The sequence below is a fragment of the Rosa chinensis genome, chromosome 4 (genome assembly GCF_002994745.2).
Source record: "Rosa chinensis cultivar Old Blush chromosome 4, RchiOBHm-V2, whole genome shotgun sequence".
Classification (NCBI taxonomy): Eukaryota; Viridiplantae; Streptophyta; class Magnoliopsida; order Rosales; family Rosaceae; genus Rosa; species Rosa chinensis.
The window spans coordinates 15,053,375-15,175,375 of NC_037091.1; the positions used below are offsets into that span (position 1 = coordinate 15,053,375).

General features: G+C 38.5%; 10 protein-coding genes, 1 long non-coding RNA gene and 1 pseudogene across 18 annotated transcripts; 4 read left to right on the top strand and 8 right to left on the bottom strand.

Moving 5' to 3' along the window:
- Positions 1 to 14,038: 14,038 nt before the first annotated feature.
- Positions 14,039 to 19,579, bottom strand: LOC112196283 (protein trichome birefringence-like 5). The gene is made up of 5 exons (XM_024336595.2): positions 18,753 to 19,579; positions 16,160 to 16,352; positions 15,354 to 15,547; positions 14,820 to 14,978; positions 14,039 to 14,516 (listed from the first exon to the last, which is right to left on the bottom strand). Exons 1-5 carry the CDS (start codon positions 19,412 to 19,414, stop codon positions 14,192 to 14,194), a joined length of 1,533 nt encoding a protein of 510 aa, XP_024192363.1. The 5' UTR covers positions 19,415 to 19,579; the 3' UTR covers positions 14,039 to 14,191.
- A 5,576-nt stretch (positions 19,580 to 25,155) lies between these two features.
- Positions 25,156 to 26,948, bottom strand: LOC121052787 (zinc finger BED domain-containing protein RICESLEEPER 1-like). The gene is made up of 2 exons (XM_040518656.1): positions 26,260 to 26,948; positions 25,156 to 26,164 (listed from the first exon to the last, which is right to left on the bottom strand). The coding sequence occupies exons 1-2, from the start codon at positions 26,946 to 26,948 to the stop codon at positions 25,156 to 25,158; spliced, it is 1,698 nt and encodes a 565-aa protein (XP_040374590.1).
- Positions 26,949 to 47,773: 20,825 nt separating this feature from the next.
- Positions 47,774 to 51,337, bottom strand: LOC112200882 (probable LRR receptor-like serine/threonine-protein kinase At1g56130). Its single transcript, XM_024341889.2, has 7 exons — positions 51,069 to 51,337; positions 50,310 to 50,480; positions 50,095 to 50,225; positions 49,644 to 49,857; positions 49,278 to 49,509; positions 48,484 to 48,634; positions 47,774 to 48,405 (listed from the first exon to the last, which is right to left on the bottom strand). Exons 1-7 carry the CDS (start codon positions 51,088 to 51,090, stop codon positions 48,088 to 48,090), a joined length of 1,239 nt encoding a protein of 412 aa, XP_024197657.1. The 5' UTR covers positions 51,091 to 51,337; the 3' UTR covers positions 47,774 to 48,087.
- Positions 51,338 to 51,980: 643 nt separating this feature from the next.
- Positions 51,981 to 58,619, bottom strand: LOC112196578 (extracellular ribonuclease). Of its 2 annotated transcripts, XM_024336949.2 has the most exons (10): positions 58,159 to 58,617; positions 57,815 to 58,073; positions 57,650 to 57,714; positions 57,495 to 57,559; positions 55,699 to 55,785; positions 55,472 to 55,602; positions 54,749 to 54,854; positions 53,217 to 53,447; positions 52,682 to 52,893; positions 51,981 to 52,389 (listed from the first exon to the last, which is right to left on the bottom strand). In XM_024336949.2, exons 1-9 carry the CDS (start codon positions 58,326 to 58,328, stop codon positions 52,865 to 52,867), a joined length of 1,143 nt encoding a protein of 380 aa, XP_024192717.1. In that variant the 5' UTR covers positions 58,329 to 58,617; the 3' UTR covers positions 51,981 to 52,389; positions 52,682 to 52,864. The 2 variants fall into 2 exon arrangements, with proteins under 2 accessions (XP_024192717.1, XP_040373707.1); XM_040517773.1 differs by having other exon boundaries at positions 52,682 to 53,447; positions 58,159 to 58,619.
- A 10,591-nt stretch (positions 58,620 to 69,210) lies between these two features.
- Positions 69,211 to 71,346, bottom strand: LOC121052576. The gene is made up of 4 exons (XR_005809506.1): positions 71,156 to 71,346; positions 70,987 to 71,049; positions 70,653 to 70,706; positions 69,211 to 69,364 (listed from the first exon to the last, which is right to left on the bottom strand). It is a non-coding gene; the product is annotated as an uncharacterized LOC121052576 (long non-coding RNA).
- Positions 71,347 to 75,290: 3,944 nt separating this feature from the next.
- LOC112196388 (RING-H2 finger protein ATL43) lies at positions 75,291 to 77,566 on the bottom strand. Its single transcript, XM_024336717.2, has one exon. The coding sequence runs from the start codon at positions 77,043 to 77,045 to the stop codon at positions 75,669 to 75,671; it is 1,377 nt and encodes a 458-aa protein (XP_024192485.1). The 5' UTR covers positions 77,046 to 77,566; the 3' UTR covers positions 75,291 to 75,668.
- Positions 77,567 to 79,407: 1,841 nt separating this feature from the next.
- LOC112195970 (pre-mRNA splicing factor SR-like 1) lies at positions 79,408 to 84,498 on the top strand. 6 transcript variants are annotated; one of them, XM_024336215.2, is made up of 5 exons: positions 79,408 to 79,549; positions 79,660 to 80,016; positions 80,098 to 80,178; positions 81,741 to 81,812; positions 83,294 to 84,498. In XM_024336215.2, the coding sequence occupies exons 2-5, from the start codon at positions 79,729 to 79,731 to the stop codon at positions 84,107 to 84,109; spliced, it is 1,257 nt and encodes a 418-aa protein (XP_024191983.1). In that variant the 5' UTR covers positions 79,408 to 79,549; positions 79,660 to 79,728; the 3' UTR covers positions 84,110 to 84,498. The 6 variants fall into 6 exon arrangements, 4 of the variants coding, with proteins under 4 accessions (XP_024191983.1, XP_024191982.1, XP_024191987.1 ...); XM_024336214.2 differs by having other exon boundaries at positions 79,438 to 79,549; positions 79,641 to 80,016; XR_002934862.2 differs by adding an exon at positions 82,926 to 83,031 and having other exon boundaries at positions 79,439 to 80,016; positions 83,294 to 83,435.
- Positions 84,499 to 85,192: 694 nt separating this feature from the next.
- On the top strand, positions 85,193 to 87,978 carry LOC112195972 (ABC transporter I family member 17). 2 transcript variants are annotated; one of them, XM_024336221.2, is made up of 4 exons: positions 85,193 to 85,381; positions 85,627 to 85,974; positions 87,012 to 87,199; positions 87,525 to 87,978. In XM_024336221.2, the coding sequence occupies exons 1-4, from the start codon at positions 85,351 to 85,353 to the stop codon at positions 87,777 to 87,779; spliced, it is 822 nt and encodes a 273-aa protein (XP_024191989.1). In that variant the 5' UTR covers positions 85,193 to 85,350; the 3' UTR covers positions 87,780 to 87,978. The 2 variants fall into 2 exon arrangements, with proteins under 2 accessions (XP_024191989.1, XP_024191990.1); XM_024336222.2 differs by having other exon boundaries at positions 85,630 to 85,974.
- A 4,624-nt stretch (positions 87,979 to 92,602) lies between these two features.
- On the bottom strand, positions 92,603 to 93,781 carry LOC112198872. The gene has a single exon (XM_024339969.1). The coding sequence runs from the start codon at positions 93,779 to 93,781 to the stop codon at positions 92,603 to 92,605; it is 1,179 nt and encodes a 392-aa protein (XP_024195737.1).
- A 6,721-nt stretch (positions 93,782 to 100,502) lies between these two features.
- LOC112201254 lies at positions 100,503 to 100,621 on the top strand (annotated as a pseudogene).
- A 1,157-nt stretch (positions 100,622 to 101,778) lies between these two features.
- On the top strand, positions 101,779 to 103,711 carry LOC112197782 (ribosomal RNA processing protein 1 homolog A). The gene has a single exon (XM_024338612.2). The coding sequence runs from the start codon at positions 101,874 to 101,876 to the stop codon at positions 103,527 to 103,529; it is 1,656 nt and encodes a 551-aa protein (XP_024194380.1). The 5' UTR covers positions 101,779 to 101,873; the 3' UTR covers positions 103,530 to 103,711.
- An 8,409-nt stretch (positions 103,712 to 112,120) lies between these two features.
- LOC112198873 lies at positions 112,121 to 112,747 on the bottom strand. The gene has a single exon (XM_024339970.1). The coding sequence runs from the start codon at positions 112,745 to 112,747 to the stop codon at positions 112,121 to 112,123; it is 627 nt and encodes a 208-aa protein (XP_024195738.1).
- Between the last annotated feature and the right edge of the window lie 9,254 nt (positions 112,748 to 122,001).

Consider the following 122,001-nt stretch of genomic DNA (forward strand, 5'->3'; position numbering starts at 1 on the left):
GATTTGGGGAAGAAAGAGGCAAAAACATGATGGAAGATTACTTTGTTGAACATCTAGTGTTCAAGGAATGGGAATTCCAAACACTCTACAGGATGAGTCACAATGTCTTTAACCGCATATTTGGTGAAATTTGCCTCTACGACCGATACTTTGTTCAAAAATTAGATGTTGTCAAGAAAGTCGGACTACTTCCAGAGCAGAAGATGACATGTTCCTTGCGAATGCTTACTTACGGTACTGGGGCAGATCAATGTGCTAAGTATTGACGAAATCTCCATAGGCCCGTCAACGATTTACAAGAGGAATCTCTAATCTGTTCTCAATAGAATACCTCTGACCTCCTACTGCGCTCGACCTCATAAGACTTCTTGCCAAAGCTAAGAGAAGAGCTTTTCCAGAGAAGATTGGGAGCATCGACTATATGCACTGGCAATGGAGAAATTGTCCAACCGCTTGGGCTGGAGAATACAGTGGTTGAAAACATATCCCCACTATCATCCTCAAAGCAGTTGCATCATATGATACCTGGATATAGCACACCTTCTTTGGAATGTCAAGGGCATGCAATGAGCTCAATGTCCTGACAAAGTCTCTGTTGTTTGACGAGCTTCCTGCTGGTCGAGCACCTCAGATGAAATTCCAAGTGAACAATGGAATTCACAATTTAGGCTACTATCTCGCTGAAGGTATCTATCCTAGATAGGCGACTTTCATGAAATCAATTCCAAGGCCTACACCACCCAAGAAAATCAAGTTTTCCAAGGCTGAAGAGGGGTAAAGGAAGGATGTGGAAAAATATTTTGCCATTTTGCAGTTGCGCTTTGGTATTGTTAAAGGAGCTGCTCGTGGGTGGGATAAAGAGGATATTCGATACATCATGTTGACTTGTATTATATTACACAACATGATAATCAAGGATGAACTACCTGAAGATAGCGATGAGGACTTAGAGTCTGATGAAGAAGAGGAGAAGAATATGAGGCCCAGGAAGGCTACGGTTTAGGAAGGACCAACCGATGATGACCTGGATCCTGTTGATAGAGATGGTCATAATTTCAACGAATTCATGGATCGATACGATGCCATTAGATGTGAGTACACTCATTGAAACCTTCAAGAAGATCTCATAAAGCATTAATGAAAAATCCAAGGCAACTTTTTTGATCTAGATCTGGTAGAAATAATTGGCTAATATCTCACTAAAATCGTATCCAATTGTACTTTTAAATTTTTTATGTTGTTTGTGTGCTTTTAATTTTTTTATGTGGTTTGTATGCTTATAATTTTTAATTTCAATTGTGTGCTTTAATAAAGGAAATTTCAAATACAACTTTTATATCATAACATTTATGCGTACATGATTGACAAGCTAGGAATAAGAACAATATAATTATTTGAAATACATAATTACCTAATTATTCTCATCCCCATCCTTTCTAGGAATCCAACTTGTATTTGAAGGGTCATCATTAAGGTGCGGGTTGGTGAATTCAACTATAGAGAGGTGAAATGTGGAGGGTTGTATAGGGAATTCACCGATGAAAGGTGGTTGTGGGAAACCACCAAAGAAATGTAGTTGGGGATAGTATCCACCGGTGAAAGATGGTTGAGGGAATGCATCGGCGAAAGGTGGTTGTAGATAGTATTAACCGAGGAAAGGTGTATGAAAATCGACCCACCGGTAGTATCATCATCTTATCTCTCTGCTATCTTTTTTGCTTTCTTTGCAAATAATGCTTTTTAGTTGGCGTCATTTGACTTGTATCCATCTCCATAATTCGTTCTTGCCTCTATTGAATTTGAAATGCCTCTTTTTGCATATCCATTTGCAAGATATACACTCTCGTTGTTGTTCCTCTTGGAGTATACGAGTAAATTCCTCATCGAGTTTTTTCTTGGCCGACTTTGCCTCTTTTTGGTTTATCACTATAGTCTCGACAACGGCTGACAAATTAAGAACCGGAATCCTTGGTTGCCTTCTTTCCTTTCCAGATTGCATCTTTTGCAGCCTTCCTTCCTTGAGGCCTCACCAAGGGATCTGGTGATACATCGGCAATTACCTTATCTGCATCTATGTCTAAGTTGACATGAGAATTATCAACATATGGTTGTGTGTGCATATGTTGACTTCTTTCCTTTGATGTTCTTTCAGTCAATGCGGTATGGCTAGGGATGCTTCTAATTTGTTCAAAGCTCTTCACAACCTTATAATAATTAAAACTCTGGAAATTGTACTTTTTTTGCTACAACTTTTTCTTCATCCTGGCATAGAGAGTTCGTGAGTTGAACCTAAGATGACCATTGAAACAGAAATAGAAAATGTATTGATGGAAATGTCAGCCAATATGAGAGCCAAATACTTAAAGTATTATGGTTTTTTTCATGACATCAACCACATGGTAATCATTGGTCTGGTATTGGATATGCAAGAATCAAGTTGAGGAATGTGACTCACATCTTTCAATGTGAGAGGTTAGATGATAAAGTGGTGCAGAGCAGAACATTGGAGATTAAAAACCTGCTTGTGGCTCTATATGATCATATATTTCACTTGTTTCTACTTTAATGTTCAGTTGCTTACTTAGTTTTAATTGGATATTAATGAGCTATCTTTTTTTTTTCTTATTATGTAACTGTTGTTAACGGAGGCAAATACATGCAAAGGCATGCTTCTCCAAGCTCTTCATCTAGAAATCTTAGAAGCAGAAGCAGCGGTAGCAGAGGTGGAGTTAGTGGTCAATTGCTTAAAGATTAGAGGAAGGTTGTGCAAGAGAGTGCAGAGGCAGTTGTGGCCCATGACATAGATCAGTACTTGAATGCTCAATTGCAACCAACTGATGATGAAGACCGCATTGATATCCTATATTGGTGGAAGCTCAATGATCCAAATTTTCCAGTGTTAACAGCGATAGCAAGGGATATTCTTGCCATTTAGACCTCAATTGTGGCATCAAATTCATGTTTTTCAAAAGAGGCAGAGCTATTGATCCATTTAGGAGTCCATTAACTCTTAAAACAGTGGAGGGACTAATTTACATGCAAAACTAGATATTAGGTAATGACATTGCAACTGTGGAAGATCAGTCTTCAATTGAAAACACAGAATTTTATGAAAATGTTGATTGCAAGGTATGAATTTCTTTCTTGCTGCATTTGTTACAGCTTTCAATGAGTAACTAAGTGTTTTCTATTTTCACAGAGCATGAATATGTCTAGCACCAGTTTCAAAAAGCAAAAGGGGATAAAAAGTTTATTAAATCTGGTAACGTAATTTATGTTTAAATTATTTGATTTTAGTTATTTTCAAATTTTAATGGTTTAAGTCTTTAAGACTTTATGATATTGAAGAATGAACTATAATGATTGATGTGTGAACATTGTAGCAACTTGTAATAGTCTTTAATTTATGTGTGAATTGTAATCCAAATTTCCTTTTAGCTTGTTAATGTTGGATGTTTCCTTGTTTCAAACTTTGAAGTTTGAATCATGGATTAGTGTTAATCATTTCTCAATTTCTTACTTTATGACTTGAATAAGTTGATGGATTATGGAATCATGGAATGATGGAAATGGAATTGGAGTATTGAACATTAGTCATTTGAATGTAGTGGTGTCAATCTCTAGATTTGGTCAATTGACAATGCAAGGTGTAAGTTTGCAAACTAAGAAAATTATTGGGTTTGCACTTTGCAGTATTTTTTTTTAATCCCGGCTGGGGCCACACCGAAATAAAATATCATGATGGATTTCATTAGAAAACTAGCTCGTTCTGACCTATGCCTAGCCCTAATCGATTCTCTACAGCTATGATGGAGGACTTCGTGCTGGAGGAAAATGACTACACCATTACAAACGGCAAGCTTGGCCTAATATTCATTTTTCGTATTGAATAGAAGATAAACATGATTTAGAATGGAATTGTGGGGTGATTGTAAAGTTGATGGGTACACCTAATGCTGACTACTGAGAATGCATATGACCAGTAGCGTAACCTGAAATCTTAATTAGGACGGTCAGAATTTAATGATAATATTAAATAAACATAAACTTCATCAAATAATATAAAAATTATAAATCATTACAATACTTCAAAATAACAAGTCTCTTTAAAACAATTATAATTGTCCACGACCATTGCTCATATTTTGAAATCTTTTCATGATGGTTTCATTATCAATACCATCAAATATTTCTTTCTCGATATATGTAATCATGCTGCCATTCATCCACATGTCTCCCATTCGGTTTCCAAATCACTTTTTATGATCTTCATGGCAGAAAATGCTCTCTCTATAGTGGCAGTTGCAACTGGAAGAATTAGTGTCGATGTTATGAGCAAGTAAACTAATGGATAAACCTTGTCCTTCTATGTCTCAACCATTTTTCCCCAAGGTCACCAATTCCTTTCAATTGTGTAAACACACTATTGCTTCGCATATCGGATATATAAGTGTCCAATTCATCTTCAAGAGCCAAGAGAGATACTCCAGAAAAATCTTTAGGATAAAATTGAGCAAGCCGAATCAAATTTTTTTTGCTGAAAGCGGAGAATGAATTAGATGGATTAAGACATATCATATAGAGAAGTAGCTCGGTAGTAGTTTCTGTAAAATAATCATTTAGCTCTTGAAGTTGCATATCTATGACTACACAAAATAATTCAACTCAATACCTATGCAAATTAGTGACCTTTGGAGCTCTACGCCGTGATTTCCCCAGAATAAAATGAACATCATCCATGTTAAGAACATCAATCTCCTATTTTTCACAAAATGAAACAACTTGACTAAGAAGAGAATCCCATCCATTGTTTCTCATGTTTTGCAATTGCTCCTTACACACTTTAACTAAGTTCATTGCATTCACAATATCTTGGTCTCTTCTTTGCAATGCTTGTGATAATTGATTTGTAATCCCAAAAAAAACCTTCATCAAATGCAGACTAAATACAAAGTCGAATGATTCCAATGAGTCTAATAATCTGCTTGCATCTTGTTTCTGATCTGTAGATGATCCATCCTCTTTTATTTCTTCAAGCAATTCAACTAATGATGAAAATAAGTTGATGATACTTATCAAAGTACCATAATGTGAGCTCCATCTTGTATCACCAGCTCGTTTTAGGGTGGTTTCCTGATTCAAGCCCCTCCCACTTGAAATAGAACCAATATTAAGTTCTTCGATAATCTTGGCCACTAGAGAATCATGATGTTTGCATGAGCTTCCAGCAACATTCACCAAACTACCAATAAACACTACAGCCACAATAGCCAACTGAAGCTGGTGAACAAAGCAATGAACATAAAAAGCTTACCCATTATCCTTTAAAATAAGTGCTTTTAGACCATTGAATTCTCCTCTGATATTACTAGCTCCATCATAACCTTGACCACGAAGGCTAGATATAATTAATCTATTCTCTGAAAAGAATTGATCAATGGCTGCCTTAAGTGATGCAGAAGTAGTATCAGTGACATGTTTAATACCGACAAAATGCTCAGTTACTTATCCTTTGCTCACATATCACAATACAATTGTCATTTACTCTTTTCATGATACATCATGAGACTCGTCAACAAGAATAGAGAATAATGCATCACCAATGTCACTAATTATGACATTGAGAGTTTTAGTTGCAGCAGCCTTGACAATATTGTGTTGAATATCAGGTGATGTTAATTGATGATTTCTTGGAGCATTTTTCAAGACATCCTTTTTTATATCATCAACTTTATCAGAATGCCACTTCAAAAGCTCTCTAAAGTTTCCTTGGTTATTTGAATAATCAGATTCATCATGATCACAAAATGGTAACCCTTGTCGTAGTAGAAAACGAGCACAATCAACTTATTCATTCAAACAATTGCGATACTAATCCAATCTTGTTGTGTTTGGTTCACCAAAACTATATCAACATGCTGTCGTTGATTTAATAAAACTTCACAAATTCTTCTAGCATTGTTGTGAGCGCTATTGGTCCCTCCAACATGATATTTAAGCTTATCTTTTTTCTTCCAATTATTAAACCTTGTACCAACAAATACATCACCACCTGCTTTGTCTCCAATATTTGGTTTAAAAAGATAGCAATGCAAACAATATGCAGCATCCTTTTCTATACCATACTCCAACCAACTAGGATGATCCTTAAACCAATTGACGTTAAATCTTCGCTTAACACTGCTAAATTCTGTTTGAGGAAAATTATAGTTTTTTGGTTGACAAGGACCTTGCAGCAAATAATGTCTTCGCACTCGATCTCGAACATTAGGATGGTAGTCTAAAATCGGAGTTCGAATTCCAGGATCTCCAGGAATGTCTTCTATATTAATCTCATTGACATAATGTTTTGACGTACAAATATCTTCAGATGCATTACTTGTCAGATGAGATTGAAGGGGTGCCAACTGATTTGGAAAGTTCAATTCTTCGGGATAATGTTCTGAAGTACCATCATTGGATGTACTTCTTAATGGAGGAGCTTCAGTTGGTGTCAATTGTTCCGTTGCTTTTCTCTTATGATACCTCTCTAAAAAGGCTTTCATATTCTGAAGACTTCGACTTGCCGTTCGTAGGGAGAAAATTTGAGAGAGACTAAAGACAAGATTATGAGAGGAAACGACTTGAGATATTGACCACGAGATAAAAAAAAAACTATACAAACCTAAATATATATAGACATACTAAAAGAAAACAATCATGGATTAGGAATATATATTAAAATATTAAAAGAACGTGGGAGATTCCTGTCCAAATTGGGACATTAATGGGAGAAACCAATCAAGTATTGATTAGGGAAAATATATTAAAAAAAATAGGAGACCGTGGGAGACTATGAGTACGATTCCTGTCCAAGTTGATAATTATGACATTTAAAACAAACTTTTTCCCTTTCTTGACAAAAAGGTCAAATATTAGACTAAAGTATGATAAATATATATATGCCAACTGGCCAATCATGGCTTAGCTTGAAAAATTGAGAAGGGTTAATTGACCCTTCTCACCCTACTGTAGCTACGCCTCTGCATATGACTTCATGAAGAGGGTTCTAACTAGAAAATGGACTATGAATGGACCGTGGCAACTTATCGATTTACCAAATTCTTTATTCGTTGTGAAATTTCAATTGGTAGAAGGTATGAACAATGCTCTTTGCAATGGTCCCTGAATTATTACTGGGAAGACTCTTGTGGCGTAAAAATTGAGATCCGACTTTTATCCATATGCAGACAAGATTACCCATATGGCTGTCTAGGTCAGAATTAATAGGTTATATGTGAAATATTTTAAGCAATTCACCATGGAAAGGATATGGAGCATGATAGGCAAGGTAGCTAAGGTTGATCAACACACCCCTAGCTTGAAGTAACATATGTTGAAATCAATCTAGCTGAGTGTTTGAAACCTTTTGCTGAAATGCACTCCAAACCTTTCATTGTTGTTTATGAAGATATCTCAACTGTGGAGTTTATGGTCATGTTAAGGACCATTGTTCTTATGTGGGAGAGGTAGTAAATGTTGAGGAAGGTATTGAAGCAGCGAATAATAAGGGAAGCAGCACTTGCAGTGATAGTTCAGTATTGAGGACTAACACTAGTATACTAGTTCTCAAAAACGTTGCACAAGCTAGTCCTCATATTGCTCCATCTACTATAAAAAGTGCTGTCAAGAGTAACATGGGATCATGAGTGATCATGAACTATATGAAGAAAAAGACGACAAGTACTGCTCAAAGTGAAGATGTTATCTAGGTCTAGCTTTGCTTCTTTGTAGGCATAGAATGATGATGAGCGAGAAAAATTAGACTCCAATGCTCAAGATGTTGCTCCCAAATCCCATACTGATAAGCCTAGTTCTTCTTGTGACATTCCAAAGTTTGAAGTTAATCAAATTTTATGTTTGAGATTTGAAGTGAAAAGTAGAGGTTGCCATGAGTTCACAGTATTATTTAGTGAACTTTTCAGATTCCCGAACTATTTTTAATGATTTCTAAAGTTTGGTGGAATTTAAATTAATTGGCGATGTGGCGCCTTATTATTTGGTGATAGGCATTACTTGGTGACCTAGTAGCAGCAGCCCAACGTGTCTTACATGTGCAAGTGTCAGATGGACATCTGTCAAGCAAGGTTCTAAAAATCACTAGACTCTTGTCGGGCGGTGGCCAGAGAACTAGCGCTCAGTCAGTTTTTAATTTTTTTGATATATTTAAAGCAAGTCTTTTATTTGCCTATCACTATAGACAATAGCTTCCATTATATCAATGAAATTCAAACATTCATAGCATATAAAAATAAAAATAAAAATAGGGGAAATGATCATTTACCCAATTTTAGCTTAAAAATTGCCCACTTACCCAAACACTCTAAGAGATTATTTCCCTAATACCCGATTCAGTTTTTTTTTTTTTAATTTTTTTTTTTGGGACAATTTTGCCCTCTGCTTCTTTGTCACTTATAGAGAGAAGGATCAGAGACCTTGCTGGACTCCGGTGACCGAAATCCCTAATCTGGCTACCGGACCGGTGATCGGATTCTGGCGTCTGATTTTATTACCCCCCAATAATACCCAGTAATCATATTATTTCCCCCCAATAAATATATTATTGCTCCCCAATAAACTTGTTATTGGGGATCAATAATTAGTGAAAAATGAAGATGTTTTGAATTTTGAAAGCTTTCAGAGGTTTATCCAAATAAATAATTTTATTATTACCCCCCAATAATCTTATTATTGCCCCAATAAACATTTTATTGCCCCTCAGTAATCTTATTATTGCCCTCCAATAATCATATTATTGCCCTCCAATAATCATATTATTGCCCTCAAGTGAATTGCATAAACTCCCAAAACCAAAATGAATACACTACAGTATTGCCCAATCGGAGACTTGATGGATGTGTTGGTCCCCAAAAAAAAAAGTGCTCTGGGCACCCATCGGAGTGTGAGGCTGGCTGGTTTTTTCGCTGGTGCTTCCCCGGCGGCGGTTTGGAGGTCGTGACTGGATTGGGAGGCGGAAGATGAGACCGGGTTGGGTTGGAGAACTAGCCGGTGATTGGCTTATCTCAGGCCGGGAGACTGGAGTCAGGTCGTGTTCGTCTTTCTCGTTGGAAGGAGTGGTTGGGCCGTGGTTGTGGAATGGGAGCGGAGTCGAATCGGGTTGGGATCAGTTCAGTTCGGATCCGGATGCAGTGCTCCGATCTTGGGGCTGGCTTGGGGTGGAAACCATGACTATTGAGATCGTCTCTGATGGCGGTGGAGACTTGATGGATGTGTTGGCCCAAAGCCGGTGGTGGGGCACCGGAGCTGCCATGGCAGCTAGAGAGAGGACTGTGCAGATCAGAGGGATGAGAGAGAGAGAGAGAGAGAGATATGAGTGTAATATTTAAATTAAAATGAGGGCAATACTGTCAAACACTGTTAGATTGAGTAAATGGGGTTAAAAAACTCTTGGTGGAGTAAGTGGGCAATTTTTAGGCTAAAATTGGGTAAGTGGTCACGGCCCCATAAAAATATACATTTATGGCTCTTGAATCACAAGTTTGAGTCAAAACCTTGGGTGTAGCATTGTATTACTTATCAATCCTAGAACAACCAAATTAATGCATGACAGGACCCGCCCTGGATTTCACCTTGAAATCCAAGGTGGCCCTGCGGGGCCCACTTTAGAAGAAATTCTACCAAAAATTTGGCGGAACTTTCTCTAAAAGTTGACTACCCAAAACCTGTAGAAAGACATTTACACTTCTAAAATAATCCACCTTTAATCTTCTGGAGCCACCTAGCTCCCTAAATCACAACATCTCTCATTTCACATAACAATTCTGATACGCAAGAATATAAATCTCATGGATTATCAGAGCAATCTAATGCACAAGCATACAAGAAGATAGAATACAAGATAAAGGACCAATACTTTTATAATGTCGAAGCTATGACAGCTATGCCTCAGCCCATGTACACTCGACCTCAAGCTAAACTGGCCTGCAAACTAGGCATTTGAAACTGAAGGGCCCAGGGGAAAAACATTTGAAAATCGTTAAAGTGAGTGGACGAAAAATAAGTAATTTTGAATGAACAAGTGAAACTTAATGTTTTCCCAAGTTATTCTCCAAAACCTCGCATGCAGTAAAAATCTTAGAAACACTCTTAATCATCATCTTTATTGAAATCTCAATTTTGTAATGTCGATCATCTCGAAATCTCTTTAAAATCTCAAATCCCTCAAATACATAATGATAATTCAGACATCTAGTTAAATTGCTCAAATCTCAAATCATATCTCAAATAGGCGATGACTAATGGGGACTGCCGATTAGTCATCTCATGCCACCTGGAGGGGACTGCCGACCAGTGACGCATCGGAGGGAACTGCCGACCGGACGAGGAGGTGATGGTTAGAGGGGACTGCTGACTAACCATAGGTAGTTAGAGGGGACTGCTGACTAACCATAGGTAGTTAGAGGGGACTGCTGACTAACTACCTCATGTCATCTGGAGGGGACTGCCGACCAGAATATTATCTGGAGGGAACTGCCGACCAGACTTACCTGGAGGGGACTGCCGACCAGGTAATGCATGCATGCGCTGACTTATTTACCTCCTCAATAAACTGGAATCAATCTCTTTAAAATAATTGCTTTCAGAAGGAAACCCGTTATTAATCCAATAAGTCATCAATAATTCACCGAAAGCATAACTTAAGAATATCTCGATAACTCAAAACTCAATATCTCAATAAATCCTCGAAAGCATAAATCCTCAGTAAATCAATAAATGCTTTTGGAAAGAAATCTCAATATAACTTCAAAGCTGATAAGTGCAGAGCTCAAAACTCAAGAAATCTCGATAATTCGATCATGCTCAAATATTTGCTAAATCATTCGTACTCGTATAACACCATATAAATCGATATTCGAAATCAATAATTCTCACAATATTTTCTTAATCAATCACTCTTCGAAAATCATTTCCCAACTCAATAACTCATAAATAAATAGCTTGAAAATCTATTGAAAGCCCTGGGGAAGGAAATCCACTAATAATCCCGTAACTCATAGAGCATAATAAATCTCAAGAAATCAAGCTCATAAAATCATAAAACTCAATAACTCAAATAATAAATTAAACCTCAATCGGAAAATAATAATATACTGCATGCACAATTAATTTAAAATAAATGTCCACTCACGGTTTGCAGTTACAACGACCATCCAACTATCCCGTCCTCAAACTCGCATATCCGTCGTCCAGGAATGGCCGGACTTGCCCTCACGCACCTCCACAAGCAGCTGCGCCTGGGCCCCACGCGCCGCCTGTCAACCACCATATCTCTAAGTGAGCGAACAATTAAGCAACCCTAAGCACAGTGAAATTTTCTAATTATGCTTTCTTCCTCCACACTTCGATCTGGGTTATGAAACTTGGAGAACATGAAGGGTGGCTCAAGGCGCTTCTAAAAAGCCTGGCTTTATTGCCGGAGGTGGCCGGAATTGAGAGAAACCGGCGTTGACCTCAATTGCTACAGTAAACTTCTCGGCCTTGGTTCACCGTTTTCCGGCCAAGACTCGACGAGCTACCACCGCAGGAGTGTCCAGGAGGAGGAGAGGAAGCCAACGGTGGTCACGGTTAGCTCCTAGGTGGCCAGAATTGAGAGGTGGTTGGAGGTGCAGAGGAGAGAGAGAGAGAGAGAGTGGTAGAACTGATCTACCACAGTAAATTTTTGAATATATATATACTAATTTATCATGAACAGTAACTTTACCTTTTCGCTTATAACTTTCACATACGAACTCCGATTTTTACATACAACATATGCACGCGTTCAGTTTAACGTCCTCTACGACTTTCATGAAGAAAATTTCCTCAAATTTTGACCCGAACAAAAAGTCAACTTTTAGGGCCCCCTAAAAGATCGAAACAGAGTCAAAAATAAATGTGAATGTCGTTTACCGATCGAAAGACTAGTAAACTGGCAAATTTTGGTTCGGGACATTACAATGCATATCATAAAAAGTTTCAACATCCTGGTTAATGCTTAGTCATCTCAGCCTTACAAGATAAATATTATAATAAACGTAATGAACCCTTCTCACCGACCTTGAAGAAGAGTCTTCTGACACTTAAGCAAATGCTCAATGCAATCAAACCATTAAAATCAAAATCTTCGATTGGTTCGCAGAGAGAGAATGTTTTAGAAGTTTGCATCAGATTGAAACATACTCATCCAGATTACCCTAAAAGCTTCACAAATAGAAAACCCAGTAATATAAAAGCTTCAGACTTTATCAGTGTATAAGCTCTGCTTAGAAAAAAAAAATCCAGAACTCTAAACACCAAAAGTGAATCATATATGCACTGATTAATCAAAGTAACATAAGAGACTAAGGCATATGGTTGTTTACAGATTGATAGCTATTCAGGAAACTCGTGAGTCAGCTTCCAAAACCCAATTGGAAGACCAACCTCCGACACGGTAGCGAAGCCTAAGGAAGATGAGGCAACCCAATCGTAGATCGACGCGGAAGGAGTGACAACAGAAGCCTTCGCTAGAAGTCGCGCCCAGCATAACCTAGCAGCAGACCCGCCTAGCCCCACCGCCCAAGCACCTAATCGTCTGCCTAGACAGCCGCCTCTACCCGCCCAACAACCCCAATTTGGCATTAGTCTAGTCGGAGAGCCGCCACGCAACGCCTAGGCGGCCGAGTTTTAGAACATTATTGTCAAGTGGTGGCGTAAGGTCTTTGTGTGCTTGACAAGTGGCACAAGTTTGTTAGTATTTGCTTTAGAGGTTGACATGTAGCACCAAAAACATCATTCATATGTTCATACATGGCAATTTAAGCCCTATAAACAAGAGGTCAGCCCACTCAATTCTTCCGTACCGATTTCCGAGAGATTTTCACTCTCATTTTCTCTCTCTAAAACTTAGGCATATCTTAACTTTTGATCCGTAACTCCGATTCAAGATGTGTGAAAAGTTACGGATTCGTCCTGATGCCCTCTTTCTGGAGGTTTGAGTTAGATCAAACGGTTGTTTCTAGAAGGCTTATATTAGGAGACTCGATTTATGATCAGTATATTGAAAGTTGATTCGTATTGTCGAGGTGAGTGGGTTATGTAATATGTTACAAATTTCACATCTATTTCTAAATTTGTTTTCTCTTTTTTGAAGTGAAACATGTTTATTTTTTTAGATGATGTTTATATCGTAAGAAATTGGTGATTCCTGGTGTGAAGATCATGTTGCAATGAATTCATTGCACATAATTTCTTTCAAGAGCTCTTTACTTATGAGGAGGGTCCTGATCTTGGATTCCACATTCCTAATCTGTTTCCTGACATCTCTCTTGGGAAAACCTATTAGACTTGTTGAGATTAAGAATGCTTTATTTGCCATTGGTAGTCACAAGGTCCCTGGTTTTAATGGTTTCCCTTCTCTTTTTTACCAGAAGCATTGACATTTGTGTGCCGATGAGGTTATTCAACTGATTTCAGGGGCTGTTGTTGAGGGACACCTGTGGGACTCAATCATACTTTAATCACTCATTTTGGTTCCCAAAATTTAGTGTCTGAAATTTAGCTCTTTAGACCTATCTGCCTCTGCGGCATAATTTACAAAATCATCACAAAAATTATTGTCTCTAGAATTCGACCATTTTTGCAACAACTTGTCAAGTTTTGTGCCTGACAGGCATATTTCAGATAACATTTTTATCACTCGAGAAATTCTGAAGTGCAGGTCTGCAAGAGGGAGCAAGGGCTTTATGGTGTGGAAAATTGATCTCTCTAAGGCTTATGATAAGCTAAACTGGAACTTTATTCGACAGGTTTTCTATGAGCTTCAACGTCCTGATTCTGTAATCAATTATTATGCATTGCATCACTTCCGCTACTTTTCAAGTAATTGTTAATAGAGATTTATCTGATAAATTTGATGCTGGTAGAGGTGTGAGACAAGGAGATCTCTTATTTAATTCAAGCTGCTATTGATGTTGGACAATGGAAGCAAGTTCAGTCCTCAAACTCTGGCCCTTGTGTGTCGCACTAATTCTTTTCCGATGACATTATCTTACTAGCGGAAGCATCTGCATATTCTTAAAAAGTGCATGGACATATTCTGTGGTTTATCTGGACAATCAGTAAATTCTGATAAATCCAAGCTATATGTGTCTCGAACAAAAAGGAAAAGGGCCTATGAAACTGTACTCTTCGATTTGGTCTGCTGAAAAACCAGAGTGGCATAGATTAGCTCATTCCATGCATCAGGGACTCCAGGAACACACCAATGGCTGCAGTCTTGCTTCCTGGTGGAACCTTTCTTACCGTAGATTGATGGATGGCCATCTTTGCGGAAATTGGTCAACCTTGTCACATTCAATACCTTCACTGGAACCTTCATTTCTTTGATTACTTCATCCACTATCTTCATTTTCAAAGGGTAGCTATCCAGTATGGCCCCAGTGAAGGCTGGTTCTTTTTCACCATTGCATGACCCACCTGAATCCCAATCTCCACCTCTGCTTTCAAGAAGTTAGAGTGATCAAATTAGTAAGTGAAACATTTCCCAAAATATAAACATAAATTACAGGTACGGTTTACCTATCACAGAAATTTCAGGTTCAAGTACCTCCTAAATCAACAACCACCCGCACTCCACCAAAATCAACATATCATGCTTTTTTATTGGACTTTGACAAAGAAATGGAAAAATGTTTCCGAACATGCATGGAAGATCTATATGAGACTCTCTCTCCTTCTAGTTGCTTCCTAGGAACTGACAACAATATGAAAGATCAAAAGAATAAAAAGTGGAAATATACCTGAAATGTGAAGAAGAGTACCCACGATAGAAGATCAACTGCTTTTTTGGATTCACATTAAGCTCAACCCAGCTAGCCCAGGTCTTCAGGGCCCGTCTATAGGCCTCAGATGCATCAAATTTTGGATAGAGATAATCTCCTTCTTTGTAGTAGTTTTTCCTGTATCAAATAACTGTCATATTTACTAGTATGTTCCACTCCCTTTTACACAAGAAAAGATGACCAAAAGAAGAGATCATGCACCATCAAGTAGAGTATGTATCAATTACTTGCTATGTCTATAAGCTTATTTATTACTCAGTCTTGACTAGCAGATTGAATATAATCTACACATTAAATGCTTTTTATTTCTATCCAGATACAATATTAGCATTCTATGGATGTTAGGTTTTCTATAAGCAGAATGATTTAATAAATATCCCAAAACAACCCAAGAAATTATCAAAATTGAATGACCAGAGAACAGATATTGATCTCCATAACAAATGCAAGAAAATACATTGGATTATGTAAGAGATTAGCTTTCATACATACCCACGAGCAGTCTTTCCATGAGTCCACCAGTGGCCAGTATTAAAGACAAGAATGTCAGCCTTTTTCCAACGTTTAGCTGTCTTGTCAATTTGATCCATTGATAGAGTTGGATTTGAATTCCCCTGAGCATTAAAGCGGACTCCTTCTTTCACAAGGAAATGCGACCTCACAAATTCCACCGTACAGTCATAGTCCTTTCCAAGAGTTTCCGAAAACTTACAATCAGTAAGTGTACGTATTGATCCATTGTACCAAAATGAGTTTTACTAAAGCAATTCTGTGCGCTTAATTACTAGCAAAGGAAAATTGGGTTTAATTTAGAAAGTTCAGCTGAAATGAAAACATTCTAATTCAATCGTAAAACCTAAAATCATAGTATTAATTTCAGAAACTAAGCACTCAACCAAATCAAGCAGAAATTGGGTTCAGCAAACAAGCATGAGGTCATGCACGTTCAGCTAAAATGAAAACATTCTAATTCAATCCTAAAACCTAAAAGGGAAAAATCATAGTATTAATTACAGAAACTAAGCACTCAACCAAATCAAGCAGAAATTGGGATCAGCAAACAGGCAAAAGGTCATGCACGTTTTCCACACACACACACACACAGAGTACTTAATATGTTTAATCGAAATTAAGTACTAAGAACCAAAAATGTGCAAAATGGGGATCTGCCAACTAGACTTAACAATTAAACGCAAGAGGCACATTGTTATCGAGGAAAAAAGAGAAGTCACACATATCAAACGCAAACTATATATCCATGCAGGAATTGAAAATTGGGAGATCTGTAATCTAATTACCTGGAATTTGAAAACAAAATAGCCTCTTCCCTTGGATATCTTGTGGCCGTGGACCTCATACATTCTGCTCTTATTATGTAAGCCTTCTCGGAGGAGGCATAATATTGACTCAAACTGGTTCCGATTCATGGAATCTCCTACTAGCATCAACCTTTTACCCCGTAGCCTCACCAAAAAATCTGTTGCATTAAACCTACGAGTGATGGTGAGAACAGAAACAAAAGGTATTTCCAATAGAATGATAGATTTTCATAAAATACGGCAAGAAATAAACCAAAGTATTGAAATACTGAAATAAATGGATACAAGGAAATCAGTCTTGAATGACAACATGCTACAAATTCAGTTGCATCACAGGTGCACACTAAGGTTGGACACGCAACTAGACGCATAACAATTAAAGAAAGTGTAGACACATACCTTAACTCACCATTTAGAACTAGGAAGAGCAAAAGTTTTTTAATCTGGTCAGAAGGTGTATGCAAATTGTGGAATTTGAAGAACCAAGCGTCATAGTATTGATATCTCAAGACAATGTTTGTTACTATTGCGTCAACAACATAACTAACAGTTTGAAAATGGACAGTGAACACTCACTACTAGTTAAGGCATTAATGTATAGTTACACTTTCCAATTGGTTTGGTGAAAGGGATATAGTTGGCTTCATGTATATCTACCAACATGATTGGTTCTGTAAAGGCATTAAGTCGGCTCCATATATATCTACTAAATTTACATTTGAGACTTCTAGGTAGTGTTAACGAACGTTTTCAAGTCAACTTTTTTGTTTTGTAAAATAGAAATGGCTTGAAATGTGTTCATTGCCCTATTTTTAAAAATGCAGAAAATAAAAATTGAAAATGATTTTCTATTAGGAAAATGACAAATAGAAGTTTTCACCTTTTCATTCTCATATTTTAGAAAACACGAAGAAATATTTTCCAAAACAAAGAGAATAAGAGAAAAAAAAAACCGTGTTCTCCTTTCCATCTTCTCACTTCTCACTTCGCTTTCTTCTTCTCAAGTCTTTTTCTCATCTCTAGTCGCTCTCTTCTCTCGTTGCTCTCTTCTTCCATTACCAGCAACCTCCATCAAAATTCCTTCTATATTAATTACTTGTGCTGTTTTATATATATATATATAGAGAACAATTTGAACTACATGAGCTATCATAATCGTCGTCGTGCTAAGGTGTGGATTTCTTAAGTAATCAATTGCACACCAGCAGGGATAGGATAGCAGCAGCTTTGTGGGAGGATTTTACGCCGCAAGAGTGATTAGTATGGTACACATTTCATTTGAGTTAGTCATTAGAATTTCATTAAGATATTGGCAATTTATTTCTTCGTATTAAATAAGATTGTTATTTCTCTCTTTGATGAAAAATTTGATAATCAATTTAGTAATTGACTCTTCTTTTGTGACATAATATATTTGTTTTTATTATATGATTATTTAACATAATATATTTGTGTCAAAGAAATTAAAATAAATTTGAGTTTTTCCCGTTTTCAGAAATTGTTTTCGAACTAAAATATCAGAAACATTTTTGGATCACAAAAATACAGTCTCGAATTCTCATTTTCAAAATATATTTCTGAAAAATCATTTTTAAAAACATTTCCGGACAAACCCATACATGGTCACCCCATTTTCAGCAGGTTGGTAATTTCCTAAAACTGACATAGTTAAGTAGTTCGACAAAGCCTCAAGCCACCCGCTTGATGGAATCTGTTAAAGTGGAGTACTCTGGTACGAAGACCAGAACACAAATGGAACACGAAACAGATAGAGGGCATCCACTTCGTCAAACCTTAAAACCCAAGTTTTGGCAATGATTGTCTGCAACTCATTTCAAGTAATGGGTACATTTGAAACAGATACAATAATACAAACACTATCACATATGACCATGCTCAAAATGTCAATAAGTTGGAAAAACTATGCCAAGATGAAGTTTTATCAGAGCCAGTTGGAGCCTGCATCTGTTGTTACCAAGAACAGTTCATTTTCTCCCTATGTGATTAATTCATTCAGTTTCTCATGGAATTCAAGTTTACTCGGAAAATGTGCACAAACCAAGACACAGAAAGTTTCGATTGATGCAATGGTAGATAACTTACAATGCCACTGCAGGTTCCCTTGCGGTTTATGGTCAGGAATTTAACATTGCGGAAAATCAGAAACAGTTTTTGCTTATAAGGAACCCCTGGTATTTCATTGTTGAGAAAGGTCTTTTGAACGATACTTGTTCATCTAGGGTCAGGTTGGTTTAACAAGACACTGAACATCCATAACAGATCCTTACATTGTAAATGCAAATGGTATGTGATCATATCTGAAGCCTTTTGGCGGACATTCAAATTAGATAGTACGGTTTACTATGCAGATGTCACAAAAAGATGCAACTTTGCAGCTACTTGTTAGCTATGAATCAAATTCTTCCTAAATCATAAGGTTGCAAGTTTACATGGTTACCTAAAGCATGTAAGACTAAATGATCACACTGAGCCATTACAGAGAACACTCATAAAAATATAATACCCACAGAGCAAAATTAGAAAGATAACTAATAAAGCAGGACAGAGATACCTTGGAAGATCACAGCCGTCAGGTTTCCACCGCCATTTGAGATACTCAGAGTCTCTCCTCCCATTGCTCTGGCAATCAAAAGCTTCATCAACATAAGGGCATGAACCCGGTTTGTAAAGCGGGTATTGCTCATCTCTCACCCAACTTCCCACGTACAAATCACACGGAATTTCACCCATTTTACCATCTGGGTTCTCATTTTCACCACCATTTTGGTCATTGGACTCCTTCAGGTCTGGGTCTTCCACATTTTCATTTTCACGATCTGGGTCTTGCACATTTTGATTTTCAAGATCTGGGTCTTGCACATTTTCATCGCTGAACTCACTTCGTGAACTGGGTTCCTGGGTTGGTTGTGCAGAGGTGGATTGGAGCAAGGAAGAAGGTGGGTCTGCTGTAGGTGCAGAGGTGGATTGGGACAAAGAGATGTGGGAATTGTTAGTTGAAGAGGAAGAAGATGAAGGAGAAGGAGAAGGAGAAGAAGAAGAAGAAGAAGAAGAGGGGATTTGGGTAAAGTAGTCCTTGTAGAGAAAGAGAGAGGGCTCAAGGGCTCGTTTGGTGAAGACGAAAATGGTGAAGAGGAAGAGGGTGATGAATAGGATAGCGATGAAGGCGTAACGGCTCTTTTGGGGGGAAGAATTACTGGGTGTTGCCACTGCCATTTGCTAATTGCTCATTGCATCGGTTTTTCCGTTAGTATTACTGAGTGAGTGAGACTGAGAGTGAGCTTTTTGTCAATGGAGGAAAGGAATATTTGTCGAGGATTTGTTACTGCTGTTCTCTTCTCACGTGTGTCTACCTAGAATCCAAGGCAAGGGATCGGAGATTGAGGATCAAATCAAATAAGGAAAGATTTACAGTTTTTAAATCAGTTTCCAGAATGCTACTAGATCATGAGACGAATAATTTTATCCATAGATTTAACTAATATTTTTCCCTTTCTTTTTTGGTTTGCAAACGATCAATATATAATTCAACTCCGTTAACCACAAGTTTAGTACGGGAAATTGAATTTCATTCACTACTTCAACCTCTAGATATTGTGCGTCAATGTCGGGTGACAATGGTTGTCGGAAGGGTTACGCTTTTTTATAGGTTTTGTTTAGCTCTCGTTTAGTTGGCGAAAATGAAATTAACTCTTTTGTCTTTTTTACAGGATGAGAAATTAAATTTCCATGAACTTTCATTTTCATTTCCGATATTTGAAAATTTGAAAAAAGTTATCGAGAAAATTATTAAAGAATTTGTAATTAATATAATTAAATAATAAAAAGTGAGTAATAAATGCAAAAAAAATAAGGAGAAAATGATTCGTATAGAATGAACCACTGTGTTTCATTTGCTTTTGTATCGCAACACAAGAATGATTGAGTTTCCTTCCCAAAACTCCAATTCTGTAAACCAAATGAGTCAAGTACTGCTACAACTTTCTCTGTGGAATAAGCTTATGATGGATTAAGACCAAATGCTGGATAGCCTGGGCTTGAAACTTTGTGGTCTTTTGGTGTTTAGTGCTCAAATTTTGAAAGCTATGTATCAAATAATCTTTTTGGAAAATTGAAGTTTACTAGTCGAGTGGTTGTGGACCCATTTTCTGACTTCTTTCTAAGTGAAGCAACAACAGTTGGATCGGGTCTTGAGTTTAAATTTTTTTAGTGTAAAGTTCCTAGTTGCCCACACACTGTATATTGAGTTCATTTGAGAATACATGAAACTACTTAAATTCTAGCTCTTTATACAATGCTTTGAAAATGTGGGTCATGATATATATATATATATATATATATATATATATATTTCTCTTAATATATCGTCGTCTTTCTATAAATTTTTTTTTTTTTTTAATTTACAACATTAGAATAGGTTATAATAAAGTGGCTTCCTAAAAACATGCTCCGAATAACCAAGAGAAGACGTTTTTGTTTTTTTTTTTAATAATCGAGATCATACAGTTCCTCAAAGGCTTCATAAGCCCAGAGACCAATTCATAGACAAATTGGGATTTAACTCCAATTAGCTTCGGCAAGATTCGAACTATGGTTCTACACCTAAAGCCTCTTACTAACTCAGCAAGAGAAGACTATAGCACTCTGGTAACTACAATTCCTAAACTATTATTTAGGACAGTGGCCTTAAGCCATGGTGGCCATCGACGCATATAAATTCAAAGTCATTTTAGCAATGCAATGATATGTTTTTGTAACATATACTATCGGCAAGCCCTATTCACAAAACTCATCTATACTATTATTGATTTATTGATAGAAGAGAGTTTGTCCTCTATAACAATTGAATTTTTTTACGATCATCACTTTTCTTTCTTTTTTTTTCTTTTTTTTTCTGGACAACAGTGTAACTCCCTACCCCACACCTAATGTCCGTGAGATTTGAATCCATGACATCCACAGTGTTAGTTAGGCTAGCTAACCAAACAAGCCACGACTTCTTCTTTTTTGAATCAAATCAACGATTTCGCATTATAGTCTCAAGCTAGAGTAGTACATTGCATATCTTTCCACTGCCTTGAACACATAGGGCAAATAAGAAAACGTGGTATATATATCTAGTACCACTCATTAATGAACACCTATGCTCACTTATTAGAAGCAAGCCTATAAATTATGAAAGTAAAACATAGAAAATAGGCAGAGTTCGAAAGTAAAACAAAGCTCTAAACTTTCTCTCTGCCCTTGACACTAGGGTTAGGACGTTTTGTTAAGAAAGTCATGCATGCTTCCTGTGCAGCAGTAACCTTTTTCAGCTTGGGTGGATTCTTGTTTTTTGATCCAAGAGGCCTGCCTCTTTTCTTCTTAGTCCCAAAACTGCCAGCCTCAAACTTAGGTACAAGGATGCTACCTGGAGCTTCAATCAATCCCAAAGATCTAGCATTGAATTTGGAGCTAAATTCCGGCACGGCTTATCGTTGCCATAACCTTGAAATATTAATAAACTTTAAAACAAAATTAATTAACAAGGACAATAATGTTAATTCATAAAATAGAACATAAAAAAATAAAAAGAAATTCCTACAAACATGGAGGAAAGAAACTCCCCACTAATTTATATATTCTCACACAAAGAGGGTGTGGGCCCTACTAGTTATATTTAAGAGATGAGAGCTTGTCAACCAAAACATATATATATATATATATATATATATATATATATATATAACCCTTCCACTAAGGGATTACTTTTTTAGGTCTTTTCTAGGGATATGCATTAAACAAACTTTTAAATTATATTTTGCAGTGTTATAAAACTCGGCCGCCCAGCCGCCTAGGCGGCCCCTAGGAACTGGGCGGTGAGGCTCCGACTTGATTAATGGCTAATCGGTGCTCTTGGGCAGTTTGATTTTGGGCGGGCGCCTAGGCTGACTGGACGGGCGCCTGGGCTTCTGTGCGGCTGGTCGGAATTTTCTAGGCGGTGACTCTGGGCGAGTCTCTCTCTCCTTCAGTCGACAACCACGCCTCTTTCTCTCCTTCAGTCACCCGCCTCTCTCTCTCTCTCATGCCTTCAGTCATTCACTCTTCTCTTTCCACTCAACTCTCAATCTCTCTTCATGCTCAAATCTTCGGATAGTTGGGATTCTATGAATTTGGCTAGTGAATGTTGGGTTGAATGTGAATCTGATTATTGGGTTGAATTGGTTTGCCTGATTTTCACAGAAAGGGTGTTTCTTTTTTGAATCAAGATTCTGGGTTTTACTGGGTTGGATGAATTTTTGATGGTAATTGCTTCTATGTATTATCTTTTTTGTGGACGCGATGATTGAACAATGATAAAAAGAAGGAAAATTGATGAAGAGAGAGATGAAAGAGAATGTGCAGGTGGTCGCTGTAGGTTTCGCGCAAGAGATGAACAGACGAGAATGAAGTCAATGAACACAGTAACACGAGCAGGGTACTCAAAGGGAGAGAATTCTATTAAAAAAATGTGTGGCTGTTATTCGTGTAGAGAGCGAGAGAAGAGGGACAAGTGGTGTGAGTGTGACGCATGTGCAAGCCAAAGTACAATTAAAAGCATAATTGAATACTACTCCTTCGGTGTTTGCCTTGTATAATTAAACAAATATTCAATTAAATAAATGTTCTGTTAAACAAAAATTTAATAATTTAATTAAATATATATTTTTCCTCCTCTTATTTTATTTTTCTTTATATATATATATATATATATATATATATTATAAAACTAAAAATAATATAAAACCACATGTCCACCGCCCGACTAGCGCCTAGCGTTTTTTCGAACCTTGATATTTTGACATCTCAACCGTTCAGTTTTTATGTCCTAATGAGTAGATCATTTCTGCAAATTTTAAGCCAAATCAGTGATCGCTAAGATATCAAACTAGATTAAATCAATGGACGAACCAAATCTGTCAAACATGAACTGTACATACTTATATTTTTAAATTACAGTTTTGAATGCCTTAACGATAATCAATTTGGCTGAAAATTTGCAGAAGTGATCTACACATTTGGACCTTAAAACTGAACGGTTGAGATGCTAAAATATGATCGAAAAGTTGGTCTAATGCCCTATCCCTAGAAAAGACCAAAAAAAAGGGATCCCTCACTAGGAGGGCCATGTGTGTGTGTGTGTGTGTGTGTATTGGTTGACAAGCTCTCATCTCTTAAATATAATTTTTTTGTTTTACATAAATCATTTTCCCGTTCAGTTATGGCTAGGGCTGGGATCGGTTCTGTTTTTACAGTTCAAGCAATGGAACCGAGACCGAACTGAGTTGTAACTTTCAGTTCTGGTTATGAGTTTTTCAGCTTGAGAACCAAGATGGAACCGAACCGAAAACAAACAGTTCGGTTCTCGATTTTTACGGTTCCTGCACCACTTTCAACTTCAAAAGTTCAGAACTGCAAATTATGACCATTATCAGTTTGTGACCATTATCAACAATTCAACATCATAATTGAAACTCTGTAACTGTTTCACAAGTACAAAACTACATCAATGCAACTTGCAAACTATAAATCAATACAAAATTACAAACTATCCAACTTACAAACTGCAAAAGTGCAAAGTACAAACTGAAACAAAACAAGCCAGTAAGCCAGTAAGCAACTAACTAAAATAAACAAAACTGCAAACACCAAAACTGCAACATAACCAACAGTCCAACACTTTTAAGTTTACTGAGTTTAACAATTAAAACTGCAACTGCAATTCTAAAAAACTGAATCATTGATAAATTGGAAGTTCAATGGTAGCAACTAGCATGTTAGCAACAACTAATGAATTCAAAATGGGAAAAAAAAAAAATGGACAAATGGTAATCAAACAGAATTGTTAAAATAGCTAAAAAAAATTGAAATAAGTAAATAGAAAGCAAAGCAAAGCAAGTTAAGCAACTAAGGCAGTCCACATAACACATTCATCACAGCAGCTAGTCAGCCACAACTACTGCACTGCACAACTCCATCTGCATAAATAAAAAATTATATCAAATGAGGTTCCAAACATTGAAATGCCTGCATACCAGCTAAAATTAGTAAATTACAATTACCATATCTGCAATTCACTGATTTGACATTCTAAATGAAAACCAAAAACATGAAAAGCATTCAAAAATTATAAATCTGCAATTGTAAGATAGTTCATACCTTGACAAAGCATTAACATATCATTTTTTCAGTTTTCTCTTCTTGGTTGTAGGAGCTGAAGCTGAAGCCTCAGAACTCTTGGCTGTTCTCACGCTCGATACTTCTGCAGATCCACCAACAAAAGTGTTGTTGGCCTTCTCAGCCTTGTCTTTGTCCTCCTTTTCATGTTCTGCAGAAAAAGAACAAATTCAGCCACACTAAAACTGTAACTTAAACTTAAATTAAAAAAGAGCAAATTAGAAACTTGGAAATACATACCAGCTTCAAGTTGTTCATAAGCTTCCATTTCCTCCACACTTGGAAGGTACTCCAACCCCATAATTGAATCAGACTTTAGCCAATTTTGCAAACAAATAAGCTTTTCAACTGTTCTAGGAGTCAAAGAGCTTCTATATGGATCTATCACCCTCTTTCCAGTACTGAAACTGGACTCACTTGCAACTGTAGACACTTTTATGGCTAATACATCTCTGGCCAATGATTGCAAGTTGGGATATTTACCTCCATTCAGCTTCCACCAATCCAAAATCTTCTAATCATCCTCTTCTCCTTTCTTCACTTCAAGTTTTTCTATAGGGTCTAGCAAATAACGATCCACTTCATGTCCCACAACAACTTCATTGTTCTGTTCAAGCTGCCTATTCCAGTCTTCTAGAATAACAGCCCTTTTCCCACTTACTGTCCTTAATCTGCCTCGACTCTTATTGGTTGTTGTGTCATTATTAGTGACCTCTTTCTTCTTCTGCCCACTTGCTGCACCATTAGACTGACTGTACAAGTCACAAAGTTCTATAACAAGTTGCTTCACTTCCTCCGATTTTTTTCTTGATCACATCATCAGGCAAATTCAGCCACACTTCACACACTCTACCAATGTTTCTCAACTTATACCTAGGATCTAAGACCACAGCAACTAGGAAAAGTTGGTTCATGTCATCCAAAGAAGCAAAGTACTTGTCATACTTGGACTTCATTTGGACTGCCATGTCATACAAGACTATGTCAGCTTCATTTGGATCAGGCCCTATACCAAGCGAGCTAAGTTCTTCAAGCTCAGCTTCAATGGTAACAATATCATGGAAGGTCTTGTGTGCAGTAGGGGTTAGTGAAGCGCTCACAGTGAGGGTCACATCATAAAAGTCCTTCAAAAACTTCACAAAAATGCCTGCATTTTCCCAATCTGTTTCAGTTGGTGGCCCAACTCTTTTCGTAGGCACTCTCCTCCTACTTGCAGCCTCTGCCTCATCTTCAGCAATTTCTTCATCTTCATCAAAATAATTTCGGAACCTTTCATCATCATCATACAATCTCTCAAATGCTTTTTTCAACTCCAAAGTTGTGTCCAACATAAGAAATGTGGAATTCCACCTTGTCGAAACATCTAAAATGTAAATCCTATTGCACTCAACTTTCTCCTTCTCCACACATTTTTCAAATTCATCAAGCCTAGAACCTGAACTCCTAACATATCTTACGGCATTCCTTATGCAAGCCACTGACCTCTCCATCAACTTCAAACTAGACCTCACAATAAGGTTTACAATGTGAGCTAAACATATCACATGCATAAACTTACCTCCATAAATCTGTTTAATCTCCCAACTACACATTTTCTTCCTAAGATAATCAATGGCATTCTTGTTCGCAAATGCATTGTCAACAGAAACAGTTAAAACTTTATCGATTGACCAATCAAGGAGACAAGACTCTAGCAGTTTACCAATCATTATACCTTGGTGATTTGGAACCACACAAAATGCAAGCACTCTCTTATGCATTTGCCATCCCCTATCAATAAAATGAGAAGTAACTACCATGTAGTTTGGTAGTTAATGTTTTGACAAGAAGTCCAAGTGTCTGTTGTTAAACTAACACAATGAGACTTCAATTCCCTCCTCAACTCCTCCTTCTTGGCATCATACATGCGAAGAAAGTTTTTCATTATGACTTTCCTACAAGGGACTTTAAAAAGAGGCACAACAACACTACAAAAGTAATTAAACCCAGGTTTTTCGATGAATCTAAATGGAAGTTCATCGACAACAATCATATGAGTAGCAGCTTCAATGTAGTTATCCTGACTCCAATTCACAGAAACTAAACTGCCCTGCCCTCTTTTCCCATCACTGGTTAACACTTGTTGCCCAGATTCTACCTTAACTCTACCCGGGTACCCTTTACAGACTGTCTCTATGCGTTTCCTAAGAGATGAAGTACCATTATCATAAGGATTGCATGCCAAATGCGTCAGACAATACTTACATTGAGCTCGTTTGGTATTGCCAACCACCTTCTCAACTCCATCAACAGTCTCGATTAATGGATGATCCACCTTTGTGAAATGATCCCAGACATCTGACCTCTGCTGGCCTTTCTTTCCTCGTTTTCTTTTCACAGCAGCAATGCTTTGAGCAGTGCTTCGAGCGTTGCCGGGTTTTGGGGCAACTTCTGGGTTGTTGCAAGCAACAACCATTTCATTGCAAGCAGAGGATGGCCCAGACTGCTCGAGATCAGACCGGCTAGACCCAGATTGTTCGACTTCGACACCAGGAGTTTGGACTGTTTGGGGCATGGTGTTTCGATTAGGAATGAAAATCGACTAATCGATTTGGCTGTTTGGGAATGAAAATCCACTAATCGTGTTTCGAAGTGCTATTCCGATTCAACCTGAATGAATTTTAGGGCTGATATAGTGATATGTTTAGGGTTTTGAACTTTCGATCGAATTAGGGAAGAACTCAAGAACACATGAGATGAGACTCAGGAGAGGATTTCATTGGGTTTGGTCAACTGGCTGATATGTTCAGGCCTTAAGGCATAAGTGGAGACACGTGTGTAATACCTCGATTTTGAGGGTTGTAGAACGGATGAAACCGAGACTGAACCGATCTCCTCTTCCTCGGTTTGGTTTTAAAATGGCACTGACAATTTCCGTTCAAGAACAGCACCGAATCGCACCGAACCGACTATTTCGGGTCGGTTCCTCGGTTTATCGATCCAAAAATCCCACCCCTAGTTATGGCACGGGGGTTCATGTTTTACTAAAACACTCGACGTAAACAATCTTGACGGAAAAATAGATAGAAGTACCAAATTGGTAACGGAGGAAATAATTTGGTATCAAAGTTTGAAATTTGGGTGTCAAAATTTATATTTCGTGTTGGCTCACTTATGGCACGGGGTTCAGGTTTTATGTCCCCTCCCCCCTCCCGGTTACATCTTTTATCTTCAATAAATGGAAGCGGGTGTGAGGCTGAGCCTCCCAGTGCTGGGTTCCAAACTCCTTAAAAAAAAATTAAAATAAAAAGTACTCAATGTCCAATGAGGTTCACCTGAAATAAAGTAACGAAATTTGTTTATTTTGTCAATTTTATCACTTTATAGGCACATACCCTTCGTAATTTCGTCCCAAAGCCTACAAAATTATCTGATGATCAAGTAGAGCCAAAGAGTTTGCATAGACAAACAATGATGGCTAAGAAAATAATTTTTCTGCAACTTAGGAATGTCTAACCATTATATACAAGGAGGTAATATGCTTCCTTTCGTTCATTCCTAATGTTAGTTGATGTTCAATTAGGCCTGGGACTTTAGCACCGAGAACCGGCAGAACCGGAACCAGAACCGGCGGTTCGGTTCGGGTTTTAGTATTAAAAACATGTCATTTTTCAAGAACCGGACCGTTTTCATGTCTCTGGTTCGGTTCCGGTTTGCTTGTTTGTGAACATATTAGAACCGTAGGAACCGAGATATGCAGGCCTACCACAAATAAAAGCCCATATATTTAACTAATTAAAGCCCTATTGCCTTAAGCCCAGGCTTGTTTCGTTTGTAACTCGACGTCTCGACCTAATGTTCCAATACTTCAATCAAACACGACCTCAAACAGTCAAACCTCAGTTCCTCTCTCGATCCTCAGCTTAACAGCTCCTTAGTTCATCCCCAATTCCAGACCTAGCTTTCGAAGTCAAAATTGTTCTTCCTCAATTCAAAAACACAAAAATCAAATCATCCCATTTCATCTGTCGCTCTGTGCTTCGAAATCATAAATCCCAAGTCCCAAATCGAAATCCTCTTTCCCCACTTCGAAACAACAAGGCCTCCCTCGGGCTCTCTATTTCTGTTAGCTACTGCTCTTCCTCTGGCGGTGAGGCTTTCGGTGCAAGAACCCAACACTGTAAGGCAGTTTGATTTTTTGTTCAAGTTAATTTCTCTCTCAATTTTTCAGTTTTGGTTTATGCGAAAACTTTCAATCCCGTCCCTTTTCTAGGTATATTAGTATATAGTTATATACGCGTCTGTTTAACTCGATTCGTTTAATTCCAGGCTCTCATCCGTCACTTCATTTTCATATGGCTTCGAATTCGATTTCTTCGAATTCAAGTACTCATAGTGTTGGAAATAAGATTGTACTTGCAACACAACAAGGAGAAGCAATTGTTAATGAATTGGAACCGAAAACAGCTCATAACCGAACCGAACAGAACAGTTCGGTTCCATAACAGTTCCTTCTATGAAAAACATCATAACCGAACCAGAATAAGGTTTCCAGTTCCGACAAAAAATGACATTTTCAGAACCGATCCCAGGCCTATGTTCAATAAACTCGATCTCCGATGCCAGTTTGGATATGTTTGCCTAAGTGTATTGCCGATATCATTTCTATTTCAAGTACAAGTGCCTCTCATAAAACGTTAGAAAAGATCAAGTACTCTAATTTGATGCAACACGTACATCACAGAACAAATATAAAACGACTTGACCTAATTGTCTAGTGTCTACAACTCCATGACTACTTGGATGTGATGTGTGAACTAACGAATCATATTATGTGATTAATTAGCTAGAACCGCCAGCAGAATACAATGCAGGTTGCAAAGGTTGTCTGAGTCTTCTCCCTTTCCATCTCCCTTCACCAAAAAGACGACCAAAGAGTAACTAAAACCTGACAGCTTCATGATCATATATTAATTGATGAATTGAAACATAATAACAGAGAAAAGACAGACGTGCTTTACAAGTTAATCTGGATCGATCACAACAGTAAGAAACAGAGGTGAGGAGTCCCTCGATCGCGACCATTAACAATTAATGGACGTATTAGCAAAATCTGCCCAGCAAAATCTTTTCTCCAGTGTCAGCTTTTGACATGTGGCCTTTAATGGAGGACAGCTTCGTCCCATTGAAGACTGAAGAGATCGAGGCTAGGGTTTCTACTAAAACACACAAGAGCTTAGAGTGTAATGTCTTGGGACAAGGGATGAACCCTATAGGCCAAAAGGGTATGTAAGAATTATGAAACTATGATAGGGCATCTATGCATATATATCTACCACCACCTAATTAATAATGGGGCAGAAACGATCGAATGTTGTGCTTTGGGCTTTGACTCATTCTGTTTTGATAAATTGTATCAACGATAAAAGTAGTCTACTCAACGGAAGAGAAAGAAGCAAAAGAAGAAAAAAGGCATTTATTGAGGTTTGGTGAGGGAAGGTTTTGCAGATTCTGATCATTAATTCAAAGCTAGAGATGTTGATATATCGAAGCTGGGTCTGTGTTTCTCTCTCTGTTTTTACTGTATATCCAAAATACCCCTAGTAAATGTCATATAACCCTTTACTTGTCCTCTCTCTTTCGCTCTCCCTATTCCTTTTGCCTCTCGATATCGCTTTCTCCTTCTCTCTCTCTCTGAGACTCAGATCGGTCGCTTTTATATACATTACAAGTTCTTCGTTTTTCTCTCTCACTCTCTCTGTTCTGAGTTGAAGTAGCTCAGCTATTTCTGCTGCATACAATTAAGATGAGATTAACTGAGGTTGCATTTGTTCTGTGCCTTTTGTTTATGGCTTGCGTTACAGCAAGTGCTATTGCAAGATCGAGCTTCGTCAATCCTCTTGATCATCATCACCACCATGAAAGGACAGTTGTAGAAGCAGCTTGGAACAAGTTCAAGTCCAACGGACACCGGTTTTTCGACAACTTCTTCCACTCGAAATTTAACACCACCGCCACCTCCGGCGACAGCGAAAGGGTAGTTCCCACTGGTCCGAATCCGTTGCATAACAGGTGAAAAAGAAGAATAAATTTGAAGAGCTGGCTGGCCTTGATCGATGTAATATTAGTAATATATTCATCACTCATATATATGGAGTATTGCATCCTCAATGTTGATGCTTGCTGCTTGTAGTTTTATTTATTTTCACTCTCTGTCTCTCTACTTCGTTTTTCTTTTGGTAAAATGATAATTAATGTACTTAGTGATGATCAATATAAGTAAGTGAGTTTTGTTCTTCTGAATTGGGTCCTTTTGGGGGGTGATTAAACAAATTGGTTAGTTTTCTATATACATATTGAGTAAATTTGTTTATTTCTGGGTGTCTATGATCCTTTTTCAGTAACTTTTGCAACAAATTAATTCAGACCAGAAAGCAAAAATTGCAGTTAAGGGAAAGAAAAGATGTTATAATCAATGATGAATACCCCTCTACATTTTTCTTTTAAAGTTCAATTTTGTAATTATTCTTCTTCCCTCCTTTTTCTAAAACATGGGGAAAGAAAATATCACATCACCATATTTTATGGGAAACACTCATCACATTTTACAGGCACAATGTGTGCACATTTCCGTTAAATATGAAAATATAAAACATAGAAAAAAAATTTGTACATATACAAGTGATGCTTTGTCACATATGTACAACAGAAATATGTATTAATTCACGCATACAGAATGGTTCTATCATTCTTTATGTTGCCGTTTGTCCTTATACCTTAGGAGGGAAAGAAGAATACGTGACACAAAAAATTAGAGAGAGAATGAAAATGTTGGTGGGTGTCTCGTATCTAAGAAATTGGAGGAAATTAAGAATCAAATTGTATGGTAGCTAGGTTTCTAAGTTTACATATCGAGAATATTTACTATGTTCTTGAACATATCTAATGTTTCAAATTCTCGAATTTAATTGTTGAAAAATTAGAATCATTATATTTTTCGGAACATAATGAAAAATGTATGTTACATATATTGCTTATTCCAACTTCCGAGTAAATTCTGTTTTGACATTATTCAATGCTAACCTATATATTGTATGAACATACTTTGCCTGATATGGAAAAGCAGGTATTAACTCCATGCCAATATGCCAGCCTGCATTGAATTCAAAGCTACTTTTCTTCTTCTTCTGCTTCTTCTTCTTCTTCTTCATCCCTGTGGATCGAATATTAGATCTTATTTAGTTAGCTTGTCTTATGCTTTTGTCATCTACGGCATATAAGGGTTCAGCTAGTTTCTCTAGGAGTCAATTTTCTGAAGCAATTCTGGGAGGCTCTGTCAAACCTAGGTCGTATGCTATTCCCTCTAAACAAGGCACAGTGTGGGGAGGGGGGGACAGCTAGTGGGGTATGGAGGTGCATGGTGCAGGGGGAGATTAAAGTCAAGGCTGTTGGGGTTGACAGACAGAGAAGAAAGGAGAGCCTGGCCTGTTGGGGCTCGTGTAAGACCTATTTATGGAGAAGGAGAGTGAGAGAGATTGAGCATTCGAGCTTGATGATTTGGTTATCATTATCTTATCTACAGTGTTATATTATTTGCATGTTCTGGTAATTAGTCATTTCATACTTCAAACCCTTCTTTTTCGCATTTGACCTAGTTACAGATTTATGGGAGAGGACAGTTGTATGAAGAATTTCAACCTACACAACACGACTTTTGCACGTTGATTTTGTATGCGTAGGTGTGTAGAAAATTAGGAATTATTGCGAACTAATATGTGATTGAGCTTACTGTAAGTGTAAATATATTTCATTTTCATACGTACAAAAATAATTAATATTCAAACTATACTAAGAAAATTAAGTATCAAAATGATTTAATATTGATATTGAATGCATTGACAATCGTTGACATGTCAACTAAATATTATATCAGGCTTTAAAAATGTTCTTGTTCTGGGAGGTACAACTAGGGTGTAATCCTAGATCTTTAAACGGGGTAAGCTAACCTAAGATTTTCATATAAATGTCTCTCTGTTTTTTTTTTTTTTTTTTGTTACAAAAAGTTTAGGTAGGAGGGAGGCTTCCCTACACTACTAGGTCCAGGGCAAACCTACGACCTCAACCCAACAGGACTTACGAAACTAGCCAGTGTCCCAGCCCAGCCCATGGGTATGGAATTATGCAGGACATTTTCTAGATTGCCCACTAAATGAGAGATTGTTGGTAGCGGGGATCGAACTTGTGTGGGTTTACACCTCAAGTCCACCCTTGCCAACTGAACCAACTCTCATTGGCATATAAATGTCTCTCTTTAGCGGCTTCACTCCCTTGTCGGCACCATTCTCTTACTCATTTGTCTTTGCCTTATTGCGGCTTTTATCGTGGTTTCTTTGGCAAATTTGGTTGTAGACCTTCACTCCAAGTTGCGTTTCTCAATGGCGGCGGTTGGAGATTTAGCCACAGTAGAGGTTTAGGCGAGATTCTCTTGCTTGCTTGGTTGAACAGACTTAGTGTGTATGTCACCACGTACTTAGACCCGTTGTGTAAACTATTAGTCTGGATTGGACTGACTCAAATAATTAAGATTGACTTTTTCTGCATTGAGTTTTGGGCCTTAGCACTGGGCTTAGGTTATTCAGAATGTGGCGTGGCTCGTATGTTGGACCTGGACTAGATCCATTGCGGATTGGGCTTGAGCCAGAGCTCATGCCTCGTGGAGATTGTTCTGGGGTGCTTCCCTGATTATCAGGACCTGACTTGGTTCCGGGTTTGGTGTGAGTTTGGCTCATTCCCTTTTAAGGGTAGTTTGATCTTTTTGAAGCCTAGAGTCGATCATTCCGAAGCCGTTTTATTTTTAGGCTCCATGGATCAATGTTTGTTTATTGGATGAACTCGCAATCGAGTGACGTGGTTGATCACTTGCAAAATGATATTGGTGGTTGTTTCTAGGCTAGTTCTGACCAAGTGATGGATTCAGGCACTATTGGTTATTTGTGGGCTATTTTCGAGTCAAGCTTTACGACTCTTAAATCTTAGGCTTGACCCTAGCTTGGACCTTTTGTTTGATCATGGGTTCTATAATTAAGTGCATTGGCAGTGGAGTTTCAAATAATTGGATGTGGATTTGGTAGGTGTTCTTAAGATATGTATTGTAACCACCATAGGTGGTCAAGTTGGTAAGATGCTCCAAGTGTGGAACCCCCACACCCATGTTCGAATCTCGCCAATGCTAATTGGAGTTTAAATCTCAATATATTCTCAGACAGAGGCAAGAGGGGATGAAGCGTTTACATGACCCCTCCCGGACACATATTAATCCTGGGCCTAGAAAGCCTTTGAGGATACCCTGTGAGGGGAATTATTAGGTGGTCCTGGAGTACCATGTGGCACTGCCATGTAGTGGTCCCAACCAATAATATCACTAAAATGTGGTGGGATCCATGCAGGGGGTGAAAAAAGAAAAGAAAAATTAATTTAAGAGACCAATCAGAAATTACTACAAGTCACATGGGCCAATAATATCATTCCGAACCACCACGTGTACTATAGTCCAGGACCATGTAATAATTTCCCATGTACCACCGTGTGATCTCGATCAAAAGATAAAAAAAATTGTAAGCTTATTGAATATAAACGAGCCAATTAGTCCCTAATGAGTAGTACTTGTTAATGTAAGTTTACATGAATGCTTGACCATCAAAATTCAAGTTCACAGTGACCTAGCGTTCCGCTAGGGTTTATCGTCGACCTTCCACCTTTGACAAATTTCTCAAAATTTTCCAAATCTTGATGGTCATGGCCATTTTTAGCCTGGTGGCTAATCGTTTCTTTCTTCTTGTTGCTTTTGTTCTGTCGCTTGGAGTGCCGCCCTGGATTGGGATCCCTGTGGTACGTGGCTGTCTGATGTTTTGGCGGCTGATCTGAGGACTGGCTCTGACGGCGTGGATCTGGTTTGGTCTACATTGGATCGGCGCGACTGGGCTTTGGATCAAGGTCGTCTGACTATCGACGATGGTAAGGGCTGCATAAACGTCGTTGATGGAGTTTGGGAGTAGAAGGATATATACGCCTCCTCTGACTTTGGTGGCTTGATCGGCGGCTCTGGTTTTGACTATATTGGATGTGATGGTGACTATGCAATCACTGGTTTTGTTCTCGTGCCTCTGCTCTAGGTTGACTTAAGCGTGGTGGCGGTCGACTTGATTCAGGGCGGCTAGCTGGAGATGAGGTCCATGAGGACTGATCTGGATTCCTTGGGCCCAGACCCTCTGATGTTAGGAAGCGGTTTACGGGTTTAGGATTTGGACTCGGGAATGTCTTGGTCTTGTTGCAATGGGTCATTCTCCCGGGTGGACGCCAGTGGAGGCGAGGTTGTTGTCGGCGGTGGAGTCTGCTATGGCGGCGGTGTGCAGATCGGTGATGTTGGTGGACTGGAACAGGGCGGAGTGCCCTTAGCTATCCCCACTTGGGCAATATGAGCTTTGCTATGGCCTGTGGGCTAGGATTGGGGGACTGGGATCTGAGTTTTAGGTTCTAGGCCTCCTTCACTAGGGGAGTGGAGGATGGTTTGTCATACTCTAATCCAAATATTGTTTAATTTTAGAGGTTTTTTATTATAAGTCCAATTTCATTCCTTCATAATGGATGCAGTCCATAGGTAATTTTCTTATCAATCTAGGTTCATTGACTTTTGTCATTATATTTTCATGTCCATTTTGCCCCTTGAGTTAAATATAGAAACAAATTAATTGCTTTTAAGCATTAATTTATTCCTTTTTTTTACAATTTGAATTTTGAACTTATGATGAACCTGCAAATAATTCAAAATATAATTAGTATTATAAAATTAGTAAATAAAGATGGGAAATCAACCTAACTGGGAGGTACAAAAAAAAGTTCATTAAAACATTCTAGCTAAAAGATACGTATAACCTAAGTAAGAGATATAAATTTAAGGATTTCTTCTAGTGTAGGTATACCATAAGTAAGAGATATACGATTTCGGATTAATGTTATTATCGAGATATGTACCTAAGTAAGAGATACAAATTTACGGATTAGATTTCTTCTATTGTAGATATACCATAAATAAGACATACGTACCTAAGTAAGAGATATATGTTTACGGATTAATATTCTTCAATTACTGTAATTGAGATATGTACCTAAGCTAGAGATATAAATTTACGAATTAGTTTTCTTCTATTGTCGGTATAAATATTAATCGAGAAAAACTACGAATTAGTTTTCTTCTATTGCGTAATGTTTACCTTAGAACAAGGTTATAATAGTGGTTTGTCAACCCACTATAATAGAATACCTGTCTGCCAAAGAATTGGGTGTCAAACAAGCTTTAGAAATCTTATACACGAAATTGAAAAGAAATACCATGAGAGAAGAAGAGTCATTAGTCATACCTGATTGTGGAAACCATAGACCTTTGTCTAATTGAGCGGGCTTTCAACCTCCTTCGCACTCTTCACTTTTGCAAGCACCAAGTATGAAGAATCGAGAGAATTCTCGAGCACGCCGGAAAGAATGGGAGAGAGTGAGAAACTAATCGACCAGGATTCAGTTTCACGGTACTAGGTGAGAAAAAGGGTGAAAACCCTTGACTTAATCTCAGCCGTCCAAGCTCATTAAATCAGATCCAACGGCTATAAGTGTATCCCTCAAATTGGCAAAAAATAGGGATCCCTTATTGAAAGGGCCCTGTACATACATACATACATACATACATACATACATACATACATACATACATACATAATACAACATAATACATACATACATACATACATACATACATACATACATACATACATACATACATACATACATACATACATACATACATACATACATACATACATACATACATACATACATACATACATACATACATACATACATACATACATACATACATACATACATACATACATACATACATACATACATACATACATACATACATACATACATACATACATACATACATACATGTGTGTGTGTGTGTTTTCATTTCTAGGTTAAAGGTAAGTTAAGAACGAAATATAAAAAGAAAAAATGAAGAAGAAGATGAAGATCAAAATGAACAAGAGCTACCACCTACGGATGGAAGGAAAAAAAATAAAATCGAACACCAAAATGATCACAATCGTATAGGGCCGACAAGAAAATACCTTGACCATAGACAGCTTAATGTTAAAGAAGGAGAACCATGTTCATAAAAAACATGACATTACATACAAGAGCCATAACAGCCATAGCCATGGAAGCTTTGGTGTTGAAGAAGAAAAGCATTATCAAAAAATTGGTTTACAAAGATTCATAACTTATAGAAAACCTCTTTTAAATTAGAATAATATTTTTAGGAATGATTTACATTGAATACTATATTCAATGTCATATCAATTCCATAATTTTATGCTAGATCAATAAGAATAATCTAAGAAAGATATATATCAAATATGATATTAAATTACTAATCAGATTGCTAATTTTAATCTTATTAATTCTTGCCTTTTATGTGCAAAGATATTCAATAAGGGCATATTAGTCATGTAAGAAAGAAAAATTGATGAGGGTTGAGTCAGCAAGATGGAAAAAGAAATAAATCTGAGGTGGCAGCTGAGTCATTGGACCGCAATTAACAAAAAAAAATGATACGGACTATAATCAATATAGGGTCTAGCTTTTGGACTTTAATCAAATTAACTCTTAATATTGAGGTTTTATTTGGGTCGCAAAACCTAGTGCTTGGTTGACATTTTATTTAAGGGGAAATGATCATTTACCCAATTTTAGCTTAAAAATTGCCCACTTACCCAAACACTCTAAGAGATTGCCCACTTACCCAAACACTCTAAGAGATTATTTCCCTAATACCTAATTAAGTATTTTTTTAATTCATTTTTATTTATTTTTGGGACAATTTTGCCCTTTCCTTCTTTGTCACTTAGAGAAAGAAGTCATTGGAGACCTTGCTTGACTCCGTTGACCCAACTCCAACGACCGGTGACAGGAATTCGGCAACCGATGACCGGAATCCGGCAACCGGTCACCAGAATTCTGCTACCGAACTGGTGACCGGATTCCGACGTTTGAATTTATTGCCCCCTAATAATACCCAGTAATCATATTATTGCCCCCCCCCCCCAATACTCATATTATTGCCCCTCAATACTCATATTATTACCTCCCAATAATCATATTATTGCCCTCCAGTGAATTGCATAAACTCCCAAAACCAAAAGGAATACACTACAAGCACAATTGATCAATGTATATGCATATTATTGCCCCCCAATACTCATATTATTGCCTCCCAATAATCATATTATTGCCCCACAATAGACATGTATAACTACTCAATAAAACTTTTTTTTTTCATTCTTCTTTCTTCTTTCTTTAAAAGTCTTCTGCCAAATTTACCAAAAAAAAAAAAAAACTTTAAAATCAAGTTACCCGGTCAACTCACTTCCACATAGCTCTCACTAACATAGACATAACCAACTAGGTAACTATGAAAGTTCTAGACCCAAAAACAGCCCAGAAACTATCTTCATGACATCAGCCCAACACCAAGCCATCCGGGTAACCCAGATTACTCTGGGCACCAAATCAACCAAACCGGCCACCGCCACACGTTGTTTGCAGTCATCCCCGCCACACGTTGTTTGTAGCCATCCCACCTAGGAATACCTCCATTAGATCTCACGCCAGCAGACCCTCCGTCGTCGGCGACCCGACTTGATCTCCTCCATCATCGTCGAACTGGACATTGATGTGCGGCTGCTTGATTTTGAATTTGAAGCCGTGGCTCTGAATCTCGGCGTCGTCGTCGTCGTCGATGTGGCCGTACTGAACTAGACCGAGCAAGAAAAACAGCAAGCATCGGAAAAAACGCTCGTCGCCGACTTGGACAAACCGAACCCAATTTCAAACCCGAACCCGTTTTCCAATCTACAAACATGAAGAGAGAGAGAGAGAGAGAGAGAGAGAGAGAGAGAGAGAGAGAGAGAGAGAGAGAGATAATTAATAGGGGCAAAACTGTCAGTAGATGTTAGATTGGGTAAATGAGGTTAAAAAACCCAGACAATTTTTAAGTTGAAATTGGGTAAATGGTCGCGGCTTTAAACCGCTTCCAAGTACTTAGGTTTTGTTAGAATAAGGGTGCGTGGACTTCCTAAAAGGTAGGTGTACTCAGGGTATGCGGGATTCTATTTTTTTAGAATATGATGTTTGTATGTCCTAAAGGACGGCTCTTTCTGTAGACTCCACTCGGGTGTGTCTTCTTTTGTACTGCTTGCTAAATTATAAAATCTGGCTGACCTCTTTGATTCAAAAAAATCAAAATTCAAGTTCAAAAATACTATAAGAAATGAAATTATTTTATTCTCAAAAAAAAAAAAAAAAAGTTTGCCGTTGCTTCGAGAAAATAAACAAAGCAGATATAATAGATAATCAAGTCTAAATATTCATGCCATTCAACATCATTATGCTGCAAATTATAAAACCTAATTTTGACACGATAAATACATTTATCTAAATTATTGTTCCATCCTATCGATTTGAACTGAAGTCTAAGTTGAGATGCTTAATTTACATGAAATTTAGACTATAACAAGTCCGATAAGTGGTGCTGATCGAGTTATTCAGCATAATTAATTAAGGGATAATGACCACTTACCCATAGAATACCAAATACAACCCCATACACTCCACCAACTTATTTTCAACCCCAATCACCCAAAAATTTTATCTCTTTCTCCCAACTATTCATTTCACTTAATGTTTATCCCATTAATACCCCTCTCTCTTGCTTTTACTATTCTTTTGTTTCCTTTTATTTTCTTTTGATGAAACGTGGTGGGCCCATCTTGAATTTATTTGTCTAGACATAATTGCAGCTAAATTGCATCCTCTATTCGACGGTAAACAGTTAAATCTTACTATTCATAATTTCGATTGTCGATAGACTTGAGTTAAATGCTATTTGTAAAAACACTAGCAAAGAATTAAAGAAAGAGAGAGAAAAATTGAAAAAACTGAAAGACTATAGAGAAAGTCTTAACAGAGAAACTCCCAACTACTGGGATATTATTTATAGACTCCAAACTAGGATCTATAAAATAGAAGAAGAGATTGACAATCTCTTATATGTACTTGAAGAAGAACAAAAACCTCTTGACTACCTGAGCATTGGTTAGATCCTCACTCCACTGGTATCAGAGCTTGTAAAATAGCTCAAGGAGAACCCCTCCTTAATGGGGACAATGTCAGAATTGTTATTAGAGAAAATAAATTCTCTACTGAAATCTTCTGATGAGAAATATCATAAGCTGTTACTAGAATTATCTAGATGTCAAACTCATCTAGAGAAATTACCGGTTATAATCCACCAATTGGAAAGATTGGAAAACAAACTGGATTATATCAAGGAACTTCCAAAAACGGAAGAAGAAAAGCTAACAAGTGTTAGTAGAAAAATCAATGAACAGCAAAAAACGCTGGAATCTATAAAAATATACTCAAGGACAAGAAAGTGCCTACAGTAAAAAAGAAGGCTAATGGGTTCAAACCATTAGAAAAACCAGATTCAAATCTTGTTCCAAACATGATTTTTCTGGAACCATCTACTAGTCAGACTAGTATCCGGTATGAAAACCCGGAGAAAAGAGATGTCAAGATGATGAGCATCTTCGGAAAAAAGAAAGGAGTACAGCTCCTGAATTCTGAAGAATTTGAATACAATGAAATCGAGCATGAGGTAAAAAAACGCCTCAATTCCAAAGCTAGATTTCAAACAGATCTACAAACGAGGAACATTTGACCTGATGGACAGCCATCATTTCAAATTACTTGAATTCACAACCCCCTCAACAACTAGAGAGACAGATCTCTTGATGATCACTCCAGCTGAAGTTGCCAGAGCACAAGCAAAGAAGTATCAATTTATGCATATTGGAGCAGTCCAAGTAGGCATAAAGCTGTTGGCAAGAGAAGGCATCAACTGCTCAGTCCTATGCGTCCTGCAAGACAATAGACTGACAGACTTTCAAGCTAGTTTGCTGGGAACTCTCGAAGCATCTTTGTGCAACCAAGTAGCATATTTCAACTGCTTCCCCAACTTCTCAACCAGCTTGAAGGATGCAGCCCACTGTCTCCGACTGAGAGTCAAGACAGATGGCATATCAATGAAAAATGATATGCAAGAATTGGCGATAGTATACCGAATATACTATAAACTGATGAACACCACAGTAGAGCCAAAGACACGGATTTCCAACATCCCTGGTCTCACTACTGGGTTCCTCACCAGCCAGAAGAACCATTCTCAACAGATTCACAAGGTTGCTTGGAATGAAGTAACTTTTCCTATTGAATGGAAATTATCCGGTCCAAAGCCACCAGCAGAAAGTGCAAAAGCAAAAATCTATGAAAGTAGAAAGACTGGAGAAATCAGTCTAAATTTTGACAATCACAGAAAAAGTGATGTAGGTCCTGAGCATTTCAAGATAAACAGAAATCTTCTCAGAAGAAGCTACAGCACTAGAGAAGCTAGTGTCAGTAGTATAAAACCCACTATTGAAGATCCAATTTCTGAAGAAGAATTGGAGGCTGATCTGAACAGACCAGTCAATATGATCAGAGCTGAGAGGCTCTATGAACTCTATGAAGAAGCAGAGAATTGCGAAAGTCCTGAACGATTAGAAAAACTAATCGAGGAAATGAAAGAATTCCAAATTAGAAAGACGAGAAAAATCTTTCCTTATCAAGATGTTGAAATGGAAGAAGGAGAAAGCTCCAAAACTTTCATTAGCAGAGAAAAAGGGAAAGTAAAACTCCCATTACAGAAAGCCCTTACGGGTAAAAAAGGGGAAAGAAATTCCCAAAGATTTGTCCCAGAGGACAATCTGCCTAGAGTTCCTACAACAAACTATGGCATCTGGTTGAATCTAGACAAGAGTCTAGACAAAAGAAAAACCATTGACCAATGGGTAGATAGCCTGATGATGGCTTCTGCACTTACCCTTGGCAAATTTGAAGCACCAGATTTGTAGGTGTACTATGAAACTACTCTTACTGGAGTGGCAAAAAAGTACTACCTATCCTTCAAAGAAACTGCCAGAGGAAAAGACTGGCTAGAAGAAATAAAAAATTCAAAATCTCCGTATGATTTTGCAGTACCCTTGTACGATCAGTTCTGTGGAGATCTCTCAAATCTGAGAAAGCCAAAGAAACGGCAAAATCGAATATCTATGCTCTCAAGATCTGTGACATGAGATATTTCGAAGAATACCTGAATGAGTTTCAGGAATATTACTGTACAATTGGTGAACTAGAGAATACTGATCTAGTTAATCTGTTACACAGGAAACTCCCTGAACCATGGAGAACAGCTGTGAGAGAAAGCATAGCTAAAAAACCAATTGAAAGATTTTCAGTTGGAGGAATCGCCGACAGAATCCGGCAATTACTGAAGGAGCAATGCAAAGTCAATCTTAGAGCTAAGATGGCTAAGAAACAACTCAAAGGAGTTGAAAATTTCTGTTATGGAATGCTGGATATACCCACAAACTGGGGATGTCATGAATCCAAATTCCACAGAAAGAAGAAAAAAGAAAAATATTACTCTAAAAAATTCAAAAAGAGTAATCAGAAAAGAGATTGGAAATTCAAGAAGAGTTCCAATTACAAGAAACAAAAGGATGAAGATCCTAAAAAGAAATTCTTCAAGAAAAAGAAGAATACTCATCAGCATAAACAACCAAGCAAGAAAGCTTGCAGATGTTGGTTATGTAAAGCTGAAGGGCACTATGCCAATGAATGCCCTGAAAAGGGTAAAAGGTCTACTAAAGCTCTCTTCGAAGAATATGAGCAAATAGTAGAGGTAGCAAACATGAAAGGCTACGAAATAGCCTATTCTGATGATGAAGATGATGACAAGTCAGTCTACTCTGCCTGGTCTGAAAAAGAAATTTCGTCAGATGAGTCTGATTCTGAAGTAGAGTACTTCGAATCCAGGCAAATGAATGTTTTGAGAATCAAAAATTGGGAAGAAAGCAAGACAGAATCCTTCATGTCTTCTTATCAGGTAAACCCTGGTACATTCGTTTGTGACTACTGTATATGTCATGAAAAGAATGGTCTCCCTATGTTTTGTGAAGAGTCTAAGAAGACTTATCATAAAGAATGCTTCATAGCTGAAGCAAGAAGAAAAACCAAAAATGGTCTTGTCAGCCAGTTGATTGAGCAAGAATATGAAGAGTATTTCGCTGAGCAAAAGGCGAAAGAAGTTGAAATTCTGTTCCAGGAAACCATGGAACCATCTTCCTCGAAAAAGGAAGAAATCATCGATGAAGAAAAAATCGACGAAGACATTGAACTGGTTGAAATACCAAAAAATGTAGAACTGGTGAAACCACCAGAAACTTTTCATCTCTTAGAACGACAAGAGGCTACTGAAACATGGGATCTACTTGGCCAACCATCAGGCAAGTTTGATTATAAAGTCAGATATGACCCTCCGTCATGGTTCAGTGACCCTAAAGAAATAATTCCTACAGACTGGGATGATAAAGAACCTTCTAGTTTTGGTAAATCCCCCCCTCCAGAAAAATTTCCAAAAGAAGAATGCAAACCATTCATTCCAAAGGAACAAGCTCAGGAAAATGAGCTTCATCAATCGAAAGTCGTCTCTACAAGTAGATACAACAACTACATAGAGATTGGACTCAAATTCCCTGATTACAGAAAATATCATCTACATGCCTTTGTAGATAATGGATCAGGTTTTACAGTTGCAAAGAGATTTGCAATTCCAGATGAACTCTGGAAAGAAGATAAGAAAAAATCCGCTACTGGTGTTACGTTTGATGGGAGCCATCTCACCATGAAAAAAGTAGCAAAAAATGTTCAAATCACCATTGGTGGAGGAACATTTATCATCCAGAATGTTTGACAATCTGAAGGCCAAGGATCTGATTTCTTGTTGGGAAATGATTTTATTCTCCAACAACGATTCATTCAGGATGAAGAAGCGATAGGCTTCAGGAAAGGAGAACGGGTGTTCTGGGCAGACCGCCTCACACAAGCCAGAACTGTGGTCGGTCCCGGTTTTACTACTCAGTATCAGAGATCGCAACAGAATAGTGGTGATCTTACCCCTACAAACCAAAATTCGAACCCATACTCCAAATCAAGCAACAAGAAGAATTACTTGTTGAAGAATCTTCTGAAGAAGAAGAAGAAGAAGAAACTAGTGAAGATGAAGAAGCTAGTTTCATCCATGAGCATAACCTCAAGCACTTTCAGAACAAGCTTGAGTCTCAGCACATTCCCACTCTTGAAAAAATAAAGAAAATACTAGAGCAAAATGTGGATACAAATCCTCAGAAATTTTGGGAAAAAGACCCAGTGGTCTGTGAATTAAGATTGCATGACATGAATGCCATCTGTCATGTCAAAGCCATTCCTCATTACAAAGAGGAAGATCAGAAAGAATTCCGAAGTGATATTGAAGATCTCCTGAAGAAGAGATTAATTCAACCTTCCACTAGCCCTCATCATGCTCCAGCATTCTACGTGAGAAATCATGCAGAAAATCTACGAGGAAAAGCTAGAATGGTTATTGACTACAGAGATGTCAATAAGAAGACTGTCAAAGACGGCTATCAGATTGCTCAAGTAAGAGTACTGATCAACCAGCTCAGAGGAGCTAAAGTCTTTTCGAAATTCGATGCAAAGTCGGGTTTCTGGCAGGTCAAGATGCATCCTGAGAGTATTCCTCTCACTGCATTTGGAACACCACAAGGTCATTACGAATGGCTGGTAATGCCTTTTGGTCTAAAGCAAGCTCCCTCAATCTTCCAAAGAAAGATGGTCAACATCTTCAAGCATGTGGCGGAGTTCTGCGTTGTCTACATAGATGACATCCTAGTCTTCTCCAAAAACATAGAAGAACACATGAAACACCTCCATGAGGTAGTAAAGCTGATAGTTCAGCATGGAATTATCCTAGGAGAAAAGAAAATCTTCTTTATCCTCGATGAAGTTGATTTCCTAGGAATAAACATCAAGAATGGAGTGATAAAACTCCAACCTCATATTCTTGAAAAGATCTGGAAGTTCCCAGACAGAATTCCTGATGCTAAGAGTCTAGAGAGATTCCTTGGTGTCATAAATTATGGGAGAGATTTCATCCCTAAAATCTCAGGGTTAACAGCAATGTTATCTCCTAAGACAAGTTCCAAAAGAAAATGGAACTTCACAGAAGATGATGAAAAGATTGTGAAGCAGATAAAAAATCTCTGCAAAAACCTCCCTCCTCTTCAACAACCAGAAGAGAATGATGAAATTATCCTCCAGACAGATGCGAGTGATAATTATTGGTCTGGTGTTGTTCTAGCGAAAGCGCCTGGAACTAACATTGAAAAGATCTGTAAATTTTGTAGTGGCAAGTTCAGCCCTGCAGAACTGAATTATCCCACAGGGGAAAAAGAAATTTTAGCTGTCAAGAAAACAATTTTAAATTCTCCAGCTTTTCTTGGAAAACCCTTTACTGTCCGCACCGATTGTGCTAGATTAAAGAATTTCAAAAACTTTAAACTAGATAAAGCTGCTGATAGAGGAAGACTAGCCAATTGGCAATTGTTTCTTAACCAATATGATTATATTGTTGAATTAATTGCAGGAAACAAGAATTATCTTCCAAACGCCTTGACCAAAGAAATGGCAATGTTCAGCCAAAGAGATGACGACGAAGGTCGTAATCCCAGAAGCAGAAGGACTGGGAAATAACCTGAACCTGAAGAGGATCCCAAAGAAAAAATCCTTAAAAGGTTTCTACTAAGCTCGAAAGGCTTGGCCTTAACTGATCAATCCCAGGGTAAAGGATTGCCTAGCCCGTCTCAAATGGCAGACGGTAAAGGCTCATCAAGACCGTTGATGGCTGCTGCTTTGCCAAAAAGCAGACCAACTCCAACTGGAGTTATAAATGTTTTTAATTATGAATTAAGAACTTTTGATACTCCTGTGTTCAGAACTGGCAGGAGACTAGCTTATCACCAGAAGGCAATCCTAGATAATCTCCTATTTGCCTTTCAAGAAAGAAGCAGTGGTCTAATGTTCCCAGCCCTCTTTGCATTAGCTGAAGAACTCTACGAGAATGGTAGGCCACAGTTTGAAGAAATTCATACACAGCACAGTGCTGTAAAGAAAGAAAAAATTCTCTTCCTTGAAGGTCCAGAAAGTGCTAGGGTCCCTATCACGGCACTTAATGAATCAGACTGGCATGAATTCCATAGTCTGATAGGAAGACATAATTCAGAAGACCTAGTTCCTCCAACTCTCTTCATTGTTTCAGGTCCCTATGTTGGAAGATACTTGGTTAACGTTCAAAGTGAACATCCTCAAGAACACAAGCTTTGGCTTGTTGAAAATGGTTTTGTCCATAATCTGTGGACGAAAACAAATGATGATCTGAAGGGTTTGCCGCCCATCATTGTCAACATAGTCAAAAATATCAGAAAAACTGACTGCATGCTTCGTCTGAAGTTCAGATCCACTCCTCCAGAATGGATCCAGAAGGCAAACGGTGAGGTTGAATATATTTCTCCATATCATTATGTGAGAATTATTCAAAGAAAATATCTTCAACCAGCCTGTGTAGGATACAATGGCCAATCAAACTCAAGCATCCCATGGATGAAGGCCATGGCTCTTGACTACATCAAAAAGATCATCTCTGAAGATATCAGCAATACCTTCCTGGCAGCAGGAGAAAAGATTATTATCACTGCATATGATCATCCTGACGTAGTCAGCAGTGACTTATTCCTATCTCTCACCAGAAAAGAGATAGATTCGACAATGGCATGCATGCACTGGGTGGAAAAGCTTGAAAATGACAACCACTACAAGATGTATGTTGATACAGACGTCGAAGATAATGCTACCACTGTTAGAATGGCCCAGGTAGATAACAACTCCTTTGTCTTTGGCCACAATTCAGAAACAAATGAGAACATGTAGCATCACGGGTGAAACCACGGGTGAAAGAAAAAAGCACCAAGACAAATATGCAACTATTATCTTTTCAAAAAGATACTTTTGCTTTTCAAAAAGAAGAAAGTGAAAAACATTTCACCCAACCACTTTTGTTTTTCCCTGACCGACCTCTACCAGCAAGAGCACTCAGAAAAGCAGAAGTTCACGGAGCTATCGTGTACATTTCTATGTTTTGAATTGTAATTTGAGTTCCGCTCCCTATATAAGGAGCTTTAGCTTCTCTTAGAAGGCATTCGAAGTAGGAGACATCAGTCTAACATTCGAAACTTGAGACAGAAAAATATTCTCTCAAACTAGAAAGCCATAGTAGCAATGTGCTCTTCCTTCCAGTCTAGCGAGAAGTAGTGTGCTTTCATTTCAAGTAAGTACTGTAATCATTCTTATGGATAGCTAAACAGCTTCTTAGCTGTTTACCTGAGAATGAGGCTCTAAATTCTTAGTTTGTAATTATGTTCATTTAAATAATTTCAGTGTGTTCACCCACTTCATCAAGTTTTATTTTAGCAAGTTAGTTTCTGTTATCTTAATCTTGTTTGGCCAGTATCTTATACTTTCTTTAAGTTCAGATTTCCTGGTTTTTAGGAAAATTTGCCTCAGCTTAGGATAGAAACAAGCAGCAGTGATTCCGCCTGTTAAAGTAACCGTTAGGTGAAAAATTTGGGCATGTTGAAGGCTAGTTTTGTTTTTCTCAAAAGTTGGAACAGGGTTTTCTAAGAAAATGTGAGTTTTGGACCCAAAAGTCAGTATAGGATACACTAGGCACTACTTTAGAAATGATTACCCTTATGAGTCTTTTCCCCTAAAAGTTGTGTAAATGAGCAAAATACAAGGATGATGGATTGAATGGGCAAAATACGATGAGTTTTTGGGCAAACGGGCACAACCCCTAATTAAATATTTCGACCTAAGGTTTGTTATGGTTTAAGTGTCACCATAAAAACACAAACTGTTCTCTTTAACTTCTAACAAAATTTAGAGAAGTAGAAGCATTGAGCACATAGTGCAGGATCGGTTCCCTTTGTTTGAAACTTTGAATTCACCGCAGCTAGCTAGAGTTTCTATTTGGCTACCATGTGTGGTCTGCATGTAGAGAGAAAAGAGACGCCTGGTCAGATTGTTGGGTCTTTCTGCTAAATGTCGGACTACTGTTGCTTACAAGAAGCTTTGTAATGCTTTCTTTTCAGTCCAGAAATGTCTGACCCTCAATTACTAATCTTGGTGCGACGTACAAGAAAAGCTGCTATTGGCTTCAATTTTAACTTTTACTTTCAATCTTTCTTAGGTAGAATCATTCAATAACAGATTTATTGTTACGAATTTCAATTAAAGACAAACTTGAGGAAACTCCATGAGAAAGGAAGCTGAAACACCTCTGAGATATAACAATACAAATCATACCCAGTTCTATGCTCATCAACAGGAAGCCTTGACTAGTATCATTATCATGTGCAAGTAACAAAATTCTACCACCAAGTAAGTACCTCTACCAAAAATGAAGAAATAAACAATTATATATGTGACATATATGTGAAGCTACATTTGAAAATATTCTCAAGACATTCCTGGAAGACCCTCGTACCATTTCATTTTCCTTTGAAAGACAGGATCGATCATGAAGTTGCAATCAAGTTTGTTGTTTAATTAGGTAATGAGGGAGATTCACTCTGAATGGGAGAAGGGAAAACATCGGACATTGTATCCCACGAAAGGTTTTCATTCTTGGTGCGTCTGCTGTCCAAAAAGACCGGTTTTATAGGTAGTGTTCCGGTCATCTGAACTTTGCATGTTAACATTACTACAATGTCTGACATGGGGGGTCTCAGATTTGCATGAGGCTGAAGGCATAAGAATGCCACATTGATTGCTTGCATAACATCCTTTTCCTCAAATCCTTCTTGTTGCAGTTTGGGATCAAGCAGATCCATCACCTTTGATCTCTCGTATAACTTCCACGCCTGAAATTTTAAGTGAAAATCAGTGCCAAGATTTCAAACATTTCTAAGGGAATAATTGCTGAAAGGGTAAAAGCTTACGTATTCAGGCAGGTACTGCATTTCTGATGCTAGACTAAGATCTGTGTTTTTCCTGCCACTAATTATTTCAAGCACAAGAACTCCAAAACTATATATATCCGCCTTTTCGGACAATTCTCCTCTAATAGCATATTCAGGTGCTGTATATCCTCTGATGAAACAGACAAAAACAGTTACTTAGAAGAGAAAAAACAAATTTTCTGTAAAGAATTAATACTCTCAAGGCCACTTTTTAGTGCTATGTCCTTTACTAATTCTTTTTATTTCATGCTTCCAACAGTTGATGGGTTACAACGAAATTCTGCAATTCGTCACCTAATCTGGTATGTCAGATGACTTGCTGAGGATGCTAAATTAGGTTTGCATGACCAAATCTAGACATATCAGATAAACCCTTTATTTTCTAGTGAAGACTAGAAATAATTTGAATTCATATATAACAGAAGTTCAACCGGTTTACTTAAATCTATGGTATTAATAGTAACAGATATTAAGTTCAAACAAATATAGGGAAGAAATATAGCTGATATTGCAGTCTTTGGTTGGTAAAGAAACCAAGATACACAAACTTCAGAGCTGTAGAGACAGAAGTGGAAGCATCTTGATCCTTGATCATTGTGATGCTTGTAGCACAAAAAAGTACTGATCTTTTCGAAATGATTAATCTATTTTCATCTCTCTTTTCTTCCCTTCCTGGTTTTTTCTTTCGGACAAATGGGTTATATACACTACCAAATCTTTATATGTCATCTAATCATTGACTGAAGAAAGTTTAAATTAGCTGAAGGACTTACAGAGTTCCCGCAAATGTTGTACTGAGATAAGCTTGATCTTCAGGGAAGAACCTAGCCAGCCCAAAATCTCCAATCCTTGGTTGAAATTTTTCATCGAGAAGAATGTTGCTCGCCTTGATATCTCTGTGTATAATTCTTAGGGGGGAATCCTCATGTAGATATTGTAACCCTCTAGCGATTCCAACAATTATCTGGAACCTAGTGCCCCAGTTCAGGAACTGATCACTTTTTCCTGTTTTTCATTAAAAAGAAGAATCATAAGCAATAGTGAAACGGAAATGATAGATTTGTACTTTGGTTAAGTGTGAAGTGGACACAACTAAGATATTAAGATGGATAGAAGGAAAGGTAGCCAAGAAATAATACCATATATTATACGGTCCAAGCTCTTGTTTTTCATGTATTCATATACAAGGAGTCGCTGAGGCCCGTGTGAGCAACATCCAACAAGTTGAACCAAGTTCCTGTGTTGGACGCTAGTGATCAACCTTACCTCTGCAAGAAACTCTGTTTCTCCTTGTTGGGATTTATCAAGAGATAACCTCTTAACAGCAATCAATCTCCCATCTCTTAATTTTCCCTAAGAAAAAGATAAACTGCATGTTAGAGAAAAAGGGCACTCGAATATGTGTCTCAAGACCCCTACAATGTGTTCATTACAAGTATATTATTGTTTTGATTTATCATATCAGTTGAATAAAGTTGCCTTTGGAAACTTGTGGTCTGCAAATGTCTCACTCTGAACCCTTGGAGGTTCATGGAAAGTATATGTAAAATACTACTACCGAAATAGGTTCCATAGGTTCAGAAATAGTACCCTATAGACAGGGCCGAATCCACCTTTTCCAAGTAGATTTCCCTGATGAAAATTCTTGGTTGCCTTCTTCAATGTTGCGAAGTCAAAATAGCTTATTGTTCTAAGGATTCCACTAAAAGCGTCTGTCGATGCTGATTGAAACAGAAAAGTATTAACACTGAGGTTATAATCAAGATTTTGGTTTGTTATTTTTTGGAATCAGTCAATAGTACAACCTGGCCGCTTTCTGACTCTTGCTACCAACTTCTTGATCTCTTCTGGTTTGATCTTTTTCCGAAAGATAAATACAATTATAAGCAGAATGATGAGCATAACTATCCCTCCAAGAAAAAAGAGTAAGGCTGTAGACCGTGACTTAGAATTGGAGGGTTCTGCTGGAGACATCACTACAACCAAAGAAATTGTATAACTGTATTAGTAGGTTGGATTGAATTGAAATAAGATATACTCGAAAGAAAGAAGAGCAGGGACATGAGATTATTGAGTCGTTCTAATGCATGGATTTGTGAATATGATGTGAACACAAGCCATTAGATGCACCTTCCTTCATAACTCTTTATCAGTATCCAATAAGACCCTTACAGGACAATGAAACAAAGCATTCAGATTAAGGACCCTAGCTATAACCCTTCTAGTTTCGGCCAGTTAGTCTCTTTGCTACTGCTAAACTTATCCTGAAACCCTTGATATTTATTTTGTGTAAAATCTGCATGATTGATCACAAATATTTAGCAAATTTGATGATTAATCCTCTACTCTATTATACTATCAACTATAGTGTGTTTTATGAATGATTGAGGATGTAAAAACCAAACCATAATAAATTAATTTCTAATAGATAACAAAACTGAAAATAAGGCTCTTCAAACTTGGTGCTGAAGTATGATCACTGTGACAATTTTACCAACATGATGATATGATATGCAAGGCTGAAGAGCAATGTTTTTGCAGTGAACTAGAGAAGCAATCATTACCTTCCAGTAAGCGGCGAGTCATGGTAAGGCAATAGTTCTGTGCTGCAGCAGAAAATATGTATCTAAATGCGGAGATTGGTGTTACTGCTATTGCACTACTAGAGCTTAACAACAGCAGCAGAAACTGCCAGATTCATCCATTGTTGTTGGGTTTTTCTTGCATTGGTAAAGACTTGGGGGGAAAGACTGAGAGAAAGACATAGAGGATTAGCATAGAAGTAATCGAGGGAAAGGAATATCGGGCATTACAATATGCGGGTTTTGGCCACTAATGGGAATGAAGTTGTTTCCATTACTCAAAGACAAGCTTAATGATTTGAATGACGTACTTGAGTATCAGTAATAGTACATGTATTATTATAATGAAGGTTTAAGTAAGCTAGCTGTATTGCCTTTATATTGCAATGTAGACGCATCTAATTGCATTCACCTCATGGATTGCCTAGCTATATGTTATGTATCAAACATCAAAATTACACCTCTTGGAGTTGGTATAATTAGTAATTAATTTTCAATTCTTCTAGCTACCAGTAAATTTCGTTTAATCTGTCATTTGCTTTTTCCCTATTCGACCGAATACCATGCAGAGAAATTTACAGTGGTACCTTCTAAGGCAAAAATGAAGTTACCCCTACAATCTACTTCACTAGGCTATCTAATGGGTTACTCTGATACTAACAATGTTTTCACTTCATTTTTATTTTAATTTCATTAGGCTTTGGGTCAAGGACCCTTTTTTATAAGACTTGACGTTCATTTCATTGAAATTTCAAGAAAAGTGATTAAGAGTATTAATTCTTCGACATGAATTCGAGCTCCTTCCAATTAAAAAAAAAAAGGAAAAATAGAGAGAGAGAACACTTCTTTACAATGGATAAAGTTTTGACTCACTAATCACAATAACAGTTGTCACATTGTAACTTCATCAATAATTTAATCGAATTAATTATTTACAGAGATAGGAGATTTGTGATAGCAACAGGTTAGAAAAATAGGAGAATATCAAAACAGTTGGCATCACAAATCCAATGTATTTCTCTAAGCCTTTGGTAGCTTGTTTGCTGTTGTGCCAGCAAACTAAACTAGTTCATAGTTACAAACTTACAATTGCTGCGATTCATATAGAATTTACATGCCAAGCTAGTTTCACATAATCACACTGTATATGATTTACATAATAAGAACTAAATTCTTAACTTATAGGGAAGTGCTTATTGGCACAATTCACCAATTCATAATCCTCTTTGAATAGGGGCAAAGCCTATATATATGATTCACCAATTCGTATTCCATGTGCTACAGGTTTGCATAGCCAGTCCATCTAATGCAAAAGAAACAAGTGTAATGACAAATTGACAATGATAAAACAACATTACAAAGAATAATGGCATTTTAAATATTGTTGATTTTGTCCTTGACCACAAATATATTTGGGAATATTATGTAAATGCTTAGATTTTAGAAGAGAATTTCTATGTATCCTAGGAGACATTGGACAACAGTTGATGGTTATCCCAAAGCTTATATAAAATGAGACTTGGAGAAGGAAAATACACCATTTGTTCCGATTTCCCTCTCTCACTCTTATTTTATAACAAATAAGGGTGCATTACCTCAGTTTGCCTCCAGTGATATGATAGGTTGGTAGGTATGTGAACAAACCACATGCATTACCACAACCTTCCTCGACTACCATCCCCAGAATCAAGGCTTACAAACCAAGTGACCATTACCGTTTCCAGCCAGCCCTTCATAACAATTCTCCATGTGCTTGGTTCCTTGAAGCTTGAATCCTGCTATCTGATGACTTGCTTGCTAAAGTTTCCTGGAGCGCCACCCAAATAATAACCATAGTAGTAAACACTTCATATAATTTAAGGCGTAATGGCACAAGCAAACTATTTTTCTTTCTAACAGAAAAGAGAATCAAATTGGACTATGGAATGCAGTTTCTGGACACATGGTATTGCATCATTCATACAGTTTAAGAAGAACATTGTACACCTGGACACAAGGGTTCCTTCACAGTATCCTTTAACAAACTTCAAATGTGTATGCCGTGCTTTGCAGGTATGTTATTTATATGTATGCTCTGAAACTTTCATTCTTCTCGTATTAAAAAAGTACATGCATTTAAAGAATTAATACCTTGTTTGTTGTTTTGAATTTGATGACTTCTAGGAAGAGGATGGAAAGCATGATGGCTCAAGATATGTTCTTTCCATATGAGAGTGGCATATTCTGGATGATCAACGAAAGGATTTCTGTTGTGTTGATAAAACTTGCATACTCTGTCATTTCTCAATTTCTCCTCTCTTGAAGGGGGATCAATCTCATTCCACTTTAACAACGTAGAAAGCAGTCCCATCTCACTCTTTGCTACACCAATGCACTCACAAGTTAAACCAATCAAGGTCTAAGCCAATAAAAGAAATGCATTCTTAATTCCCCATCAATAAGAACAGCATATACTTTCAAGATAAAGCAAATAAAAACAAATAGAATTCATTCCTACACTAACATTGCGCTTCAAGCTTAGTCCCTTAATAATCATTTATGCTTAACTAAACCTCACTGTTGTACATGTCCAGTATTAAAGCAAACCACACAGCTGGTTTAGGTCTTATCACAAGTCCACCTCTTCAAAGGTCGTAGATATGTGCATAAAATTTGGAATGATGTAGGTACAATGACTATTAGTGCTCACTCATGCTCCTTGAGTTTCTGAAGTATGATTTGATGAACAATCTTAAGTCTCCTAGTTCCCTTGTTTGTTTCCAACTTATGGTCAGTTTGATGGAAGTGGAGATGCAGCTCTATCTTTGACACAAAACTCCACCCTCCTGCTTGGCCAACTGTTGTTATTGGTAACTTTTCAGGGACAACCTTGACAAAGTGGACACCCCCACCAGCTGATTAGTGTAAGCTTGATGTAGATGGAAGTTGCAGGCCAAATAGTGGTAATATTGGTAATGGTGGTTAACTGACAAATTCTTATGGTTATTGGATCAAGGGGTTTGCAATGAATCTTGGAGAAGGAATAAATAAGGAGGCAGAGCTATTTGCCAGAAGAACATGAGGTAAGAGGCCTTGTATTCACATAAGATTCTAACAAATGATTCAAATCTATTGCGACATGAAAAGACATAAATGGAAGATGTCTTCAGGAGGGAGTGAAAGCTACCACCCCCCAGCAAGTCCACAGTGGTTATAACATAGAGGCTGATTTTCTTTTCTTCATTCAGAGATGTTGCTTTAGAGAACAAGGAATGTTAGAGAGACTAAATCTTCTCCTGAAATCAAGTCATCTAATTCTTCTCTATTGATTTGTTCATAGGCTGTTTTGATACTAAGCTATAATTGCTTATCAGTTTTTATTCTAGCTGTAAATATAGTTTAATGCCTGCATTGTAACAGCAGTTTATTACTGCTATATATGTGTACAATTGTAAACATCAAACTCAATGAAACTCACTTTCTACATGGAAACACCCAGAAACTTTTCTGATGGATGTGGAATTCTGTCAACATCAGCATGTTTGATGCATTAAACTAAGAATCTTTTATAAAAACTATTAAAGCATGTCTACTTTCACAAGTGGTACTCAAGTCCCCAGGAGGAGCATGGAGACAATCAGAACTCAAGCTACTCAAAGTTTTTATTATTTATTTTAACTTACAAATTTTTGGAGAATCTGAAAGGTGAAGAACTGGGCCTCCATCTGTTTGACGATATCCATAACATACCGCCATGTACATCAGTGCCCTAGCAATATCTCCTCTATGCTTAAATTGCATGACAAAGAAAATCACGTAAGAAAATAATAATATATATGAAACTGACTGTAAAGAGATTAACAAATAAAACTCTAATTTTGGTGGCCAGATAGAACGACAACAACCTCATTAGTGATTCTGGTAGAACTTTTTTTAAGAGGGTTATGGTACCATAATAAATTCAACCCTGTTAGCATGAATATGCATTCTATTATAGCCTAAACTGGCAGGGAGAGCATGGGGAATACATGGTTGCCATGTTATTAGAGATGGACTACCCTGTTTGGCAAAAACTGAATCTGGTTTTGCTTCTGATATAACCCACAGAACATTTGGTAAAATTTAATTTTAGTTTTTGCTTTTGCTCCTGTTAAGTTTCTTATAAGAAGCTGTACATGATTGCTTCCAACATAGATGTTGGTTAGGGACTTGTTTGTACAGAAGCATGCAGATCTTTAAATTCTGCCACATCTTCAATCTCCTCTTCTCGTTAGTTTCTCTAATCTATACTCCCTCAGATTTCCAATATTTAGTAACATTTTCCATAACATTTCTAACATATTACTCATTTACGAGAAAACCATGCTATTCACATTAAATTAATTAAGATATGCACAGTGAAAAACCTGTTTAGGTGGTGCCCATCTATCCTTGTCAGTTTCTGTGTCCAAAGCAGCTTCTTTACTTGCTGGCTTCAAACATTTAGCCGAATTAACACTGCATTCTCCGTAGTATTTGTTCCCCCTGGAGGAATTGACTGCAAGAAAGTTCAAAATTTTCTTCTGTCCCTCAGAAATTTCAAAATATTGAGAGATCTACTTCTTACTTGCAAAAAGGGGAATACTCATCTTACCATTCACATCTGCAGGGCGAATGTTGTGTATATCAGTCAGGGATGGACCATTTTTCAAACCATAAGAACGAGGCCATAAGTGCTCTCCTAAAAAAGCAGCGGATAATGAAGATGTCAGCGATTGTTGTATATTTCCGAGTAAAAGAAAGCAGCAAGGATAAAAAATAAAGAAAAAAAAAATAACAAAAAAATAATAATAATAAAATAGGAACTGCACAATCAACTAAACTCAAAATTTTTCTTTTGGTTACAGGGATGCCAAAGGAATACAGGGGATTCGAATTCTAAATCTGGCTTTGGAAGTATATGCTAATCCACTGGAGCTACAAGCCCCCCTCGATCTCTTCTCTGTCTTCTCAAGCTCCATCACATTAAATTAACATTGCACAAATAGCAACTCAGGTGCCTTAATTATCCCTTTCACAAGCCAAAAAGTACCCTATCACCCTGCCCACTACAAAATCCCTAGTTTTAAGCCTTCAGGTATTCATTAGCTTTCAGAAAACCTCTAAATAAAGCCTGCACATCCTGCATCAAACACTTCCAACAAACATACAACTACATTTTCGCGGAACTCAGTAGCCACCTAAGTCGATATGGAAACATAAATGTTGGCTACGCTCTTCCACCATGCAACTTTTAGATGATCCTCAATCTAGCACAGCACATGGCAGAAACTCATAGTTTCTAACGTCATGTTGCAGAAACTCATTGAGTCAATATCTAACAGTTATAGCTGCTTTTTCTATTTCATAGCCAAAGTGAATATTTAGACAACTTTTACTTTCTTTTATATGGTTACTCTCCTTGTTCTTGCAGTAGAGTGAGTTCCTTTGATCATATGTTATAAGAGTTATAGGTAGCTTCCACATCAAAACTGCTAGTCCTAGGACAAGGAAAGATCTCAAGAGTCTATCTCTATCTTCCACTATACAGACCAAAAGGTATCATATTATGGCTCACAAAATATAAGAATTTTCTCATAACAAATCATCTCTCTGTGTCTAGTAAAGTTTAATATCTGTCCTTATCTCTTTTTTCTGTATCCATCTCAGTTTGCTTATTTTAGCAGAACCAGCTTTTCAAAAGCTCCTACAGGGCTACATCTTCAAGAGAACATTAAGTCACTTAACTACATTTCTAAGAGCCCCCTAAAATTGGGAATATTTTAGCTATTATGTGCACTTATCCTTAGCAGTAAAGTAATTTACAGACTTTGGAGACAAACTTCTGGTAAATATCAACTTCTGCTCTACCCAAAGATGTGGTATTCATTCAAGCCTCACAACATGACTATCCCACTTTTGAGTCATGTAGATAATAAAATAGATGTAATTCAAAGAGTTGTTCTTCATTATGATTTTACTATTCTGAACTGGAACAGATGCCATAGTACTGTATCATCTAATGTGAAATTATCATGTACTGTGACTGTAAGAAACACATGAATCTAAACTGAGATTGAAGCTACAATTATGTCACTTCATAGTTGATACTTCATTTAGTTCAACCAATCAGTCAGGGTTATTTCCTTTCTTATCAACAAAATTCCTACACTCTTCTTTGACTCAGATACTAATGCTCTTTAATTCAAGTTTCAACATTCCAAAACAATAATATTTAGGTTTTAAAGTATATTCACTTTGGATATGCAAAATCAATCATGAACTAATAAACGTATAAGCGAAAAATTTATATCATGAACTTTTTCTTTGGCCTGAAATCAAAGTACAACATAATAAGAAACCTACATCAAAATCAGAGAAACTGCACAAAAATTTTAGTAATTGACTCACTATTCCATCCTTCAGGCTTTCCAGCTAATGACTTTGGTACAACCTTCACGGAGTAAATTTCAACTCTGCATACGAAAAATGTAGGTAAGTTGGTTACAGGCACAGGGTAAATGTAACAATTACCAATACAAATTTGGGGTTTGATTAGCCCTTACATCCCTGATGAAGCTTCTGGGTTGTCAACATCCGAAGCATCTAGAATCTTGAGAGCATTCCACACCTATTTCCATAAACCATTGATGTCATACTTCTTGAAACAAAGCACCAAAACAGACTGAAGCTGCACTAAACATAGGAGCAGCAGTAAAAATATTAATTACCTCTCTGTAAGATAAAGATTGATGCTTGCCAATGATGGAATTCAGTTTCTTCTTGAGTGATTTACCCTCTAAATGCTCCACATTGGCATAGTAATTGTTAACATCTTCACAAGCATAAACAGAAGAAGAAGAAGAAGGAGATGGGTAATCATAGGCCTGAGCATCAGCAACAATATTGAGAAAAAGCAAGTAAACAGAGAGAATCTGAGAAACCCATCTCCATGAGATATTGATGCACTTTGTGAAATCCCATATGCCCCTATAAACAATGCAACAATTAGTCCAATACAATCTTGAGTGCAAGTGGAAGAAGGTGAAGGTCTTAAATACAGTGACTGACAGACCTTGTAGAAATGGTGGAGGTGATTGGACTGACCAAAATATGATCTGGGTTTCGATTAAAAGGCTTGAGTTTGAAGTTCTCGGGGCCCCGGAAAAAGTTGGGTCTCTGCTTACAGACAACGACGGGTTTTGCGCAATGGAATTTGGTGGCCATTACTGGAGAAGACTGCATTCTCTTGGACACCCCAAGTTCTCTGGGATTAAGGTAAGGCCAACTGAAGGGGCAAGGAGAGCCGCACGATTTAACTACCGGTTCGGATGGCGACCGTTTTATTTACACGTAAACAAAAATTGCACCATTCTTCGATTAATCATCAGTTTGAAGGTCAAAAGCTTCCGACCCAGCTGGGAATCCTTTAGGTTTCAGCAACCAAACCGGTTGCTGAATGCGTACAAGTGATCCTTGTCCATCCTCACAGGAAACGAAAAGGAAGGGATTTTCAGTTCACGTACCAGAGAAAAGGATCTCCGCTTCGCTGCATATCCTATTGCCATGCATAAGGTCCGGAGCATTTCTGCTGGTTCATAACTCCACGAGTAACCAACTGGTTTAGATAATGTTCCACATTTCCCCATTCAGGGAATCCCAATCCGTTTAGGACTTCACTCGTAATTTTTTTTTTTTTTTTTGGTAAGAAAAAGTTTAGGTAAGACCAGAGGCTTCCATACATTACCAGGGTCAGGGCAACTCTACGACCTCAACCCAACAAGACTTACGAAACTGGCCAACCCAGCCCATTGGTATGGAATTATGTGGGACATTTTCTTGATTGCCCACCAAATAAGAGATTGTTGGTAGCGAGGACTTCACTCGTAATATTGGTTGGAAGCCAAGAGTGCATCTTTTTTCCTCGTGACCTTGTAGTCCTGTATCATTCTTGTGATCAAGAGTCTTCACTATGTTAAGTCCTTCACATGCATTTAACAAGACAATCAGGAAGAATGAGAAACATTTGAGTCATTGCTATTAATATAGGGGATGGTTAAATGATACTAACTGCTGCATTGTTTTACCCTTCACCCGTTGGTTGACCTTTTTTCTGGAAGGAACATGAATTATTGGATGGATTTATCTTTTATATGTATATATTTTGATAACTCATGACTTCCATGGTATTAGTTAGGCTAGCTAACAAATAGATCACGGCTCACTGATATTGTAAGAAAGATTAAAGGAAATATTGGAAAGATTAAAGGAAATATTGGAGGAAACTTAAAAATTCTTTAGTAAATTATAAGTCATTAAAATATACACTAGGACCTTTCAAAAAAAAATAAAAAATATACACTAGTTATTATGTGTAATATTATGAAAGTACTCTTGAAATACAAATTCAGAGTGCGTGGTTGATGAGCTATATAAATCATGTTTCTTGTTTCTACTCTATTAGTTTATTAAAAGGTTGGAATGGATATTCACTACTTTTTGAACCTTAAATAAGATGATTTTTGGATTGTTTAATATTACATGAATTATATTACCCTTGCCCTCAAAAGCTGCCAAAAGCTAATTAATGGTAGCAACGTTATTTGCTAGTGGCTAGTCGTGTCATGTGATAAAGTTTGACTATTCACCATCTATATTTTTCGAACTAGTATTTATCATCAAATCATTTAGCCTACATTTCAAGTTTTGAACATCATATAATGGGTAAAAAATAGTATTTGCAGTTTAGAGGGATACACAAAATTAATCTCATGGTTTAAAAATGTTTAATTTTATCTCTATGACTTGTGAAATTAATCAAATTCGATAAAAAAATTTGTCTCTCGATATGCATAATTGAACGATATTATGAAATTGAGTTCAAAATTGAATATTTTGAACAATAGTTTGTAACTCGTAGAACTTGATATTCATGTAATACATCTTGATTAGCAAATTTGAATCTCCTTCAACCTAAAACAACTTAAGATTAAGCCTAGCAACAACTCAAACCCGAGAAAGCTTGGGTTTGAGTTATTGCTAGCAAACTCGAACCTAAACTAGTAGAAACATGAACATCCAATTAAACTTTAGCCACACGAATTTCTAATTACAAACTCTACAACATTTTAGACCCAAATTTATTTTTAAATTTTTATTTTATTTTATTTTTCTCAATTCTATTTTCAAATGATTTAGCAGAAACATACAAAGAGCATGGTAGATGAATAGTGGGTGAAGGTTGAATATACTTGTATCTTAATCCCAGTGTCCAAACTCGAGAGTATGGGGCACTTTGATTGATGGTAGAATCCAGCAACATCCTCATGGTCTCATAGCACTCTAGTGATAAAGAAGTATGAACATAGGCTGTGCATGATTGTTTGTGCACATACGGTTAACATGTCAATCAGCACAATGACAGCAACAATGAGAAACTCTTGATTTGAAGCCATTTAAGGAGATGGGTCAGGGGTACATGATTGTCACAATTTCCTTTCTACTGTTCTTTTGGCCAGACTAAACATCGGTTAGTAAAAATAAATTGATAGTATAATTTTTCATCAGTTTACTACGAGTTAAAGTGTAATTCATATGAGAAATTGGAAGAGATTAAACACTTTATACAAAATCTGGAGTCACACATTTTTCCCTCAAATCATCCAAATGATAACACCTAAAAATCAGTAAGAAACTCATAAATCACTAGGCACCATTGACAATGCTCTTCCTGATTTGTTATTTCCTAGAAGAAGCATTTGGCCAAAGCAATCTCCAACCTAGGCCTGGGCTCGGGTCGGGCCGAGTCCGAAATTTGGTAAAATCGAGACCGAGTCTGAAATAATTTGTTCGGGTTAGTTCAGGCATTTTCAAAACTGGAACCCGACAGAAACCGATCTCAAACGGGTCGGTTCAGGTTTCGGGCTTTTCGGGCCCAAAATCCAGATAGTCTTGAGCTTGCTGTTTTCCCAGTTTTTCAAAAACTCATCTGGACTTCTGGCAAAACTGCCAGACTCATTTTGGCACCTGTAAATCTGGGATGCATATCAACTTCACAAACTCATTAACATAACTAATCGTACAACATTACAACCTATTCAAACATTCAAAATTTCAAATGTTCAATCAAACTTAAATTTTACAACACAAGTCACAAACTCACAAAGTTCACAAACACAAAGTCACAACTCACAATTACATTGTCCAACTCCAACATATTAAAGTCATTAAACTCATTAAACAACAATCCAAATTGTTCAATCATTAAAATGTTCAATCAAACTAAAATTGTGAATGGTTCAACAGAAACAATCAATTAATCAAACATGAACAGAAACTGCAGTTCTGCACAAAGTGTCAAACTGTGAAATAAGTCTAATAACTCAAGCTTCAGGCCCCTAGCTGCTCGGCCTACCCACTGCTGCCTTTCTCCACAAGTCCAGAACTCCAGGCCTACGACAAGTGCACACTGCACAAATCTGCAGAACATTTCAAAATTTCAAATTACAAATAAAAATTTTAAATGCATAACCTGTAAGTGTAAAGAAAGAGTTTCTGAACAACTAAACATGTAAAATGCCTGTCATTAATGAACTTCACAGAGTTTCTGTCTTTCTGATAGCTTTCACTGATTAAAATATGTGCATCTGATTAAAATATACACATGATTATAGTATACTATCAACTTATGAAAGAATAAAATCCAATACCAGATGCCACAATGCCACATGATTATATTTATACTATCAAGTATCAAGAATAAAATCTAATAACAAAAACTGTAGCCAACATACCAGATGCCACAATACCACATACCAGCCATTTCAAAATGCAGGTTCCAACATACAAGAAGCAGGTTGCTAAACTACCAAGTCAAGTTCACAATTTCACATTTTCACATCTTCACATACATAGTTACATACATGAATTGATGAACACAATACCAAATCAGCCAAGACCATACCATTAACCAAATGTAGAACATTAACATTAACCAAATGCCAAATGATTGAAAACAAGACCATACATTAACCAAATGCAGTACCTTATTTTGCCGTTTTACTTTTACTCTTGCCTGCATCAACTACCTTTGAATTCTTTGATGCTTTTGATGATTTAGATGTAGATGGCTTTTCAGGCTGATGTACTGTACTAGCACCTTCCTCCCTTGCATGTTCTGCAAAGCAACAAAAGTGCAAAGTTCAAACATTGAATGTCCAGATTTTCAAACATTATATTATAAACTTGAAATAAATTAACAAGGCAACCATTTCAAAAATAAAAATCATACCATCCTCCACACTTTCATAAAATTCGATGTCCTCGATAGTAGGAACATATTGAATGTTGTTGATGCTCTCAGATCTGATCCAGTTTTGGTAGCATATCAATGCTTCCACTGTTTTGGGAGTTAGAGAACTCCTAAAGGGATCGATGACCCTTCTGCCTGTGCTAAAGCAAGATTCACTTGCCTCGATGCTCACTTGTATTGCCAAAACATCCTTGGCAAGGGCAGCAAGGTTAGGATACTTGGCACCATTCATCTTCCACCACTCCAATATATCCCACTTTTGAGGATTTGCAGGCTCCTCAATCGGGTCCAATAGGTATCTATCCACTTCATGTCCAACAACAGCTTCATCGGAGTCTTCCAATTCTTTCTCACAATCTTGTTCCATGTCAGCTATTTTTCCAGTAGCCTCAACTGTCCTTTTGGAGCTGGATTTGCTGCCTTGGCTAACTGAGCTCTCTCCACTTTTTGATTTTCCATTTCCAGCCGTTGAAGACATCATTGAGGAGCTGTACAAATCACAAAGGGCCACTAGAAGCTCTTTAACCTCAAAAGACTTCTTCTTAATGTCATCCCAATCCATTTTCAGCCAATTTATTGCAGATACTTTCAAAGTTTCTGATCTTGAACCTTGGGTTTAACACCAAGGCAATGAATAAAAGCTGATTGCAGTCTTCTAAGCTTCCAAAATACTTATCAAACTTCCCTCTCATATTCACAGCCATATCGAACAAGATCTTTTCAACCTCTGAACCAGTGCACACATACGATTTACTGAACAACTCATCGATCTCCGATTTGATGGCCACTAATCATGAAAAGCTTTCCATGATGTTGGGTGATTTGAGGCACTAATCCTCATTGTCACATCATAGAAGACCTTTAAAAACCTCACAAAAACTGCTGCCTTTTCCCAATCCTCTTTAACCGGTGGCCCCACCCTTTTTCTCTTCTGTTTCTTCCTTGAATCAGACCCTCCAACTTGCAGCTCATCATCTTCATCATCGATGTCTTCATCCTCATCAAAGTAGTGTGTGTACTTGCTGTCCTCCTCATCTGCCATTCTATCGAAGGCCTTTCGCAGCCCTAATGCAGTGTCTAGCATTAGAAAGGTAGAGTTCCACCTTGTTGGCACATCAAGGATGCAAACTTTCTTCTACTCAACCTTCTCCTTCTCTGCACACATTTTAAAAACATCAAGCCTTTGTCCACTACTCCGAACATAGCGTATCGCATTCCTGATTGAAGCAACTGATTTCTCCATCATTTTTAGGCCTGATCTGACAATGAGGTTCAGAATATGTGCAAGGCACCTAACATGCAAGCACTTGCCTCCAAGAACAGGTTGTTTCTCCCACTCTAACATCTTCTTCGTAATGTACTCAACTACAACCTTATTTGCACTTGCATTGTCAACAGGAATTGTCAACACTCTCTCAACTTCCCAATCAAGCAAACATGACTCCAACAACTTTCCTATGCTATTTCCCTGATGATTAGGAATCACCCTAAAATTCAGTATTCTTTTGTGCAATGTCCAACCATCATCAATAAAATGGGCAGTCACCACCATGTAGTTGATATTTTGCACCGATGTCCATGTGTCGGTGGTTAAGCAAAGGCAATGATTCCTTAACTCTTTCTTCAACTCTAATTTGGCTGCTTTATACATGGACAGAAACTGTTTCACAATACCCTCATAGAAGGCACATCCCACCTAGGCATAGCCACACTACAAAAGTATCTAAACCCCGGCCTTTCGATGAAACTGAAATGCAGTTCATCCATTACTATCATCTTGCAGGCTGCTTCCCTGCAAGCTTCCTGACTCCATTTCACCATCACCAACTTCTTTGTATCACCGGTACTTAATACCTGCTGCCAACTTTCTAAATCAACCCTACCCGGATATTTTTTGCACACTTCTTGTATATGTCTCCTAAGCGAACTAGTTCCATTTGCATAACTATAACATGCAAGATCAGTTCCACAGTAATTGCACTTAGCTCTCTCTTTAACACAAGTTTGAACTTTCTTACCATCCTTAATCTCGAACTGAGGCTTCTCGATCTTCTTGAAGTGCAACCACACCCAAGATCTTCCAGCAGGTTTTTCTTCTTTTTCTTCTTCATTTGCATCATCTCCATCATTGCTCGGTCCAGCAGCTGTAGCTCCACCACGTTTTCTCTTCACAGGAGCCTTCTTCTTCGAGCTTCTGAATGTTTTCGGAATTGTCTGAACCCTCGAAGCATCAGTTGGTGTTGGAAGAGCAATAACTTTTGAATTGGAATCGGAACTTTGGGATGGATTGGAATCGGAACTTTGGGATGAATTATGAGGACAAGCCATGAAATTTGGGAAGTGCTCGAATACAGGATCCTAATTCACCACATTGAAGTTTAGAAAATTCAGAATGAAAAAGTGAAATTGAAAACCCTAGATTACTCATTACTGAATACTGACCTGCGAGGAGTGAAGTGCAGACTGCAAAGCTTCGAGGAGAATCGAGTCAATCGACTATTAGATCGAAACCATGTAGAATTGAAGATCCGAGAGCTCTCTCTAAGATAGTCGGGCATCGGCGACGGCGAATTTCTGGAGCTTTGCGTCCAGTAGTTCACTGGCGGAGGCGGATTTCTGAGATGGAGAATGGCGGAGGAGCTGGTGGCGAACAGAGAGCTGAGATCAGAGAGAGACTGAGAGAGAGAAAGAGAGAGACTGAGAGAAAGAGAAGAGAGGGTCAAAGGGAGGCTGAGATCGGAATAGTCTCGACTCGATGACTTAGGTGGGTTAGGTCTTAGGTTTTTATTTTTTTATTTTATTTTATTTTTATTTTAACATATTATTATATCACCCGATCATAGAATGACAAGTGGCAAATGAGACACAATTCTATTCGGGTCGGTCTTTCGGTCTCTGAATTTTTGAAGCCCGAGACCGAACCGATTACATACATTCGGGTCGGTCTTTGCACCGAACTGAGAATTCCCATATTATAACCGAACCGATTCGGTCTTTTTTGTTCGGTCCGGTTCGGTCCTTCGGGTCCAAACGCCCAGGCCTACTCCAACCTACTAAACTTTCATTAGATTTACAAGGTTGATCATCTGCGCGGTTAACATCGACTTGAACAAAATTGTATTAATTTAAAGTCAAATTGGCATTAGTGACCCTATTCATCCTACCATGTATTTTATGTCTATATATATATATATATATATATATATATATATATATATATATATAAGTCAAATTGGCAAATTTTAGATAGAATAATAATTTTATTACTTATCAATTACCAGAAGGCACGTACATCAATTGTTGTCTTGTACTAGAATCTGTTAAGGTACAAGCTGCCAAATTGATAGGTAACCCTCATTGCAAACAAAATGAGCACACTGATTCTAAACAAGCGATTAAGAAGAGAAGATCATAACCTAGTTAATGATACATGACTCGAAACAACTGAACAAGTAAGTTCGCCTAGAGACCTCAATTGGTGTACGAAAATACTAGTAAATTGAAAAGTGCCTCCCACGGATGTAAGATCCAAACGGTCACGAAATGTAATAAGCCAAAAACAAGCCCAAGCCACCAGTCCACTGCCTTGAGCCTGCAATTGGACAACTCATCACATTCGAACTAAGGCCCAATGACCCAAGCCCAATCTTCTCCTCTTTACCCTTGAATATGACTGAAGACTACTAAAAGTAGTAGGATGGATGTGGTTTAAGCTTATAGGGGGAGGGGGGTGAATAGGCTTAGATGGAAATTATTCTCAATTTTGAGTTAATTAAAATTACCAAACTGCAGTAAGAGGATTGCAGACGTCTATTAATTTCTATGACCTAGATTTAGTATATTTCAAAATTAATTGTGAAGAGGATAGCATATAATCAATATTAGGGCTGGCTCGGTACCGATAACCGAGATTTTTGGGCCAACATAGTTGCCAAACCGAAACTCATCAGTTTGCCATTTTTACAACAGCCGCCTATACCGATAAATCGGTTACCGATGAATTGGTACACCTATGTTGCGGCTCGGTTTCGGTTTGTCGACCGTCGACTATTTCAACAACGGCGACAGCTAGCAATAACGGTGGCTAAAACGGCGGCACGGTGGCCCTCCTCATTCCAGATCAAGAAATTTAGTTGTAGATTTGATTTTTGATTCAAATCTAAGAAGGAAGAAATGGAAGAATGAATAAGGAAAACGATGAGAAAATGGAGGAAGAAGCAATAGAATGGAAGAAGAATAGAATTAGAAATGAAGAGAGAAAGAGAGAGAGAAACATAGAGTTGTTTCTGGAAGATATAGAAGGTGATAACCTTTTTCAATTAAGAATACATATATGTTTTTGCATAACTTATCACAACTGAGCTTGTGGCCTAGTGGTAAGTGGCTTGAGTTCCCATTGAAATTGGCAAGGGTTCGATGCTTGGCAGAAGCAAAAGGGTAGGAATTTTTGGAATTAAACTAAAAAATTTTATCTAGGTCGGTTCGGTAATAGTGAACCTTTACAAAATGTTGTACCACTCCTGAGCCGAGTACCTTACTTCGGTACGGTACTGCCAGTACCAATCCATTGGTTACCGTGTTTGTCGGCGCCGACACCACCGGTTCTGCCAGTTTCCAGTCGGTTGCTAGGTTCGGCAATTAGAGCCAACCCTAATCAATATCCATAGCGAAAATAAAGAACTCAAACACAAGCGATTTGTTGACGCAGTAAAATCCTTAAATTGAGGTAAACAACTGCGGGCCTTAACTCCTGAAGGCCAAATGAAAAGCGATGCACTAAGTGAATATGAACAAACACATATACACTTACAACCAACGCGAATAGCTCTGACCTCAACTATCTGACTAGACTCATCTAAACGGTTGCACATACACCACCTTGTTGTTCTTCACCTTCAAAACTGCTTCTACTCGTCTCTCTAACTTGGACACACGAACTATGCACGCCACTTCCTCCCAATTGACCTCGTGGGGTTCTCGGACATGCAAATGATATGAATGATATGAAGGTGTTTGATTGAATTATCAATTCACTTCAACATGGAACAAGTGAACTAATAATTCTCAATGAAGCTCATGAGTTTTTCTATGAATGAAAAAAGGCAAAATAGCCAAATTACTCCCTGGCTTTTCTCATGGCTGTCGATTTACCCCATGAAATTTATATTTTGATTATCTACGCCCTCACTTTTCTAATTGTTGCCGATTTACACCCTATTGTTATTTTTTAGACTTTCCATCCAATTTTCCGTTAACTTGGTTAGCACATGAGGGGCTTTTTCGTCTTTTCAACTATCACAAAAAAATATATATACAAACCAACACATCGTTAAAGAAATTAAAAAAAATATATACAAAACTGTTCTTCGTTAAAATAAGGAAAAAAAAAACTTGCCCTTGGTCACTTCTTCCTTGTCCATCTCTTCTTCTTCACTCCGTTTATTTCAAGATCGGCCGTTAGCTTGCAACTGATAGCTTAATTAATATTTGGTCGTTAGCATACAAAGTAGTTTTGTATTTTTTTTTCTTGATTTATTAATATATGAGGGTAATATTGGAAGATAGAGGCAAAAAATTTATAGTTGGCCGGGTGTACTAAGATTTTTGTTCGGTACAAATAGCAACATTCTTTTTTTGGGTGATCAAGATCTCTCACATGCTAACCAAGTTAACGGAGAAATTGGATGGAAAGTCTAAAATTTAATTATATGGTGTAAATTGGCAACATTTAGAAAAGTGAGGATATAAATAATCAAAAATAAAATATCAGGGGGTAAATCAGCAGTCATGAGAAAAGTTAGGGAGTAATTTGACTATTTTGCCATGAAAAAATACTCTCTCAACTAACAATGGACGCTCAATATATTCTCTAGAAGCATAGTAGAAAGAAAATATTTTTCTCCTATATGTATGCGCAATCAACTCCCTAAAACATCTAGGGAATTTAAAATTCTAGATCTAATTGACTTCTATTAGGAAAGTAATAGTCCTAAAAATATCTAGGTAATAAAAACTGATTTTTATCCCTAAATAAAATTATATGCATAATTAACCAAATCAATCAAATCAAATGCAACGCAAATATAGGAATCCTATAAAATCAGATATACGAATGAATTCAATTGAAACTCGTCTATATTGGCAAACTAACATTAAAATCAGATATATGAATGCATTCAATTGAAACTCATCTATATTGGCAAACTAACATTAATCACGCACACACTAGTACAAAAATTGAATCAGACGACGGCTAAAAACTGTCGTCTGATACAGAACTAACTGTCGTATATCTCGCTGCCGTCTGATGAAACATGATTTAGAAAACCGTCATCTGAAGAACTCGGCATCCATGTCGACAGCATGTCGATAGGCTGTCGACAGCATTAACTATTGTGTGAACGTTACTCAGACAATGGGCAACTTAAAAATCCGTTATGTGATTGTGATTCAGAAGTCGTTTTTTTTTATAACCGTTGTGTGACTGCTATTCACACAACAGTTTTTTCATATCATCCGTGATCTGTTTTTCATTCAGACAACAGTTTTAATTTTGAGGCTATTGTAAATATCGTGTACATATGACAGCTTTGTGTGGTTATTGTTGTACTAAAAGAATGATTCAATGCATTATATATGCTGGAAGCGAAATCAAAAATGACCAAATTAACAGTAATTGATCAATATATATATGAACTAATTGTTATAATCCACATCATGCACCAAAATGGATTGTGCAAAGGTAATCTTTTATCTACAAAAGAAATACATCTAATAGTACTCTCCTAGCAATATACATCTAGATATTTTCTCAAGAAGTCTAGCTTTGCAAGCTCTGTTGCTCTTATGGCCGTTTGGAGTCTAGCTTTGGAAGCTTCCAAGCACTAATTCAGTAGGATTGTGAAGATGTAATAATGCTGCCTACCCCATCCTCAGGATTCCATCTCTCCTTATACAATTTTTCTAGAAGCTGAAATTAAGAATGCACAAGATGTTAAAAAAAGGTTCTTTTCTAAACATATGCAAATAAATACCAAAGGAAAGTAGAGGTGTTGCTTGGTGATTATAGGAACTGTAAAACATAGTTCAAAAAAAAAAAAAACCCTCCCACACAGATATGCAATAAATCAAAGATCAAACTCTAGAAATCTTTAGCCAATAATTCGACACAAAGCACATGTTCCACAACTCAACTAACTCAACTAAATACTAGCAGTATGTAAACCCAGCAACTTAATAGTTATCTGTCCACTTTCTCACATTTCTCAGCAACCAATGACACCCTCCCTAATATAGGTCAAATAGAATTTGTTAGTACAAAGTAATGAACCTCATGAAGTGCAAACCACAACTCTTGTGAAAGTAATGTCAAACTTATCCGTTCATCGAAATCATGGAAATAAATTAAACATCAAGTTCATGAGCAAATAATCCCATATATTGTCACTCGCATCTATTCCAAGAACCTGGGTGATACCTTACATGTAATCTGTGTGCTTATCGACAGTTCTACAGCAATATTTGCTCTGCTTTAATAAATAACTTCTCTGACATTCATATGTGCATTACACATGAGAAAAGGTCACAAATAGAGTTAAATATAGGGTAAACTATTTTAGTATGCAACGGCGTCACCAGCACTATTTTTTACGAGTTATCAAATACACACACACACACTCCAGATATCTACAAGAATATCTTGCTGGAGAATGAGACCCATAAATATATAGTGCTGGTCTCATAAATATATACATAACACATATATATGTATGCGCACACACATACTACTCAAAGAAACAAACTTTATTTTAATCAAATCAACATCCCACTAATGAGTTAACATTCACCAAGAGAAGAAAATAGAACACCATAATCAATTGCAGAAGAGAAATCCCACCACAAATTGACTGAATCTTGCTGGCAGCTTCAAGTGTGTGACAATTGTTAGATGCTTCTTGAACAAGAGATTAGCATCTTGAACAAAAATGGTGAGCACCAAATCCACCTAATCGAAAGAACTATACATTGTCGAAAAAAGAAATCGACAGAGTTGAACTACACATCAATCAAACTCTAGACCAAGTAACAAACAGAGAAGAAGTCATAATCGAGAAGAATGTTCAAACACAGTGCATGTACTTAAAACTTCAGCGCAAGAGCTATGAAGCTCAGTAAGTCAACCAGTGCAGATCCCTAAAGTGAAAGACTTTAGATTACCAAGAGATGATTCAGTTGAGACAAAGCAAATATATAATTACCAGCCAGTGAGCCAAGAAGCAAATGGTGCCCATTTTGGGCCAGCAAGCATGGCACTGCAATAGTACAAACACCCATAAGTTGGGTAAGAAAAACAAATCTCAGCCATGGATGAACCAACAAACATGATGAAACAACTAGCTATAAACCACCAATAAACAATACAAACTTTTCAAACAAAAAAAAACCAAGCAAAAAAGATTCTCTCTTTTTTAAAAACCAAACCAAGAACAAGTTGGGATTTTGGGAAAGATTACAAACAACCAGTGCACTACTCAATTGTTCATGGAAACAATTAAATTGTAAATCGGTACGTAGAGAATAAAAGAACAATACCACTCTTTCTGGAATTAGGAAGAGACAAAGGTTGAAATCGGGAGCAGGCATTGCCATTAGTGCCTACACATTAACATACAGAAAACTTCAAACAAATTTCTTATTCCACCACTTAATCAATAACAATCTAAACCAAAAGTCGAAAGCTATTCAAGATTGAAATGCAAACCTTAACCAAAATACGAGCAACAATTTGAGTGCCAATATGATCTGGCTCAAATTACACCAAAAAATTACAAGAACAAACCATCATAACATAGCACAGAATCCAAATAGAAACTAGTCAAAACCATAAACTCTATTCCTAAACCCTAAATCACCTGATAGTGACGAAGAAAGGCAGAGATTCGCATCAAGACTATAGGTTTGTGACGAAACCTAAACATCAAAAATAGAATTCACTTAATTAAATCATTTAAAACCAATTAATCAATGAATCAAATCGAATAGAAACAAAACCTGCTCGGTGACGTAGCCTCAAATGGATCACTATTGTGGTCTCCTCTGACTCTTTTGAAATTTGCATCAACCTAAAACAAACAGATTGAATATCAATTGAATGACCCAGATCGAATCGATGGAGAGAATCAGCAGTATATATAAATCAGTAGTATATGAATTAGAGACTCCAAATCTCCAAATCTCTAGTCCAAGCTTTCTAGGTAAATGAACAAGTGTTGAAGCTTGACTACTAACATACACTAAACAAAAAAGGAAAGAGTAAGCATGGTAGAAGGAAACAAAACGAGCAAGTTGTGAGGTTGTGATGTTGACTATCGATGGATATGCATTCAAGAAAGAAAAAGGCGAATTATGATGAAATGAAAAGATTGAAATTCTGAAATTTAAAAATCAATCAAGCTCACTATATTTTGTCAAATGGATCTCAAACCTGGCAAAGAAATGCAGAATGTTTGGCCTAGCAAATTCCAAAACAAACTTTTAAGTCCTACATTACTGGGTAGTACTGGGTAGTATAAAGAATGACTAGATATGGCCATAGAGTTCTCTGAGGCTTGTACTATTTGTTCCAATTAATAAGAGTATATGATCTTCAATTAACAGGCCACAATTTGGATTTTTCAAAAAGCAAACAAACATAATTCATCATTTCAAAACCCATTTGAATGATACAATCAGGAAGAATGACAAGATCAAGTCAATATAGGTAAAAAGACAAGTTACATAAGCCTACTCCAGAACTGTGGGATATGTACTAAGAGTTATGGTTGTCAAAGCTTATTTCTAACAAAAGTTAGAACATGAAATCACTTTCACCCCATCCTACCAACTTACCACACAAGGAAACATGTGCTATAGATATGTTAAAAGAGGAGGATACCAAATCCAATTGCTTACCATAGTTCCATAAACAAGGCCACCTCTGACAGAAGGATGAAAACAAGCTACGTTGACCTCATCTTCTGCACTAGGGAGAATTCTCACAAGTTCCATCGCCGTTGACCCCATTCCTTTCCTTTTTAGCCATTTCATCACCATGTGATCCAAATTTTATGGGCTCATTATGGCCTGACCCTTCTTCCAGTTTCCCATTTTCCTTGGTGGAATTCTCTCCTTCAGTGACAGTCCCAACTAGTCCTTGGACCTTCTCAAATCCCAAATCTTCAACCCCCATATCTTCCACCAAAGAACAGCCTTACAGACCAAAGTCCTGATATAAAGGCAAAATCATGTTCTGTGAAGGAAAAACAAGGAAAAGAATACTGTAGGAAAAAGCCAGAGCAATCCAAATCAAAGATTATTGCAACAGAGAATCTAACCAAGAATCACATGATTAATCTTCTAAGGCCATTTTAATTGATCACAAGTCTACCCAAAGAATCAAAGAAAAGAAGAAACACATAAATCTAAAACTGATAAATTTGCGCATCCTTCACCTAAGATCATGAGAACAAAAGACTAAAACTTTGAATCAAAACTTACCTAGAAACCTTCTTAGTTATCTTCTTAGCCCCAATTTTGACATTTTTGCCTTCAATCCCAAATCCACAGCTCCAATGTTCGAATTCAAATCTTGGTTACCCATAGCTGAATTTCAAATCCGCCGAAAGCAACACGCCACTGCCAAAAGATCTGAAGAACACTAGATGTCTACCCATTAGGTTTTCCACAACCTCTAAACAAGCAAACCCCACACCAATCAGTTCACACAAAAAACACAATTTAATTCCTTCAATTTTAGGTCTCAGAAACGAAACAAGAAGATGACGAAGAACCGGCGTCAGAAATTGCAAGAGAGAGGGGGTTGTTACCAGTGAGATTATTGGATTTGATGTTGGCCTGAGCGCGGTTGGAGCAAAACTCGGAGTTGTTGGGGTCGACGGCGATGGCCTGGGTGTAGAGGTCAACGACGAGCTCAAAGTGGTCGTTGATGAAGGCCTCCGCTATTTCCCAGATCGAATAACCCATTAGGTTTTGGTTTGGGTTTGTCGAAGAGAGAGAGAGAGAGAGAGCTTTCGTTGGGGTTTGTGGAAGAAGAGATAGGGTTTGTCAAAGTGAGAGAGAGATCGGGGTTTGTCGCGGGGGGGGGGGGGGGGGGGGGGGGGGGGGAAAGGATGGAAAGAGAGAGAGAGAGTGCTTTGTCAAAGAAGAAAGTAATTAAGGGTTTTGGTTTTGGTTTTGGCTTTGTGTCGAGAGAGAGTGGTGGGAAGCTGTCGAGAGTGAGGAGTGAGGGCTTTGGTTTTAGGGTGAAAAGTTCTTATTTTTTTTGCCTGAACGTAGGGTTTCAAGCCTTGCCCTATGAATTTGGACAAAGCCCTACAAAGACTCACACAACAGAATTTTATATCAATGTGGTCTGAGTATATGAGGAAATTTGTCTCCTATCAATTTGACTTTCCTCGTTGAGGAGTTGGAGAAAAATCTCCTTGCTTTCTGCCAAACATATTAATCAGACCACAGTTTTATTGTTTCTCGTTGTATAATTACTACATGTTGGGGGGAAAATTTGAGTTTGGAGTGGGGTTTGGCACTACAGATATGGTGGGAAACTTGCCGCTCAATTATTTTAGGGTCATACAACAGTTTTATTCTTAAATGTCTTCTGAACTAGTTCATTATACCATATCAGACGACGGGTTTTATAAAAGCGACGTACAAAAAAATAAAAATCAATCAGACGACAGAAAACTATGATGTGTCGTCTGAGAGGTGTCGTCTGATTCAATTTTTGTAGTAGTGACATATGCTTTTCAGACCACTTCGGGATTGAAACATATTCAATCCCTTCATGCAATCACACAAGAAACAAATATGTTATGAGACGCAGTGAATGAATTACCTTTTAGAGCTTCACTAAGGTCAATTGGGGGTCTTCATCATGTGTTTCAAAAGCTTTCCTCTTCACCTTAAACACTGACATGGTTCTAACCTAGGCCTAACACTTATTGTTTTGTATACGGAATGCCAACACATAAATTCTTATACTAACAACTACTCTCCCTGTGGCAGAGACACTAGGCGTAGCAAAGATTCAGATCGTTAATACCTGGGTCCCAAACCCAGATTTTCCATAGGTCTCATGAATTCACCACTTTAAGCCCATCAATTAGGCTCAAAACCAGGCCAAACACATCACCTACCACACTGATCTAGACACCCAAGATCAGGGCACCCAAACGCAGCCCTTGGCCACTATTGTCACCGACATCCGCTGTGAACCCTACCATTGTAAACATTGAGGCGTTGGGACCTTCCAGGCAATATCGTCGTCACTGGCAGAAGCTAACAACCGATTTATCACCAGACCTCGCCATCATCATCAGCTAGAGAAGCAACACCGCCATCAAAGGTTAACCAAGCCCGACGATTAAGCAATGCCTCCCCACACAGCAAACCTCTAAGAAAAGGAAATCGAAAATATTAAAAGAACAACAAGTGTCCTAAAGATTAAAATCAAACATCGAATAAATCACGAATGATATCCACGATATATTAGTGAGAAACATCATTAGGGGAAGGGCGGCCAGAGCCGCATAGGGTTTGGTATTGCTATCGTTTTATTGGCCATTAAATAGTTGATCATGACTCTTCCGGTTTATATTGTACCCAATATTTTATTTGTGACATTTGTATCACACTGATATTAAATATAATTATAAATCAAAATGCCAACAAGTAGATTAAGAACATATTTTTCTTCAAAAAAAATAACTAAACATTGAAAATGAACGATCATGCGGAAAACTAGGATGATAACGTACTCAATTTTTTTATTTTGGTGCCGTCAAAAGAAAATCCTTTGAGTTTGTCCAAAAGAAAAAGTTATTGCGATTGGTAAGACATAAGAAAGGAACAAATCCTTCACTATTGCAATAATAAGATCAAAACTAGATCAAAATATGTACACAAACGCTACAGCAGAACAAAGTACAAATCTGATCTCCGTATCAGAAAATCCACGTGCCATTTCGGCATCCGTGGTTGTCTGGAATATCCATCCCCCCCGGTGTCTGTGTATCTATTCTAACTCTAGCGCACCCCCTCCCGTCTATTTCAAACAAACATTGCCGCTACGAAAATTGTGCCCATTTTGTTTTTCCCAGAAACAAAAAGAAAACCAAAAATCGTTTGGAACGTAATGGGTTTTGGCCCTTCTATCTAAGCCTTCTGTCGTCTTGTGTATAACTAAAATAAAGGGTAAGGAAAAAAGAGAGAGAGAATCAAGCAGTGGCCACAGTGGGTAAAGGCGGTGGTGGTGGTGCAGGCTGTGGAGTGGTGGGGGAAGAAGCACCAGTAGTACGATCAGACCGTGCAGCTGGGCGTGACTGGGACGAAATCCAAGCGACCCACCTGGATACGAGCCTGAGCTGTCGCTGTTGGTAACGCTGCTGATGGTTTTGGTTTTGGTTTTGGTTTTGGTGGTGCTGATTGCTCCTCTCATTACTGCTCCCTCTGTTCGAAAACCTGCTCAACCCCGTGATTTCCGACACGCTTCGCTCGTTTATTACGCCTCTGCCATTGCCACAGCGCAACGGTTCCTCCTGCCCCTGACGTGTCAGTCCGTTATCGCTTATGATCATCTCGGAGCGAAGGTAGAGAAGATCGGACGGCTGTACGTCGCTCCATCGTTGGTGGAACCCACCGCCGCTGGTGTTGCTTGATCTGGGGGAGGAGACGATGATTCGGTGCTCCAGCCTCGTTTTGTCGTGGCTTAAAAGAAGGCCGTCTTTTCTCGGACGTTCTTGGCTTCCGGCGGCGGCGGCCGCGGGTTCGGTTTTTTTCCGGAACCAGGTCCAGCTGTCGAGGGACCTCCGGAACGACGACGTATTGTCGTGAGAGGAGGAGCCCGGTCGCTGCTCCAAGGCGGAGGAGTGGCGCCCCGAGACGCGGCGGATTCCCGGGTCGGTTTCGACGTTGATGACGACGTCGTTTTGGTGGGGAGTCTGGGGCTGGCTGTTCTGGTGGTGCAGGATTCTGGCGTCTTCGATTAGGAGGATGTCTTCCGGGTCGACCCGGTAGCGGCAGAGCGGGCAGGTGGAGTGGGCGTCGAGCCACGTGTCGACGCACTCGACGTGGAAGGCGTGCTTGCATTTCGGGAGGAGGCGGAGGACCTCGGTGGGCTCGAATCGGGTGAGGCAGACGGCGCATTCGAGGCCGTCCTTGTGTCCCCGGAGCGACCTGAACCGGAAAACCGGGAGGGACTCGACGACGGCCCGGTCGATTCCGGAGTTTTTACGGAGACCCGCCCCGCCGGGAGGTCCGGAGTCGGCGGTTCCTCCGATGACGACGAAGCTGCCGCGCTTGCAGTGCTTGGCGTAGAGGAGGAGAAGAAACGTGAAGGAGAACAGAGTCGTCAGAACTCCGACCATGATGGCCATGCTGGGCCGGAACGACTTGGGCTTCTCGGCGGTGTCCACATTAAGTACAGGCGGCGGCGGTGAAGCAGACGTTGTGGCAATGTCGCCGATTTTCGGGTCCGGGTCGGGGTCGGCATTGGAGAGTGTAGAGAGAAAAGAGAGGAGGGTGATTAGAAGAACGAAGAAGGCGGCGGCGGCGGTGGTGGTGGGCTTGAGAGAGAGAAAGAGAAGGCAGCCCATGTTGTTTGTGATGAAATGAACAAGTAGGAAGGAAGTAGAAGCTGTTAGCGGGTGTGAGGGTTTGTAGAGTTTGATGGCGGAAAATGAGGGGCCTTAGATTATTCTTGTCCAAACATACAAACAAAACCAGACAAACGCATTAATACCCTATCCCCAAATCTTATAATAATTTCTTTTGGTAGAACCAAAATTATCACTTGCATTATTGAAGAAGCTCTACTGTGGCCTAACACAGACAGTAACAGAACCAGAAAGGCTCATTTTAATGAAGGCGATCAACTGAACACGCGATCGATGGGACGTCAACCGGTGATCTGAGCGTTATGGTAGCAGAACACGTGACGCATGTTTGTGATTGAAGCACAACAACGAACACTGGCACAAGGATGGTCCCTATACTGGTTCACCTTTTTGGTTGAGGCTAGGGATTTTGTAGGTGCAGATTTCTTCTTGTCTGGGATGGGATTGGGTACGCCGGTACGGTTTCATCTGCAGCTCTATGTTGCCTCGTATCAGCTTCAGTTATAGGGTTACCTATGGAAGCCAAGTAGATCTAACGTGATGGCTTTCAATGACTTCTACCAACTTGACCCAAACTTCCAATTTCCCCAAGAGTCTTGGGTGGACCAAGGTCCACATACACTATGAGTTAATTTCCGGTACTGTTTCAGTTTGGGAAGAGTGTTGGGTGGACCAATATTCACATGCACTATGAGTTAATTCACGATACTGTTCATGAACAGTACTGGGAATTAACTCATGAACAGTATCGGGAATTAACTCATGGTGCATATGGACCTTAGTCCATACTAAAATTTTTGTTCAGTCTGACTGAATGAACAATACACTGGGAATTAATTCATGATGCATGTGGACCTTGGTCCATACTAGAATTTTCGTTCAGTTTGACTGAATCTTTGAATTCAGAAAATGCAAACTTGAATTTGATAACGGTTATGTAGAGATTCTACAACTTAGGGTGGATTAAAAAAAAAAAAAAATACTATGTATCCAACAATATGCCTAAACCCACAAAAAATACTATTGTTTTATATATGTTTAGTTAATTTTTTGAAAGTGTTGAAACAATAGTGATAAAAGTCAATCTAATAGTTGGGTCTACATTTGTACGTTTGTATTTATTTGTAAGCTATTAACGCCATTCATGTACGATGCTTGAATATGAAATAAACATTGATATGTAATAGTTGAATACTGTCAGACAATCTTACTTCTTATGTATATCTTGGGTAAAGATACTATAGAAATAGTATAGAGTAAAGAGTGGTACCACTAGATGTTTGTCTCGATTCGTAAATTATCAACGTCATTTATGTACAATGCCTAAATACGAAATAAACATCGACATCTAATAATTGAATACTGTCGGATAATCTTACTTTTTTTGTATATCTTGAGTAAAAGTACCATAGAAATAATATAGAGCAAGAGTGGTACCACACTACCACCAGATGTTGAGGATGTGACTCATATTACCCTTCCAAGTAATTATGTTTGTGAGGTTAGATGCCACATGAATCGTCAAGGAGACTCTTATGAGTTATGACCACTATACAATTACTAGTAACATATGACCAACAAATGCCAACTCTCATTTCTGACTTGATATAGTACCGATTGTTATCAATGGGCACACGATGTCATTTGTCCACCTCGTTAAGTTGATCCAAGTAGTCTCAGTTGAGCTTTTAGAAAGAAAAAAAAAAAACTTTGGTTGCATGATGACTACTTTTTGGTTATGAGTTTGGTCCCCACAAATGGTGTCAAATATTTTCATGGAATTTTGAAACATAGAAGTGTGTGAACTACCAATTAGATCTTGATGACATTTGCGTCCACCCCGTTTTGAACTATTAATTGGTATGATCAAGATACTTATTTTTCACCTTTACACTTATTATTTTTTTTTTTTTTATCACAAAGACCGACAATGCCCAAGATATTAATAAACTCTCAAAGGAATATCACTATGAATAAGGATTAGGCGGTTCTTTTATCAATTAAGGACATCATTATAGTCAAATGCTCAAAAAGATAATTGTTACGTTAGAAAGATCACCAATACAAAATGAGATTTTAGCTCGGGGATAAACTTCCGGTCATCGTGCCGATGCTCCATTTTTTTGGTCACCACGCAAAACCCTACAAACCAACAAATCTAAATTCCCCTAAAGAGTCACGATAAGAATTTTTTTTATCTTTTTTTTTTTTTATCACTTCATGTATAGTAGCAGCCCATTCTCAAATCTGAGCCCAATGGTAACAAAACCCATCCGATATTTGTGAGTTTGAACCAACCCAAAGAAAGAATGATCCAAAAAACATGGGTTTGCCTTTTAATTAATGTAAATAAGGAAAGGAAGAGATAAATATAAGAAGAAAATCCGAACCCTCGGTGGCCGAGAAAGAAAGCAAAAGAGGCGTGAAGAGGGTTTCAACTTCGAATCGCAGCTGATCGGAGGATCCCGCATTCCGTTCCATAGGTACTCAATTCCCCTTTTTCCCTCTCCAAATCTCTACTTGCATGTTCTGCTCTTCAAAACCCTAACCCTAGAAATTTCCCAATAACCCTAGATTTCTGCTCTCAAATTAGGGCTTCTTTTCATCTCTCGCATCCGGTAATCATCGATTGAAGGTTTGAATTGCGGAAGAGTGGGTGGGAATGGAGATACAGACGAGCGGGAAACCAATTGACTCGTTATTGGAGAAGGTGCTATGTATGAACATTCTGTCTTCCGATTACTTCAAGGAGCTTTACCGGTTGAAGACGTATCACGAAGTTGTGGATGAGATTTACAATCAAGTAGACCACGTCGAGCCGTGGATGACTGGGAATTGCCGAGGTCCTTCTACTGCGTTTTGCTTACTCTACAAGTTCTTCACCATGAAACTCACCGTCAAGCAAATGCACGGCCTCTTGAAGCACAAGGACTCTCCTTACATTCGAGCGGTACGCACGCCGCGATATATACATATGTCATTTCAATTTAGTTCAGTTTCGCCTGTTAATTTTTCTAATTTTGTTGTGCAGGTTGGGTTCCTCTACTTGAGATATGCTGGAGACCCGAAGACCATTTGGAATTGGGTTGAGCCCTATATTACAGATGACGAGGTAAAATACATTATGTTTTTGATACTTTAGTTGCATAGAGAGTGAAATACATTGTGCAGTCTGCTGCTAATTCGTGTTTAACTTCCTTATGGAAAGTTTGTTGGCGGTCATCTGAATCGTTAGTGTGATTGGTGAGTGGTTAATCTGGTGCATTTCGTTAGTATTTATCAGTAGTTTATGAACTTACCTGAAATCCTCATCAAAGTCCTTCGATTTAAAAAAACTATCCCAGTCATTCATCCAGATATTTATGTGTGTTTGATCTCTCTAGCATTTAACGGTTGTTGTAGACCCAATCATTGTGTTTCTATAAAACATACTAACCATTTATCTGTCTCAATTTGCGTCATTTGAAGTCGTTGTAGTGGCAGAGTTGCTTAACCTTGATAGAAGATAACAATTAATGGATTAATCCTCGTAAAAGTTCGCCATAGGATGAGCAGTTGGGTGCATCTTGGAGTCGGAATCTCAAAACTGCAACTAGTGAGTTTTGGTTGACTTTCAAGTCAAAAGATTGTTTTCCTAAAGTTGTGTTCATCTTTTATTATTATTTTCTTATCGTGGCTGATTATAGGTTTTTTTCTTCTCCTTTTTTTTGCTCCCATGTTTTTGGAGATAACTGAAAAGTCACCTCCTATTAGACAGCATTTGACAGTTGAAGATCTCCATTTCTCCCCTATTCTCTTGTAATGTTAAAAGATTCTCAAAGAGGGGAAGAAAAAAGAATGTCAAAATGTTGAAAAGCTTTTAAGATTTTTTTTTAAAATATCAATAACCAAGTGACTGGCTTTCCTCCTTAACTTCTCCAATTGATCGCCCCTGTCTTTTCTCAAAGAAGCAGTACCCTTTAACTTGTTGAATAGATTCCAGCCTTATGGATGTCTACACTCGATGAACTTACAAACTGCTCAATCCTTTAGTATAAGTTTGACCCGTAAAATCTTATTTCTTATCTTTTAAGGTGAAAGTATATTTATTATTTTCATAGTTTGAAGTCCATTTGGACTCAGCTTGGAACTGCGAGGAGAACTATTCTTAAGTAATAATATAATCTGAACCATTGAGTTTTGATACAAATTTAATTAAGTAGGATTGTGACATGTTCAGTGCAGTCAATGAGCTGTTCATGATTGCCTGCTTTGAATCAATTATGTTCCTGAAGGGGTGTGTTTTGGTTGGTAGTGTGCTTCTCTTTTCTATCTATACACGACTGGAATTGCCACCCTCTTTTGAGTGGAAACTGCCCTCCAGTTACTCCAGTTCTGTGTTTATATTTCTAACATACTTAACATCAAAGATCATCTTGACTACGTCTTGGATGTGATTGAAAATTTGAAATTTAGTTTCTTTAGCTTTTTATGATTCTGTTATGTTGTTTATGGCTTCCAATGGCTGAACACTACTTGTCTAGTGAATATCATCCCTTTCCACTTTATCTGCATGTTTCTGTAGTTCTATAGTTCTCTCTGTGTGTGTATGTGTGTGTTAACCTTACATTTGTGGTCATATTAGCATATTGTTTTATTCTTCCGGAACTTAATATTTGTGGGTTTCTTTTTCAGAAATTCTCTCCAGGTTCCAATGGACGAATGACCACTATGGGTGTATATGTGCGTGATTTGCTACTTGGGCAGGTTAGTTTCCTTCCATAATAAGACATGTGAAATGAAATGATGTCGAAATAATTATACCGTGTATCTCTGCCCTCTCTTTATTGCTCTCTGTCTCTCTGTCTCTCTCCCTCTCTTCCGTGAGTCAATTTACAAAGCCTTTGTAAGTGTGTATAAATTTACAATTGTAATATATCTAGACAATTAGAAGATATTTTACTACATAAATTTCTAAATTATATACTTTAGTACTAGAATATAGTCCTTCCGCTGGCCGACTTGGATCTCTTTGTTCTCAAAGATTTTTGGCCTATTAGGAAAAGCTTTTTTCGGCCTATTATTTCTCATTTCTCATGATAAGTTGGATATGATCTATGGACTTTTAAGTGATGGAACTATCTTGAGAATTGTTATTAAAGTCAGGAAATTGCATGAAAATAAGAATAAAACAACCTACCTCCAACTGAGACCAACTCTTCATAGTTCTGTTTCCAAATTTTAGGTTGGATATATATTAGTAGATTGTGTTCAGACCAAAAAAGAGAATTACAACATTATGAACTCAATAATTTATGATGGATATGGTACCCATTTCTTTGTTTTTTTGGAGAAACAGTTCTGTGACATTTTATAATGTGGTTTATGTAACAAGGCCTTCAAGCCCTACCATAAAAATTGTAGATATCCTGCTGTTGATGCTCTATATTTTACATGTAAAGCATGCTTTGTAGCATATACCTGAGGCAAGCTTCTGTTCTAAACCCAGTATCAAATTACCTACTTTTTTTTTTTTTTTTCATTTGCGAATGTTGTTGACGAACTGCCATTATTCACAAATCTTGTTGACAAACTTGTGTAGCATGAGGCTCTCTCTATGCCCACATTTTCTTTCAAGAGTTTTACTTGTTGAGAATATCTAGGACTAATGAGGATCTGAGACAATTACCTACCAGCTGAAGTTGTATGGAGTACTAGAAAATATTGGTTGGTTTTCAGCTGATTAGCAAGAAGAAAGCACTCTCCCTGTGTTAATACACTTACAAGCTCACACACACACATCGAACATTGTGTATAGTTCTTGTTAATGCTTCTGGGCTAGTACCTTGAAATCTTCTACCTAATGTTCCACCGGTGCAGTCCCTTGCAATCACAGATGCTGCTTTTCAGATTACAGTGGATTGAGATCTGAATACATGTTCTCCTTGGAGCTGTCAAGCATTGTCTCAGCATGCTACTGTTTAAGGTCCAAAAGCAATAGGATTTCAACAGTGTTATTGATTTGTAAATTTGTTGTGTTCAAAGCCGCAATTAGATCATGATAACATATATGATAAATTTTGTAACTGATCATGGCTGATAATTTTGTGTCTGCTGCATGGGGTGCACTTTATTTAGGAAACATCAAGCTTTAACATTCTGCGCTTTATAAAACTGTTGTGTTACCCGCATAGATTATTAATACTTTTAATATACTGACATTGTATATGTATATTGTGCTATTGCAGTACTACTTTGATACACTTTTCCCTCGCATACCTGTTCCTGTGTTGCGGCAGATTACAGCTAATCTTGAGAAGATGAAACTCCCAACAAAACTCTCTGGTGTTACTGGGGAGGCTACCCGTCATGGATCTGATGACACTGCCCGTCGCCCACCTTCTGTGAAAGCGGCACTTTCAGTCTCCTTTGGTCAACGTGCCCCACACCGTGCTTCGACGAGGGACTCATCACCTGTTCGTCGAACTTTACCGCCACCGCCACCTTATGAAAAAGCTAGCACTGATGATTTACAGAGCCGTCGTAGCCAGAGCCGTGAGTATTCTGACAGAGACTATTCGGACAGGGACAGGGATAGGGGAAAGGACCGGGATCGGAATCGGGAAAGAGACAGGGATAGTGATCGTGATCGTGAACGAGAAAGGTACAAGGAACGGGAGAGGGGTCGAGATAGAGACAGATCAAGGGATAGAGAACGAAGTTCTGATTCTGATAGGAGGTCAAGATATGCAGAGAGAGAAAGCCGGAGGGACTATTATGAGAGTAGCCGTGATGGTGGTAGACATTCTCGTAGGAGTAGGAGTCGAAGCCGCAGTAGAAGCAGGAGTAGGAGTCGGAGCTTGCAAGCTGGCACTGCTCCTCATGTAAGCCCGCCAAGAGATGTAAACAAGGATAGAACATCTGTATCTAGCAATCTGGCAAAACTTAGGGATCTTTATGGTGATGTGAGTGTCCAAAAAGGGGATACTAGTATGGATAGGATTCCGAGGAGCGATAACGGTGCTGAAGAGGTGATTAGGCTTGGTGGTCACCGATGGAAATAGTACGAGGAGGTTTGTTTATCTGTTATCAGATGTCTCATTTGAGTCTTCTGGCCATATACTCCTGTGACCGGGGAAAGAATGGGGCAAATCTTCCCTCATGTTTTATGTCTGTCTGCAAAAGGCATTGAAATGTATTGATGGATGATATCCATTGCATCACCTTCATGTCGCAGTGCTGCTGCTGCCTGTATACTAGACCTTATTCAGAATTTCAGTTTTGAAATCTATTCATGCCTGGGGCATATGTCAAAGTTTGTAACATTAAGATAAATGATTGCTTAATTTTCAGCTCTCTTATCATCTGAATTTTTCAAATTGTTTCTGCTAAATATCAAATGTTTCATGGACTAGCGAGTGGTATTTGCTACTGCTACTCTGGATTGCAGATATATTATTGACTCACTGTTCTAATCATTAACTGATGCAATTTGAGGTGTATTGAAAGCTAGGACAAATTCTCGTTCATCTCTCTATTTTCAAAATTGAATTGTTCATTTTCTATATCCTCATTTTCTAATTGTATCAATATTATAACACTAAATGTGTTTATGAATCGTCAATTTATTCTATGCAAATTGAATAATTGGGCGATCTCTAATTTGATTCCTTTTTGGCGGATAAGATCTTGAGGTTCTCATAACCAATCATAACAGCCTCTAGTTATTTAATTTTGTCGGCTGGAACTGGTGTACTTGACAGGGTTATGTGTAGAAATTCACCTTAAAAAGTTGCGAAAGCAACCTGAATATAAAAAAAAAACAGATAATTCATCAATCACCTTAGCAAGGTTTGTGTAAGATATATACACGTCTGCGTCACAAAAAATTAAAATACCGCAAAATAAAAACAAAACGTTTATGCCTACACGGAATTGTATTCTTAATTGGGTTTAATTTATGCTGTGGAACTTGCTTGATGTTGAAGATCAAGACAGGCACTATCTAGGTATAGATATGAGATATTCTCCCTCCACGGTCCGTACCATCTCGTGAAGTTGACAATTGCCAAATGGCTGAGTTGGAGCAAATTACTTTAATCATTTAGAAGATACCTTACAAATGGGGTTGCATTCAGGAATAAATGGATACTTGTCCACACACTATAACAGGTGCTGCTGGAGTATTGGTTTCTAGGGAAGGCTTTATCTATGTACTCTGTACAATTGTACTCTCCAAACCTTTCATAATACGATACCCTTTCTCGTTCCCGTCTCTTCTCCTTCTCACTCAAAACTTTCCACCATGACTTCTCAGGCACACATCACTCTTTCAGGTTAGTGTTCGTAATGTTAGATATCTGACGTGCTATGTTGCGAGTTTATATTGCCAGTGAATGTACACCATGCATTTTAACAGAAGTAGAATAAAACAGTAGTGGTCTAGATTCTAGATTGATAGTCTGTTGGTATAACATGTTATAGAGCATAACACCTGCATGCGGCGGTGACAGACATCATAGAAATTTGCCACTAAATATCAGCTGAAATTTTCTGGTTACAATATATTTTTTTTGTGCAGCAGAGGAGAATGAAGAAGAAGAAGCAGTACTGGTAATCAATGATGGAGAAGCTGACGGCAACGTGAAGTTTCGGATACGAAATCTGACCAGAAGATCAGAGAGGACAGGAGGAGGAGGAGGAGCTATCATACTGAATGAGCTGAGCGTGGACATCCCAAAAGGAGTGATCGTCGGAATCATAGGCCCAAGTGGCAGCGGCAAATCCACGCTTCTCCGAGCACTCAACCGCCTCTGGGAGCCGCCTGCCGGCACTGTCTTCTTGGACGGCCATGATATTAAAGAACTCGATGTTCTCAGTCTCCGGAGGAAGGTCGGAATGCTCTTCCAGCTTCCTGTTCTTTTTGAAGGTACCCGTTTTCATAGATCAATCATTTACCAACTAACAGTCACCAATGTCTCTTTAAAGCTTCAAAAGCCACACCCAACTTCTATGTTCTCACATGTTCACCATCACAATCGGTTAATGGCAAATTATTTTATTTGATAACTTGTGAGTTCTGAGTTTATGTCATTGCTTAATTTATACACATGTCAGATTTAGTTTTTAGTTTTTTGTTGCTTTTGTTTTTGCTGACATAGAAATGGCTTTATAGATTATTGGGATGGTTAGCTATGGTTACACACAAGCTCTGATTATCAACCATTCCACCTTGTGTCTGTTTCTGTTTTTTGGGCACTCAGAGTTTTAGGTGATAATTATGACAGTGATAGGAGAGCTATAAAACCATTTAATGAACCTTTGTTCAGAGTGGTGTTAGCAATCCAATTTAGTTTTCTATTTAGCATATTGAGATTTTTCTTCTTTGTGGGTTGGGGGTGGGGCTTGGGATCTATAGAACTGCTTGATTTGGTGCATATAATACCCTATGAGTACTTCTTTTAAGTATTTCCAGCCAGGACCGAAGTATATTTTAACATGAACTCCATCATAAAGGGGATCCCCACAAGTCCACAACCAGCTGTTATATTTCAATAATAGTAGTGGTTAAACCTAATTGTCCTACTACTTGGATGGTATTGAGATTTCATATACAAAAGCCTGAACTATGAAAATGGGTTCAAGATGACTGTTAATGGATTGAATTATGCAGTCTGATGTATTCTGATGTATTGTGCATTGCGATGACTGCACATAGCAAATGCTGTTCCATAGTTTTATTGCATTTTCTGGTGTAGATGTTCCAAAAAGTCACTCTAAACTGGACATAAGTTGAGTATCTTATATACCATGATCCAAAGTGTATTGGGTCTAAATTCTTTAACTTACGCGTGTACTTAGTTGAAGATCTGGAAGGAGAACATATCTATATGAATGTATATGTTCTTTAACAACACTACAGATCTGTCTTCATTGTCTAACTAACCATTGGAGTCAACTTCTCAGGTACTGTTGCAGACAACGTTCGTTATGGTCCTCAGTTGAGTGGGAAGAAGCTGACTGATCAAGATGTTCATAAGCTACTGACCCTTGCAGGCCTTGATTCATCTTTTTTCAGTAAAACAGGTTCTGAAATATCTGTAGGCCAAGCCCAAAGAGTTGCACTTGCTAGGACCCTAGCCAATTCACCTGAGGTGAACACCTGACTAAAACACGAAAGCTCATGACCTTAAGTTTAGTAATAATTTTCTGACATCCATTGTGCTTACATATGTTGAGTCATCTTTTCTCGTTGTGTATCTAAGTGTCATATTGAGTTATCTGAATGTTATGTTGTCGAACTATCAAACTGTCTAGCAAGAAAATGTTGTTGTTTTTGATGATGTGTTTGTTTTACGTGGAAGGTTCTGTTGTTAGATATGTCATATTGAGTTATCGGAATGTTATGTTGTCAAACTATCAAACTGTCTAGCAAGAGAATGTTGTTGTTTTCGATGATGTGTTTGTTTTACGTGGCAGGTTTTGCTGTTAGACGAGCCTACTAGCGCCTTGGATCCAATATCAACAGAGCACATAGAAGGTGTTTTAGAAAAGCTGAAGAAGAAACGGGGCATGACAATCATAATGGTCTCACACAGCATCAAACAAATCCAGAGAATTGCTGATGTAGTGTGTCTCCTTGTGAATGGTGAGGTTGTTGAAGTTTTAACACCAGATAAACTCTCAGAAGCCAAGCACCCTATGGCCTTGAGGTTTCTTGAACTCAGCTCTTAATCATCTCCCCATGTATCTCTCTTTCTGTCCGAAATCGGGTTTGCATAATTGTTCTGTAGCCAACATTTAAAGCATTTCCTGATATTTGTACTATGTACTGGTTAAGTGGTGATCATACTTTTGGCCAGTTTTGGGAAGCTAACAACTTCTTACAAGAACTGTATATTACTCGATATTTGACTCCCTCATACCTTTTATATCCCTGTATATACATTTTACTACTTTTGCATTCCTCAACTCAAGATTGAAGAAGCATTGGATTCTAGTCTAACCAAGACGCAGCTCTGTGTGGCTGGTCCAAAGAAAGTCCTGAAAGGACATGATGATCGTTGTCGTCTTCGTTGCTTCTGATTCGGCTTGGTAGGTGACTGAGTTTTTGCCATGATCTGAATCTCCTCCTGTTGAGCTTTGCTCAACATGTTCCACATAATGTGTACATCTTGGTACCCACACATTTGCACATCATCTTGAAGCTTTAGCAGACCACCTACTCCACCACACTGATCACCACCAGCACCACCTACATGGGTTCCACAGTGCTTAGAAAAATTGCCCCAAAAAAGTCTTACACTGCATTTTTTCTAGTAAAACCTACTAGTTAGATAAAATCCAAATGCCATATACGCTAAAGAATAACAAGTTATAGATGAAGCAAGAACCAAATATTACCTACAGAGTTACGATGCTTGAGTCTATCAGAGAAGGCAAGCAAAGCTCTCCTTAGCTTAAGCAACCAATCCATAACCTAGAAGAGCCAGGAACAGCAGCCTGAGGCTACTGAACCAGAGCTAAACTAGGGAAAACAATGTAGATAGTAGAAGATGAACAGTTGGGTTTTGGAATTTATATACCAAAATGGAGGAGGAGAAGAAGAGAGAGAGAAAATGGCAGGCACTTGGCAAGAGGGGCACCGAATCCCCATAACACGTTTCTTGATGGGTGTGCCAGGCGTCCATCATCGAAACCCTTCCACCAGCCACGAGGGCATCTTCTTTCATTGTCTTCTTCTTCTTCTCTCACTGGTTTATCTCTAAACCAATTTTCAAGTTCTCGAGCTTCGGTTACTCTGTCTTGAACTTGGCTTTGGATAGAAGTCCCTCTCTTGTATGCTTTTCTGTTGCTTTATAATAATGCACATTAAATACCAATGTACCGTTACATTCGGCTACCTCAGTGTTCGAGTCAGAAGCTTACAAGCTTTTCTTTTTTGAGTCTCGAGAGTAACGAAGAAAAGCTTACCATCATCAATCATTTTCGTAATTTCTCAATAAGAAAAAAAAGCGACAAGGAAAGCGCACCAAAAAAAAAAGAAAAAAAAAAAGGACTACCTGTCCATCGTGTGTATGAGTGTCTCATTGTAATTCGCGACTTAGAGTCACGCATGTCGGGGCATCACATGAAAATGACGATATTTGATAGTTATGTTGTCCCTACCCATAATGGGTAGGAACGCCCCTCTAACCTTCGGGGCCGGGCCTAAAGTCTTGCATATGTTGATATCAGCGTATCACATCATTAATTTCTTACTTGGTTGTGCTTTCTACCCATCGTGGGTAGCAGCGTCCCTAGCTTAGGGTCTTGCATGTATGCATGTATCAAAACGCCCATTTAATCTTCGGGTTTCAATGTCTAACTGTATACAATGGTGGTTGTGCTACCTACCCATCGCGGTAGAGACGCCCCTCTAGCCTTCAGGGCTTAGGGTCTTAAATGTGTGCATGTATTCGATGTGTCGCTCTATTAATTTGTGGTTGTATAAGACATTTAAGACTTGGCAATCCTAAGTTTGATGTAATTCATTATAATCACTATAATCATTATAATAACTACAATTTTCAATGCGGGATATTTGTACTCTTAAGACCTGGTTACCTCACCAACTCAATTTTGTTTGACCTTTTTTCTTTAGTTCTTTTTAAATTCATATGCCTATAATCCTATTCATTTATCGCACAGCACTGTTCATCAAGAAAGAGAAAAGCATAAACCAGGTCGATGTGTATCGCAATGACAGAAGAATCAAATTCTGCTCATGCATGTGCCTTCGATCAACTGCTAGTTGTCCAAGGAACTGATGAAAAGCACCAAACCCATTCGAACTTTCAAGACAGTAAGACACAACGCAATATATAATCAAATTCAAGGGTTGCCATATCAATCTTTATTCTCTAGTGATAAGAGTGTGCTCAGTGGACATTCCCACACTGATTAGCTCCAAGCCTCCAAGCACGTTTCTTTTTTGTTAAATTTGAATTCCGGACAACTTTCGAAGAAGATTTATACAATATGGTATCAAATAAAGCACTTTATTCATCCAAATTTTATTTTGGAGAAGTTGATGTCCATAACTAGCGAGCTTGTCCTTCCACCATGTGTGTTTTTGGAAAACATTATCAAAATTGATTGCAAAATAGTTGAACTCGGATGCTTGATGTCTTGGATTAGTAGAAATTCCCTGTCCACGACATTTTTTTTTTTTTTGCCTCAAAAGAAATTATATTTTATTAAATGAAAGAGAGATCAACATAAAAAAGGGGGAGAGAATACTATTCTGAAAAAATCCTAGGCACCGCTTTGACGCCCCATACCCTAAAACACTTCCTTGGCTCGAACGTGATCACCATGACTACGATCGATGATGTTGTTGCTAGCTTCGCATTATCGCTGGCTCTTCTAGGTGATGATGTGGTAGACATCTCCAAGTTACCCGGCGTTGATACCCGACGTGGTTCTCAGGCTTACCTTCTAGCGCGTCCGTTGACTTTGAAGCAATTCACGGTGCCGGATGTGTAGCACCATTTCAGGCGCATTTGGGTCCTGAACGCAGCCTTCAAGGTGAAGGAGAGAGCGCAAAGGCGCTTTGTCTTCTCTTTCGACCAGCGCAAGGATCGGAACAAAGTTCTTCGTGGCGGACCGTGGTACTTTCAGTGTGTACCGGTCATTATTCAAGAATATGATGGCCTGAAATCTCCGGATGCCATCCCATTGAATGAGTTGTTCTTCTGGGTGAAACTGCGTAATATACCACAGGCGATGGAAGTGAAGAATACTATCGTCAACATCGCTTCGATCGCCAGCAGGTTTTTGGAAATGGATGACAAGCTTTTCAAAGCCATTGGTGAAATCTAGGTTTATGTTGCGCACGACATTGCAAAACCCTTCTTGCTGACCAAAACCCTAAAACTGGCACCTGGGATCATTGAGGAGATCTCATACTTTTTTGAGAATTTGGTGGGACGCTACAGCGTTTGCATCCTTATATTTCATGTGGATAGGGTATGCCTCTTGTTGGTCGACAAAATGAAACACACTCTGATCTAAAGCAAGGAGAACACCGAGTGGAACTACCTACTTCTTTTGCAAGTTTTGCGCAGTGTAACTTCACCAGAGGAGCTTTACGCTCCAAGGTGTGCAGATACCCATCTTGCCCCTCATTGCCAGAAACCTATTTGGCCCTAGCTCATCCTCAAAGCTCCAAAAACCCATGGTGATTCGAAATGCAAATATGCAAGCACTAAGCAGCTTGCATTGGTACCCGAAATAGAAAAGTCGCCTCTGAAACGAGGATAGCCGGATTCTCCATTTGTCTCCCCCATGAAACTAAAACTTTTGCTTGGGGACTTAGTAGTGGGAACCAATGGCTCACCGGCACCTCTAAATAAGGTAAAAATACCTGCAGCTCCAATCAAATTCTCAGCAAAATCGTTGGGACTAATTGAGACACTGGGGGGAATGCTTGTCCTAGCTGAGGTGATGCAGCCTAGTGGAGCAGTTTCAACTTACTTTAGTGTTAATGCTCAGAATACCGCTTCACAATCAGGCGTCCAATCTACCACTTTGCAATGGGATCACTTCATTGCCTTGAACAAGGGCAGGCATTTGTCGATAAGTCTGGAAATGAACCGGGGACAGAGCCGTTAACTTTCCCTGCAGACTTTGTACCTCAACTTTTTTCTCCTGAGATTTCTTGTTTATGACAGCCTGTACCTTGTCGGGGTTAGCCTCTATTCCCCCCTCACTAACTATATATCCGAGGAACTTGCTGGCGATAATGCTGAAGAAACATTTTTCTGGATTCAGGCGCATTCCATATGCTAACAATATGGAAAATATGATGCGGAGGTTGGCTACATGACCGCCATCTTTTACGCTTTTGACAAGCATGTCGTCGACATTACCTCAATGAGCTTACCTAAGTGTTCAGCAAACATTACGTTCATCAATCATTGATATGTACCTCCGGCATTCTTTAGGCCAAAAGGCATGACATTGTAGCAATATAAACCCTTGTCGGTGGTAAATGTTGTGCATTCTTGGTTGCCAGGGTGCATCTTTATCTGGTTGCATGTAGCCAGAGAAAGCATCCATCAGGCTAAGTAGCTTATGCCCTGCTGTTGTGTCAACCAACTGGTCAATGCGAGGTAGTGGGAAGCTATTCTTTGGGCATGCCTTGTTCAGTCCTTTGAAGTCGACACACATCTGCCACTTTCTGTTAGGTTTCTTTACCATTACCACGTTGGAGATCCATTATGGATAATGAACCAGATGAATGAAGTCTATGTCCTGCAACTTGGTTACTTCTTCCATGATGGCCCGATATTTTTCTTCGTCAAATGCTCGTCACTTCTGCTTGACAGGGTAAAAGGATGGCTTGATGCTGACCTTATGTTGAATTATGTCGGGAGAGATTCCTGGCATGTCGGCGTACGACCATGCAAAGACTGCGGCGTTCTCCTTCAGAAACTGAGTGAGCTCAGCCGCTATCTCGGGGCAGAGTTAGGCTCCGATACGAACAGTTTTCTCTGGGTGTTCTTCGGAGATGCTTACAATGCGGAGCGATGTCTCTGGGTTGACGGACTCTTTTTGTAGTATTTTTCCTCGTCATCCCTGGGGTCATCAATTTTGTCGGTCAACTGTGGTGTGTTGGCTACCGTTAAGATTTCATGGCGACCTCTTGACCTCGACACCGTTATTGCGTAACACTCTCGTGCAATTGATTGGCTTCCCTTGACGGAACTAGTGCCGTTAGGTGTTGGGAACTTCATGAGTAACATATACCCGACGATGATGCATTTGAGTTTGTTGAGAGCTGGGCGACCGATAATGGCATTGTATGAGCTGAAGCAATCTACCACAATGAACTCAATATGTATTTCCGCTGTACATAGGACTGTCTCAATGGATAGGCGCATATAATATGACCCTAGAGGTTGGGTTACATCTCCGGAAAAACTTAGTAGCGGCTCGTGGTCTTGTAGCAGTTTATTGTTGCATTGCAGTTGCTTATAATAGTCATTGACTATGACGTTGACAGTGGACCCGCTATCTACCAGTACCCTTTCTACGGACCACTTGTCGAGGACTGCATCTATCAGAAATAGGTCGTCATGGGGTGAATGAATACCTCTCTCTTCCTCCTCAGAGAAAGTGATTGGTTCCCAACCTGTTCTGGTCATTTTGGCGGATCGGTCATAGCGGATGTTGAATACTTCTTTTGGGTGGTTAGCACACTCAAAACGCTTTCTTGCTCCATGTGATAAGCTGCCTATGAAAGCACCGCCATCAATGGTGTTAATTCGCCACATTGTTTCGATGTTGGCGACAACCGGAGGTGGTTGTCGGACCTTGTACTGCTCCAACTTTCCATTGCGGTATAATGACTCAATTGCAGTCTTGAGGGCATTGCAGTCGTTGGTGTTGTGACCGCTATCTTCATGATGTTTGCACCATTTGCTAGTGTTTCTAGGTTTTCCTACCCTAGGGTATTTTCTTGGGGGTGGTGGTGGGATTTGATCCTTACACTGATCATATATTTCTTCATATGATGCCATTAAGACTGTGAAAACCTCAAACTTTTGAGCATTTGCGGCGACCTTGTTGTGGCAGTTGTCACGATTGTCGCGGCTATCATTGTGAAAAGATCTGTGGCCCCTATTGTGATACTGCTGGTCCTTTTGCCGCTTGTCTTGGTAGTTGGCCTGTTGCCACTCTTTTTTTGTCATTGGGCGGTGTAGTTATGTTTGGAATGGTGGTGGTGTTTCCTGGTTGGAATGTGGCAGGTTGGGGGGTTTTGAGTGGAGTTTGTGGTGGTGTGGCGCTATAAGTGTTGTATTCAGCTTGGGCATGTAGGACAGCCTTACTCATGACGTAGTCATATGTGGCGTTTGGACAATTACAGTTGAGGTGATGTAGAAAACTTGCCTTGTGGAGTCCCTGCTTGAAGTTTGCCAGTGTAACGCCCCAAGCTGCACCTCACCAGCTTAAGCACGTCACAGTGCCGTGAGCCTCTAAAACATAAACCGAACGCTCGATTTACATTCTAGAGAACCGCTAGGCATTTTGTTTGAAAACTTTTCGTAGGAACACAGCGGAAGCTACAAATATTTTTGAGGTGAAAATAATTGAGTTGCTAAAATTTATTTCATTCATCTAGAACTTGAAATGAGTTCTCACACAAGAGGTACGAACTCCAAGGAAATGAGAACTCAACCGACATCGACACAAGGCTAACTATTAACAAGTCTCGGAATACGAATTTCAAGAAATAGAATTTAGAATAAAGTTCAAACGACGATTTACCGAACTTGTTTCCGCACACCCAGCTCCTTCCGCTATTGTCCCGTCACCAGTGCACAGTACCTGCATCCACACTGTTGTAGGGGTGAGCTTTCGTCCTCGCTGCTCAACAGGAACTCTGTCTCGACTAGATTTGAAAATCGATAAATAAAGTATTGAGGCCTCAGTATGAAAACATGCTTTAACCAAATATTTCAGTGAACGACAAAACTTTTTAATAATGCTTTCTGACTCACAAATCGATGCAAGGTACTTAAGTAAACATGCGCGCTGAAACTTACCGGATGGCCGGTCCCATAGACCCACTACACGACCTTATCTCAACTAATCTGTAAACCAGGTAAGTGTAGCGAGAGTGTCCACTACCTAGCTACACACAAGTACCAGGCCCGTCATTACGATCGGAATACCCGGACGACCGGCGTAACTAACCCTCCGGAGGTTTTGGGGATCGAACCCAAGGAAGTCAGAGCCACCCTTCGCTCTCAAGCCATCACATTTCTCACATGGTTTGGTTAGTATGCATTGCATTTGAACATAACCAAACCATACCAACTAACATGCATCATTCAATAACAATATAAGAAAATCACTAATCGAGGAGAGTCCTGAATCCCCTACCTGGATTTCGGTGCTTGCTTTCACGTACTCCGAGAGTAGCGAACCTTCCGTTCCTTGGGTAACTGAAGTCCTAAGTTCCGACATTTCAATAGTTAATATCTTTTGAACAATTTATGTGAAATATCGACGATTACTAAATCGTCCACCCAGCCTTTCCTGGGTTGACCAGGAGTTGATCAATTTGACCACGTTTGACCAACATTGACTAGTTTGACCACATTTGACCAATCGAGATAGGTTCGATAATTAACTTAGATTATCGAACATTCACTTGAAATTACGATATTCACCAAACATATATTGAGTGCACCCGATTACTAAGGCCACCCAATATATATGCTTATATATCAATTTCTTTCACTTTCTATCCATTTAATATATGCACAAGCATAGAACATGTTTCCAATTTCATCAACAATTTATCTCAAATTTACTTAACAATATCGTCGCATAGTAATTCGATGGAATTTACTATGGACACCCAATACTTTCCGATTTTCATAACAAGGTGTACCCAAAATTAGTAAGGACACCCAAGCTTCTTAACTTGACCATTTTTCGATTATTCCACAATCAATTCATAACTCCTGTACTTTTACTTCTTAATTAACAAAAGCCAAAATTCCGACCTAACAACAAAATTCAATTAACCCCTACATCACCAGTCAACCATCTCACAGTAAGCATACAACAAAGCAATCAACCCCAATCCAAAATTTCAATACCAGTAGCAGATTCATCAACACAAAATCAAGAGGTTTCCAATTTCACATACACTCATTCTGAGCATGCAAACCATACTGCACATCCAACCCAAATCTTCACTTTCAGGGATTAACATTCGATTATCACCAAGTACCAAACTTTGATTCAAGATCAGGATTATACCTTGGAAAATCGATTCCAACCAAATCAACTCACTGCCGAAACTCAACTGATGATGAACTAATGCTTCTGATGCAATCGACCCAGGAAGCTTCCCAATTTCACTTCAATAGACTTAGTCAAAACGGAAACCGAGCCCAGAACTGTCAGAGAAGTTGTCAGCGGCAACCATGACGTCGAACCCGAAACAACCCAGAAACCAATTTGTCAAAACTCGACCGAATTGAAAAAATAATCATACTGGGGTATAGAGCGTGACGAGGAGGTGAGGTTTCATACCACTTACGGTTCAGAAGGTGGCCGGAATCGCCAGATTTTGCAGAAACTCGCCGGAGCAGTTGGACATTCTCAACGTCGATTCTTCATCCTCATCAGGTGCATGGACGATCCGAGGCCACAATCGTGGCGGCGATGACGAGAGGAAGACATCGGTGGTCATGCATCATCGGTCGGTGGCCGGAGGTGAGAGTTCCGGTCGGGTTTCCCTACCGGGTCGTCTCTCTCTCTTTGGGGTCAGAGAACTCTGGTTCTCTCGCTTTCTCGATACTTCTGGTGTTCCCACGGGTCAAGACTCATATATATAAACAGACCCAATTAATAGTGGACGTCCCTGATGAAGCGGTGGAAGAGGTGGATGGCTAGGATCGCTCCACCTGTCTTCTATTTCTTGAATTAATTTCTAAAATCCCAAAACTTCGGAAAGTCACGATAAATAGCTCGGGTATCCAAAAACGTCTCCGAAAATTTTCACGAACTCGTCGTGACGTGTACTTTATTATCCAACTCCTAAATTGAGGATTTCTCTTAGTGAAAATTTTTGAAAATATTCTCGAGTACTTTAACTTTTATCGAGATCGATAAGTAAATTATCGAACTATTTCACTTAAGCTTGATAAACTTTTCCGGGGCTCACAGCCAGCGCCATTATTTTGTCAAGATCCCGACATCTCAATGTGGTGGTCCTCCATCTTGTGACAAATGATTTTAACGACTCATCAGTGCCTTAGTTGATGCTGAATAGCTGGTTGGAGTTGTGGTATCCGTCCATCATGAGAATGAATTTTGACAGAAATGCATTTGATAGAGCTGAGAATGAGTCCATGGAACCTGGTGGGCATTCGAAAAACCAATTCATTGCCTCACCATCCAACGTTTCGCTGAATAGGTGACAAAGAGTCGCGTCGTCAAATCCCTTGTTATTGGTGACCTTTTTAAATGTGTCCATGTGCACGAATGGATCTGTTGAGCCTCCAAATTGGGCTATCTTAGGGGTCTTTGCATATGTCGATCTGACGGTTTGCAAAATTCTGGCAGTAAATGGACCTGGTCGTGCTGCAAAGAGTGGATTTTGCGCTATCGGTAGGGTGCCAGCCTCAGCTTTGAGCAACCTTTCCTCTAGTTGCCACATTTTTTCTAGTATCAAAGTGGTAGCATCAACAGTCGGTCTAGGCATGTGTTGGGTTGGTGCCACTATCTGTTGTCGGGGTGCCAGCATGTTTCCGGTTCCCCTTTGCTGACTGGCGCTGAATGAATTATCATATTGTGACAGTGAGTCCGCCACCTGCTCTTGTGCTAACTGTGGCTGTGGTGTCGGTCCTAATCCTGCTAGTTTAGTTGGGTTTAGGGTGACACCTATTGGGATTACTGGTATCGGTGCTGCTCTTGTCCCTGTGCTCAGACTGAGCCTTCCGCTTTGGGAGTGTTCACTTTGGGTTGGTCGTGCACTTGTTCCTAGCGCTTTCTTCGGCTCGTCAAATTTTGACAATAGCGTTGCCACTTGATTTTGAGCTTCCGCCTTCTCTTTTCGTTCCTTTTCTCGCTCTCTGTTTGCACTGTGCAAGTCTGCCAAGGCTATCTCTAACATAGTAGCAAGATCTTGGCCTTGTGCCAGTCTGATTTTCCACAATAGATTGTGTGGGGAGCACCTCGGGGGTGTTGAAATTTTGACCGTCCACTTTAATGGGTGTGGTGAATAATTCACGGTTGACGGTTGTTGGATTAGTAGGGTTGGGCTGAGGGTTGGCGGGTTGATCTGCTTGGTCTCCCACGCCCTCGCTGCTTTCGCTAGCCATGGAAGGTTAATGGGATGACTCTTAGTTCAGAAGTTCCCACAGACGGCGCCAATGTTAATGCTCAGAATACCGCCATATGATGTCGGCTTTCGATAACGTGGACGAGGGTCCAATCTTCCGATAAGTATAGAGTTCATGAAATCCCTCTAATCTGTCAAGTGAAATACAACGGCGTCAAGAGGGGAGACCGCTGTTGGCGGTCTTCACTCCTCCGATGCTGAAGTTAAACGATGTACTTGTATTGACAAATGTAGCGGTAAATAGCTATTGAATGCGTAATGAATGAAGAGAGAGAAGTGGACCTTTTATAGGTGACATAGTGAGTTACCTCACTCTTGTTTTCGATGTGGGACTGATATACTTCAGTTTGCTGAGTTTTGCTCCTTTTTGTAGAGACAACTTTGGGTGACACGTGTCGGCGCGTCGAGGCATATTTCGGCCTGGAGTTGGTTTGCCCGTGAAGGTTGTCTTGCTGTGTTTCCAGGAGTCACACCGTTGAAGTCATTTCGACAAGGTGACATGGTCAAGTATGAGTGCTGATTATGGCCGGCAAGTGTTATGTATGTACATCTAGTATGAAGAAGAAGAAAGGGAGGCCATTGGGGTAGAAAAACAAAAATCCCTCCCAAAAGAAGAAACAAGTCTTTGCAAAGGATGTGCTTTCCTATCTACACTCGGGAAAGCCGGCTAGCCTTAGCGGAAAGGGCAAGGAAAAGATTTAGTTTTTTTACTTTATTTTGCCTATTACTATGCTTTGTGTCATAGTTGAAAAGGCTCGCTGGAATAAGTGAGCATGACATTTCAAATGAATGGTCTTATCCTATGTATCACCATGATGTTTACTTGCATCACAACTTCTTGACTATCTGTATATGGTAGCGGAAAGATATGTAATGGTCATTCTGGCCTTACCTTCTTTAATGAAATCAATATGATTATTTGTCAAAAACATCAAAAGGGGGGATATGAGACCAAAACCCTTATAAAGAATAAAAATGCAAAAAACATTACCAAACCATGAATATGGTTGAAGATTAACCAAAATTCAAACGACTAAAGGTTGAGACGCACCGTAGGTGTCCGATTGCGTGCAGGATACCTTGAACTCGTTTGACATTTTGCCTTAGATTTTTTGTGCTGAGACTTTGGGAGAGTGGAAAGAATACTCTCATCTAAAGCTACTTCACTCTCATCAAACCAAGTTTCATAATTGATCTCAGATTGAGTATAAATTGTATGACCAAGAGGTTCTTCATTTTCCAAATCACCCCAACAAAGCTTTTGAACATTATGTTCCACTACAAAAAAATCCTCATAGTCAACAGAAGTGTTTCAAGAAAGTCCAACTTTCTCTTGTTCATTTGCAATAATAGGCTATTGTTGCACTTGAACAAGGATCTCAAAACTGTTACTAGTCAAAACATTGACATTACCTGCAGATTCTATTAGAGCTATGCTCTTCACATGTGTTTCACTTGGACTAGCTAACAGAGTCACACTTGAATCAATAGGCCCAATCTCATCAATAGATGCATCAACTAAGGCAAGCCTATTATCAGTGTTTTAAGCAACGAATTGATTAAATAGCCCCTTGGATACCACATTCTCAATGGTATCTTCAATGTGGACATTCTCTAGAGAAGCAAGCTCAGTTTCTTGTTGTTCAACATTTGAGACAATATTCGAAGTAGCCTTGATTCTATATTCTTGACGAACTTTTTTTACCTCTACTACCCTCAACATGGTCATTACGAGAGTGACCTCTTGGTTTCTCTTGTTCCTTAAACTGACGTGGCAAGTTCTCATAAGCAATACCTACAGAGAAAGCGTGGCTACCTTTTTCCACCATAAGAGAAGTTGGAAGATCTTGACTTAGTTCAATATCAACCAAGATGCGGGCATAACAACCAAATTGACACTCTTTCGTAGCTTTATCGATGTGCAATGGTATTCCTACCCCACGGGAAATCTCCATGAGATGGCGAGGATGCCAATAATCCTAGCTTAATCCATAAATTCGAATCCACACTTGAGTATGTGTTTGAGGAAGATGAGCACCTGGTTTGAAGTCTGGATTTCATTCGAATAACCGAAAAATTCCATTAGCAAGGGAACATGCACCACTTCTCCAAATTCTTCTCATGTCATCTTCACTATTGAAATGAATGTCAAAGAAACCTTTACTCAAAGGAACCAAGTGCCATCGGTTCGTAGGGTTCCCTTGATCTACAAGAGATGCTTTTAGAGAATCAGTTCTCATAGGAATTGACCCTTTACAAAGTAGAAGTCTACCAATGAGATTGGTGCGAAAATTCTTCAATTGTTCATAATATAAATCCTCACTAATCGTGACATAAATCATGTCACCACGAACCTCTAGGCTTGGTAACCCTGTCCACAGCACTTGATAGGATACTATCCCCTTCTTGATTGGAAGCTATGAATTTGCTTCAACTTACAAAGTGTTAAGGCCAAAAATATGAACCCAAAGAAGACGAAATCACGTATCATAAGCTTCCATTTGTAGAATATATAGATGCAGAACCTATCATCATACAACTAGCAATCAGGGGGCAATCATACCAGTAATAATGCACTGGATCCCATGAGAACTTCGAAATTAAATTTGCTTGGGCGAGAGTAGTACTAAGATCGGTGACCTTCTGGGAAAGCTTTTTGTGGCACCCTTTTTTCTTTCTGTCTTTAAAAAAAAAAAAAAACACTAGCAATCATAATATTTCCAATAACATCTCTAATTGCAAAAATAAAAAATAAAAAAAATTAAAAAAATAAAAAAAAATAAAAAAATAAGCTCGAAACCAGAAGACCATATTTGAGTTTTTGATTAGGAGGAGAATAATCTAGAAATCTTATGTTGCTTCATAAAATTATTTAAGACAACTGGAGAGATAAATGCTTTTTTCTATATATGGGTTAAAGTTGAAATAACCTAGTAGGTGAGAAACGAAAAAAAAAAAAAAAAAACTAACTGTTAGAGAATTGAGAGCTTTTAAGACTCAACATGTTGTCATGATTGATCGGATGGACGATCCATGAATATGAATAGATTCAGGCCAGTGAGTGAAACACAACTGCATCGATTCGCCGTCGAATGGTTGCTGGATGACTAAGATCCGATTGGGTACATGGTTGGAAAATGGGTCAATTGCTTTTGGGTTGGGGTAGTAGTTTTTTGGTTCGCTTGTAGTACTTCTTGATTATTCTATAGTAGTTTTTCGGTTCTTCAGTAGTAGCTTGTCGAAAGATGGTAATATTTTTTCTTGTAGATGATAATACCTTTTTTGGAGAATAATATTAGTTTTTTTTTTTTTGTGAATAGAAATAGTTCCAGGCGTTAGTGGAGAGCGCCGACCTGAAGTTCACTCGGGTTCACGACGTGTTGGCGTACATTTCTCCGGCAAATCGATCTAGGAGACACCCTAGAATAACTCCTCCGCTGCAAAATCGACGCACCATTGGAGCGAATTGGGAGCCAGGTGCAGCTGTGTTGTAGAGGACTAACCTCCATGATAGTTGAAGAATGAAGAGAGAGAGAGAGGTAATTCATTAATTAGGTTGAGGGCAGAATAGTTATTTTATTTAAATTAGGTTAGTGAGAATAAAAATTTGTTGTTAGGGTAAATGAGATAATTTTAGCTCATTTTGATGCTTCAGCTCAATGACCCATCATTTTATTTATTTTTTCGTTTCTGACTATTTTATTTGGTCTGTTTGCCAAATTTCTAATTTTTTTTCAAAATTCCTTTACTGAGTGGGCCTAGAAATTAGACGAAACCAGGTATCGGCCCATCCCCTAATCTTTGCCCCTTCTTGGTTGTCCGAAAGAGTCTAGGGTTCCTGTTTCCCTTGTTTCCCTTACCAAAACCAAAAGCCACTCTCTTCTTCTTCTTCTTACCCTCAACAAACAAAACTCTTAACCATGGACGGCGAAACGGCATCGGAATCCGGCCTAACACTGATAAAGCAGCTCGCATCTTGCAACAATGGCAGCCGCGGCCGGGCCCTTAGGGTTCTCCTCAAGACCTGGCTCCCCACCCAGCTGAACCTCTCCGACGACCACATGAAGAAGCTCTGGAAAGGCCTCTTCTACTGCATGTGGCACGCCGACAAGGCCCCGGCCCAGGCCCAACTCATCGACCGCCTCTCCTCCCTCGTCCCCAGCCTCCACCTCCCGCTCGCCATCGACTACTTCTCGGCGTTCCTCCTCACCATGCGCCGCGAATGGTCCGGCATCGACGCCCTGAGGTTAGACAAGTTCTACCTTTTGATTCGTAGATTCATGGCTAGCTTCTTTGCTTTGATGAGGAATAATTCTTGGGATTTGGAGCTTGTGAAAAAATTGATGGGGGTTTTAATGGAGGGGAGTTTTTTCGCCGAGGATAAGTTTCCGGCGAAAGGGGTTAATTACCATATTGCCTCTGTGTTTCTTGAGGAATTGAGGCCGTTTATGCCGGTGAGGAAGGAAGTGGTTGACGTGGTTTTGGTGGAGTTTGTTAGGGTTATGGCGAAAGCCAATGATAAGGTGTTGGTGGGGAAGGTTAAGGGGAGTATGTTTGATGTGTTGCTTGGGATGGGGAGGAGGCTGTTGGAGGTTAGGAAGTTGGGGGAGGATGTGGATTCGGGGGATGATGTGGTGGTGTTTGGGTCGGTTGCGCTGTGCTTGGGGTTTTCGAGCAGGTTTCATGAAATGGGGGAGTCCGAGGAGTGCTGTCAGGGGAATAGGAAGGTGTTGTTTGGGTTGGACGAGGAGTTTTTGAAGTTGGAGAAGGAGTTGGCGGCTTCTGGGATTGAGGTTTTGATTCCTGATGCTGTGAGGAATGACGGTGATGAGGAAGTGCCGAGTTTGATTCCTATTGTGGGTGGGGGGATGGAGGTTGACGGCTCGGAACCTGGCGAGGTTGCCAATGGGTCTGCTGGGAAGCCTTTGAAGAAGTGCAAGAAGCGAGAGAAGGACCCTGGTGGTGCTGATGTTAAGGCAGAGAAGAAGAAGAAGAAAAAGAAGAAGGAGAAGAAGCAGAATGGGATTTTGGATTCTGACCCTGAGAAGAGCCATACGGATAGGGAGAATGAGAATGTGGATGCAAATGGTGAGAACCCAGATAATGAACAGGTTACCGATGGTGATGAGATAAAACTCGATGATTATGCGATCTCCAACCTCCAGATGCAGTTTGAGAAGATTGCTGCTGAAGCAGGCTTGGATCATGATCTTCCAAGTGCCTGTGAATTGCCGACAGCTACAGCTAATGGTACTGTCTCTAAGAAGAGAAAGAGAGTGAAGAAAGCTGATGAAGTTGTGGAGGATGGCACCAAGGCAAAGAGTGGGGAGAAGAGTGCAAAGAAGGTAAAGTTTTCCATGAAAAACAACTTGGTGTGGAAGCCACAAAGCCCTTTACCCCCTCAAAATCTAAGATTGCCCCCGTCTGCTACACCTAGAGGAAGTGCACTCAAGCAAGGAGTACCTCCAGGTCCCGTCAGGGAAATGCCTCCCCCAACCAAAAAAGTGAAAAGACTTGTGAAGAAGACTCGGAAAGTTGTCAAACGCGTGAAGAAGTTGAAATCTCGTTCTCCTTAGGTATTGTTTTACATGGTCATTTTAGCTGAAAAATTTGTTCTATGTTTAGTTGTCACTTGACATACACATATAATGATTTCCCTTTTGTGATCTTCCTTGTTGCCCCTCTTATGTTGGGTTTTTGATATTCAACATTGGTATTCTCTTATTCATGAAATTGAATGAAATGATGCATTCTGACAGATTCCTTTTATATGATGCTACCTTACTAATTCATATTGAGAAAGCACTTCTTTCTGTGATGGGTAACTTCCAATGATAACAAAAAAGAAAAGAAAAAGGGAACTGATCTTTTGTTTCTTGACATCTTAATTAAATTAGATGTTTGTGGTCTTTTGTTGTTGTTTTGCCAGTTTACTTGGCTCAATAGTCTGGTAAGCTTGTATAGGGTAGCTGATAAAACAAATATCAGCTGCTAGAATACTTCTCCTTTCTGTTTGATTTGCTGCATATGCAGCATTCCACTAAGTTGTTGATTATGTTGATAGAAGGTCTCATTGCACTTATCACAGATTATCGTCATTAAATATCACATTGTGCTTGTAGGAGAATGTTTAGATTGGTCAAAATTCCTAAGTTCCTTATGAAGTAACTTTAACAGCTTCGCCTATGTTTTTTTAAATTCAAGAGGATTTAAAATGGGTTTCGGGGTTATGAAACACAAGTTAGGTAGTGTAACTAGTTATTACAAGTATTCAAGTCTTTCCTTTTCAATATGATCATAGATCATACTGCATATATCTTTTGAAATGCAGTTATACAGTGCTTTGTTTTGAACTACAAGCCTGGTATCCTTGAAAAGCAAAATTTCTACTCTTTTGCCACCTCTGTACATCTACTCTGAATTCAATCATCCACCCTCTTTGTTTCTTAATCTGATCGTTCTACATCTATGAAGTTATGACTTGGTATCTATATTGAGTTCTGGAAGCTTCCCGGATACAATAAATATGATTGACAATTCTCCCTTGGATTTACAGCATTTTCAAACTTTTGGTCATCATATGACTGCCTGGTTTCTATTTTTATTTATTTATTTTTCCTTTTGAAACAAGCAAAGATATCCATGACTGGATTCTCTGCCTGCTTTCTCATGGATATGTATTGCTCAGGTGGTTATATTGATGTACGAACATCATTATGTTTGACATGTGCTATTTATATGGTCCAAATTTGGAAGTACAATCCTCATTGTTTTTACTGTGTTTCTGAAGTATCAGGACTTATATGATTGTGAGAGGTCGTTAGTAAACGTCCTGGAACTTGGATGGCAGCAGACAGAATCCTCTTTTGTTTCAGTCCTTTTAGGTGATATAGACTAATTTCAGTACTTGATCCACTGATATTTTCCACTTGTTCATGTTGACTATGGTTCTGCTGGCAGGCGTGTGCACCTTGTTAAAATCTTAGTCCTTGGTAGGTTTACTGTCTTTGAAGTTTTTTGTATTTAGTTTTTTTTTGTTTTTTGTTTTTATTGGTGGTGCATTGTGGTTGTGTTTTGATTCTATTGAATAGCATGCTCGAGTGCATCATATATAACTGCATTATTCATGCTAGCTGAACCCCGAAGGCCCGAACAAGTACTGATTCTAGTACTTGAACCCCGACCTCGAAGTTGAGGGGGAGGGTAATACTAATACTAATTCTTTCAATCTCAATGCTTGATATAAAATCTCAACTCTCTGTACAAACTGAAGTCTGTATACAAAAATTCGATATTTATTATTATATTAATCATACTACAACATCAAGATTCAGGAAAAAAAAAAAAAATCATAGCCAAGTCCTCTTAATTTACAGCTAATTAATTTTTATGGGAGACATTTCATTTTCACAAAGAAAAAGATGATAGAAAGAATTCAACTATTCTTAATAATGTGGTTGAAGAATGTTTCATTTACTCTCGCACAAGAGGCTGGGTCGACGGCGGTAGGTCATCTGGGATCAGGTTCACAGGCTTCGGACTATATTTTGATTCCCTCACCGATCTTGGTGGTGCAGTGTTTTTGGCCTCTAGCGGCAGTCGGGCGGCAATAGGCAGCGGTAGTGAGCTACAAATTTGATATACCCTATCAACAATTCAACATGATAGGGGTTGGTTTGACTACTGACAGGGATTCTCCCATAGCTGGTGGTTGGAGGCTCGAGTCTGGCGCTGTCGTTGGTGGTGAGAACTTCCAATGGTGGTGGTGGTTGGGAGATGACAACAAGCCTCCTTTAGGGTTTCCTTGTTAGGCTTGGATGTTCGCTTGGCTATTAGGGTTGGATCGATGATGTTTTATATTTATTTTATTTTAGTTAAAATGGTTGAAGATTCTGCGACCTCTCCTATTATATAAAGGAGATGTCGCAGATTTCCCCTCAACTCTCATGTCTATTTGCAGTCTTTCATGGGAGTTGTAAGGGTTTTTTGGTCGGGCTTAATGGCCTAAAAATGTGGGTTTACGTAGTTAATGACTCTTTCTGACAATCTCATTAAGGTAGGTTCAGTCTGTTTGGAGGAGTATAATGGTATCACACCTCACTCTGAAATACAAATGAAATATGTGAGATTCTGGGTTATGGTCTTTGAAATTTCTCTAACATTTGAGGTGCATGAGAAATTCACACTGATCAGGAATGTTTTGGGAGGTATCCTGGATTATGACAAGACCATGTTCAGAAAGGGCGGTTTGTATTCTCTTATGCCTTGATGTCTCTAAACTTAGGGCTGGCAATTTGGGCCGAATGGGTACGTCGAACCAACCACATTTTGAACCAGCCTGAGCCGCTATGGGCCGAAATATCAGCCTACCGACAATTCAACTCTACTGAGCCGTACCGAAGCTGCCTCTTCAGCTCGGCTACGGTATGGATATACGCATTTACCGTACCGACCGTATACACATATGTACTGAATGCGTCTTTGTATATACATACGTAGCCGGATTCGAACCTTAGACCTCTTACGAGAAACCATGTTCTTTCTTCCTCCTCTTTCTATGATTGCAGAATACTCTCCTTCTCTTTCTTCTCTTTCTTCTCTCTTCGTCTTCTTTCTTCTAGGACTTGGATATATTAAGTGAATTGTTGAAATGGCAGACTTCTATGAGGTTTCTTTCTTCGTCTTCCTCCTCTCCCTCTTCTTCTACTGTTGGTTTTGGATTTGAAATCTCAAAATCCCCAATTCCCAAAATCAAAGAAGTCAAAATCTTGAGTTGTTCTTCCACAGAAGACCATACAGGTCCTGCGAATTTCTAATCTTTACAAAACACCATCGGGTCCTATACATTTTGAATCTTTACATGCAAATCTGGAAGAAAAGAACCATATCAGATTTGCGTCTTCTACATCCAATTCCAAATCCGGCTATGCTCCGGTATACCGATCTCGAGCCGAAATTTCGATATACCGATACGTTGGTAACTGACGCTGGCGATTCGGTTCCGGTTGCAAATTTAGAAAACCGACCTCTAATAGGTCGGTAGCCGGTTGATTAGAATCATGCTTGGTATTCAACCGAATCCAGCCCTAAACCTATTCTTTTGGATTGAAAAGATTTTCTTGCTGCAAGTGTTAAGCCTATTCTGAAAAATTAGATATGAGCATCTACATGGTAGATGCCTGCAATGCGGCATGATAACGCATGTAGTTGTGAAGTGCACAGTTGCAGCGGTGCAGCCGGCTAGTACATTAAGGTTTTCGACGAGGACTACTCCAGTTCAACATGGAGGATCTTTGTTTTTGTTTTTGTTTTGTTTTTTTTTTTTTTTGCTCAGATAGCACGCAACCTCCCTCTCCTTTTCTTTGTTTGCGTATGTGCAGATGACCTTTACTTCTAAAAGGAAGATATCTATTTTAATTCGGCGTTTGGAAGGAAGAGAGGATGACACTGCTCTTGTAATAGTGGTGGAGGAGGCATAGGCAGTTCCAGTTGAGAAGGCAGCAACACCTGCTCTAAAGACGAGAGGCCGCAATAGTAGAGGTACTCTATCACCCAAGAAATTAAAGTCCACACTGGGAGGAGGGTGCCCTACTAGGGAAGCTGAGGCACTGGGACTTGAGGAATCTGGGGGTTCATTTGAGCAAGGGGTGATTCTAAAAAGAAAGGTCGGGAGACGTCTTGGTAGTAAGAACAAGAAGGCTAGGGTCTCAAAGAAAAAAGACGCTATACCTCTGTGTCTCACCTATCCTTATGCTGATGGTCGTACATATTGCCCTAGCTCTAAGGGCAAGGAAAAAAGTTTAATTTTCTAAGTTTTGTTTTGCCTATTGAATGGACTTTAATCATTTGCTTACTTGATTCTTAGTTTTTCCAATTGTACAACATTTGAGTTCTCTAGGCAATTGGAATTGCTGTTTAGAAAGTAAGGTTAATTAGGTTTTAATTTTTTGATAGGCTCGTTTGTTAGAATAAACGAGCGAAACCTGTTTGAGTGGTACTTGTCAGTTTTGATTGTTAGTTTGGTCCAAGACAAAAATTGATGTATGTGCTTTTCTGGCTATGATAAGCAATGAAATTATCTAATTCTTCTCAAAAAAAAAAAAAAGTAGAGAGAGAGAATTATAAACTAGTGAGGAAGCCCGTGCATTGCTACGTACGAGTTTGTTATCTGTCTGAATTTTATAACTGATTTATTCTTTGATCTGAAGGGCTGTCTGTGCAATGTATGAAATGTAAGTGAAAGACATTGGATGGTAACAAATATGCCAAATACAACATCATAAGAAGAGTACGAATGAATGGTGAAATAGCAGATGCAAAGTAATGTCTGGATGAGACTTGACGCCTAATTGCCACAAAAATAAAAAATAAAAAACAGTTATGATGTTTTTACTTCTGAGGCGTTAGCCTTGAGAGTTGGTTTTCATGCTACTATCATCCATGGTTTTACAAGTCTGAAAGTTGAAGGAGACTCAAAAGTTTTAATTGACAGCTTTCATGGTGCTATCTCCCCTCAAGAGTCAAGACATCATTTGTGAATATCTCGGACATAAGTGCAGAAGCAGCAGGTTCCTAAGTCCTCCTCTGTTGAACTAGTGCATGCTTGCCTACAAATCCAATTTGAACAGAATTTCAGTACATTCATATCAAAATAATATGGTCATTTGAAAAACTTAAGCATATTCTGGACCTAAGGGCTAAGGGTAATAAATGTTATTGTGTCGATCCCTAACGCTCTGTTCTGTTTTGATATCCACTTTATCTACTAATTTGATCACTAAATCAAGGCATGTTGAGATAGAAGAAGTTCCTGATTTCCAACTCGATAACAAGATGAAGCGACGCAGGCATGCTCGCCATAATGAAGGCCAACAGCTCCTGGAGATCAAAGACCACGTCTGCTTGATCATTTAGTGATACTAAATGAAATAAGATACAAGTTGAAATTATGTGTAGATAGTAAGCGTCCATAGAGTTGAATCCCAATCCATCATGTTGAAGACAGATAAATTCTCTTTCCAGAAGGTGCGTCATTTTCCACATAATAATTAGCTTTAACTGAACAGTAACAAACCTAATAAACCAAGAGATTTACCTTCCAAACATTTGCAGGGTAATATTAGTACTTTGTCCACCACCAGAGAAAGTAAACACCAAAGTTAGGTCACTCTCATCGAGTGTGGGGATTTATTGGAGTTCGTACGTGTTTAACATCCCGTGTTATGTCCGCGTTAGCTAACTTTCAAGTAAAATATGTTGATTATTAAGATATGACCTAGTATCTAGTTTAATCTGAGTCATAATAATTGAGGAGAATATTCAGAGCACTGACTTACACTTGGACCAACATTACAATGAAACTTTTTGGACCACATTAGAGCTTGTAAATCCATATTAACTAATTTTTTGTAGGCTTAATTTCAGTTTACCCCCCTGAGGTTTGGGGGTGTCATTTCACCCCCTCTACTTTCAATTTTGAATTTTTACCCCCTAAACTTTTCAATTTCAATCAGTCTTGTCCAATTTTTACTGTTCCGTCAAAATTGGACTTTAAGTTTGACTTTTGAGGGCTAAAATGGTCATTTCAACATAAAAAATTTAAAAAAATTAAAATTTTTTTTTTTCTGTTTTTTAGTTTTGTTTTTTTGCCTTCAACCTATACACCACAAATTATAATAGGTTTATAAAAACAAAAAAATATTCTAGGTGGTTGAAAGCCGCTAACTGGTCTACGATATTTGTAATATATCTCCGATAAAGTGAAGAATTTTAGAATATATCCCCAATAAAGTGAAGAAATATCTGTAAAAAATAATTTTACACTTTATCTGTAAATAAATATCTGTATATCCCCAATAAAGTGAAGAAATATCTGTGTAAAATCATTTTTGGTCTGCGATATTTGTGATATATATCCAATATTTATTTGTAAATAAATATCTGTAAAAAATAATTTTACACAGATATTTCTTCACTTTATTGGGGATATACAGATATTTACAGATAAAGTGTAAAATCATTTTTTACAGATATTTTTTCACTTTATTGGGGATATATCCTAAAATTCTTCAATTTATTGGATATATATCACAAATATCGTAGACCGAAAATGATTTTGCACAGATATTTCTTCACTTTATTGGGGATATACATATAATTATTTACAGATAAAGTGTAAAATTATTTTTTACAAATATTTCTTCACTTTATTTGGGATATATCCTAAATTCTTCACTTTATCGGAGATATGTCACAAATATCGTAGACCAGTGAGCGGCTTTCAACTACCTAGAGTTTTTTTTTTGTTTTTATAAACCTATTATAACTTGTGGTGTATAGGTTGGAGACAAAATTTAAAAAAAAAAAAATGAAGAAACAGAACAAAAAAAAAAAAACGAAGAAACAGAAAAAAAAAAAAAAACTAAAAAAAAAAAAAAAACTAAAAAACTAAAAAGCAGAAGAAAAAAATTTATTTTTTTATGTTGAAATGACCATTTTAACCCTCAAAAGTCAAACTTAACGTCCAATTTGGACGGAACAGTAAAAATTGGACACGGCTGATTGAAATTGAAAAGTTTACGGGGTAAAAATTCAAAATTGAAAGTAGAGGGGGTGAAATGATTTCACCTCCAAACCTCAGGGGGGTAAACTGAAATTAATCCATTTTTTTAATTCATGACCTCCCATCATGTTGGTTAAATTACGGGTCTTTATTAGCTAGTTTTTAAGTGAATATTTGATTTTCTTTTTGTTTTTAGTTTCCAATTGAATAATTTGCAGATTGAGAACTCCAATTTGTCAACAAATCTACCATATAAATTTCATGTCTTGAATGGTTACAAGGTTTGTTGAATGGTTACGAGTACAGCAACTGAGAACCAACGCTACTTTGACCCAATCAAATTCTCTCAAGATTAGAAGTCTCCAGACTCTTATTTCAATTAAGATGGTGATGGAACATGTGGGACATGCATTTTTCGACCACATTAGTGACACGCGTTACAGCCGCTTTGCAAGGGTTGCTTGGCAAAACAATATGTTTAGTCATCAATGGATGTCCATTGGAATTTGTAATGATCCTATGCATCATGGTGGATCTAAGGTGACCCAAACGGTCATGCCAAAGCATAAATGTATGTTGATTTTTGAACTGCTGGTTCACAACATGGTATGCCTCAATTGGTTGAATGGTTGTGTAATACAACCTAGATGATAGGGCAACCAAATTTTCCAATATCTGCTGTTGACAGTTTTTATTGGACGTAATGCAAAGATATTCCACATGATTATCATTTGTGGTCTCAATGTGGTATCCATTTAAACATATATCTCTAAAACTGAGGAGGTTTCTTCTGGATCTCAAAGAGCGTAAAGCCTCCTGAATGGACAATTGAGTTCTATTTGGTTGCCTAATGTGGGCTCTTTCGGAGCCTTCAATCAGGTCTGCAGGACCTGAGATAGTAGTCATATTGGCTTTAGAATGTGTCAAAGTGGAGAAATAAATCTGATCGCGAAGGATCGTATGTGTAGTGGCACTGTCAGCAAGACATATATCTTCTCCATCCTTCATAATTGAGAGCACCCGGAATCTCTTTCCATGCCTTCATAAAAGAAATAATAACAATTAATTAATCTAACTAAGGCACAAAATTGTTTTTGTTTATTGACAAAACAATTTAATCATTGAGTTGGGCGCCAAAAAGAAATATAAATTTCTCTTTTTTTTCAAAAGAAAGTTTAAATAAACAAAAATAATCAAGGAAGACTAGTAAGAAGTAGTTTTAAATACAACTTCCTACTGATAACTATAGTCGCAAGACATAAAGTCATTGAGATATCTACTTGTGATAAAATGATAATCATTGGTGATATACCTTGCACAGAGATAAGTACGTAAACATTCCATGCACGAGTTGGTTTCACGAGTTGATAAGTACGTAAAAATGGAAAATCAATTTGTTCGGGGAAAAAAAATATAATAGAATAGAAACATTCTTCTTTTATTGAACTTCCAAACTAGAGAGAAAAATACAACTAATGAAAACATCCAATATAGAGACCAAAGCAAAGGGAAATATGACTAATGCGAGGAAAACATAAAAGAAAAAGTGCCTAAGCATAGGCTGACAACTAGTTGTCGTCAAGGACTCCACCACTAGTCATATCATCAATATTTCTTCCATTGTTCGCAAAAAAAATCTGAGACATCAAGCGGAGTAATGTCCATAGGCTCAGATGAATCCCAAGGGTCAGAGTGGTCAATGTAGTTTGTTTCCACATTTTTCTTTTTCAAAGAAGGTTTGTAGAGTGCCACCAAATGGTCTTCTGCACGATAGGTGCGAGCCCGGTGGCCTTTACCACCACATCTAAGACAAACATTGTCTTCATTTTTATGAGTTTTGATTATCTGACCATTTCCTTTAGTAATCTTGGCATTGTTCCTTGGGCCCAACTGCTGGTTGTAACCCCCACGAGCTTGACCATTTTGTCGACCCTGACCACGTCCATGACCACGGTTACGGGCTTTGCCATGCCTTCCACCACGTCTATTGCCATGACCACTAGTAAAAGTAGCATTCGCTTCAGGGAATGGTTGTGATCCTGTAGGGCGAGACTGATGGTTCTTCTTTAAGAGCTCATTGTTTTGCTCAGCCACCAGAAGACAAGAGATGAGATTAGAATATTTGGTGAATCCTCTTTCTCTGTATTGCTGCTGTAAGACCATATTTGAGGCATGAAAAGTGGAGAAGCTCTTTTCAAGCATCATGGCCTGAGTTACAGTTTCTCCACACATTTAGGAGGTGATCCTGAACATGGTGGAATTATAATCTATCACAGAACTGTAATCTTGAAGGCGCAGATGCGTCAATTCATAACGTGCCCTAGGGAGCACAACAGTCTTTTGGTGAGCGAACCTATCTGCCAAACCTATCCATAGCTCAAGTGGGTCTTTGACAGTTAAGTACTCGTCCTTTAATCCCTGATGGAGATGGTGGCGCAGAAAAATCATGGCCTTCGCTTTATTCTGTGAGGACGCTAAGTTTCCTTCCTTGATTGTAGGCCCAAGATTTTGGGCTTCAAGATAATCTCGGCATCAAGGACCCAAGACAGGTAGTTCTTGCAAGAGATGTCAAGGGCAACAAAATCCAATTTTGCCAAATTCGTCATCTTCCTGCCATAATGAAGATGAGGTATGTTAGGATCCATATATAGTGTTAGAACTACAGGTTCTTAACAAATAAGCAATTAGTGTCGAAACTTCAGGTTCGAAAAATAAAATGAACGTTGGATCGCAATTATATGTACGAAACTTCAGGTTCATGTTCTTATAATTAGAACTTCAGGTTCTAAAATTCTGAATTTTTGAACTTTGGGTTCAAACGGATATGTACTCGAAACTTCTGGCTCGAGTAGCAGTAGTGAAACTTCAGGTTCAGTTGTATTATGAATATTAAGTATGCTTAATTGATAGAACATATAAGATAAATTTAATGAAATAAATATCAGATATGCGATAAGAAATGAAACAGCAAAGATATATGCATTATGTTAATAACATATATCTTATATACATATCGTGACAACATTAGAGATAATCATGCACATGTATCACAACAAACATGGACATCTATGAATATAAGAATACATAGGCCATCAGAAGATATGTTGATTAATTGAATCAAGATTGCATGGCATCAGTATGGTGATGACGTGAAAGATATTTGCAAAGCTCAGTGCACCAGTAAAGTAAACAAATGGGAATTCTAAAGAGAATGAACTCATAGATCATGTTTTATAGTTCAAGGCAACGACGTTGCACCATAAAACATCAGGATCATCATAGAGTAAGAATAGAAGAGCAAATCGTGCTGATAACGTGTTATAATGTATTGATTTACTTTGTAGAGAGTAAGAAATATATAAAGAGAGATGAGGGGAAAATGGAGAAGTATGTTATTTAGTCTCAGAGGCTCCCTTATATAGAGGTAGGGTTTACATGATAAGTGTTCAGACTATTGAGATATTACATGTAGGTCCCTAACTAATAACGTGGACAGCCACATAAGAATTAATATTTACAGCAAAACATTCCTTTTAAGTTATTTTATGTAATTTATAAATACATTTAAACTATTTAATATTCATTTAAAAAATAATATAAATCCAAAACTAGCTAAAATAGAGAGCAATGATGCAGAAGTAATTCTAAAGTGGCTAGCTAAAATGACTTTTTAGTTACTTTAGCTAAAATTTGACTCAAAAATGGCTAGCATTGCTAAAGATACTCTAAGGCTTTAGCTACGTAGCTTCTGATATATACCTTGATCATGGCCGACTTCATCGAAGAAGAAGATACTATCTTTCCCAATTGCCATCATGGATGGCCATGCCATTTGCAATTCGATGAAATTTTGACGTTATCGATTATCATCCTTATTAGTCATTTCAGTTAAAATTTTGAAAATGAAGTTGGGACTGCATTGTCTTATGTCTTGCTCTAGCCTTCGGTTCAAGTAGTGCATGGTGGATAAACTAGCCAAGAAAAAAGTATTCTAAATCAATAAATGAGTCATAAAAGTAATAGTCAAGAACTTATCATGAAAAAAAAAGAAGGAAGTGAATAATAATAAGGATATAGTTCTTTTTTGTTTTTGTTTTTTGGTCTGAATAATAAGGATATAATTATCTTTTTGACAAAATTGACATGCTTTTAATTTAGTTATCGTGTACGGAATACTATGTCTATAAGGGGATCGGAGGATTAAATCCTCTTCTGTACATGGATGGTGATTAATAAGACCAAATTCATATGCAGCGTTTTCAACCCTAAAGTCAATATGCGTGTGTGTGATATACGATAGAGGAGAGAAAAAAACCCTAGCAGGACGCCGCTGTCGCTCCTAGCCATCGTTTGTATCAGAGAGCGACGGTGACGGATCTACTCCTCATCGTCAGGTCTAGCAGAGGCGCGATTCATTGTTGCCAAGCGTGGTTCTAAGGTGGGGTAGGGGATTTGAGGGTTGTTTTTGCAGATTGGAGAGTGGTTTGCAGCAAAGTTGGCCGGTGGAATTGCAGCGGTGGTGAACTAGGTGCAAATCTGTAGCGGTAGAGGTCGAGGTTTGGTTTGCAGAGGAGGTTGCTGCTGTTGCGGAGACGATTGGTTTGAGATCGGAGTTCCTGATCGGTAGCTCGTTTTGGCCGACTGGGTGTTTGATTTCATTGTTCTTTCTTCCCAGTTCCAGCACTGCTGGGAGTTTTTGTGGATTTGTGAAGGTCGCTAAGCGGAGTGGCGCTGATGCTGCGTTGGAGGGGCCATCCGCCTAAACACTTGGCGGCGGCGACGATGGTTGACAGAGGCAGCTTAACGTCTACTGTTGTGTTGTCTTTGGTACCTTTGGGCTTGGGACTAGGTTTGACTTTGTTCTCAGGTTATGGGCTAGTTGGGTTTGTCAAGAGGTCTGCCCTTTTTACAGGGCAGGAGCCTATAGTCGTTTAGATGTTTGAGTTAGGCTGATTGTCTATGCTTGTAAAACTATCTCTATGAGTCTTGTGGAAGTATTTAGCTTTAGCGTACCACAATTGCGTGCTCGGCATTTAAGGTTAGGTAGAATAGACTGCCTGCAAGGCAAGGTGTTTTATGTGGCATAGACTACTTTGAGCAGAAATGTATTATTGGAGTAGTCTTCTGTACTATTCTTGATCTATGAACCAGGACATACTATTGGTATGCTTCCATTTTATCAAAAAAAAAAAAAAAGACCAAATTCATTATATATAATAGACGACAAACTATATTACCTCCTACAGATGGTTGAAACATACACTTTGCACGTAATTGGTAAATTATCTAACACTATTCAAAAATAAATAAAACAAGGGGAAAAAGATTAAAAACAACATGATTTTACCAACCTGTGGCTTCCAATTGTTACTATGTCATTCCAGCTAGCTTATGAGAAGCATGCAGGGATGAATGAACTAAGAACAACTTGACCTATAAGCCAAAGCCTCCTCACAAGTGAAATTGGTGGTTAAACCATCTTATGTAAAGATAGATATCGAATCCCTATATTTTCTACAAAGAATTCAAGGGGACATTTGTGGACCTATTGACCCATCTTGTGGACCATTTCGATATTTTATGGTCCTAGTTGATGCCTCTACAAGATGGTCACATGTTTGCCTCTTGTCTACCCGTAATGTGGCATTTGCCAAACTACTTGCTCAGATAATTAAATTAAGAGCTCAATTCCCGGACTACTCTATCAAGTCCATTCATTTAGACAATGCTGGTGAATTTACATCTCAAACCTTTGATGATTATTGCATGTCTATGGGAATTGAAATTGAACATTCGGTTCCTCATGTTCATACACAAAATGGTTTGGCAGAAGCTTTTATTAAGCGACTTCAAATAATAGCGCGCACTTTGCTAATGAAAACAAAGATGCCAGTTTCTGCATGGGGACATGCAATTTTCATGCAGCAGCTTTAATTCGGTTGAGGCCCATAGCCAACCATCAGTATTCCCCATTACAACTTGTTTCTGGGAGCCAACCCAATATCTCCCATCTTCGAACATTTGGTTGTACTGTTTATGTGCCTATCGCACCGCCACAATGTACAAAAATGGTCCCTCAACGTCGATTGGGAATCTATATTGGCTTTGATTCACCATCAATTATTCGGTATTTAGAACCCATGACGGGTGATACCTTCACTGCACGGTTTGCATATTGCCATTTTGATGAGACAATATTCCTGCCGTTAGGGGGAGATAAGACTGTTCTAAATGAACGTCATGAATTAATGTGGACTGCACCCACTATATCTCATCTTGTTCCTCGTACTAAAAAAAGTGAAATTGAAGTACGAAGGATTCTGCACCTTCAAAATATTGCTAACACAATGCCTGATGCATTCACTGACACAACAAAAGTGACAAGATCACATATCCCAGCAATAAATGCGCCGGCAAGAATTAATGTCCAAATTAGACAGACTAATGTGGCGGCCAATGAGCCATCTGTTGCACGCCTGAAGCGTGGCAGACCTGTAGGTTCAAAGGCACATCTGAATCTAAATGAAATCGCCCCTGAAGAGAATATTGGGCAAGACATTAATGTCCGATCCACAATTCATGATTCTGTGACTTTAGAAGAGGAAAATGACATCGGTGAGACACTAGCCCATGAAGAGGCTCAGGTACCTAAAAATAAGAAAATTTCCGTAAACTATGTGTACACCAATGAGTTGTGGGATCGTAGAGATATGATCATAGACAATATATTCTCATTCACAGTAGCTACTGAAATAATAAAAGACGATGACACTGAACCTCGCTCTGTTAGTGAATGTAGACAGAGACATGATTGGCTCAAATGGAAAGATGCAATCCAAACTGAATTAAATTCTCTAGAAAAACGCAGTGTTTTCAGACCTGTTGTCCAAACACCACCCAATGTCAAACCGGTTGGATATAAATGGGTATTTGTAAGAAAACGTAATGAGAAAAATGAGATTGCAAGATATAAGGCGCGACTTGTTGCACAAGGTTTTTCACAAAGGCCTAGGATAGATTATGAGGAAACATATTCTCCTGTAATGGATGCTATCACATTCCGCTATCTAATAAGTTTAGTAGTTTCGGAAAAACTTGATATGCGACTTATGGATGTTGTTACTGCATACCTATATAGTGAGTTAGATACTGATATCTACATGAAAGTCCCAGAAGGACTTAGGTTGCCTGAAACAACTACAAAACCACGCAATATGTACTCAATCAAACTGAGACGATCCTTATATGGATTGAAGCAATCTGGACGAATGTGGTACAACTGCCTCAGTGAGTATCTACTTAAGGAAGGATATGTCAATGATCCAATATGTCCTTGCGTGTTCATTAAGAAATCAAATTCTGGTTTTGCAATAGTCGCAGTTTATGTCGATGACATGAATCTGATTGGAAGTTCTTCAGAACTTGGAAAAACTGCTGAATATTTAAAGAAAGAATTTGAAATGAAAGACCTTGGAAAAACAAGGTATTGCCTTGGGCTGTAGATTGAGCATTTGGATAATGGGATTCTTGTCCATCAATCTGCTTATATCGAAAAAATTCTGAAGAGATTTGGTATGGAAAAGGCTTACCCACTGAGTACCCCAATGGTTGTTCAGAGTCTTGACACTATGAAAAATTCATTTCGTCCAAGACAAGATGACGAAATTATCCTTGGTCCAGAAGTACCATATCTTAGTGCTATTGGTGCCCTACTTTATTTGGCACAATGTACAAGACCAGACATTGCATTTGCAGTTAGTGTGTTGGCAAGATATAGCTCTGGTCCAACATCACGCCATTGGAAAGGCGTAAAAGACATTATACGCTACCTTCGTAGTACAACAGATATGGGTTTATTTTATACAAATAAATCTGTTGATAATCCCACGATTATTGGATATGCTGATGCAGGATATCTCTCTGATCCTCATAGAGGTCGCTCTCAAACAGGATATGTTTTTACTTGTGGAGACACGGCAATTTCATGGTGATTATCTAAGCAAACACTCGTGGCAACTTCCTCTAATCATTCAGAAATAATTGCATTATATGAAGCTGGCCGAGAATGTTTTTAGTTAAGATCCATGATTCGCCATATTCGAAGCACTTGTGATTTACCTTCAGTAACTGACAATCCAACAGTCATGTATAAAGACAATGCTGCTTATATTGCTCAGATTAAAGAAGGATTCATCAAAGGTGACAAGACTAAGCATATCGCACTAAAATTCTTCCATACTCATGAGCTTCAAAAGAATCAAGAAATTACAGTGAAGCAAATTCGATCCGATGAAAACTTGGCTGATTTATTCACCAAATATCTACCTAAGTGCACTTTCCAGAAGTTAGTGGAAGGGATTGGATTGAGACGACTCTCAAAGCTATCAAGCGATGCATGCAAAGATCAGGGGGAGCATCAAGAAACATGTTACCTAAGACATATGCGCGTTGTGCTCTTTTTATCCTTCGACCAGGGTTATTTTTATCCCACTGAATTTTTGTTATCTGACAAGGTTTTTAACGAGGCAACAGTAAGCGCGTCCAACACCATCATCAATTGGTGGACATCCAAGGGGGAGTGTTGTAAATATTAATTCTTATGTGGCTGTCCACGTTATTAGTTAGGGACCTACATGTAATATCTCAATAGTTTTAACACTTATCATGTAAATCTTACCTCTATATAAGGGAGGCCTCTGAGACTGAATAACATACTTCTCCATTTTCCCCTCATCTCTCTTTATATATTTCTTGCTCTCTACAAAGTAAGTCAATACTTTATAACATGTTTTAAATTATAGAGAGCATCATCCCACTCTCTATATTTAGGAGCGAGATAGCTAAAAGTTATAATAGAGAGCCACTCAATTAAGAATCTAGTGCAGCTGCTAAAATAGATAAAAAGCTAAACATGCTCTCCAAAATAGCTAAAGAACCTTAATAAAGAGTCTGCTAAAGATACTCTTAGAGAGCTTGCATTCCTAATACACTATTTCACAGTTGTAGAATCTTTTTTGCTTTGCCGTTCTAACATCAATTAAAGTCTTGGATCACTCTAAATCATCACTTGCCCTCCCAAGAAAGCGATGTTAAGCTTGTTGGAGTCCGCTAGCACCTAGTAATTGAATAATAATGATGGTGTAACCTCTTATCCCATCACGTCTTTTCATAGATTGCCACGATGCCAAGACAGTTAAAATTTTGAATGGGATGGCATGGGCTAGCTAAATATATATTATCTCTAAAATTGTATAATATTGAGGTAAATGTTAAACAAAAATGAATCGATGCTGGTTGCTAGGGTTTGAAACTTTGAATGATGCATAGTGGATGTTACTTAAATCCACAATAAATTTACAATAAGTAGAATATAAGTCGTAACTTTTTTTTGTTCAGAACTGCTGGACTATAGCCATGAATATTACACATGCATTGCTTGTTAAGTCATTCAAAAATTAAATATTTTATAAAGCAACGACTAGAAAAATACATCATAGCGTAATTAAACTAACAGTGTTAAGATTCTTCTTTTGGATCGATTAAGATAGGGGACTGAAATTTACAATCCTCAAATTATAAACCACACTTCCACAGTCCCACTTTCTATATTTTATATTTTTATAATTTTCTTTACATGTCTTTCCCATTATATCCTTATACCTCTCTTTCTTCCCTCACGAGAACTCTCTATGCTTTCGAACGAGTTTATGAAGTCCCAGGTCGAAGCTCTCGGCGACAAAGGTGGTGGAGGCGGCGACTTTGACAGGGAAGCTGGTGGCGAGGACACCCATAAGGATGCACATGTGAGGAATTACCGTAATACCCACCGTTAGTTCCACTGCCGTAATTGGAATACCTAGAATAGGGAAAGGATTAGCGCCGCCGTCTAAAGGGTGAGGACAATTTGATGAATTAGAGGATTCACCCATAAGGTACAGGTTCTCGGGGCTCATGGGTTTCTGCTGGTACACCACAGACGACGTCGCTTTGTTCCTCATGTAGTTCATGTGCATATACCCCTGCGGCGGGTACGGATTCATGCCGTCTGGACCGCCGTCCATATAGTCCATGAGGCCGCCGCCGTCGCTGTGGAGATATAGAGGTGAGGAATGGTCCGAATGGTTAAGCGAACAGACGGAATCATCATCGGAATTAGAGTGGAAGTGGAAGGTGGGAGCCAGAATGAGACCCTTGTCCCAATCTGATGCTTGTATCCTATGAATCAACCACAACGAGGAGGAAGAAGATGATGCTGAACCAACTGAGACTTTGAATAGTTTGCAATTAGTTTCAATCTCTGTTTGCAATTGGGATTTTGGGTAGGCTGCAATACCAAAAATGGCTCTGAGATCGTACTTGGAGTTGTCGTTGTAAATGACATGAGATTGGGTCTCATTCAAAATTGGATTTTCCAGCTTTATGGGGATGAAGACCAGTTTTTGCGATGATCAGTTCTCATAGCTTAAAAAGGGTGAAGTAACTTTTCTGGGGACGAAGACCATTTGAAGGAGAAATAACTTTTTTAGAAATAACTTAAAAGGGTACTAATGGAAACTCACATACCACAAAAACGAAGAAAATATTAAAAAACAAAGAGGGAGTGTGATTTACAATCTAAGGAGTGCAACTTTCACTCCCCTTAAAATAGTGAAGATGATTATAGGGTAGCTAGCCAAAGGGTTTCCTTCAATAATTGTTGGCGGGCATTGAACAGTATGCAGGAAGGTCTAAGACGTTTAGTTCTTGTATTACAGCAATGTGCTAGTGTCAATGTCAGTTTCGCCAAACCGCAGTCGTCTAGTCTTACGTTGCTTTCGTGCAGAGCTGGTTCTCTGGGGCGGGCGTAAGATACATTCCTTTGTTTTTCCAAGTTCGTAGTTATGCACATCACCTCAAATACCATTACCAAGATTGTTATTCTTTTTTTTTCTTCTTTGAATTAAAAAAAATACAAAAACAAAACTCGAAGTATGACGACGTTTGAATATAATTATATTAACTTGTAACAAATTATTGATAAAGTGAATATGGAAAATTGGTTGCCACCAACACCCAGACCTCGAGTCTCATAAGTGGCTACAACACCCGCAAGGCTTTCACGAAGCTGGCCTTCCATCACCACGACTTATCCTGAAGCGAAGCTGCCACCCAGTTTTTGGAAAGCGTCCAAGTCCTCTTCGACTCTGCAGATTGGGACACCTTTGATTCCTACCGCTCCTCCTACTTAGTCCCCGACCTTTTCAACCCTGACACTGTTCTTCTTCAGTTCTGGCTATGACTTTTAAAAAGTGTAGCGGCCACCTATAACTCACTTCATGTAACAGCTAATGTGTCACTGTCACATCATTTAATTGTCATTTTTGTTCAACAGTGGTTGTGTTACATAGGTGCCGGACAATATGAGTTAACATATATCACTCAATTTATTATGAATCGATTTTCTACTTTAACATGCAGGAGGTTAAATGGGAAAAACAAAAGTACTC

Excerpts from the sequence above, each read along its gene's own strand:
- LOC112196283 (XM_024336595.2), bottom strand. The coding sequence starts at position 19,414 with ATGGCAGTGGCAACACCCAGTAATTCTTCCCCCCAAAAGAGCCGTTAC. Across the intron at positions 16,353-18,752 it reads GACGGCTGTGATCTTCCAAG|GTTTAATGCAACAGATTTTT; the intron begins GTATCTCTGTCC and ends CATCACTCGTAG. Across the intron at positions 15,548-16,159 it reads ATTTTGTTTTCAAATTCCAG|GACTATGACTGTACGGTGGA; the intron begins GTAATTAGATTA and ends ACTCTTGGAAAG.
- LOC121052787 (XM_040518656.1), bottom strand. The coding sequence starts at position 26,948 with ATGCCCCAAACAGTCCAAACTCCTGGTGTCGAAGTCGAACAATCTGGG. Across the intron at positions 26,165-26,259 it reads GAGTTGAGGAGGGAATTGAA|GGGATGGCAAATGCATAAGA; the intron begins GTCTCATTGTGT and ends TTTTATTGATAG.
- LOC112196578 (XM_040517773.1), bottom strand. The coding sequence starts at position 58,328 with ATGCAGTCTTCTCCAGTAATGGCCACCAAATTCCATTGCGCAAAACCC. Across the intron at positions 57,715-57,814 it reads AATCTTTATCTTACAGAGAG|GTGTGGAATGCTCTCAAGAT; the intron begins GTAATTAATATT and ends TTATGGAAATAG. Across the intron at positions 55,603-55,698 it reads TCGCCCTGCAGATGTGAATG|TCAATTCCTCCAGGGGGAAC; the intron begins GTAAGATGAGTA and ends ACTTTCTTGCAG.
- LOC112195970 (XM_024336215.2), top strand. The coding sequence starts at position 79,729 with ATGGAGATACAGACGAGCGGGAAACCAATTGACTCGTTATTGGAGAAG. Across the intron at positions 80,017-80,097 it reads ACTCTCCTTACATTCGAGCG|GTTGGGTTCCTCTACTTGAG; the intron begins GTACGCACGCCG and ends TTTGTTGTGCAG. Across the intron at positions 81,813-83,293 it reads GTGATTTGCTACTTGGGCAG|TACTACTTTGATACACTTTT; the intron begins GTTAGTTTCCTT and ends GTGCTATTGCAG.
- LOC112198873 (XM_024339970.1), bottom strand. The coding sequence starts at position 112,747 with ATGTGTGGAGAAACTGTAACTCAGGCCATGATGCTTGAAAAGAGCTTC.
- LOC112198872 (XM_024339969.1), bottom strand. The coding sequence starts at position 93,781 with ATGACAAAAAAAGAGTGGCAACAGGCCAACTACCAAGACAAGCGGCAA.
- LOC112200882 (XM_024341889.2), bottom strand. The coding sequence starts at position 51,090 with ATGACTCGCCGCTTACTGGAAG. Across the intron at positions 48,635-49,277 it reads ACAACATTTGCGGGAACTCT|AGGATATACAGCACCTGAAT; the intron begins GTAAGTCCTTCA and ends CTGTTTCATCAG. Across the intron at positions 48,406-48,483 it reads TGCAGTACCTGCCTGAATAC|GCGTGGAAGTTATACGAGAG; the intron begins GTAAGCTTTTAC and ends TTAAAATTTCAG.
- LOC112196388 (XM_024336717.2), bottom strand. The coding sequence starts at position 77,045 with ATGGGCTGCCTTCTCTTTCTCTCTCTCAAGCCCACCACCACCGCCGCC.
- LOC112195972 (XM_024336221.2), top strand. The coding sequence starts at position 85,351 with ATGACTTCTCAGGCACACATCACTCTTTCAG. Across the intron at positions 85,382-85,626 it reads GGCACACATCACTCTTTCAG|CAGAGGAGAATGAAGAAGAA; the intron begins GTTAGTGTTCGT and ends TTTTTTGTGCAG. Across the intron at positions 85,975-87,011 it reads GCTTCCTGTTCTTTTTGAAG|GTACTGTTGCAGACAACGTT; the intron begins GTACCCGTTTTC and ends TCAACTTCTCAG.
- LOC112197782 (XM_024338612.2), top strand. The coding sequence starts at position 101,874 with ATGGACGGCGAAACGGCATCGGAATCCGGCCTAACACTGATAAAGCAG.